General features: G+C 44.8%; 2 protein-coding genes across 5 annotated transcripts; one reads left to right on the top strand and one right to left on the bottom strand.

Moving 5' to 3' along the window:
* The first annotated feature begins 34775 nt into the window (after positions 1 to 34775).
* Positions 34776 to 52003, top strand: LOC121554824 (1-acyl-sn-glycerol-3-phosphate acyltransferase delta-like). Its single transcript, XM_041868549.2, has 9 exons — positions 34776 to 35148; positions 40012 to 40189; positions 40475 to 40644; positions 40882 to 41043; positions 41389 to 41542; positions 41687 to 41789; positions 44726 to 44801; positions 46347 to 46545; positions 51561 to 52003. Exons 2-9 carry the CDS (start codon positions 40012 to 40014, stop codon positions 51638 to 51640), a joined length of 1122 nt encoding a protein of 373 aa, XP_041724483.1. The 5' UTR covers positions 34776 to 35148; the 3' UTR covers positions 51641 to 52003.
* A 4170-nt stretch (positions 52004 to 56173) lies between these two features.
* Positions 56174 to 129483, bottom strand: LOC121554627 (mitogen-activated protein kinase kinase kinase 4-like). Of its 4 annotated transcripts, none has more exons than XM_045216937.1 (28): positions 129274 to 129483; positions 106214 to 106413; positions 105319 to 105893; positions 104601 to 105230; positions 103825 to 104352; positions 101252 to 101515; positions 100906 to 101058; positions 93692 to 93849; positions 93415 to 93531; positions 84507 to 84606; positions 84042 to 84125; positions 83534 to 83818; positions 82984 to 83133; positions 82423 to 82584; positions 75373 to 75585; positions 75186 to 75264; positions 74827 to 74920; positions 74370 to 74507; positions 72883 to 72983; positions 72576 to 72659; positions 71834 to 72025; positions 65578 to 65648; positions 64825 to 64941; positions 64370 to 64529; positions 63911 to 64030; positions 62957 to 63063; positions 57486 to 57665; positions 56174 to 57286 (listed from the first exon to the last, which is right to left on the bottom strand). In XM_045216937.1, exons 1-28 carry the CDS (start codon positions 129303 to 129305, stop codon positions 57266 to 57268), a joined length of 5115 nt encoding a protein of 1704 aa, XP_045072872.1. In that variant the 5' UTR covers positions 129306 to 129483; the 3' UTR covers positions 56174 to 57265. The 4 variants fall into 4 exon arrangements, with proteins under 4 accessions (XP_045072872.1, XP_045072890.1, XP_041724250.1 ...); XM_045216955.1 differs by having other exon boundaries at positions 105319 to 105890; XM_041868316.2 differs by lacking the exon at positions 129274 to 129483 and adding an exon at positions 128976 to 129124.
* Positions 129484 to 144179: the final 14696 nt, after the last annotated feature.

Below are 144179 nucleotides of genomic sequence, written 5' to 3'. Positions count from 1 at the left end.
TATGTCCCTCTAACTGCCCTGAATGCCTCTGCTGATCCTACAGCTATTGTATGCAGTAATCATGTGCCTAAGAACCAGATTTATACTGTTAGCACTGAGCCGGTGTGCCCGAGGACGAAGGCCACTGTGTGCAGCGCACCCTGCACTAACATAAAGAACATGAGCACATCTACTGCTGCTAAGCTTCCCAGTAAAGCAATAAAAACAAGTAAGCATCCCAGAAGAAAAGTTTTCAAAATAGCCCACGTTAACATATGTAGCTTAAGAAACAAGGTTCATGAAATCAATAATTTGCTAGTAACAGATGACATTCATATTCTGACTCTCTGAAACTCACTTAGATAATACCTTTGATGATACAGTTGTAGCAATAAAAGTTTATAACATTTACAGAACATATAGAAATGCCAATGGTGGAGGTGTTGCTGTTTATATTCAGAACCACATTCCTGTGAAGATTAGAGAGGATCTCATGATAAATACTGTTGAAGTAATATGGCTACAGGTTCATCTGCTTCACCTAAAGCACCAAAGTCAGTATCTGGATAATGTGTGAAATGCTTGATAATGTATGTGATATCAATAGAGAGGTATACTTTCTGGGTGATTTAAATATTGACTGGCTTTCATCAGGCTGCCCACTCAAGAGAAAGCTTCAAACTGTAATCAGTGCCTGCAATCTGGTTCAGGTTATCAGTCAACCTACCAGGGTAGTTACAAACAGCACAGGAATTAAATCTTAAACATGTATTGATCATATCTTTACTAATACTGCAGAGATTTGTTTGAAAGCAGTATCCAAATCCATTGGATGTAGTGATCACAATATAGTAGCCATATCTAGGAAAACCAAAGTTCCAAAGGCTGGGCCTGATATTGTGTATAAGAGGTCATACAATACATTTTGTAGTGATTCTTATGTTGTTGATGTAAAGAATATATGTTGGTCCGTGGTGTGTAATGAGGAGCAAACAGACACTGTGTCACGCCCTGACTCAGGGGACTCGTATATGTTGAGTCAGGGTGTGTATATTCTTTGTTGTGTCTATTCTATGTTGTCTATCTAGTATGTGTGGATCTATGTTGGCTGGTGTGGTTCCCAATCAGAGGCAGCTGTCGCTCGTTGTCTCTGATTGGGGATCATACTTAGATAGCCTATTGGCACTGTGTAGTTGTGGGATCTTGTTCTGTGTAAGGTTTGTTGTGTTCTACCTTAGGACTTCATGTTTCATTTTGTTGTTTTGTCGGTTGTTTATTCGTTGTCAATAAACATGTATGCATATCACGCTGCGCCTTGGTCTGACCCGTCATTAAACGATTGTGACAGAAGATCCCACCAAACAAGGACCTGGAAGCGTGCCCAGGCGGAGCGAATAGCCATGTCACAGGTGGGCAATTTGTGGTCATGGGAAGAGATATTTGCGGGGAAAGGACCATGGGCTAAGGTAGATGCCCAGGCAGGAGAGGAGCACGGCAACATAGAGGAGGCCGGTCGAGGAGGAAGGCAGAGAAGCAGCCCCAAGAAAACAAATTGGGGGGGCACACAGGGTGGTTGGCGGAGCCTAGTGTCAGAGCAGAGCCAACTCCCTGTACTCACGCGAGGAAGCGTGTGACTGGGCAGGCTCCGTGTTATGCGGAGCTACGTACTGTGTCGCCAGTGCGCCGGCACAGTCCTGTATGTCCTGTGCTTGCACCACGCACGTGCCGTGCGAAGATGGGCATCCAGCCAGGACGGGGTGTGCCGGCTCAACGCTCCTGGTCTCCAGTACGCCTCCTCGGTCCCGCATATCCTGCGCCGGTTCTACGAACTGTACCGCCAGTGCACGTGCACAGCCCAGTGCGTCCTGTGCTGATGCCTCACACATACTGTGCGGAAGTAGGCATCCAGCCAGGACGGGTTGTGCCAGCTCTCCGCTCCAGACCTCCAGTCCGCCTCCACAGTCCGGTACGGCCCGTTCCTGCTCCCCGCACCAAGCCAGTGCTGCGCGTCGCCAGTCCGGCCCGGCCCGGCCTGTTCCTGTCCCTCGCACCAAGCCAGTGGTGCGCGTCGCCAGTCCGGCCTGGCCTGTTCCTGCTCCCCGCACCAAGCTAGTGGTGCGCGTCGCCAGTCCGGCCCGGCCTGTTCCTGCTCCTCGCACCAAGACAGTGGTGCGCATCGCCAGTCCGGCCCGGCATGTTCCTGCTCCTCGCACCAAGCCAGTGGTGCGCATCGCCAGTCCGGCCCGGCCTGTTCCTGCTCCCCGCTCCAAGCTAGTGGTGCGCGTCGCCAGTTCGGCCCGGCTCGTTCCTGCTCCTCGCACAAGCCAGTGGTGCGTGTTCCTAGTCCGGTCCGGCCCGTGCCTGCTCCTCGCACCAGACCAGTGGTGCGTGTGTCCAGTCCGGCACGGCCCATGCCCATTCCACCGGTGCCTGGTCCAGCACCGGTCAGCGGCTCCACTCCGGAGCCATAGCTGTCCGCTCCACCGGTGCCCAGTCCAGCTCCGGTCAGCTGCTCCACTCCGGAGTCAGAGCAGTCCGCTCCACCGGGGTCTAGTCCAGCTCCGGTCAGCAGCTCTACTCCGGAGCCAGAGCAGTCCGCTCCACCGGTGCATAGTCCAGCTCCGGTCAGCGGCTCCAGTCCGGAGCCTGAGCAGTCCGCTCCACCGGTGCCCGGTCCAGCTCCGGTCAGCGGCTCCAGTTCAGACCATGACGTCAGCCCCTCTCCAGGTTCGGGGTCTCCCACACCAGGGTCCAGACAGGGCCTGGAGTATCGTGGGAGGAAGGAGAGGGGAAGCAGCGCGCCAAGGTCCAGACCAGACCAGGGGCGCAACAGGGAGGCGGAGAGTAAGAGGTCGTCACGCCCGGAGCCGGATCCGCCTCCGAGGCGGAATGCCCACCCGGCCCCTAACCTGGTATGTGAAGGTTGTGCGGTCGGAGTCCGCACCTTTGGGGGGGGGGTACTGTCACGCCCTGACTCAGGGGACTCGTATATGTTGAGTCAGGGTGTGTATATTCTTTGTTGTGTATATTTTATGTTGTCTATCTAGTATGTGTGGATCTATGTTGGCCGGTGTGGTTCCCAATCAGAGGCAGCTGTCGCTCGTTGTCTCTGATTGGGGATCATACTTAGGCAGCCTATTGGCACTGTGTAGTTGTGGGATCTTGTTCCGTGTAAGGTTTGTTGTGTTCTACCTTAGGACATGCTGCGCCTTGGTCTGACCCGTCATTAAACGAACGTGACACACTGCACTTGACACATTTATGAAATTGCTATTTCCAGTTACTAATAAGCATGCACCCATTAAGAAAATGACTGTAAATGACTGTAAATCCCAGTGGATTGATGAGGAATTAAAAAACTGTATGGTTGAGAGGGATGAGGCAAAAGGAATGGAAAATAAATCTGGCTGCACAACCGATTGGCAAACGTATTGCAAATTGAGAAAACAGGTGAATAAACTGAATAAAAAGAAGAAGAAACTACACTATGAAACAAAGATAAATGACATAAAGAATGATAGTAAAAGTGCGGCTTTTGACATTATCGATCATAGTCTGCTGCTGGAAAAACGTATGTGTTATGGCTTTACTCCACCTGCTATATTGTGGATACAGAGTTACCTGTCTAACATAACACAGAGGGTGTTCTTTAATGGAAGCCTCTCCAACATAATTCAGGTAGACTCAGGAATTCCCCAGGGCAGCTGTCTAGGCCTATTTATTTTTTCAATCTTTACTAATGACATGCCACTGGCTTTGAGTAAAGCCAGAGTGTCTATATATGCAGATGACTCAACACTATACATGTCAGCTACTACAGAGACTGAAATGACTGCAACACTTAACAAATAGTTGCAGTTAGTTTCGGAGTGTGTGGCAAGGACTAAGTTAGTCCTAAATATTTCTAAAACTAAAAGCATTGTATTTGGGACAAATCATTCACTAAACCATAAACCTCAACTAAATCTTGTAATAGATAATGTGGAAATTGAGCAAGTTGAGGAGACTAAACTGCTTGGAGTAACCCTGGATTGTAAACTGTCATGGTCAAAACATATTGATACAACAGTAGCTAAGATGGGGAGAAGTATGTCCATAATAAAGCGCTGCTCTACCTTCTTAACAGCACTATCAACAAGGCAGGTCCTACAGGCCCTAGTTTTGTCACACCTGGACTATTGTTCAGTCGTGTGGTCAGGTGCCACAAAAAAAGGACTTGGGAAAATTGCTATTGGCTCAGAACAGAGCACCACGGCTGGCCCTTAAATGTACACAGAGAGCTAACATTAATAATATGCATGTAAATCTCTCATGGCTCAAAGTGGAGGAGAGATTAACTTCATCACTACTTGTTTTTGTAAGAAGTGTTGACATGCTGAACGCACCGAGGTGTCTGTTTAAACTACTAGCACACAGCTCAGACACCCATGCAAACCCCACAAGACATGCCACCAAAGGTCTCTTCACAGTCCCCAAGTCCAGAACAGACTATGGGAGACGCACAGTACTACATAGAGCCATGACTACATGGAACTCTATTCCACATCAAGTAACTGATGCAAGTAGTAAAATTAGATTTAAAAAACAAATAAGAACACCTTATGGAACAGCGGGGACTGTGAAGCAACACAAACATAGGGGCAGACACATGCATACACATACACGATAACATACACACTATACACACACCTACAGATGGATATTTGTACTGTAGATATGTGGTAGTGGTGGAGTAGGGGCCTGAGGGCACACAGTGTGTTGTGAAATCTGTAAATGTATTGTAATGTTTTTAAAGTTGTATGAACTGCCTTAATTTTGCTGGACCCCAGGAAGAGTAGCTGCTGCCTTGGCAACAGCAAATGGGGATCCATAATAAATACAAATACAAAAATCTGTGTGCTCGTCGTCCAGTTCGGTGTCGTAACTGACTTCAGTGGGCAAATGCTCACCTTCGATGGCCACTGGCACGCTGGAGAAGTGTGCTCTTCACAGATGAATCCCGGTTTCAACTGTACCGGGAAGATGGCAGACAGCGTGTATGGCGTTGTGTGGGCAAGCGGTGTGCTGATGTCAACGTTGTGAACAGAGTGCCCCATGGTAGCGGTGGGGTTATGGTAGGGGCAGGCGTAAGCTTTGGACAATGAACACAATTGCATTTTATTGATGGCAATTTGAATGCACTGAATACCATGACGTGATCCTGAGGCCCATTGTCGTACCATTCATCTGTCGCCATCACCTCATGTTTTAGCTTGATAATGCACAGCCCCATGTCGCAAGGATCTATAGACAATTCCTAGAAGCTGAAAATATCCCAGTTCTTCCATGGCCTGCATACTCACCAGACGTGTCACCCATTGAGCATGTTTGGGATGTTCTGGATCGACGTGTACGACAGCGTGTTCCAGTTCCCGCCAATATTCAGCAACTTCGCACAGCCATTGAAGAGGAGTGGGACAACATTCCACAGGCCACAATCAACAGCCTGATCAACTCTATGTGAAGGAGATGTGTCATGCTGCATGAGGCAAATGGTGGTCACACCAGATACTGACTGGTTTTCTGATCCACACCCCTACCTTTTTTTTTAATGGTATCTGTGACCAAAACATGCATATCTGTATTCCCAGTCAAGTGAAATCCATAGAATAGGGCCTAATGAATTCATTTCAATTCACTGATTTTCTTATATGAACTGTAACTCAGTAAAATCTTTGAAATTGTTGCATGTTGCGTTTATACAGTGGGGAGAACAAGTATTTGATACACTGCTGATATTGCAGGTTTTCCTACTTACAAAGCATGTAGAGGTCTGTAATTTTTATCATAGGTACACTTCAACTGTGAGAGACGGAATCTAAAAAAAATCCTGAAAAACACATTGTATGATTTTTAAGTAATTAATTTGCTCTGTATCAGAGAATTCTACAGGTGAATGTCAGACCATCCGTCTGTGAGCTGAAGCTGAAGCGCAGCTGGGTCATGCAGCAAGACAATGATCCAAAACACACAATCAAGTCTACATGAAAATTGCTAAAAAGCAATAGTAATAGTTTGAAGCGTTCTCTTGAGTGGGCAGCCTGATGAAAGCCAGTCAATATTTAAAACACCCAGAAAGTATACCTCTCTATAAATATCACATACATTATCAAGCATTTCACACGTTATCCAGATACTGACTGTTAGCACTTGGTGGTGCTTTAGGTGAGGCAGATGAACCTGTAGCCATATTACTTCAACTGTATTTAACATGAGATCCTCTCTAAGCTTTACATGAATGTGGTTCTGAATATAGACCGCAACACTGCCCCCGTTGGCATTTCTGTATTTTCTGTAAATGTTATAACCTTGTATTGCTACCACTGTATCATCAAAGGTATTATCTAAGTGAGTTTCAGAGATTGTCAGAATATGAATGTCATCTGTTACTAGCAAATTATTGATTTCATGAACCTTGTTTCTTAAGCTACATATGTTAACTTGGGCTATTTTGAACACTTTTCTGGGATGCTTGATTATTTTTCTTGCTTTACTGGGAAGCTTAGCAGAGGTAGACATACTCAGGTTATTACTAGTGCAGGGTGAGCTGCACACAGTGGACTTCCTACTAGGGCACACCACCTCAGTGCTAACAGTGTTACTCTGGTTCATAGGCATATTATTACTGCATACAATAGCTGTAGGATCAGCAGAGGCATTCCGGGCAGTAAGAGGGACATAAATTAGGTTATTTACATTGTGCCTTCCAACGCCCCTAGGATAATGTACATTTGCTGAAGCATTATGACAACTCAGCGACACAATGGTAAGGATTAAATGAGCTGAACTTGAGATAAGTCATTGTCTCAACAAAGCCGTATAATGCTCTGAAAGGATCCAGGAACCCAAATGATTTGGGTGGATACCATCCTCCTTATAATACGAGCTTTGTTTCCAGAAGGTATCGAAATTGTCAATGAATGTTAAACCCACAGAGCTGCAATAGTCTCGTTGCCAGTTATGGAGGGCTACAAGTCTGCTGAACCATTCAATGCCATGATTTAGGGAGGGTAGAGGGCCAGATATTATGGGGCGTTTATTGGTGTCAAGTAGAGACCCAATCAGTTCTTTAAAATCCATCTTCAGCTGTTCTGAGCTGCCCTTCATAATGTAATTTGACTCCACATGAACCATGACAGTATCAGCCCCCGGTGACTGTCTCACAGTCTCGGAAAGCAACCTGGTGATATCCTGAACTTTTGCCCCAGGAAAATACAAAGTCTTTGCCCCAGGTACAGATATATGCCTCACCATCGAACTCCCTATCACAATTGCCGGAATGATTCGGCCTCTGCCGTGTCTCGAAGCAGATTGCGAGGCCAGAGCCACAGCAGAGCTGCCTGCTGGTGTGTCTTGGCCTCGGTACCTGCGGATGTTTGGTGCCAGTGTACTATCTATGTTTGTCGGAGCAGAGGTTGTCCATCAGTACTTACAGACCTGATCTGACTGTTCCAGAAATCCCTCCCAAACCTGGAGACTGAACTGCTGGGATTTCAAATCAAATCAAATCAAATCAAATCAAATTGTATTGGCCACATGCGCCGAATACAACAGGTGCAGACATTACAGTGAAATGCTTACTTACAGCCCTTAACCAACAGTGCATTTATTTTTAACAAAAAAGTAAAAATAAAACAACAACAAAAAAAGTGTTGAGAAAAAAAGAGCAGAAGTAAAATAAAATAACAGTAGTCAGGCTATATATACAGGGGGGTACGAGTGCAGAGTCAATGTGCGGGGGCACCGGCTAGTTGAGGTAGTTGAAGTAATATGTACATGTGGGCAGAGTTAAAGTGACTATGCATAAATAATTAACAGAGTAGCAGCAGCGTAAAAGGATGGGGTGGGGGAGGCAGTGCAAATAGTCCGGGTAGCCATGATTAGCTGTTCAGGAGTCTTATGGCTTGGGGGTAGAAGCTGTTGAGAAGTGTTTTGGACCTAGACTTGGCACTCCGGTACCACTTGCCGTGCGGTAGCAGAGGGAACAGTCTATGACTAGGGTGGCTGGAGTCTTTGACAATTTTGAGGGCTTTCCTCTGACACCGCCTGGTATAGAGGTCCTGGATGGCAGGAAGCTTGGCCCCAGTAATGTACTGGGCCGTACGCACTACCCTCTGTAGTGCCTTGCGGTCAGAGGCCAAGCAGTTGCCATACTAGGCGGTGATGCAACCAGTCAGGATGCTCTCGATGGTGCAGCTGTAGAATTTTTTGAGGATCTGAGGACCCATGCCAAATCTTTTCAGTCTCCTGAGGGGGAATAGGCTTTGTCGTGCCCTCTTCACGACTGTCTTGGTGTGTTTGGACCATGATAGTTCGTTGGTGATGTGGACACCAAGGAACTTGAAGCTCTCAACCTGTTCCACTACAGCCCCGTCGATGAGAATGGGGGCGTGCTCAGTCCTCTTTTTTTTCCTGTAGTCCACAATCATCTCCTTTGTCTTGGTCACGTTGAGGGAGAGGTTGTTGTCCTGGCACCACACGGCCAGGTCTCCGACCTCCTCCCTATAGGCTGTCTCATCGTTGTCGGTGATCAGGCCTACCACTGTTGTGTCGTCGGCAAACTTAATGATGGTGTTGGAGTCGTGCCTGGCCATGCAGTCATGGGTGAACAGGGAGTACAGGAGGGGACTGAGCATGCACCCCTGAGGGGCCCCCGTGTTGAGGATCAGTGTGGCAGATGTGTTGTTACCTACCCTTACCACTTGGGGGCGGCCTGTCAGGAAGTCCAGGATCCAGTTGCAGAGGGAGGTGTTTAGTCCCAGGATCCTTAGCTTAGTGATGAGCTTTGAGGGCACTATGGTGTTGAATGCTGAGCTGTAGTCAATGAATAGCATTCTCATGTAGGTGTTCCTCTTGTCCAGGTGGGAAAGGGCAGTGTGGAGTGCAATAGAGATTGCATCATCTGTGCATCTTTTGGGGCGGTATGCAAATCGGAGTGGGTCTAGGGTTTCTGGGATAATGCTGTTGATTTGAGCCATGACCAGCCTTTCGAAGCACTTCATGGCTACAGACGTCAGTGCTACGGGTCGGTAGTCATTTAGGCAGGTTATCTTAGAGTCCTTGGGCACGGGGACTATGGTGGTCTGCTTGAAACATGTTGGTATTACAGACTCAGTCAGGGACATGTTGAAAATGTCAGTGAAGACACTTGCCAGTTGGTCAGCACATGCTCAGAGTACACGTCCTGGTAATCCGTCATGTGAATGTTGACCTGCTTAAAAGTCTTACTCACATCGGCTACGGAGATAACCTGCCTAAATGACTACCGACCCGTAGCACTGACGTCTGTAGCCATGAAGTGCTTTGAAAGACTGGTCATGGCTCACATCAACAGCATAATCCCAGAAACCCTAGACCCACTCCAATTTGCATACCGCCCCAACAGATCCACAGATGATGCAATCTCTATCGCACTCCACACTGCCCTTTCCCACCTGGACAAGAGGAACACCTACGTGAGAATGCTATTCATTGACTACAGCTCAGCATTCAACACCATAGTGCCCTCTAAGCTCATCACTAAGCTAAGGATCCTGGGACTAAACACCTCCCTCTGCAACTGGATCCTGGACTTCCTGACGGGCCGCCCCAGGTGGTAAGGGTAGGTAACAACACATCTGCCACACTGATCCTCAACACGGGGGCCCCTCAGGGGTGCGTGCTCAGTCCCCTCCTGTACTCTCTGTTCACCCATGACTGCATGGCCAGGCACGACTCCAACACCATCATTAAGTTTGCCGACGACACAACAGTGGTAGGCCTGATCACCGACAACGATGAGACAGCCTATAGGGAGGAGGTCAGAGATCTGGCCGTGTGGTGCCAGGACAACAACCTCTCCCTCAACGTGACCAAGACAAAGGAGATTATTGTGGACTACAGGAAAAAAAAAGAGGACTGAGCACGCCCCATTCTCATCGACGGGGCTGTAGTGGAACAGGTTGAGAACTTCAAGTTCCTTGGTGTCCACATCACCAACAAACTATCATGGTCCAAACACACCAAGACAGTCGTGAAGAGGGCACGACAAAGCCTATTCCCCTCAGGAGACTAAAAAGATTTGGCATGGGTCCTCAGATCCTCAAAAATTCTACAGCTGCACCATCGAGAGCATCCTGACTGGTTGCATCACCGCCTGGTATGGCAACTGCTTGGCCTCTGACCGCAAGGCACTACAGAGGGTAGTGCGTACGGCCCAATACATCACTGGGGCAAAGCTCCCTGCCATTCAGGACCTCTATACCAGGCGGTGTCAGAGGAAGGCCCTCAAAATTGTCAAAGACTCCAGCCACCCCTAGTCATAGACTGTTCTCTCTGCTACCGCACGGCAAGCTGTACCGGAGTGCCAAGTCTAGGTCCAAAAGACTTCTCAACAGCTTCTACCCCCAAGCCATAAGACTCCTGAACAGCTAATCATGGCTACCCGGACTATTTGCACTGCCCCCCACCCCATCCTTTTTACGCTGCTGCTACTCTGTTAAGTATTTATGCATAGTCACTTTAACTCTACCCACATGTACATATTACCTCAACTACCTCAACTAGTCGGTGCCCCCGCATTATTGACTCTGCAACGGTACCCCCTGTATATATAGCCTCCCTACTGTCACTTTATTTTACTGTATATATAGCCTCCCTACTGTCACTTTATTTTACTTCTGCTCTTTTTCTCTCAACACTTTTTTTGTTGTTGTTTTATTCTTACTTTTTTTGTTTAAAATAAATGCACTGTTGGTTAAGGGCTGTAAGTAAGCATTTCACTGTAATGTCTGCACCTGTTGTATTCGGCGCATGTGACCAATAAAATTTGATTTGATTTGATTTGATTTGAGAGTGTGATCACATAGTCATCCTGAACAGCTGGTGCTCTCATGCATGCTTCAGTGTTGCTTGCCTCGAAGCGAGCATAGAAGTGGTTTAGCTCGTCTGGAAGTCTTGTGTCACTGGGCAGCTCGCGGCTGTGCTTCCCTTTGTAGTCTGTAATAGTTTTCAAGCCCTGCCACATCCGACGAGCGTCAGAGCCAGTGTAGTACGATTCGATCTTAGTCCTGTATTGACTCTTTGCCTGTTTGATGGTTCGTCGGAGGGCATAGCGGGATTTCTTATAAGCGTCCGGGTTAGAGTCCCGCTCCTTGAAAGCTGCAGCTCTACCCTTTAGCTCAGTGCGGATGTTTCCTGTAATCCATGGCTTCTGGTTGGGGTATGTACGTACGGTCACTGTGGGGACGACATCATCGATGCACTTATTGATGAAGCCAGTGACTGATGTGGTGTACTCCTCAATGCTATCTGAAGAATCCAGGAACATGTTCCACTCTGTGCTAGCAAAACAGTCCTGTAGCTTAGCATCTGTGTCATCTGACCACTTTTTTATTAACCGAGTCACTGGTGCTTCCTGCTTTAGTTTTTGCTTATAAGCAGGAATCAGGAGGATAGAGTTATGGTCAGATTTGCCAAATGGAGGGCGAGGGAGAGCTTTGTATGCGTCTCTGTGTGTGGAGTAAAGGTGGTCTAGAGTTTTTTTTCCTCTGGTTGCACATTTAACATGCTGGTAGAAATTAGGTAGAACAGATTTAAGTTTCCCTGCATTAAAGTCCCCGGCCACTAGGAGTGCTGCATCTGGATGAGCGTTTTCCTGTTGATTTATGGCCTTATACAGCTCATTCAGTGCAATCTTAATGCCAGCATTGGTTTGTGGTGGTAAATAGACAGCTATGAAAAATATAGATGAAAACTCTCTTGGTAAATAGCCAGAGAAGAGGCTGCTGCCGCTGCTGCCCAAAGACAGTGACCATTTCAGTAGACTGATTAATTATTGTACAGTATCTAACTCTAGAGCAATCCTTGTACATATTGTACATGTTTAAAAACCACAAAGGGACAAATGTGAATACAAAAAAATGTATGTACATGTGCGTATCATACACTGCTCAAAAAAATAAAGGGAACACTTAAACAACACAATGTAACTCCAAGTCAATCACACTTCTGTGAAATCAAACTGTCCACTTAGGAAGCAACAATGATTGACAATACATTTCACATGCTGTTGTGCAAATGGAATAGACAACAGGTGGAAATTATAGGCAATTAGCAAGACACCCCCAATAAAGGAGTGGTTCTGCAGGTGGTGACCACAGACCACTTCTCAGTTCTTATGCTTCCTGGCTGATGTTTTGGTCACTTTTGAATGCTGGCGGTGCTTTCACTCTAGTGGTAGCATGAGGCGGAGTCTACAACCCACACAAGTGGCTCAGGTAGTGCAGCTCATCCAGGATTGCACATTAATGCGAGCTGTGGCAAGAAGGTTTGCTGTGTCTGTCAGCGTAGTGTCCAGAGCATGGAGGCGCTACCAGGAGACAGGCCAGTACATCAGGAGATGTGGAGGAGGCCTGCTGCAACAACCCAGCAGCAGGACCGCTACCTCCGACTTTGTGCAAGGAGTAGCAGGAGGAGCACTGCCAGAGCCCTGCAAAATGACCTCCAGCAGGCCACAAATGTGCATGTGTCTGCTCAAACGGTCAGAAACAGACTCCATGAGGGTGGTATAAGGGCCCAACGTCCACAGGTGGGGGTTGTGCTTACAGCCCAACACCGTGCAGGACGTTTGGTATTTGCCAGAGAACACCAAGATTGGCAAATTCGCCACTGGCGCCCTGTGCTCTTCACAGATGAAAGCAGGTTCACACTGAGCACATGTGACAGACGTGACAGAGTCTGGAGACGCCGTGGAGAACGTTCTGCTGCCTGCAACATCCTCCAGCATGACCGGTTTGGCGGTGGGTCAGTCATGGTGTGGGGTGGCATTTCTTTGGGGGCCGCACAGCCCTCCATGTGCTCGCCAGAGGTAGCCTGACTGCCATTAGGTACCGAGATGAGATCCTCAGACCCCTTGTGAGACCATATGCTGGTGCGGTTGGCCCTGGGTTCCTCCTAATGCAAGACAATGCTAGACCTCATGTGGCTGGAGTATGTCAGCAGTTCCTGCAAGAGGAAGGCATTGATGCTATGGACTGGCCCGCCCGTTCCCCAGACCTGAATCCAATTGAGCACATCTGGGACATCATGTCTCGCTCCATCCACCAACGCCACGTTGCACCACAGAATGTCCAGGAGTTGGCGGATGCTTTAGTCCAGGTCTGGGAGGAGATCCCTCAGGAGACCATCCGTCACCTCATCAGGAGCATGCCCAGGCGTTGTAGGGAGGTCATATAGGCACGTGGAGGCCACACACACTACTGAGCCTCATTTTGACTTGTTTTAAGGACATTACATCAAAGTTGAATCAGCCTGTAGTGTGGTTTTCCACTTTAATTTTGAGTGTGACTCCAAATCCAGACCTCCATGGGTTGATACATTTGATTTCCATTGATAATTTTTGTGCGATTTTGTTGTCAGCACATTCAACTATGTAAAGAAAAAAGTATTTAATAAGATTATTTCATTCATTCAGATCTAGGATGTGTTATTTCACATTTTACATTTTAGTGTTCCCTATATTTTTTTGAGCAGTGTATTTGTTATGAAATGGAATCTAATGTGGTATAAATGTGCCTGTGCCAATTATATTCAAAGTTGCTTCAGGCAATGATGGCTGGTTGGAGCTTCAGGCTCCTCAGCCTATTTAGGTCAGGAGCCTACAATTGCATTTATCGAACCTACTGTCATGGAGAACTCCCCTGTGTGGAGGTTGTGGGTTCGATTCCCACGGGGGGCCAGTATGAAAAAAAAGTGTACGCACTCACTAACTGTAAGTCGCTCTGGATAAGAGCGTCTGCTAAATGACTAAAATGTAAATGTAATGTAAATGTAACTCACCTGAGAAGAGGGCTGCTGAGACGCCGGCTGCATGCAGGCCAGAACCGCCAAAAGGACAGAGCTCTGATCCAGAGAGCACGGCCCAGCGGAGGGGGGTGGCGGTAGTCCAGGCTGTGTCCAGGTAGTTGATTGACTAGGACAGGGAAAGGTAGCTGGAGGGTCATCCACAGCCATTGGGGGAACACCCAAGCCCCCAGCAGAAGACAGCTGGTACAGGGGCTCAAAGTGATTTGAAGGTCTTAAGTCCAGATGCGGGGGAAGAAGGCAGGCACGCCGAGAACGATTATTCTCCTTCTTTCTGGTTCCGACACACATCCATTTACGCTCACCTGGAGTCGAACAGTGAGCAGCCATTTTCTGGTTCAAGCTAGTAGAGGGGTGCAGTGGCAGAAATTGATCATAGTCCAGGGCGTTCCCATTATGATCCTCTTGGATGTTTTGATAGGAAGCATTTAAAGATGCCGATAGTCTCATAGAATCCTTATTCAGTTCAAGGCGCTTGGTAAAATGTTTTATTTCTTCATGAACAGTAATAATCCTTTCTTTAGCTGCATCAAGTTCAATACATTTTTCACAGATGAAGGTATCCATCAGACCTTTCCCCGTGACAACATTGAACATGTCGTATATTATACATTTAAAAGCTTGCGAGTCCCCAGCAGATTCAAATGAGTTTCCACTGCTGCATGCCGACAGTCCAAGGGAACAAATGTTTCCTGGCTCAGCCGGGGACTTAGATGCTCCCTCCATGGCTGCGGACGCCCCCACCAGCCCCCCGCACAACTGTGTTGTTTGTCTCTCATTGAATGTGAGAGCGAGAGAGAAGCGCAGGAGGCCAGTGATGTCTGGGTCGGTTATCAGTGTCAGGTCGCCGGCTGTTCCTTTCTACGCACCGGCCCGGCTGCATGTTTGTGTTCGGTGTAGCCTCTCAGAGCTGTGTCAGGCGTGTCCCCAGTGTCTGTAGTCGTGGGGGATACGGTGTAGCCTCTCAGAGCTGTGTCAGGCGTGTCCCCAGTGTCTGTAGTTGTGGGGGATATGGTGTAGCGCCTCAGAGCTGTGTCAGGCGTGTCCCCAGTGTCTGTAGTCGTGGGGGATACGGTGTAGCCTCTCAGAGCTGTGTCAGGCGTGTCCCCAGTGTCTGTAGTTGTGGGGGATACGGTGTAGCCTCTCAGAGCTGTGTCAGGCGTGTCCCCAGTGTCTGTAGTCGTGGGGGATACGGTGTAGCCTCTCAGAGCTGTGTCAGGCGTGTCCCCAGTGTCTGTAGTCGTGGGGGATACGGTGTAGCCTCTCAGAGCTGTGTCAGGCGTGTCCCCAGTGTCTGTAGTCGTGGGGGATACGGTGTAGCCTCTCAGAGCTGTGTCAGGCATGTCCCCAGTGTCTGTAGTTGTGGGGGATACGGTGTAGCCTCTCAGAGCTGTGTCAGGCGTGTCCCCAGTGTCTGTAGTTGTGGGGGATACGGTGTAGCCTCTCAGAGCTGTGTCAGGCGTGTCCCCAGTGTCTGTAGTTGTGGGGGATACGGTGTAGCCTCTCAGAGCTGTGTCAGGCGTGTCCCCAGTGTCTGTAGTTGTGGGGGATACGGTGTAGCCTGTCAGAGCTGTGTCAGGCGTGTCCCCAGTGTCTGTAGTCGTGGGGGATACGGTGTAGCCTGTCAGAGCTGTGTCAGGCGTGTCCCCAGTGTCTGTAGTCGTGGGGGATACGGTGTAGCCTGTCAGAGCTGTGTCAGGCGTGTCCCCAGTGTCTGTAGTCGTGGGGGATACGGTGTAGCCTCTCAGAGCTGTGTCAGGCGTGTCCCCAGTGTCTGTAGTCGTGGGGGATACGGTGTAGCCTCTCAGAGCTGTGTCAGGCGTGTCCCCAGTGTCTGTAGTCGTGGGGGATACGGTGTAGCCTCTCAGAGCTGTGTCAGGCGTGTCCCCAGTGTCTGTAGTCGTGGGGGATACGGTGTAGCCTCTCAGAGCTGTGTCAGGCGTGTCCCCAGTGTCTGTAGTCGTGGGGGATACGGTGTAGCCTCTCAGAGCTGTGTCAGGCGTGTCCCCAGTGTCTGTAGTCGTGGGGGATACGGTGTAGCCTCTCAGAGCTGTGTCAGGCGTGTCCCCAGTGTCTGTAGTCGTGGGGGATACGGTGTAGCCTCTCAGAGCTGTGTCAGGCGTGTCCCCAGTGTCTGTAGTTGTGGGGGATACGGTGTAGCCTCTCAGAGCTGTGTCAGGCGTGTCCCCAGTGTCTGTAGTCGTGGGGGGATACGGTGTAGCCTCTCAGAGCTGTGTCAGGCGTGTCCCCAGTGTCTGTAGTCGTGGGGGATACGGTGTAGCCTCTCAGAGCTGTGTCAGGCGTGTCCCCAGTGTCTGTAGTCGTGGGGGATACGGTGTAGCCTCTCAGAGCTGTGTCAGGCGTGTCCCCAGTGTCTGTAGTCGTGGGGGATACGGTGTAGCCTCTCAGAGCTGTGTCAGGCGTGTCCCCAGTGTCTGTAGTTGTGGGGGATACAAAACATACAATTACAACATTTACTGGCCAACAATTGGAAATTAGCACCTTCCTTAAGTAGTTTTATAGAGAGCGTTGTATGAGTTGAGCTATTCGTAGCCTGGCTTGGTTGTTGGTATCCATGTACTAAAGCATCCGGGGTGAAAAAGTTGAATGAAAAAAGTTGAGCGAGGGAAAAAAAAATAACTTTGGTAAATGTGTTAAATGCAGAGTTTTGATTAAACGGTTATTAAACGTTTGGCAGGTAGCCAAATCGCAACAAATAGCACATCAGCACAACAACGTGGAAGTGCATTTGCAGAGTAGGTGGATCAGAAAGTTGCTGATTTCCTACTGGGCCGGGACTGCCCGATTCTCCAGAGATTCTGGAAAAGGAGAACGGTTCCCTGACGTAGCGTCATACCAGCCTGTGCCTCCACTTCCCCGCCCACCTCCTCAGACTCTGTGGCGGCCCCAGCCGATCCCCGCTCGGCTCCCCCCGGCACCGACCAAGATTAAGAGAACCCCAGGGAGGAGAACTCCCCTGGCTAAACCTCCCTGGGACAGTTCGGCACCGCCCAACTCACCGATCCCAACCTGGAGCAGGCGAGGATGAGTGTGGGAGCTGTCAGTGGAAAACCAGTAGAGGGGGTGAGTGATCGTTCCTTTCCACATTTTGTGGTCAGAAATTATAAATTTTTTCGGGTTGTGAAAGTGGGAGATGAAATGGTAGAACAACTCTTAGTGCCCAAATGTTACATCTCCAAAGTCCTATACCTAGCACATTCACATTTGCTTGGAGCACACCTAGGCGTGGAGAAAACATATAACCGGATCCTGGCTCGGTTCTACCGGCCCGGAGTGAAGAGGGCTGTATTGGATTACTGCTGGCAGTGCGAGGAATGCCAGAAAACAGCCCCAAAGGTAACCTATCAAAATCCCTTGATCCCTTTACCAATGATCGAGACCCCTTTTCAGAGGATAGCCATGGACATAGTCGAACCTCTGCCCAAGTCCAATCGAGGTATAGTTACATCTTGGTAATCATGGACTACACCATCCGCTACCCTGAGGCCATCCCACTACGTGCCGCCAGCGCCGTGTCATGGCACGGGAACTGTTCCTTCTCTTCAGTCGGGTGGGGATTGCAGAAGTCCTGACCGATTAAGGATCATGCTTCATGTCCAGGGCAATGAAAGAAATGTGCAGGATGTTAAAGGTGAGCCAAATCCGTACTTCTGTGTACCATCCCCAAACCGATGGGCTTGTGCAACGATTTAACAAAACCCTGAAGTAAATGTTAAGGAGAGCCATTGACGCAGAAGGAAAAAATTGTGACCAGCTAATACCCTTTGTTCTGTTCTCCATCAGAGAGGTCCCACAGGCATTAACGGGATTGGCAAAGGAGGCCTGGGAGCAACAACCCTCATCGGTCAGTTATCGAATACGTGGAGGAGATGCGCCACTGCATGGCGAGAGTCTGGCCAGTGATGTGGGAAAACATGCTCCAGGCTAAGCAGGCCCGGGTCTACAACAGGGGGGCCAGTCTCGGTCTTAGTACTCATCCCAAAGTCTGACTGCAAATTCCTGGCCAAGTGGCAGGGCCCATATGAGATAGTAGAATGAGTGAATGCGGTGAACTACAAGGTAAAGCAACTAGGGAGACTCAAACCTACCCAGTTATATCACGTGAACCTGCTAAAGCAGTGGCATGCCCCTCCCCGGGATTGAGTGACTGCCCTATCTGGTGTACCCCCCTCCCCAAGGCTCCCAGAGGTGCCATAGGGTCCCCAGCTTGGCCCCAGCCAACAAAAGGATTTCCAGGAGCTGATCAGCCAACACACAGATGTCTTCTCAGAGATACCGGGAAGAACCACAGTAGCCCAGCACTACATCGTCACGGAACCTGGAAAGAAGGTGAGATTAAGGCCATACCGCTTCCCAGAGGCTAAGAGAGAGATAATCTGAGAGGAGGTGAGGAAGATGTTAGAGCTAGACATTGAAGAATCCCACAGAAAATGCCCCAGTTTGCCACGACTGCTGCCCCTCTCCATGACATGACCAGACAACGCCTGCCCCAACACGTCACTTGGAAGAAAGAGGCGGACCAGGCTTTCTCCACACTGCAGCAGGCTCTGTGTGTGGAACCGGTACTCGTCACAAAGGAAGAGGACCCATTCCCGGGCAGCACGCCACCCGGCGCAAGTTGAGAGCAAGTATCGAAACCCCGGACTCATCGCTCTCTCTCTTTTTTGTTCATTAACACAGACAGTCCGAGGAGCCTCCACGCCGGACAGAGAGTGACCCACCCGTTACCTGAGAGGCCTTTCAGTTCTATTTCTCCCCTCCTTGTTCCCCCCAACCTTTATTAAAGAACCACTTTGGTTTGAGCACTGCAAAACGGTCTCCCGCTGTCTTATGACTCCCCTGGGCTGCCACAGTGCCAACTCAAAAACAGAATACTTTATGGAGTGAACGTTATTTAAGGTATCCCGAATAGAAATGGGATATTGTTGTGCATGTAAAACGTGGTCAGTACATTCTTGATCTCAGACTTGTTTCCTGGTTTACCACATGGGTTCTCTCTCTGACCCAAGACCAACTCAATTTACAGACTGTCAAGATTATACAAGCCATTTATCTCTTATGGAACTCTGCAGCACTCTGTTAGCAGCTTAAGTAAAACCCAGTTACCATATAGAGCTGTAAAATATAGGACAGAGAAGACACATTGACCATTCATTTGGCTACCTCTATCCTGTTTCCTAAATGTTTTCCTTTCCTCTTCAACCAGGTTAGATTGTCAGATGGTCCAGTTCACATGCAAAGAGGACTCTTGTGTGACTGATGGGCCACACAGATACGAAAAGGCTGTGAAACATAACTCTCACTTGAGCAATCCAACACGGATGGATGAGAGACATTGAGAGATTTAGACGTTTGTTCCATTCAGACACACACAAACCGCTGGAGAACAGACAATGGGATAATAATAATAAAAATAATATGCCATTTAGCAGACGCTTTTATCCAAAGCGACTTACGGTCATGTGTGCATACATTTTTACATATGGGTGGTCCCGGGGAACGAACCTGTCACGATCGTTTAAAGATTGGTCGAACCAAGGCGCAGCGTGACAAGCATACATGTTTATTATAACTGTGCAAACACGACAAAACAACAAACAAACGATACGTGAAGTCTTAAGGTTACACACAACAAACCTATACGGAACAGGAACAAGCCGGACCGGACTGGCGACGCGCACTACTGGCGTGGTGCGAGGGACAGGAACAGGCCGGACCGGGCTGGCGACGCGCACCACTGGCTTGATGCGAGGAGCAGGAACGGACCGAACCGTACTGGGAACACACACCACTGGCTTAGTGCGGAAAGCAGGAACTGGTCGGGCCGTACTGGGAACACGCACCACTGGCTTAGTGCGGGGAGCAGGAACGGGCCGGACCGGACTGTTGACACGCACCACTTGCTTGGTGCGAGGAGCGGGACTGGGTTCCTTTAAAAAACCCAGCTCCTTCTGCTGCCTAACCAGCTCCTCTCGCCGTGCCTCTACACTCTCCTTCTCCCTTATAGCCTCTTGTAGCGCCTCCCTCTGACCTAATAACTCCTGCTCCCTCTGAACCAATAGCCCCCGTAACCTGGTGGCCTCCTCTCCTAACCTGCAGATCCACCCTGTCGCTGCCTCCTGCTGCCTCGTCGTCCACACCGTGTGCCCCCCCCCAAAAAAATGTTCTTGGGGTTGCCTCTCGGGTGTCCGTCGTCGGCACGGTTGGCGCCGTTTCTCCTCTCCTACCTGGGCATCCTCCTTCATCGCCTTCCGGTAGCGGACGGCCTCCTCCTCCGTGATTCTCCCCCAACCGAGGAGGACATCTACTAAAGTAACCTCCTGTTTAATTCCCGGCGTTTTCTCCTGAACACGCTGCTTGGTCCTATTTTGGTGGGATCTTCTGTCGTGTTAGGTATGTTTGTTTTGTGTACCTTGGACTTCACGTTTAGTTTCTTGTTTTGTCGGTAGTTTATTCATTTAAATAAACATGTACGCATATCACGCTGCGCCTTGGTCTGACCCGTCGATGAACGAACGTGACAGAACCCACTACCCTGGCGTTACAAGCGCCATGCTCTACCAATTGAGCTACAGAGGACCACCATTGTGAAGTCTCAGATCAAGGAGCAGGATTATCATGTGTTATCTCCATGTATTTGAATTCCTGTAGCTCATAACAGAGCCAATATCATTGTGGCAATGACTTGAAAAAGACTTCAATCAAAATGTTAATCACGGAGGATTTACTTCAAGCAAACTCAATTTATAGTCAATAATTAATTTTAGAACTTCATGACAAATATAGTCAATATAATCTTTTTAAGTTACCGTAACTTGTGTTAGTCATGTCATTTCCAGCTCAGAAACTGGACTGGCTACACTCCATGTTAACATTGTGGGCTACTAATGTTGTGAGGAGGGGTTGTGTCCTCGACTAAATTGTGTTTCTGTTTAGTTTTTGATTAGGGACTGTTGTCAATCATGTCTAATTACTGCAACGTTTGTCTGGTGAGAAAGAATCACACAGTTGCATTCGGTTTTAATTTGTTGTGATTTCAAAATAAATGAGCTGATTAATAATAATCTTATCCTCTGACTCAAGAGTCTGCTGCTATTCACTAAGGAACGTAGACATACTTCCAGTGAGGAGAAGAAGAAGAAGAAGAAGAAGAAGAAGAAGAAGAAGAAGAAGAAGAAGAAGAAGAAGAAGAAGAAGAAGAAGAAGAAGAAGAAGAAGAAGAAGAAGAAGAAGAAGAAGAAGAAGAAGAAGAAGAAGAAGAAGAAGAAGAAGAAGAAGAAGAAGAAGAAGAAGACAGGATCCATGAAAACTGAAGCAATTATATATTTTTCCACACACAAAAAAATACGATATTCACACATTTTCCGACATGACTGTGTGTATCTAGGGACCATGCCATTCTCGTCCAGATGTATTTTTTTTTACAAAATGAAAAAGACCAGAAGTCAGAAATTCTATAAATGAAAAATGACTTAATTTAACCTATTTCAATTTTTCCCATAGCTGCTTATAATATAATGGTTTCCATACTTTTTGAATTGAGATGCTGCAGGTGAGCTCAGAACGGCCCAGAGCCAGAACCATGGGTCTAGGTTACTGCTCACTGACTGACATCATCAACTACCATTCTCTCTCTAAACATTACTGAATACAAATTCATGCCGATTTTAGACTCCTTCTTCTTGTTTCCAGTGTAAACTGAAACATCCTGTAATGTAACCATGGGGATAAATGGACAACAGAAGAAGAAACATACAAGGTCTTGGAGGAGGAAAAGAAGAAGCCGGACAGGGTCAATCAAGCACAGATAAAGTCTTTGAAAGACAAGGGCAAGTTTAGGTGTTAGACCTTTGTGAAACCTCCCCATTTCACTTTGTTTTAAAAAAATGGGGAGGGGTGGGGTGGGGTGGGTATGGGTTTAGGTGTTGGGTTGGGTGGGGTGGGGTGTGGAGGGGAGGGGATGGGGTGGGGTGGGGAGGGGTGTGGAGGGGAGGGGTGTGGAGGGGGTGGGGTGGGGGGGGGGGTGGGGTGGGGTGTATGCACTCACTAACTGTAAGTCGCTCTGGATAAGAGCGTCTGCTAAATTACTAAAAATAGTCCAGGTAGCCATTTGATTGGCTGTTCAGCAATCTTATGTCTTGGGGGTAGAAGCTGTTCAGGGTCCTGTTGGTTCCAGGCTTGGTGCATCGGTACCGCTTGCCATGTAGTAGCCTAGAGAACTGTCTATGACTTGGGTGGCTGGAGTCTTTGACAATTTTTAGGACTTTCCTCTGACACCGCCTGGTATAGAAATCCTGGATGGCAGGGAGCTCGGCCCCAGTGATGTACTGGGCCATCCACACTACCCTTTTGTAGCGCCTTGCGGTTGGATGCCAAGCAGCTGCCATACCAAACCGTGATGCAGCCAGTCAAGATGCTCTCAATGGTGCAGCTGTAGAACTTTTTGAGGATCTGTGGGCCAATGTCAATTTTTTTCAGCCTCCTGAGGGGGAAGAGGCGTTGTTTTGCCCTCTTTATGACTGTGTTGGTGTGTTTGGACCATGATAAGTTCTCGACCCGCTCCACTACAGCCCCGTCAATGTGAATGGGGGTGTGCTCGGCCCTCTGTTTCCTGTAGTCCATTATCATCTCCTTTGTCTTGCTGATGTTGAGGAAGAGGTTGCTGTCTTGGCACCACACTGCCAGGTGTCTGACCTCCTCCCTATAGGCTGTCTCATCGTCGTCGGTGATCAGGAACTTAATGATAGTGTTGGAGTTGTGCGCGGCCGCACAGTAGAGGGTGAACAGGGAGTACAGGAGGGGACTAAGCGCGCACCCCTGAGGGGCCACCGTGTTGCGGGTCAACGTGGCGGATGTGTTGATGCCCACCCTCACCACCTAGGGGCGTCCCGTCAGGAAGTTCAGGATCCAGTTGCAGAGGGAGGTGGTCAGTTCCAGGATCCTTAGCTTAGTGATGAGCTTGGAGGGCACGATGGTTTTGAATGCTGAGCTGTAGTCAATGAACAGCATTCTCACAGCATGTTCCTCTTGTCCAGGTGGGAAAGGGCAGTGTGGCAGTGCAAAAAAGATTGCGTCATCTTTGGAACTGTTGGGGCGGTATGCAAATTGCAGTTGGTCCAGGGTGTCTGGGATGATGGTGTTGATGTGAGCCATGACCAGCCTTTCAAAGCATTTCATGGCTACAGATGTGAGTGCTATGGGGTGACAGTCATTTAGACAGGTTACCTTGGCGTTATTGAGTACAGGGACTATGGTGGTCTGCTTGAAACATGTAGGTATTACAGACTGGGTCAGGGAGAGGTTGAAAATGTGTTATGAAGAATTTATTAACTAACTATTTCAGTGTCTCTGTGCATCTCCCAAAAGTTTATAAGGCTTTTGGATCAAGAAACGGACAGAGCTCCCGTCTGCAATAGTCAGGTCGTCTTTATTCGAGAATTCTGTTATCACAATTTCAGAGTCCATCTTTTATACACACACGTCATACAAAAATCACACCCGCTTTAGGCGGGCTGTATTTTTCCACTGTACACATCCTGTAAGCTCACACCTGGGTTTAGCTCATGTGATTTTCCTCTGCTCTCCTGACCATCAGGTCACACATACACACACACACACACACACACACACACCCACACACACGTTCTTATCATAGTCTACTCCTTGCTCGGGCAGGCTGCATTCTTTAGTTATCGCTGTCCTCACAATATCCTGCAACATGTTTCATACTCTCTTCCAAGCCTAACAGTTCTCCTTCTTCTTTGTTGTCTGGCCCAACTCCTACTCACATTGCTAAATAGTAACACAATGTCATAATCTTAACTTGCCCTACGCTCACACATTACTAGGTAGTAGTCTTATGATTCTAACACATTTCACACAGTTTCGGAGTGTAATAATTAGTCACTACTAAGAAAGTACTAATCATACTTAAAACAAGAACATTTCACAACTCTATTTAAGGGTGGAACATTTAGTCATTACTTTTAACCTGTATATATTTTCATTTCAATATCAACATGTCAGTGAAGACACTTACCAGGTGGTCAGACCATGCTCTGAGTATGCGTCCTGGTAATCCGTCTGGCCCTGCAGCCTTTTGAATGTTAACCTGTTTAAAGGTCCTACTCACATTGGCTACGGAGAGCGTGATCACACAGTCGTCTGGAACAGCTGGTGCGCTCACGCATTGTTTAGTGTTGCTTGCCTCGAAGCGAGTATAGAAGGCATTTAGCTCGTCTGGTAGGCTTGCGTCTCTGGGCAGCTCGTGGCTGGGTTTCCCTTTGTAATCCGTGATAGTTTCCAAGCCCTGCCACATCCGACGAGCGTCAGAGCCGGTATAGTAGGATTCAATCTTAGTCTTGTACTGACGCTTTGCCTGTTTGATGGTTCATCCTGGTTAGTGTCCCGCTCCTTGAAAGCAGCAGCTCTAGCCTTTAGCTCAGTGCCTGTAATCCATGGCGTCTGGTTGGTATATGTACGTACGGTCACTGTGGGGATGAGGTCGTCGATTAAGGCTGCTTTTACACAGCCAGTCCAATTCTGCTCTTTTGCCCAATTATGGGCAAAAGAGCTGATCTGATTGGTCAAAAGACTAATTAGTGGAAAAATATCAAAACTGTGTAAACAGCCTCAGTGATTTGAACACAAAATAAGGGTTTTATTTTTGTAGCAGGAAATACGCATTGGTGTTGAATAAGAGCTAATTGGGGTGACTGAGGAGCGGAAGTCAGTCATGGGCGGCAGGTAGCTTAGTGGCTAAGAGCGTTGTGCCAGTAATTGAAAGGTCGCTGGTTCTAATCCCCGAGCCGACTAGGTGAAAAATCTGCCGATGTGCCCTTGAGCAAGGCACTTAACCCTAATTGCTCATGTAAGTCGCTCTGGATAAGAGCGTCTGCTAAATGACGTAAATGTAAATGTAATGGTCTGTTGAAGCAAACAGGTCTATTATTCACTCTAATACACTTATTAATCCAATGTATGTTATTTATAGTGTTATCATCCACATCATCTATGTGTTACCAGGCCCAAGTTATTTCATGACTGAAGGGTTTTGGGCTCAAGCATGCTTTTGCACTGCATTCTTTACCAACTGAATTTAATCCTGACCCAGAAATGTCAGCCACTGTTCTACCCCCCCTCCCCCCACCCCCCAATAACATACCGGTAATATAACAAATTAACGTTTCTAAACTATTCAGGAATGTAATGGGAACAACCATCAGTGATTAGGCCTACATCATGAATCATTCTCCAATGACAACAGGGTGATCTGAGAGAAGGAAAAGAAGGGAGCAGTAAAGGGCCGTGGCGTTTCAGATGGCCAATGTTCTCACACGTCAGAGTAGCATGTCAGCTGACTTTATTACATTTGGGTCCTCTGGTCTGGTTTGGCAGGGCTGTGTTAATTCATGAACACCTGACATTAACAGGAGCGGGGCAAGTTCCTGCAGTGAGGTGAAACCACAGCTTATCTACTCCCAGGACAGCAACCTCTTCCTCAACATCAGCAAGACAAAGGAGATGATAATGGACTACAGGAAACAGAGGGCCGAGCACACCCCCATTCACATTGACGGGGCTGTAGTGGAGCGGGTCGAGAACTTATCATGGTCCAAACACACCAACACAGTCGTAAAGAGGGCAAGACAACGCCTCTTCCCCCTCAGGAGGCTGAAAAAAATTGACATTAACCCACAGATCCTCAAAAAGTTCTACAGCTGAACCATTGAGAGCATCTTGACTGGCTGCATCACGGTTTGGTATGGCAGCTGCTTGGCATCCAACCGCAAGGCGCTACAAAAGGGTAGTGTGGATGGCCCAGTACATCACTGGGGCCGAGCTCCCTGCCATCCAGGATTTCTATACCAGGCGGTGTCAGAGGAAAGCCCTAAAAATTGTCAAAGACTCCAGCCACCCAAGTCATAGACAGTTCTCTAGGCTACTACATGGCAAGCGGTACCGATGCACCAAGCCTGGAACCAACAAGACCCTGAACAGCTTCTACCCCAAGACATAAGATTGCTGAACAGCCAATCAAATGGCTACCTGGACTATTTTTAGTAATTTAGCAGACGCTCTTATCCAGAGCAACTTACAGTTAGTGAGTGCATACATTTTCATACTGGCCCCCCGTGGGAAACGAACCCACAACCCTGGCGTTGCAGGCACCATGCTCTACCAACTGAGCTACAGGGGACTAACTACTAACATTGACATCCTTTATTCATTTGTATATCTTTATGTTTTTGCACTGACTCTCTAGTACTGGCTCGATGCACAGTCACTAGACTCTACCCACACACTCATACATACTACACTGACACTCCAACACACACACAGACATACACACACACACACTACATACGCTCACAAACACAAAACCAACACACACATGCATATTGTTGTCACTTTTAACTCTACCCATACAGTGAGGGAAAAAAGTATTTGAGCCCCTGCTGATTTTGTATGTTTGCCCACTGACAAAGAAATGATCAGTCTATAATTTTAATGGTAGGTTTATTTGAACAGTGCGAGACAGAATAACAACAAAAAAATCCAGAAAAACACATGTCAAAAATGTTATAAATTGATTTGCATTTTAATGAGGGAAATAAGTATTTGACCCCCTCTCAATCAGAAAGATTTCTGGCTCCCAGGTGTCTTTTATACAGGTAACGAGCTGAGATTAGTAGCACACTCTTAAAGGGAGTGCTCCTAATCTCAGCTTGTTACCTGTATAAAAGACACCTGTCCACAGAAGCAATCAATCAATCAGATTCCAAACTCTCCACCATGGCCAAGACCAAAGAGCTCTCCAAGGATGTCAGGGACAAGATTGTAGACCTACACAAGGCTGGAATGGGCTACAAGACCATCGCCAAGCAGCTTGGTGAGAAGGTGACAACAGTTGGTGCGATTATTCGCAAATGGAAGAAACACAAAATAACTGTCAATCTCCCTCGGCCTGGGGCTCCACGCAAGATCTCACCTCGTGGAGTTGCAATGATCATGAGAACGGTGAGGAATCAGCCCAGAACTACACGGGAGGATCTTGTCAATGATCTCAAGGCAGCTGGGACCATAGTCACCAAGAAAACAATTGGTAACACACTACGCCGTGAAGGACTGAAATCCTGCAGCGCCCGCAAGGTCCCCCTGCTCAAGAAAGCACATATACATGCCCGTCTGAAGTTTGCCAATGAACATCTGAATGATTCAGAGGAGAACTGGGTGAAAGTGTTGTGGTCAGATGAGACCAAAATCGAGCTCTTTGGCATCAACTCAACTCGCCGTGTTTGGAGGAGGAGGAATGCTGCCTATGACCCCAAGAACACCATCCCCACCGTCAAACATGGAGGTGGAAACATTATGCTTTGGGGACAGGACAACTTCACCGCATCAAAGGGACGATGGACGGGGCCATGTACCATCAAATCTTGGGTGAGAACCTCCTTCCCTCAGCCAGGGCATTGAAAATGGATGGGTATTCCAGCATGACAATGACCCAAAACACACGGCCAAGGCAACAAAGGAGTGGCTCAAGAAGAAGCACATTAAGGTCCTGGAGTGGCCTAGCCAGTCTCCAGACCTTAATCCCATAGAAAGTCTGTGGAGGGAGCTGAAGGTTCGAGTTGCCAAACGTCAGCCTCGAAACCTTAATGACTTGGAGAAGATCTGCAAAGAGGAGTGGGACAAAATCCCTCCTGAGATGTGTGCAAACCTGGTGGCCAACTCCAAGAAACGTCTGACCTCTGTGATTGCAAACAAGGGTTTTGCCACCAAGTACTAAGTCTTGTTTTGCAGAGGGGTCAAATACTTATTTCCCTCATTAAAATGCAAATCAATTCATAACATGTTTGACATGCGTTTTTCTGGATTTTTGTGTTGTTATTCTGTCTCTCACTGTTCAAATAAACCTACCATTAAAATTATAGACTGACCACTTCTTTGTCAGTGGGCAAACGTACAAAATCAGCAGGGGATCAAATACTTTTTTCCCTCACTGTATGTACATACTGTATTACCTCAATTACCTCAACTACCTCGTACCCCTGCACATTGACTAGGCACTGGAACTCCTTGTATATATTATTGTTATTTTATTGTTTTACTACTATTTCCTTTATTATTTAGCAAATCTTTTTCTTTCTTTTTAACTTTTTATAGTTGGGAATGAGTTCGTAAGTAAGCATTTCACAGTAAAGTCTACACCTGTTGTATTCTGCACATGGGACCAATACAATTTGATTTGATGATTATGTATTTGATGCCTGTATATGATCACATGGAAGGGCTGGCATGGCGAGACAGCCAATCACCAGTCCAGGCCAGTAATGAGAACCTGATGTGAGGCGTGTGAATCTGCCTCTGTGACTCCATCAGGGGCCTCGTAACCCAACCTGAGCCAGACACATCCATTCTGCAGTAAAACAGTGGGAGCCACTAATCCAGGGGATTGCCCAGAGTGATATACTACGAAGCAAGCTAGAGCCACTCAGGGTTTTCTAAAGCTAACCAGCTTCAGTTAGCTTCCTATTCTAGCTCAGGCTTCATCTGTACAGCCGTACTGGATATTGCTCGTCCGCCTGCCGCTAACGCTAGCAGTCTAGTAACTGTTTGTGCATGTCGCACAAGGCTAGTCGAACGCCGAAGTCTTCATTGAGACAATGTTGAAACATCAATCCATGGGCGAGTCAGTGCCACATTTTCATCTGTGCCGAAATTAGCTTTTAGAAGTGGCGTCTTTATTTGATTACTTATCGTTAATTACATATTTTGACATTATCACAAGCACCTTTTTCTCCATTCCTATCAAATAATAATGTAATCAAGTCATAAAAAAGTTTTACAGAGCGTGAAGTTTCAAATGCATTATGTCATTACTAAACAAGTAATGTGAGAGGTATTTTAACATTACTATTTTTTTACAAACAAAAAAACCTTTGATTAATAAAATATTTACTCTGTTTTCTTCCTCAAATGAAAGAGATGATGACGCAATCTTTGCGAGAGGGAGGGAATCTGATTTCATTGGTCCTCAACCCACAGCTCAGACACTTCATTCAGGATAAATTGAGTTAGCCCTAAGTTAGCCTGCCCCGGAGCAGGTTTGTTCTGAGGGATTCGTGGCCATAGAAATGTACCTGGCTAAAAGGTGAGCCATATTCGTATGACCGGTTATCTCGAGTTGAACTCAGAGTCGACCAAAGTTACCTCGCTAACTCCTCAAACCTCATGGGAAGGATACCCCTCTGGGACTGTAGCCAGTGCTACAACAACATAGTTAACTTATTGAGTCAGGAAGTGCCGAACAACATCACAGTCCAGAGGGAGATCAACGACCAGACACACACCCAAAGGGTGTCTATATACAGTATGTGGCTACAAGCTTTGCCACTGGTCTGTTGTAGAACTCTATTCAACATTCTACCAACAACATGCCTACTTTATTCACTTATTTCTAGAAATCTGATCAATCTCTAAGTGCCACGATCATCTACATAGCTAGCAAGATAGAACATTTCAAAGGCCTTTTCAACATTCAGGAAGTGTTTAGGTGCATGGCAACATTTAGCTGTCAGGATGCTGGTGACATGAAGCTTACAAAGCCTTTTCAACATTCAGGAGGTGTTTAGGTGCATGGCAACATTTAGCTGTCAGGATGCTGGTGACATGAAGGTTACAAAGCCTTTTCAACATTCAGGAAGTGTTTAGGTGCATGGCAACATTTAGCTGTCAGGATGCTGGTGACATGAAGGTTACAAAGCCTTTTCAACATTAAGGAAGTGTTTAGGTGCATGGCACATGTAGCTGTCAGGATGCTGGTGACATGAAGGTTACAAAGACACACGCACATTAGGTGGCACATGTAGCTGTGGGGAGTGCTGGGGACATGGAAGGTCATCTCTACCACATTGTAAAGATCTGCTCATTAAAGAAGGAGTCCAACAATTGAATCAACAGAGACAATTAAGTGTACATCTGGACTGACTGACTGGCTGCAACATATAGCTTTGTTTTGAAATGACAGAATCCACCTTGGAACAAAAAGATGGACTGGACTGACTGCATTAGAAAACTTTGGTTTGCAATTATATGATCACCCATGTAATGGAACAAAATGATACATACGCACGGGGAAACTTAGCTTTTCCGTCTTAACACCGCTAAATGCTGTAAAGTCATATGTTTGCTTTACTGGTAATTCCTTTCACCTCCTTATATGATACCATATGGGCAGATTGGTCACATATGTCTGGTGTTATTGTGTGTCCCCCTCAATCAGATGAGACTGTTGTTGGGCACAGGCCATTCCTCTTCCCATTGGCTTGGCGCCGACAAAAGCCAATGAATATTCAGACTGATCCAAGGTGTCTGTGGACTGTAGATGTTATGTTATTATATTTGACGAAGTCAGACTTCTTGATATCAATCAATAAATCAATCAAATGCCTAAAACCCTAAAGAGCAAGTAATGCAGAGGCAGAAGAAAACCAGTGGCTGGGAAAAACTGCCTAGAAGGCACGAACCTAGGAAGAAACCTAGAGAGGAACCAGGCTCTGAGGGGTGGCCAGTCCTCTAATGGCTGTACCTGGTAAAGAGGAACCAGGCTCTGAGGGGTGGCCAGTCTTCTAATGGCTGTACCTGGTAAAGAGGAACCAGGCTCTGAGGGGTGGCCAGTCTTCTAATGGCTGTACCTGGTAAAGAGGAACCAGGCTCTGAGGGGTGGCCAGTCTTCTAATGGCTGTACCTGGTAAAGAGGAACCAGGCTCTGTGGGGTAGCCAGAACTCTTCTGGCTGTACTGGGTAGAGAGGAACCAGGCTCCGAGGGGTGGCCAGTCCTCTTCTGTCTGTACTGGGTAGAGAGGAACCAGGCTCCGAGGGTTGTCCTCTTCTGGCTGTACTGGGTAGAGAGGAACCAGACGCCGAGGGTTGTCCTCTTCTGGCTGTACTGGGTAGAGAGGAACCAGGCTCCGAGGGTTGTCCTCTTCTGGCTGTACTGGGTAGAGAGGAACCAGACGCCGAGGGTTGTCCTCTTCTGGCTGTACTGGGTGGAGATTTAAGTGTACATGGCCATAACCACCTAGAGTCAGAGCCTCTAAGGGGGCGATATCTACTGTCTGCTAAGCTAACATATGGATTTCTTTAAAGATGGTCATACCATGGATCATTTAGCTATTTGATTTATAATTGTAGGACCCCTGTAGGTATAAAAAAATATATATAAACAAATGATTTGATGAAACATTGAATTTAGCCTTACTGCTAGTAACACATTCACACATGTCAAAACAGATTGTCAAAACAGATATTCAAAAAATATATTCAAAACAGATATTCAAAACAGATATTCAAAACAGATAGTCAAAACAGATAGTCAAAACATTCATCAAGGACCTCCCGAGTGGTGTAGCGGTCTAAGGCACTGCATCGCAGCGGTCTAAGGCACTGCATCGCAGTGGTCTAAGGCACTGCATCGCAGTGCTAGCGGTGTCACTACAGACCCGGGTTCGATCCCAGGCTGCTCCTTTAGCGGGCCGGGTGCATGCACACTGACTTTGGTCGCCAGTTGTATGGTGTTTCCTCCGAGACATTGGTGTGGCTGGCTTCCGTGTCAAGAAGCAGTGCGGCTTGACAGGTTTGTGTTTTGGAGGACGCATGGCTCTCGACCTTTGCCTCTCCAGTTGCAGCGATGGGACAAGACTGTAACTACCATTTGGATATCAGTAAAAAAAACATTCATCAAAAGGAATTATGTTTCCAATACTGTAGGAAAGATAAAGAAGAAGTGAAAACTGTTGACGTGGAATGACCTGTATACCTTTGACATGGAAATGCATCGTGGGTGGGCGTCGTAGAGCAAAACAGCTGACATGTCCGTGTTCGTGAGTCTCAGCTTTTCAAGATAGTTTCTAGCTCATATCATTCGGACTTTACAGACATTTTTGTGAGAAGACCAGGGCCCGAATCCACAAAGCATCTCAGAGTAAGATCTAGGATCTGTCCATATAATCGTATTCATTATGATCTAAAATGCTAAACTGATTCTAGATCAGCACTTCTACTCTGAGAGACTGTGGATACGGACCCTGTTTCCAGGATGTCTCTTGGTCTCACAAACACCATTGTAGCTCTGCTACCTTCCACCATAGAATGCATAGAATGGCAGACAGATTAATATAATAATAAAACAGCGATGAAATGATTATACTAATTAGATTTCCGCATTGACGCGGACATCGACTCCAGATTAAGGCCAGATCGTTTTTCAAGACACATTTTCGTTGATGACCGGCAGGGTCAGAGACTACACTGAACTCAAATATAAACGCAACATGTAAAGTGTTGGTTCCATGTTTCATGAGCTGAAATAAAAATCCCAGAAATGTTCCATAAGCACAAACAGCTTATTTCTCTCAAATGTTGTGCACAAATTTGTTTACGTCCCTGTTAGTGAGTATTTCTCCTTTGCCAAGATAATCCATCCACCTGGCAGGTGTGGCATGTCAAGAAGCTGATTAAACAGCATGATCATTACAATGTGCAGTTTTGTTACACAATGCCACAGACGTCTCATGTTTTGAGGGAGTGTGCAATTGGCATACTGACTGCAGGAATGTCCACCAGAGCTGTTGCCAGAAGAATTGAAAGAGCATTTCTCTACCATAAGCCGCCTCCAATGTCGTTTTAGAGAATTTGGCAGTACGTCTCTCTCCCTCTTCCTTCCTCTCTCCCTCTCCCTTCCTCTCTCCCTATCTCTCTCTCCATCTCTCTCTCCATCTCCATCTCCCTTCCTCTCTTCCTCTCTCCTTCTCCCTTCCTCTCTTCCTCTCCCTTCCTCTCTCCCTCTCCCTCTCTATCTCTCTATCCCTCCCTCTCCCTCCCTCTCTCTTTCTCTCCCTCTCCCTCTTCCTCTCCCTTCCTCTCTCCCTCTTCCTCTCCCTTCCTCTCTCCTCTCTCTCTCTCCTCTCCCTCCCTCTCTCTCCCTCCTTCTCTCTCTCTTTCTCCCTCCTCTCCCTCTCCCTCTCCCTCTCTCTCCCTCCCTCTCTCTCTCTCCTCTATACCTCTCTCTCTCTCTCCCTCCCTCCCTCTCTCTCTCTCCCTCTCTCTCTCTCTCTCTCTCTCTCTCTCTCTCTCTCTCTCTCTCTCTCTCTCTCTCTCTCTCTCTCTCTCTCTCTCTCTCTCTCTCTCTCTCTCTCTCTCTCTCTCTCTCTCTCGCTCTCTCTCTCTCTCTCTCTCTCTCTCTCTCTCTCTCTCTCTCTCTCTCTCTCTCTCTCTCTCTCTCTCTCTCTCTCTCTCTCTCTCTCTCTCTCTCTCTCTCTCTCTCTCTCTCTCTCTCTCCTCCCCGCCCTCCCTCTCCTGCATGCTTACACGTATGCCCACTCACACACACACACGCATGCATGTACACACATGCAGGCATCATGATGAACCATATTTGGGTCCATATCCATACAGTGTTTTAGAATAGGAATACTGATCTAGGATCAGGTTATTCATTTTGATTCAAAAGGCAAAATTGGTCCTAGATCAGCACTCTGTGAATACAGGCCTTAGTCTCCAGGGTGAAGGAGACACAAAAAACAGCCCAATAACTCCTGAAGTTGACAGATCCTCAGGAGAACATATATTTTCTGGAAAGGGGCCCCGTTCTAATATCATGCGCATCCTTGCTTCCTCCCTTCATTGAAGTAATCATGATTGGACAGGTGAAGGAATTGAAGAAGGAGGGATGCACTTTTAAAGAATTAGAACGGGGCCAATATATTGTTGTTGACCTCTATATTGTAGTTGACTTCTATATTGTAGTTGACCTCTATTTACTCATTTCAGACACCCTGTAGTTAACAGCATACTGTCTAGTCTAGCTCAATCTAGTTCTATCACATGGTAGTCTAAAGCACCAGACGTCCTTCCCGAACTGTGGACTATCGTCTGGAGCTGAGGATACCTCTAGGATCCTCTGTGAACTGGGGCTGAGGATACCTCTAGGATCCTCTGTGAACTGGGGCTGAGGATACCTCTAGGATCCTCTGTGAACTGGGGCTGAGGATACCTCTAGGATCCTCTGTGAACTGGGGCTGAGGATACCTCTAGGATCCTCTGTGAACTGGGGCTGAGGATACCTCTAGGATCCTCTGTGAACTGGGGCTGAGGATACCTCTAGGATCCTCTGTGAACTGGGGCTGAGGATACCTCTAGGAACCTCTGTTAAATACATCTCTGGTGCCCTCTACTGGCTCTCGCAAGGAAATTTTTTGATTGCAAGGCCATGGCATCTAGCCCTCTTTCTGCACTCTCTCTCTCAGATGCCACTATTAGATGCCTTGTATGACACAGTGGCTTCTGGCTACATGGATAATCTAAACCGGAAGTAGAAAAATAAGATAAACTGGCAATACTTTTGGAACAATGAGAGAGAAATAACCTAGGTTCACTAATTTAGATATCTTCATTCTAGGAAATAACTATGGAGGGAGAGGCTGTAGGCATACCATCGCTCTGCTGTCAGCCACTGTTCTAGAAGGTTTTCTAAATGAGTTCAACAGTAATATAACATGTGAATGCTACATAGAGAGGCAGTCAACTAACACACTATTGCTAAATATCATACATAGGCAGATCAAATACTGTAGAAGCCCTAATACACACACAGCTCTGTAGGAAACGCTTCATTAGTGCAACACACTTAAGCCACAGCAGAGGGAGCTACAGGCCGAATAATGAAATAGAACGTAGAGACAGAAAGTTGAGCAGGTGGCGCGACATTGTTTGGGTCGTCGTTATCTGGACAAGTGACAAAGTCATAAATCCCGCCTATTGTTTCCACACGAGGAGTTTCTACTTTCTACACTTTTTACACACAGCAGCAGCGAGCACATGCAAGAGGGATTTCCTCACATCAGCTGAAATAAACACGTAGGGTAGGCGACCCCAATGCAACCCCCCCATCCCCGAATGGAGAGAATTATATTGAATTTCCTCGATTACTCGTGTCCTCTCCTCCGTCCTCTCCTTGCCTCCTTTTGAAACCGGAGAGGGCGAACTTTGACCAATTGAGAAAAGGCCAAACAAAAGTGTCGCGTTGTCAGGTGGGGTTTCCGTTGGGCGGCTGGGTATTCCTAAAATTAGATTGAAGGAGTTAGTTTAGGGACATCTCTCAAACACCTAGCCTACAGACAGACAGTTTGGAGACACAATTTCCGTCAGTGTCTGGACAGTTTTATCGCTGCCAGAAAGGAACCAAAGCCAGGGACAACGGAGGTACTGTAACACACTTGTATTATGGTAATCTAAAAGTGTTTTTCCCCACTCTGTTTTATTAGGCTAATCCTGTATTATTACTGTTATTATTATTATTATAATACAACTAGGCTACTTGGAAGAGTCCTTGGTAAGATTATTGATTACAATTAAAGGCATAGTCTGTAAGATTTCAATCAATGAATACTTTGTGACTTTGAAGTATATCATTTATGAGATTAGCGTTATCATCACCAAAATAACCTGTTGAGGAGATAAATAATTTTGGCTATAGTTTGAAATCAAGTTTTTAAAAAGTAATTTTGCTCTAAAGAAATGTCATTGCACTACAGATCGAATCCATGTCTCAATTGTCTCAAGGCTTAAAAATCATTCTTTAACCTGTCTCCTCCCCTTCATCTACACTGATTGAAGTGGATTTAACAAGTGACATCAATAAGGGATCATAGCTTTCACCTGGATGCACCTGGTCAGTCTATGTCTATGTTAATGTTTAGTCCACTCGGTGTATAACTCCATGAGTCTGAATTGTAGACATGTATTGTATTGTTCACAACTATTTCCCTTCCTGATGCTTCCACAATAGGTGAGGTTTGATATGCTAATGTCCACCACCACTCCCCTGAGGTAAATTCCTCCATAGTAGATTGTATTGCATTGTGGTGTGGTGTGGTGTGGTAGGGCCAGCCTGGCCAGTCTGCTATTGGTATGTACTGTAGTAGTTCCCAGAGTGTAACCTAGCAGGGTGTGTCATCAATGCTGTATAATCATCAGATAGCAGTAAGGCCATGTGTAGGTGCAAAAACAGTTGTCTGCTTAGAGACGTGCTCTGTTGAGCAGGTAGCAGGTGGAACAGAGTCAGTTCTGTGGACTATCAACTATTTCCAATGCTACCATATATTGTACAGGGAATTGTATTTTTATTTTTTATTTTTTTAGGGGGTAGATCAGCTTTAATATTGCAGATAGATTGCAACTTCCATCAATGTAATTGTCTGCATCACTTCCAATCCCCCATGTTTTTTTTTCTCGCAAATATATATATATATATTACATACATATACATATCCTTTAAAAATATATATTTCCCTTTATTACTTTCCAACCCCACAACCCATTCCCTAATTGGAGTAAACAACAATGCTTAGGCCTCTACTTCCAGCTTATACATACTATATACATTTTATGGACACAGTCAATTTTACAATAATTCTATTTTGTTTGTTTTTACTCCTGAACTTCCTCTACCCTCAACCTCTCCGATCATTTTCATGATGTCCATCCGGTTTGCTTCTATATGCCATATCTTTCTAACTGTGCTATTTCACAAAAGCTCTCAACTTAAACCTATATACTTATTATGGACACAGTACGCTTACATTATTAGTTATCTTGTTGTTATTAGTTGTTATTAGTTGTTATTAGTCCCATCCATCAGCTCCATTCAACACCACCCATCTATCCATATTGGATTTCTATTTGCCATATATTTTTCAACTGTGATGTTTTACAAAAGTTCTGAACCTTTCTATTCTCATTGTTTCTACAGATTGTAAATTGAAAATAATTTTTTTATCTAAAAGTATTATTATATTATTGATCAATTGACTATGACTTTTCAGATCACCCAGTAGTGCTATCTGCAGGGTTAGCTCCAGGTAAATATTGCAATCCTTTAGCCATTCCTGGACCTGTGTCCAAAAACAAGCTACAAATGGACAGTACCAAAACAAATGATCTAATGATTCTGTCTCTTCGCAGCAAAATCTGCAGAGCTGGGAAGATTGTATCCCCCATATAAATAACATTATATTGGTAGCAAGAATTGTATATAATAATTTAAATTGAAAAAGTCTAAGTTTTGAATCCGGCGTCGTTTTGCGTATCAGTTCATTAACACTATGCCATGGGATCGGTACGTCAAAAATATCTTCCCAACTATTTTGCAATCTATATGGGACGGCTGTCAATCCTTTGGTCCTTAAATGTATACTTTTTTATTTATCACAGTTTTCTTTAACCAATTATGTTCTTTAATGCAAGGCCGACAGACAAGTTCCTTACTTTTTCCCCCTTCCACTTTCCTCTTCCATTTTTGCGGTAATGCTGTTATTTGGTTGTAAGGGAATTGTTACCTTTCTATGGGAATACTCATATTCCTATTCACAGTTCTTATGCACTGAACAGGTTTCACACTTCTGTTGTCTGCAGTGAGTGCTTGTAATCATTCTACATGAACAAGAAGTTCCTATCAAACAAGACTATTGGAACCAAGACAGTTTCTATCCTGATTCTAGTATGAGTATGTAGTTGACCTTTATGGATCGTGGTGGGAGGCCTACACGGCTCCTTTTAGATCAGTAGTCTTTACTTAGTAAACCTCCATGACTAATATACAACCTGGACGGACGGACAGACGGAGGGAGAGAGAGAAGAAAAATAAATAAAGAAGAGCTTTCTTTTTTTGAACAGCCAGCTCTTTGGAGGGCAGTGAGTGCTTCACTTTGTCAGCCTCGGTCGGCAGGAGGTCAGCCTCGGTCAGGAGAGAGAGATGAGTCATGAGGGTAGTTCCCTCTGTTCCTGAGCGAGGGTGGGGGTGAACTTTGCCCGATAAATCATCTGGTTTAGCTTTCGCAATTCACGTCTGTAATATATATTGCAGTTCAACTATTTTGAAATGGCCCTTTCAGGACCTCTCCAGGACATAATGTTGAATAAAATAATATTTGAACTTACTCTACCACAGGGATCATCAACTACATTCAGCCGCGGGATGATTTTTTTTCTTGAGCGGTTGGTCGGGGGGCAAAATTACAAATCATTTGTAGACTGCAAATTGACCGCAAAAGCCCAAGCAGATATGTTTGACTAAAATATAATAATTTCAAACCTTGCTTACATTTAAAATCACTTGGAGCTGATTTCCTGGTGTATTTTTTTTACAGTCTTTTATGTCCAACAATGACAATTCCACACAGAAAATATTATAATTTTTTGGCTCAGAACTTGGGGGGGCAAATAAAACCACCCGTGAGGCAAATTTGGTCCGGCAGTTGGGGAACCAACTGGTTGTCTGGGTGGTTGGTCCTTATACCCTTGGGAAATTTGAGACAAAATATCTATAGGAAAGTATTATTAATCAGACTTTTCAAAACTTTGGTAGTGCGTTCATATTCCTGCCTCCTGAAGCATGCACACACGATGTAAATACATGCAGGCGATGCATAGTAGCCCAGCTCGTGCATGTTTACATGGTTTTGTGCATGCTTCAGGTGATACCGGTTGTTTATCGGGCAAGGGTGACCTGTACTGACAACTGGAAGTTATCTCATTGATGCTTATCCGTCCTTGAGACTTGGCTATTTTATGTTGTTCAGGACAGGATATTCGATGTTTGTACGAGATTGGATCTGTCTGAGGTGGCAGGTAGCCTAGTGGTTAAGAGCGTTGGGCCAGTAACCAAAAGGTCACTGGTTCAAATCCCCGAGCCAACTAGGTGTCTGGTTAGACTGTAAACTCAACTTCCAGACTCACATAAAGAATCTCCAATCCAAAGTTAAATCTAGAATCGGCTTCCTATTTCGCAACAAAGCCTCCTTCACTCATGCTGCCAAACATGCCCTCGTAAAACTGACTATCCTACCGATCCTTGACTTCGGCGATGTCATTTACAAAATAGCCTAAACACTCTACTCAGCAAATTGGATGTAGTCTATCACAGTGCCATCCGTTTTGTCTCCAAAGCCCCATACACTACCCACCACTGTGACCTGTACACTCTTGTTGGCTGGTCCTCACTACATGTTCGTCGTCAAACCCACTGGCTCCAGGCCATCTATAAATCACTGCTAGGCAAATCCCCGCCTTATCTTAGCTCATTGGTCACCATAGCAGCACCCACCCGTAGTCTGCGCTCCAGCAGGTATATCTCACTGGTCATTCCCAAAGCCAACACCTCCTTTGGCCGCCATTCCTTCCAGTTCTCTGCTGCCAATGACTGGAACGAATTGCAAAATCTCTGAAGCTGGAGACTCTTATCTCCCTCAATAACTTTAAGCATCAGTTGTCAGAGCACCTTACCGATCACTGCACCTGTACACAGCCCATCTGAAATTAGCCCACCCAACTACCTCATCCCTATATTGTTATTTATTTTGCTCTTTTGCACCCCAGTATCTCTATTTGCACATAATCTCTTGCACATCTAGCATTCCAGTGTTAATACTATTGTAATTATTCTGCACTATAGCCTATTTACTGCCTTACCTCCATAACTTGCTACATTTGCACACACTGTATATATATTTTCTGTTGTATTTCTGACTTTATGTTTTTTTACCCCATATGTAACTCTGTGTTGTTGTGTTTTTTTTATTGCACTACTATGCTTTATCTTGGCCAGGTCGCAGTTGTAAATGAGAACCTGTTCTCAACTGGCTTACCTGGTTAAATAAAGGTGAAATAAAAATAAAATAAAAAGGTATAAAATCTGTTTGTGCTTAATCCTAATTGCTCTTGTAAGTGGCTCTGGATAAGAGCGTCTGCTAAATGACTCAAATGTCTGGCTGTCTCAAAGATCTGTCCTCTCCTCTGAACTGAAAGAACTGACCAGCTGAATTATGAGTTTATTTTCACCTGTCAAGTCATTTTCCAATCAGTGCAGAAGAAGGGAAGGTGAGTTCAGATTTTTAAGCACTAGACATTTCTGTTCTTTTCATACAGGGTTTGGAGTCTAGCTTCCAATGGAAAGATGGGGCTGGTGCAGTGGTTCCTATGACACCTGCTGAGCATCAACTATATCTTTATTATATCTAATAAACTCCTCTCCGCTCATTTCCTTTCCTCTCATTTCCTCCCCTGTAGATGGGTCTGGTACAGTGGTTGAAGGGCACGTTCTTGTGTCACCTGATCATCTGCTATGGGTTCTTGGTCAGCGGTCTCCTGGTCAACCTATTACAGATCTGCACTCTGCCCCTCTGGCCAATCAACAAGCAGCTGGCCCGGCGGATCAACTGTAAACTGGGATACTCCATCACCAGCCGTGAGTAGGATCTAGTCTACTGTAACTTACTTTACAGCAGGATGACTATTGGCCTTCTTTAAGCCAGGAATACAAACTGAATATCGCTCTCTTTCGCTATTGTTTCACTTAGCTGATGCTGTAGGGCTATACGCTCTCTAATGTCGTGCAATAACTGAAATGTAAAGTTACTGTAGCTGCTGACACAGTGGTCTGTTATTTACACTCTGTTAGGCTAGGTTATGCTATGTTGTGTTAGTGCTATGTTATGTTAATGATATTTTAATGTTATGTTATGTTCCCCAGAGTCTGTGGCTCTCCTAGAGTGGTGGTCTGGCACTGAAGTAACATTCTACACAGACCCAGAGAACTGCCAACTCTACGGCAAAGAGAACGCCATCGTCGTCCTTAACCACAACTTTGAAATAGACTTTCTGTGTGGCTGGACCTTCTGTGACAGATTCGGTGTCCTTGGGGTAAGAGAACAGGGATATCAATTCCTCTCATCCTCTCTCATCGCCTCGTTCTCAAAACGCATTGGAGGAGAAATTCCAAGGGGAGGGACCTTGGAATTTCTCCTCCAATACCGTTGAGAAGGAGACGAGGAAGGTGGGAAGCAAGGAATTGCAGAAAGACTGAGAAGAGACTAAGATTTTCAGTAGTTGTTTGATGCCTTCTGTAGTCAAACACATTAACAATCTTTCCCTTTCCAGGCCTCCAAATGTTTAGCCAAGAAAGAGTTGTCATACCTGCCTGTGATTGGCTGGATGTGGTACTTCCTGGAGATGGTGTTTATTAAGAGGAAGTGGGAGGAGGATGAGAGGAGCTTTGTCCAGAGTCTTCAGAACCTACGGGATTACCCCAAGAAATTCTGGGTGAGCCTCGAACACAATCAATTAAGTTCAATCAATCAGTAATGACACTTAATAGTCAAAAGTTGACTGTGCATGTATAGTTCATGAAAGGACGTGACAGGTCTTTTTAAACTCCTTATTCCAAACTTTCTTTGCAACTATGTAAACATGCGTATGAAGTATGGTTGTTCATCTATAAGATTGTATTGATATTGTCTCGATTGATGTAATCAATATTATGTCACAAGTCTAAGAAGGATAACGTGAGAATATAATGATACTCACCTTGTAAACATGAGTATGCAGGTTGGTTGGTCAATCAAAACACAGCAATGACCCTACAGTGAATCTCTAACTGTGTGCCAGTTCCTGCTCCACTGTGAGGGAACACGCTTCACAGAGGAGAAGCATCGGATCAGTATGGAGGTGGCAGAGAAGAAAGGTCTGCCTAAACTCAAACACCACCTCCTGCCCAGGACCAAGGGCTTCTGGGTAGCCGTCCAGAACCTCAGAGGGACAGGTACGGAACCCTGGGGAGCTCCAGAATGACCAAATGCTACACATGTCATGACTTATGAGTGTATATCTACGTATTATTTAGGATAAAGACTGATGCCATTGAACTTTTGACAACTTCATGTTTTTGTCTCTGTAACCCCTTCAGTTGCTGCAGTGTACTGTTGTACACTAAATTTCAGAAACAACGAAACTCCAACCTTGCTGGGAGTTATCAATGGGAAAAAATATCATCCAGATTTATACATAAGGTATATAATAATAATTAATTTCAGCCTGCATGGGATGGCCATTGGTTAGAGGCTAAACTCACTGATCTCAAGGTCCATATACAGTGGGGGAAAATTTTTATTTAGTCAGCCACCAATTGTGCAAGTTCTCCCACTTAAAAAGATGAGAGAGGCCTGTAATTTTCATCATAGGTACAAGTCAACTATGACAGACAAAATGAGGGAAAAAAATCCAGAAAATCACATTGTAGGGTTTTTAATGAATTTATTTGCAAATTATGGTGGAAAATAAGTATTTGGTCAATAACAAAAGTTTCTCAATACTTTGTTATATACCCTTTGTTGGCAATGACACAGGTCAAACGTTTTCTGTAAGTCTTCACAAGGTTTTCACACACTGTTGCTGGTATTTTGGCCCATTCCTCCATGCAGATCTCCTCTAGAGCAGTGATGTTTTGGGGCTGTCGCTGGGCAACACGGACTTTCAACTCCCTCCAAAGATTTTCTATGGGGTTGAGATCTGGAGACTGGCTAGGCCACTCCAGGACCTTGAAATGCTTCTTACGAAGCCACTCCTTCGTTGCCCGGGCGGTGTGTTTGGGATCATTTTCATGCTGAAAGACCCAGCCACGTTTCATCTTCAATGCCCTTGCTGATGGAAGGAGGTTTTCACTCAAAATCTCACGATACATGGCCCCTTTCATTCTTTCCTTTACACGGATCAGTCGTCCTGGTCCCTTTGCAGAAAAACAGCCCCAAAGCATGATGTTTCCACCCCCATGCTTCACAGTAGGTATGGTGTTCTTTGGATGCAACTCCGCATTCTTTGTCCTCCAAACACGACGAGTTGAGTTTTTACCAAAAAGTTATATTTTGGTTTCATCTGACCATATGACATTCTCCCAATCCTCTTCTGGATCATCCAAATGCACTCTAGCAAACTTCAGATGGGCCTGGACATGTACTGGCTTAAGCAGGGGGACACGTCTTGCACTGCAGGATTTGAGTCCCTGGCGGCGTAGTGTGTTACTGATGGTAGGCTTTGTTACTTTGGTCCCAGCTCTCTGCAGGTCATTCACTAGGTCCCCCCGTGTGGTTCTGGGATTTTTGCTCACCGTTCTTGTGATCATTTTGACCCCACAGGGTGAGATCTTGCGTGGAGCCCCAGATCGAGGGAGATTATCAGTGGTCTTGTATGTCTTCCATTTCCTAATAATTGCTCCCACAGTTGCTTTCTTCAAACCAAGCTGCTTACCTATTGCAGATTCAGTCTTCCCAGCCTGGTGCAGGTCTACAATTTTGTTTCTGGTGTCCTTTGACAGCTCTTTGGTCTTGGCCATAGTGGAGTTTGGAGTGTGACTGTTTGAGGTTGTGGACAGGTGTCTTTTATACTGATAACAAGTTCAAACAGGTGCCATTAATACAGGTAACGAGTGGAGGACAGAGGAGCCTCTTAAAGAAGAAGTTACAGGTCTGTGAGAGCCAGAAATCTTGCTTGTTTGTAGGTGACCAAATACTTATTTTCCACCCATAATTTGCAAATAAATTCATTAAAAATCCTACAATGTGATTTTCTGGATTTTTTTATTCTCAATTTGTCTGTCATAGTTGACGTGTACCTATGATGCAAATTACAGGCCTCTCTCATCTTTTTAAGTGGGAGAACTTGCACAATTGGTGGCTGACTAAATACTTTTTTCCCCCACTGTATTGGCTTATTGGACTTATACTGAACAAAAATATAAACGCAACAATTTCAAAGATTTTACTGAGGTACAGTTCATATAAGGAATTAAGTCAATTGAAATAAATTCATTAGGCCCTAATCTATGGATTTCACATGACTGGGAACACATATGCATCTGTTTTTCACAGATACCTTAAAAAATGGATCAGAAAACCAGTCAGTATCTGTCTGGTGTGACCTCCATTTTCATCATGCAGCCCGACACATCTCCTTCGTGTAGAGTTTATCAGGCTGTTGTTTGTGGAATGTTTTCCCACTCCTCTTCAATGGCTGTGCGAAGTTGCTGGATATTGGCGGGAACTGGAATACGCTGTCATACATGTAGATCCAGAGCATCCCAAACATGCTCAATAGGTGACATGTCTGGTGAGTATGCAGGCCATGGAAGAACTGGGACATTTTCAGCTTCCAAGAATTGTGCACAGATCCTTGCGACATGGGGCCGTGCATTATCATGCTGAAACATGAGGTGATGGCGCCAGATTAATGGCACGACAATGGGCCTCAGGATCTCGTCACGGTATCTCTGTGCATTCAAATTGCCATCGATAAAATGTAATTGTGTTCGTTGTCCATAACTTATGCCTGCCTATACCATAACCCCACCGCCACCATGGGGCACTCTGTTCACAATGTTGACATCAGCAAACCGCTCGCCCACACAACGCCATACATGTGGTCTGCGGTTGTGAGACCGGTTGGACATACTGCCAAATTCTCTAAAACTACGTTGGAGGCTGCTTATGGTAGAGAAATAAACATTACATTCTCTGGCAACAGCTCTGGTGGAAATTCCTGCAGTCAGCATGCCAATTGCACTCTCCCTCAACTTGAGACATCTGTGGAATTGTGTTATGTGACAAAACTGCAAATTTTAGAGTGGCCTTTTATTGTCCCCAGCACAAGGTGCACCTGTGTAATAATCATGCTGTTTAATCAGCTTATTGATATGCCACACATGTCAGGTGGATGGATTATCTCAGCAAAGGAGAAATGTTCACTAACAGGGATGTAAACAAATGTGTGCATAACATTTTAGAGAAACACGTTTTTTGTGCGTATGGAACATTTCTGGGATCTTTTATTTCAGCTCACTTTACATGTTGCGTTTATATTTTTGTTCAGTGTATTTTACTGGACCATAAAGTTCTATGGAATTGAATTGGACAGCTGAAAGAAATGCTTTCCCCTTCTGCCTCCCTGTCTCTAGGAGAATCCCTCTGGAATCCGTACCAGAAGATGAGGCTGAATGTTCTGTCTGGCTGCACAAACTCTACCAGGAGAAGGTAGTGTTATAATTGGGGAGAGGGATCACACTATGGACCAGATTTACTAACTAAGCATTTGCACAAGGTGCAGAGTTTGTATCTATTTGTTCACTATGGACTAAACCGACAAAGCTAAAAGCTATAACTCTCTTCATTTAAACTAGTTTAATGTCAATACCTACTCTTCACCTTACATTATAACTTTGTTCTGTCCCCAATGTTTAATTCACAAACATTGCACCAAACACTTTCAGATAAAATGGCACTTTGGCCCCTGTTAGTTTATTGTTATTTATTTTATTATTATAGTGTCATGCATCTTTAAGGATGCCCAGACTACATGGATTAGATTAGATAGTACTTTAAGGAGAGCTTTCTTTTTTGAACAGCCAGCTCTTTGGAGTGCAGTAAGTGCCAAGGACAAAGCTAAAAGCTCAAACTCGCTTCATTTACACTTTATATTATGTAAAAACTGTGTCGTTCCATGAAAAGAGTGCCTTTTTGGACTATGCTCCCTTTGATATTTTAAGTGGAAATTGTGCACCAATATTGAATTTTAAAAAGCATGTTCAATTAAATGAAGTGCCCTTTAATATAGACCACATGGCAAATTCAGTAAATATGATTTTTAATATTAAAAAAGGCTTGCTAAAGTGCCAAAATTCAGCATTTACATCTGTCCTTCATTTTAAGGTCAACCCTGTTAAGTGAACTGAATTCTCGCTTTAATATGGTGAAACCATTCCTTAATTTTTTTTTAAACAAAAATTCTAAAGAAAAATTGAACATCTAATAGTCAAATCATAGTGTAAAAGCAGATAAGCTGGTTCTACTCTTTTTGGCCATTGTCTGGTGTTTTGTGGTGGAAAACTGAGCGGGTTGAGCATAACACGTCAACCCTGTTACCCATAGATAGACGGGCTAGAAATGTTTTAACAATTCATTTCATTCAATTGCCACTCCCTGTTGCACACAACAAGCTTCCATTCCCCCTGTCACAAGGGGATTTATGGCTGATTTAAGAAGAAATCGTCAACCATGTTACGGTCAACCCTGTTACTTTATTTGGCACTTAATAGACACAATATTAATTTTTGTATATAAACCTCTTGAGATGGGAAACGTGTTTTTTATGAATTTGAACATGTGCTCTTAAAATTGTTAAATAATATGTTTTACAAATGGACCAAATTACGACCCACCTACTCTTCACATTATACATTTGTTCACTTGCACAATCTGTAAAATCTACCCTTGGCCCATTAGATTAGATGGACCAAATTACGGCCCACCTACTCTTCACATTATAACTTTGTTCACTTGCACAATCTGTGAAATCTACCCTTGGCCCATTAGATTAGATAGTACTAAATTGCACTGCGTTAAAAAGAGATCCTCAAAAAAAATGATATGATATAGACATACTATATCAGACATACAAAAAAACAGCTTTAAGGACTTTGACCCCTCCCTTCCGACTTTCTTGTGGTCATGGCTGTGAAGCTATTGGACTATGCTCCTGTTTTTACAGGTAACTGATGTGCGCATGTATTGTGGTTCTAGGACCAGTTCCAGGAGGACTACAGCCAGACAGGGTGTTTCCCAGGCCCTGTAATCACCCCACCACGTGGGCCCTGGGCCCTGATCAACTGGCTAGGCTGGACCTGCCTTCTCCTATACCCCCTCTGCCTCCTCCTGGTCCAGCTGGTCAACTATGGGTCTATTCTCACCATATTGGCCACTGTGGCCTTCTGCTCTGCAGGTGGGTCTTATTGGTATATATTTCAGGGGTCATCAACTAGTGGCCCCCGAGCCAAATCCGGCCCTCGAGACGACCTAATGTGGCCTGCCAAGGTTATTCAAGTACACTATAGAGGGCTTGCAGTTGTCACAAATCACCTAGCAACCTCACCAAGCGCCGTGTTGGAAGACCTCCAATCATCCACATGGCTGGCTGCGTTTTGCTACCACCAGAAACTTCGGGAAGATTGCCCGTTATTTCGTTTTTCTAAGGACCCAAAAAATGGAGGCAGTGGGAGAACCTATTCAAGTAAGTAAATATATTTTGAAAGTGATAAAAAACTATGTATTATTATTAGCTAGCTAGCTTGCTACAGAAACTTAGTGTGCAGGCTAACTCAAATGAGCTGCTAACAAATTGTTCACTAGTTAGCGAACTTTACATACTGTGTAGCAAGCTATGTGAATTAAATATCACCAGCTTGCTAACTTCATATTAACTAGTTAGCTATCTTGATGTATTTATCGTTGTAACTCCAAATGCATTTGTAGCTAGGTAGCTAGCTAGCTGAAAGGATTAGCTAGCACTTCCAGCTGTCAGAGAAGGGAGAGTAGGCTACTCTGGATAGGGCAGGTACCTTTGTGGGAGGATATTATGAAACTATTCCCTAGTCCCTAGTGAGAAAAACTGAGGAAAGATATATATATATAGCAACATAATATTCAGGGGTGTCTAACTTGAGTATAATGCAGCCTGTTTCTTTGATGTTTTCTGTCCTCAGCTACAGAGAGCTGTGAAACCCTGTCTGCAGATGAAGAGGTCCCAATGAATGTCCCAAGAGAGCAAGGGTACATCCTTGTATGCCATGGAGTGTACTTACCGTATGTTAGCACATTGTGTGAACAAAAGTACAGTTTAAAAGTCACACAATGTATAAACCTATTACAAATGGAGCAGGCCAACCCTGGTGGCTGTGCAGGCTTCTGTTCCAGCCCAGCACTAACACACCTGATTTAAATTAATCAAACATAATTAGTTAATAATCAAGTGTGCTATTACTGGGCTGGAACAGAAGTCTGCTCCACCCATAGATCAGGGATCAGTGGAGGCTGCTGAGGGGAGGACGGCTCATAATAATGGCTGGAACTGAGCGAATGGAATGGCATCAAACACATGGAAACCATGTGTTTGGTGTATTTGATACCATTCCACTAATGACGCTCCAGCCATTACCACAAGACTGTTCTCCCCAATGAAAGTGCCACCAACATCCTGTGCAGTTGAGCGAGGTTGGCCACCTCTGGTATTTACTTTTTTTTGTTCACCTGACATTGTTTTAGTAATAATAGCCTACTTGTTACTAAAATGTCTAACCTTTACATATGAGTTAACTTCAAAGAATCAACACTTTCATATAATTTCAAAGTGTACAAGTAAGCTAAGTGATTAAACTTGTTTTAATTAACTTAACACTAGTTCATCTTGAATAATAGTTAATGTTGATTCATCACAGATCACAATCCTGCAATAAAGAGGGGAAGGGAATCGGTCTTTAATTTATGTGTTCCTGTGTTGTATTTTCAAATGAACATTACCTTTTTGTTCAGTCATAAGCTCTCCAATTAGTTGTATTTGATTGTCACTATTTTTTCAGGATATCAGCCATGTGTTCCCATTTTGCAGCTGATAATGGTATGCAACGCCAATGTAGCCGTAGACCTACAGCAGTGGTTCCCAACTCCAGTCCTCCAGTACCCACAACAGCACATTGTTGTAGCCCAGGACAAACATGCCTGATTCAACTCAGAGGGCCTGATGATTAGTTGACAAGTTGAATCAGGTGTGTTTGTCCGTGGCTACAATAAACTGTACTGTTGGGGGTACTGGAGGACCGGAGTTGGGAACCACTGGCCTACAGTATGATGGCATTAGCCTTATGTGGGGCGGCAGGTAGCTTAGTGGTTAAGAGCGTTGTGCCAGTAACCGAAAGGTCGCTGGTTCTAATCCCCGAGCCGACTAGGGCTGTTTACATATTGTTCAGCTATATGTTCTCAATTTAAAAACTATACCAGTAAACAATGTATATGAGGCTAATCATTATACTAGATTTTGTACATGCCTTGTGCTGACATGAAATGTTTTGGTTCATATCCAACCCATGTAATCTAGGTGGTGAAATGTCTGGAAGCAGGAGAGGGTATCCTTAGCTTAAAACATACTCACAACTACTACTACCATGTCCAATGCCAGATACTTTTCTCCCAGGTCTGACTGGCACTTGGAGGTGGCTCTGTGATAATGAAGATGGTTTACCTAAGACTACCACAACAATTACATTGTCTATGCTAAATGTGTTTAAATTGTAAAGAAATAAAATAGTAGGGCTATAAAGAAAAGCTTTTTATTCAATGGGGCTAGTCAAAGCAGAGATTACACAATACTTTTCATTTCACTCATACAACAATATAGCCTATTAAAGTACAGTATGTTTACAATATCATAAACAATAGTATTTTACACATTATAATTACATTTTATATATTAATATGGTTTAAGGGGGCACTTTTGTCATGACGACAAGGTGAAGGTACTCTACTCAAATGGCACAACATAATCATTCAGATTGACCAAAGCACAGCATATAACAACCATCTTGTATAACTGAGGGATGTTTCCTTTCATATCTGGAAAAGGACAAAGTAGTAGAAGCTGATGCTGCTGCAGCATTGCTCATCTTCAGTGGGAATCCAGTCCACATGGGTGTCTTGATAGAGGTCAGCTGGTGAACCATAGACAAATGAAAAGCACCTGATAGAATATCACTCCTTCAGGTCACCTATACCATCAGGGCTCTTGATTGTTTGGTTGTGTTTAATTCATTCAGGTGTTTTAGTGTCTCAAAGACTAAATCCCCTGTAGCTCAGTTGGTAAAGCATGGCGCTTGCAACGCCAGGGTTGTGGGTTCGTTTCCCACGGGGGGCCAGTATGAAAATGTATGCACTCACTAACTGTAAGATGCTCTGGATAAGAGCGTCTGCTAAATTACTAAAATGTAAATCAATTGGAGGGCTGGAATAACCAATAGTCAGGTTGTCCTATCACATTGAGGCCTTTGTCCTATGCTGTAATGTCCGTACATTTACCCTCTTGTGAATAAAGTTATCAATATGTTATCATTGGGTTATCATATGATAATCACTGGCTATATGGACATCATATTGTACAATTTGTGTCTCCCCTTTTCATGGTCATGGCTAGAAGGGACCCAGCTATTGTCAAATTAATGTAATATTTGACATTTCGTAGCAGATTAGAATTTAGGCAGCAGGTTATGAGAATTCGGTTATGGTTAGGGTTAGTTAAAATTCAAAAACAATACTTTGGACAATTTGACAAAAGCTGGATCCCTTTTAGCCAGGACCCCTTTTTCATTGGCCTAGATTACATGGTTGCATTCAAGACAAGGTCGTTTTTATTGATCTGTTGTCAGTGTTGGTAGAGTAGGCCTAGGCTACCATCGTAGCAAAAAAATATTCTGCTAATTTCTCCAGTCGACTGTGGTATTTTGGACGCAGTAATTGCAGAATAACTGCAGTTATACTGCACTGCAAAATTACTGCAGTGTTATTTTGGACGCAGTATTTGCAGCATATTTCACTCTTTTTTCGTAAGGGCAATCATATAAAGTGTAGTAGAATTGCATGAAATGTTTATCAAATGCCACATTTTTACCGTGCAAAGGAAACATCTCTGATATAGCCTATAAACGTATGCGCTTATTAAGCCTAAATGATCTCGATCCATCACATCAGGAATAGTAGGCTTTCATTAGTCTGCTATGAGATGATAGAGGCAATCCTTTGTTATAAAGGTGCATTTTTATGGTGAAAAATAGCTTCCCCAAAATGTTAAACTCACGTGACACATGCTAATTGCTAGACTACAAGCTATCTAGCTAGCTAATTGTCTAACTTAGTGTTGTTGTTAACACCTGGTTAGCATAACAGCTAAACTAAACAAGAAAATCAGTCTTGATTTACCAGTGATGAAATTATCGGAGCAGACCCTGTACTGACAGCTGTCTGGGTTCAGGTCTTGATAGAGCAGACCCTGTACTGACAGCTGTCTGGGTTCAGGTCTTGATAGAGCAGACCCTGTACTGACAGCTGTCTGGGTTCAGGTCTTGATAGAGCAGACCCTGTACTGACAGCTGTCTGGGTTCAGGTCTTGATAGAGCAGACCCTGTACTGACAGCTGGTTCAGGTCTTGATAGAGCAGACCCTGTACTGACTGCTGTCTGGGTTCAGGTCTTGATGGGCAAAAAGGTTTTGTCGCTTTTCTGACAGTTCTTGAGTCTTATCTCATTGGTGTCACCAATGGTGTTTCATGATTGCGGCAAATCTGTAAACATATTTTTTTTCCCCGTTGTCTTTCCTGCCTTGTTAGAGCAGCCAAATACTCTACAGAAACTGACTGTGGTGATTAATCAACTAGTTTTAGGCACTGTTATGCCGTTTTGGGTAGCCACTCTGCTGTTGTCAGAATAATTAATGCAGTGGTCTTCCAACATGGCCGCCAGGAGGCGTCGTACGTCAGCTGCAAGCCCTCTGTTGTTTTTTTGAATTTTGTTCCAAAACTCACCTTCAACCAGGACAGCTTTGTGACTAATAACTCTAAAAGGTCTATTTGTTGGTACATTCTCCTTAATCATAGCCATTGTTTACCATCTATTCTTCCAAGTCGCATCCAAGTATGAAACTGATCAACAGCAAGAAATTATTGTTCCTTCCTCTTGGAAAGTACTGAATAATATTGCATGCCTTGTCATGCCATCGCATGACTGGAATGCCATTGGATGGTATCTCTTACATGATAGTATTGGCCCTTATCCCTTATAAATTACATAATCCTGTTGGCACAAATCATACGGTTGAGAAACTTGGTCAAACATTTCCACTGGATGCTGTAACCAGACTTCATAATAAGAGCCTCAGCATACAGTATGTTCATCTCTTTCCTCTCCATTCCATTCTCAGTGTCAGTTGGTGTGCGCTGGATGATTGGACAGACTGAGATTAAGAGAAGCTCCAGCTATGGGGTCCCACTTAACAACTGAGGAGATTACCTTACAACTTCAAGATCCTTGCCAGCTCCCAGGGATCACTCAGATTACCATCCTGATCACTACAGCAGTTAACCTCCAGCAGATAACTCATTCCAAAGAAAGAATTGGTTGCTGGTCAGAGATAGCATTGCAGTCAACTCAAGTACGACAAGACAGTTGGGCAGGTGCTTCAGACTTTTCGAAGGCACACCTTTTCTGCTAATGGCAGTCTAATGTGGCAGTCTTCCTCTTGTCGATACATGGGAATGTACTGCACCTACATAAAGCACAGATAGTGTCTTTGGAAAGTATTCAGACCCCTTGACTTTTTCCACATTGTTGAATTAAAGCCTTATTCTAAAATTGATTAAATTGTTTTTTCCCCCCTCAATCTACACACAATTCCCCATAATGACAAAGTAAAAACAGGGTTATATATATATATATATATATATATTTTTTTTTAAGAAAGAAAAAAACGGAAATATAACATTTACATAAGTATTCAGACTTTACTCAGTACTTTGTTGAAGAACCTTTGGCAGCGATTACAGCCTAGAGTATGATGCTACAAGCTTGGCACACCTGTATTTGGGGAGTTTCTCCCATTCTTCTCTGCAGATCCTCTCAAGCTCTGTCAGGTTGGATGGGGAGCGTCGCTGCACAGCTATTTTGAGGTCTCGCCTGAGATGTTCGATCCGGTTCAAGTCCAGACTCTTGCTGGACCACTCAAGGACATTCAGAGACTTGTCCCAAAGCCACTCCTGCATTGTCTTGGCTGTGTGCTTAGTGTCATTGTCCTGTTGGAAGGTGAACCTTAGCCCCAGTCTGAGGTCCTGAGCGCTCTGGAGCAGGTTTTCATCAAGGATCTCTTTACTTTGCTCCGTTCATCTTTCCCTCGATCCTGACTAGTCTCCCAGTCCCTACCGCTGAAAAACATCCCCACAGCATGATGCTGCCAGGTTTCCTCCAGACATGACACTTGGCATTCAGGCCAAAGAGTTAAATCTTGGCTTCATCAGACCAGAGAATCTTGTTTCTCATGGTCTGAGAGTCCTTTAGGTGCCTTTTGGCAAACTCAAAGCGGGCTGTCATGTGCCTTTTACTGAGGAGTGGCTTCTGTCTGGCCACTCTAGCATAAAGGCCTGATTGGTGGAATGCTGCAGAGATGGTTGTCTTTCTGAAAGGTTCTCCCATCTCCACAGAGGAACTCTGGAGCTCTGTCAAAGTGACCATCGGGTTCTTGGTCACCTCCCTGACCAAGGCCCTTCTCCCCCGATTTCTCAGTTTGGCCGGGCGGCCAGCTCTGGGAAGAGGCTTGGTGGTTCCAAACTTCTTCCATTTAAGAATGATGGAGGCCACTTTGTTCTTGGGGACCTTCAATGCTGCAGAAATGTTTTGATACCCTTCCCCAGATCTGTGCCTCGACACAATCCTGTCTCGAAGCTCTACGGACAATTCCTTCGACCTCATGGCTTGGTTTTTGCTCCGACATGCACTGTCAACTGTGGGACCTTATATAGACAGGCGTGTACCTTTCCAAATCATGTCCAATCAATTAAATTGACCACAGGTGGACTCAATTGTAGAAACATCAAGGATGATCAATGGAAACAGGATGCACCTGAGCTCAATTTCGAGTCTCATAGCAAGGGGTCTGAATCCTTATGTAAATAAGGTATGTTTTTAATTTTTTATACATTTGCAAACATTTCTAAACTTGTTTTTGCTTTGTCATTATGGGGTATTGTGTTTAGATTGAGGATTATTTTTTAAATCAATTTTAGAATAAGGCTGTAACGTAACAAAATGTGGAAGGAGTCAAGGGGTCTGAATACTTTCCGAATGCATCCATGCCTTTGTCCTTGTCATACACAAATGTAGGACTAAAGTGTGTTGTGACATGTTAAATGCACTGTTGGGAATTTGTTAAATGCACTAATAAATTGTGATTTGATGAGAATGGACTCAATTCAAAATGTATAACTTATTTGCACGCATGAGATTCTGTAATAAAATAAAGACCAAATAAACTAAAGTACCAGATAGGCCCACTTCACAGGTTGATGCTGGCTCTAGTTTCTGCAGTGTGTAAGTACAAATGCAGGCAATCCCTTACAGTGGGGAAAAAAAAGTATTTAGTCAGCCACCAATTGTGCAAGTTCTCCCACTTAAAAAGATGAGGCCTGTAATTTTCATCATAGGTACACGTCAACTATGACAGACAAATTGAGAAAAAAAAATCCAGAAAATCACATTGTAGGATTTTTAATGATTTTATTTGCAAATTATGGTGGAAAATAAGTATTTGGTCACCTACAAACAAGCAAGATTTCTGGCTCTCACAGACCTGTAACTTCTTCTATAAGAGGCTCCTCTGTCCTCCACTCGTTACCTGTATTAATGGCACCTGTTTGAACTTGTTATCAGTATAAAAGACACCTGTCCACAACCTCAAACAGTCACACTCCAAACTCCACTATGGCCAAGACCAAAGAGCTGTCAAAGGACACCAGAAACAAAATTGTAGACATGCACCAGGCTGGGAAGACTGAATCTGCAATAGGTAAGCAGCTTGGTTTGAAGAAATCAACTGTGGGAGCAATTATTAGGAAATGGAAGACATACAAGACCACTGATAATCTCCCTCGATCTGGGGCTCCACACAAGATCTCACCCCCGTGGGGTCAAAATGATCACAAGAACGGTGAGCAAAAATCCCAGAACCACACGGGGGGACCTAGTGAATGACCTGCAGAGAGCTGGGACCAAAGTAACAAAGCCTACCATCAGTAACACACTACGCCGCCAGGGACTCAAATCCTGCAGTGCCAGACGTGTCCCCCTGCTTAAGCCAGTACATGTCCAGGCCCGTCTGAAGTTTGCTAGAGTGCATTTGGATGATCCAGAAGAGGATTGGGAGAATGTCATATGGTCAGATGAAACCAAAATAGAACTTTTTGGTAAAAACTCAACTCGTCGTGTTTGGAGGACAAAGAATGCTGAGTTGCATCCAAAGAACACCATACCTACTGTGAAGCATGGGGGTGGAAACATCATGCTTTGGGGCTGTTTTTCTGCAAAGGGACCAGGGCGACTGATCCGTGTAAAGGAAAGAATGAATGGGGCCATGGATCGTGAGATTTTGAGTGAAAACCTTCTTCCATCAGCAAGGGCATTGAAGATGAAACGTGGCTGGGTCTTTCAGCATGACAATGATCCCAAACACACCGCCCGGGCAACGAAGGAGTGGCTTCGTAAGAAGCATTTCAAGGTCCTGGAGTGGCCTAGCCAGTCTCCAGATCTCAACCCCATAGAAAATCTTTGGAGGGAGTTGAAAGTCCGTGTTGCCCAGCGACAGCCCCAAAACATCACTGCTCTAGAGGAGATCTGCATGGAGGAATGGGCCAAAATACCAGCAACAGTGTGTGAAAACCTTGTGAAGACTTACAGAAAACATTTGACCTGTGTCATTGCCAACAAAGGGTATATAACAAAGTATTGAGAAACTTTTGTTGTTGACCAAATACTTATTTTCCACCATAATTTGCAAATAAATTCATTAAAAACCCTACAATGTGATTTTCTGGAGAAAAAAATCTCATTTTGTCTGTCATAGTTGACGTGTACCTATGATGAAAATTACAGGCCTCATCTTTTTAAGTGGGAGAACTTGCACAATTGGTGGCTGACTAAATACTTTTTTCCCCCACTGTATATTTTAAGATCCTGTGTAAACATTACCATGTTACGTTTGATTAATCTAGCCTTGGGACATGACAAACTAATCTCAAACAGCATTTCTTAAAAAAAGATTTATTAATATTGTTTGTACATAGCAAACACTAAGAGCAGCAGAGGACCAGAAAGTGTGTGTGTGCGTTCAGCAGCAGGGAGTGAGATCGGACTGTCTCTCTCCTCGGTTGGATATGCTTCAGTTCCGTGGCTCTCCAATCGGAGCACACCTGTCTGACTCTGTCGACCAATCAGTGCCGCTCATATCCTCTACATCCCAACTGGCACCATATTCCTAATATAGTGCACTACTTTTGACTATGGCCCATATAAAAGTAGTGCACTATATTAGGAATATGGTGCCAGTTGGGACGCAAGCTTAATCCCCAACTGTTAAAAATGGGATCCTCTCCTCAGCAAGGCGAAAGGAAAAACAATACTTTAAAACAAATCCAACAAAAATAAAATAACATTTTTCTTTCCTTCCTAGACTCTTCCCCACAGCCCTTGATTGTTCATCTAATTTGAATGTTTGGGTGGAAATAGTTATTATACAGTCCCCACTGTAATTATTGGGACAGTGAAGCATTTGTAATTATTTTGGCTCTACATATTATATTCAAATTTACAATTAAAGTGACTACAAAATGACACTATTTACCATTAATTTCTATTGGGCACAAAATAATCTGAAATGCAAACAAAAACAAACAGCAAATGCGTCTCAAATTTTTTTTGTTACAAGCTTGATGTAGTCATTGCGTGCTATGAATATGGAACCAAATACTTCACTTTTTACTATACATAAGTGAATTTGTCCCAATACTTTTTGTCCCCTAAAATTGGGGGACTATGTACAAAAAGTGCTGTAATTTCTAAACGGTTAACCCGGAATGGATGAGAAACCCTTCAAATTAAAGCTGAAGGTCTGCACTTTAACCTCATAGTCATTGTTTGATTTCAAATACAAACGTTTTGAGAATAGCGCCAAAATAAGAAGAAAATGCTTAATTGTCCCAATAATTACGGAGGGCACTGTAGGTACAGCATCCCCTGCTTCTGTACAATGAGACTCACCGCATCAAACGACTGAAGGCAAGACCGATGCCTCGACCAAACCTGGGGCGCGTTCAGAAGGGCACAACATTGTGGAACGTTCAGATAGAAATATGTTATGTAGAACAAACATGCCTCTTGACATTTCTAGCTGCAATGTTCCACAACGTTTGCCTACTGAACGAGGCCCAAATGTCTGAAGTGAACTTAGATCTCCCCTGCGCTCAACTGTCCCTAGAACACTCACTGAAAGGAGGAACAGTTGTTTTTTTAAAGTGCCATAGCTTTTGTTATTTTTTCAATTTCTTTAAAATGTCTTCCTCATTTGCCTTGTTATTCCGAGGTGTTCCATCTCATCTTCACCAGTGAGAGAACAACAAGATGATACTTATTACCAAAGCTTTACAATATTGTTTATACAAGGAAGGATCCAATGAACCAATCCTATTATTACAGTATGTACAATACAATACATTCCCCTCTACCCCCTCCCAGCCCTCCCCAGGACATATAAGACTTCTACTACAGGGTCATGTTCATTAGGGCACACTGTAGCAAAACATTTTTCAACCGAAAACAAAAACAAGCGGTTCTTATTTGACAGATACAGGTAGTATCTTTCCCTGTTGCAGTCAGTTTTCTTCCGCTTGGTGCGTAAGGAACACGACCCAAGTGATCCAGTTCAGTCGTCCATCGGAAATAATGTCTTAATAAAGTTCCTCAGTTTAGCTTCATAATTTCCTGTTTCTTGTGTTCACAAGCCCCTCATCTTTCAGTCTCTGGCCAACATGAACAGTAGTGCTATAGTTTGTAAACGTGAGAGCAGCGGTGTCAGTTCCCCCTCACTCACTCTTCATCCGTGCAAACCTGGGATTGAAATACAGGAGAGATGAGCTCTCGGTTAGACTTGGGATCTTCACATTGAATCTAGTTAGACCACAATGTGACTGTCGGCATGCATGCACTCTTCCCTTGCAGTGAACAGTATGCGTGTGTGTGTCTGCATGTTTTGCCAATCTAATAGTGCCTCTATGCGTAATGTTGTGTAAAATAGAAAGCATTTGACCTTGACGAAGGGGTGGTCTAGCAGGGTACTGGCAGTCCAGCGTTGTTTGGGCTCGCTCTCTAGACAGTGACCCAGGAAATCCTTCCCCTCAGTGGACAGCTTCTCTGGGATGGGGGGCTTGTGGCCCATACCCACCTTGTACATGATCTGGAAGTTGTGCTCATACTCGTGCCACGGCCTCTGCATGATGGGAGAGAGAGAGAGACAGAGAGACAACCATCAGTCTGGAGACTTCTCTAAACACTTTCTCTTCAACCTGCTTAACTTTAGACATGTGAACAGGGTTTAGATTAGAACGTTTGATTACAGGGTTTAGATTAGAACGTTTGATTACAGGGTTTAGATTACACCGTTTGATTACAGGGTTTAGATTACAACGTTTGATTACAGGGTTTAGATTACAACGTTTGATTACAGGGTTTAGAGTACAACGTTTGATTACAGGGTTTAGAGTACAACGTTTGATTACAGGGTTTAGATTACAACGTTTGATTAAAGGGTTTAGATTACAACGTTTGATTACAGGGTTTAGAGTACAACGTTTGATTACAGGGTTTAGAGTACAACGTTTGATTACAGGGTTTAGATTACAACGTTTGATTACAGGGTTTAGAGTACAACGTTTGATTACAGGGTTTAGATTACAACGTTTGATTACAGGGTTTAGATTACAACGTTTGATTACAGGGTTTAGAGTACAACGTTTGATTACAGGGTTTAGATTACACCGTTTGATTACAGGGTTTAGATTACACCGTTTGATTAAAGGGTTTAGATTACAACGTTTGATTACAGGGTTTAGATTACAACGTTTGATTACAGGGTTTAGAGTACAACGTTTGATTACAGGGTTTAGAGTACAATGTTTGATTACAGGGTTTAGATTACAACGTTTGATTACAGGGTTTAGAGTACAACGTTTGATAACAGGGTTTAGATTACAACGTTTGATTACAGGGTTTAGAGTACAACGTTTGATTACAGGGTTTAGAGTACAACGTTTGATTAGAGAACTTCCTCCTCATAATCATTATAGCCTACAAACAAAACACAAACATTGAGTTGGAGAGGGACACAGAGAGAGGGTTGGAGAGGGACACAGAGAGAGGGTTGGAGCGGGACACGGAGAGCGAGAGGGTTGGAGCGGGACACGGAGAGAGAGAGGGTTGGAGAGGGACCCGGAGAGCGAGAGGGTAGTAGTGATGATAGCAGTAGCAGTATTGGTAGTAGTAGTAGCTAGTGTTAGGTAGTAGTAGTAGCTAGTGTTAGGTAGTAGTAGTAGCTAGTGTTAGGTAGTAGTAGTAGTAGTAGCGTGTTAGGTAGTAGTAGTAGTAGTAGTAGTAGTAGTAGCTAGTGTTAGGTAGTAGCAGTAGTAGTAGCGTGTTAGGTAGTAGTAGTAGTAGTAGTAGCGTGTTAGGTAGTAGTAGTAGCTAGTGTTAGGTAGTAGTAGCTAGTGTTAGGTAGTAGTAGTAGCGTGTTAGGTAGTAGTAGCAGAGTGTTAGGTAGTAGTAGTAGTAGCGTGTTAGGTAGTAGTAGTAGCGTGTTAGGTAGTAGTAGTAGTAGTAGCATGTTAGGTAGTAGTAGTAGTAGCGTGTTAGGTAGTAGCAGTAGTAGTAGTAGTAGCGTGTTAGGTAGTAGTAGTAGTAGTAGTAGCGTGTTAGGTAGTAGTAGTAGTAGCGTGTTAGGTAGTAGTAGTAGTAGTAGCGTGTTAGGTAGTAGTAGTAGTAGTAGCGTGTTAGGTAGTAGTAGTAGTAGTAGTAGTAGTAGTAGTAGTAGTAGCGTGTTAGGTAGTAGTAGTAGCAGCGTGTTAGGTAGTAGTAGTAGTAGTAGTAGCGTGTTAGGTAGTAGTAGTAGTAGTACTACATTTTCCGTCTAGATAGAACTGCCAAAGGGGGTGGAGTTGCAATCTACTGTAGAGATAGCCTGCAGAGCTCTATCATACTATCCAGGTCTGTGCCCAAACAGTTTGAGCTTCTACTTCTAAAAATCCACCTTTCCAGAAATAAGTCTCTCACTGTTGCCGCTTGCTACAGACCCCCTCAGCCCCCAGCTGTGCCCTGGACACCATATGTGAATTGATTGCCCCCATTTATCCTCAGAGTTTGTACTGCTTGGTGACCTAAATTGGGATATGCTTAATACCCCAGCCATCCTACAATCCAAGCTAGATGCCCTCAACCTCACGCAAATTATCAACGAACCTACCAGGTACAACCCTAAATCCTTAAACATGGGTACCCTCATAGATATCATCCTGACTAACATACCCTCTAAATACACCTCAGCTGTCTTCAACCAGGATCTCAGCGATCACTGCCTTATTGCCTGCGTCCCGTAACGGGTCCGCGGTCAAACAACCACCCTCATCACTGTCAAACGCTCCCTAAAACACTTTAGCGAGGAGGCCTTCCTAATTGACCTGGCCCAGGTATCCTGGATGGATATAGATCTCATTCCGTCAGTAGAGGATGCCTGGTTGTTCCTTAAAAGTAATTTCCTCTCAATCTTAAATAAACATGCCCCATTCAAAAAATACAGAACTAAGAACCGATATAGCCCCTGGTTCTCCTCAGACTTGACTGCCCTTGACCAGCACAAAAACATCCTGTGGCGTACAGCATTAGCATCAAAAAGCCCCGCGTATGCAACTTTTCAGGGAAGTTAGGAACCAATATACACAAGCAGTCAGGAAAGCAAAGGCTAACTTTTTCAAACAGAAATTTGCATCCTGTAGCACTAACTCCAAAAAGTTTTGGGACACTGTAAAGTCCATGGAGAATAAGAGCACTTCCTCCCAGCTGCCCACTGCACTGAGGCTAGGAAACACTATCTCCACCGATAAATCTACAATAATCGAGAATTTCAACAAGCATTTTGCTACAGCTGGCCATGCTTTCCATCTGGCTACCACTAACCCGGCCACCAACTCTGCACCCTCTGCTGCAACTTGCCCATGCCCCCCCGCTTCTCCTTCACACAAATTCAGACAGCTGATGTTTTGAAAGCGCTGCAAAATCTGGACCCCTACAAATCAGCTGGGCTAGACAATCTGGACCCTTTCTTCCTAAAACTAGCCGCCAAATTGTCGCAACCCCTATTACTAGTCTGTTCAACCTCTCTTTCATAACGTCTGAGATCCCCAGAGATTGGAAAGCTGCCGCGGTCATCCCCCTCTTCAAAGGGGGTGACACTCTAGATCCAAACTGCTACAGACCTATATCCATCCTGCCCTGCCTTTCAAAGTATTCGAAAGCCAAGTTAATAAACAGATCATCGACCATTTCGAATACCACCGTACCTTCTCCGCTATGCAATCCGGTTTCCGAGCTGGTCACGGGTGCACTTCAGCCACGCTCAAGGTCCTAAACGATATTATAACCGCGATTGATAATAGACAGTACTGTGCAGCCGTCTTCATCGACCTGGCCAAGGCTTTCGACTCTGTCAACCACCGCATTCTTATTGGCAGACTAAATAGCCTTGGTTTCTCAAATGACTGCCTCGCCTGGTTCACCAACTACTTCTCAGATAGAGTTCAGTGTGTCAAATCGGAGGGCCTGTTGTCTGGACCTATGGCAGTCTCTATGGGGGTGCCACAGGGTTCAATTCTTGGGCCGACACTTTTCTCGGTGTATATCAATGATGTCGCTCTTGCTGCTGGTGACTCTCAGATCCACCTCTACGCAGACGACACCATTTTGTATACATCTGGCCCTTCATTGGACACTGTGTTAACAAACCTCAAAACGAGCTTCAATGCCATACAACAATCCTTCAGTAGCCTTCAACTGCTCTTAAACACTAGTAAAACTAAATGCATGCTTTTCAATCGAACGCTGCTAGCACCCGCCCACCCGACTAGAATCACCACTCTCGACGGGTCTGACCTAGAGTATGTGGACAACTACAAATATCTAGGTGTCTGGTTAGACTGTAAACTCAACTTCCAGACTCACATAAAGAATCTCCAATCCAAAGTTAAATCTAGAATCGGCTTCCTATTTCGCAACAAAGCCTCCTTCACTCATGCTGCCAAACATGCCCTCGTAAAACTGACTATCCTACCGATCCTTGACTTCGGCGATGTCATTTATAAAATAGCCTCCAACACTCTTCTCAGCAAATTGGATGTAGTCTATCACAGTGCCATCCGTTTTGTCTCCAAAGCCCCATACACTACCCACCACTGTGACCTGTACGCTCTTGTTGGCTGGTCCTCACTACATGTTCGGTCGTCAAACCCACTGGCTCCAGGCCATCTATAAATCACTGCTAGGCAAATCCCCGCCTTATCTTAGCTCATTGGTCACCATAGCAGCACCCACCCGTAGTCTGCGCTCCAGCAGGTATATCTCACTGGTCATTCCCAAAGCCAACACCTCCTTTGGCCGCCATTCCTTCCAGTTCTCTGCTGCCAATGACTGGAACGAATTGCAAAAATCTCTGAAGCTGGAGACTCTTATCTCCCTCAATAACTTTAAGCATCAGTTGTCAGAGCACCTTACCGATCACTGCACCTGTACACAGCCCATCTGAAATTAGCCCACCCAACTACCTCATCCCTATATTGTTATTTAATTTGCTCTTTTGCACCCCAGTATCTCTATTTGCACATAATCTCTTGCACATCTAGCATTCCAGTGTTAATACTATTGTAATTATTCTGCACTATAGCCTATTTATTGCCTTACCTCCATAACTTGCTACATTTGCACACACTGTATATATATTTTCTGTTGTATTTCTGACTTTATGTTTATTTTTTCCCCATATGTAACTCTGTGTTGTTTTTGTTGCACTACTTTGCTTTGTCTTGGCCAGGTCGCAGTTGTAAATGAGAACCTGTTCTCAACTGGCTTACCTGGTTAAATAAAGGTGAAATAAAATAAATAAATAAAATAAAAAAATAAAAAATAGTAGTAGCTAGTGTTAGGTAGTAGTAGTAGTAGTAGTAGCTAGTGTTAGGTAGTAGCAGTAGTAGTAGTAGTAGCGTGTTAGGTAGTAGTAGTAATAGTAGCGTGTTAGGTAGTAGTAGTAGTAGCGTGTTAGGTAGTAGTAGTAGTAGTAGCGTGTTAGGTAGTAGTAGTAGTAGTAGTAGTAGCGTGTTAGGTAGTAGTAGTAGTAGTAGCGTGTTAGGTAGTAGTAGTAGTAGTAGTAGCAGTAGTAGCGTGTTAGGTAGTAGTAGTAGTAGTAGTAGTAGCGTGTTAGGTAGTAGTAGTAGCGTGTTAGGTAGTAGTAGTAGCGTGTTAGGTAGTAGTAGTAGCTAGTGTTAGGTAGTAGTAGCAGCTAGTGTTAGGTAGTAGTAGTAGCTAGTGTTAGGTAGTAGTAGTAGCTAGTGTTAGGTAGTAGTAGTAGCTAGTGTTAGGTAGTAGTAGTAGCAGCGGCAGCAGTAGAAATGCTAGAACCAGGGGGAACAAGATGGATTGTATGAGAACCATTGTAGTTAAATGTCTGAGTGAGTGAGGTCTTACCTTCCCAGTCACCATCTCGATGAGGACACATCCCAAACTCCAGATGTCAGCTGCTCGCCCGTGACCTTCGCCCTTTGCCCTCGTAATGACCTCGGGTGCCATATATGCTGATGAAGAGAGTAGGGAAAGAGCAGGTTAACTCAACTGAATGAGCAATGACCTGAAACATGAGATATCTCTATTCTTAGATCTTGATAAGTGTATGAATTGTGACAGCAGGGAGATTTTCATTAGATTTGTTGGATTCATTAGGGTCCCCATCAGCCGACACCAAAGGGTCCAACACATAACATTTTAGTCATTTAGCAGACGCTCTTATCCAGAGCGACTTAAAGTAGTGAGTGCATACATTTTCATACTAGTCCCCCGTGGGAATCGAACCCACAACCCTGGCGTTGCAACCGCCATGCTCTACCAACTGAGCTACACATTACAGACAAAATACATTACAATATACATACATTTAAACAGAGATTAAACAGAGATACAACATAACAATGCCAACGGAGCACACCGATGGCCACAGTTTCACTATGATAACTAATTACCCAGGCTTTTGTAAACTCACATTTAGCATCCTGAGTCCTTTTAGCAGAAGAGAAATGGTGACCCCTGGTGGGCGCTTTTTACAAAATAATTTAACTAGGCAAATCAGTTTTTTACAATGACGGTCTACTTGTAAAGCCCCCCCGGCCAAACCCTCCCCTAACCTGGACAACGCTGGGCCAATTGTGCGCCGCCCTATGGGACTCCCGATCACGGCCGGTTGTGATACAGCCCGGGATCGAACCCGGATCTGTAGTAATACCTCTAGCACTGCGATGCAGTTCCTTAGACCGCTGCGCAACTCGGGAGCTTAATTCAGGCCCTAACAACAAAATGTGGAATAAGTCAAGGTGTATGAATACTTTCTGAAGGCATTGTATAACATAAGGATTAATGTGTCTCACTCACCTGCCGTTCCCATGGTGCTGTTAACCTCTCCGGGCATGGTCTGGGCGTTGTTCAACTTCACAGAACAGCCAAAGTCCCCCAGCTTGATCAGGCCTGACGACGTCAGGAAGATGTTGGCTCCTATGGTAGAGAGAGGAGGAACAGTGAGAGTGAAAGGATGAAGAGGCAGGAGCAGTGAGAGGGAGACAGTGGGCTCATAGAGACATAAGAACAATGACTCCTGCTGTGTCAATGATACTGGAGCCACAGGAAGGTTTGATAACTAAATCTCAGAATTATGATAGCTTTTCTTTATGGCATAAACCCCCAGCCAATGTCACTATAGCTAAAATGCAATAACCGATTAACTGATTCATATAAGGTGCCGGCATAACCCTGACATTGACTTGACAGACATCAAAGAGACCAACAGTGAAGAAAGAGAAGTCTCTCCAAGAGAGGTGCTGACTGCTAACTGACCCTTGATGTCCCGGTGCACGATGCCATGTTCGTGGAGCACGTTGATGGCCGTGGTGATCTGTTTGCTGTACAGCCTGATGACGTGCTCCTGTAGGCCCAGCCTGGACACCTCCTCCAGGGTCCCCTCATCACAGTACTCCATGAAGATGTACATCTCCTCCTGGTGGGAGGAGAGAGAGGGAGGGACACAGACAAATACTATGTATTTGGTATGTAAACAGTTAATGCATACATCCTATCCGATGTTATAGTCCATTCATTCATAGTATCATCTCATTCATACACAGACTTTAATTGAGTTTGACATTAACTTTGAAACTTTCCCAAAGTTACCTGGCTTTTCAGAAATTCCAGTTGGAGGATTCCCTCTTGATTACGGGAACCTCCCAACTAGAATTTCTGAAACGCCAGGGAAAGTTTCTAGAACATTGGAACCAATGCATGCATGCTCTTACCCGATGCAGCTCAACACCAAAGTAGCGGACCAGGTTGGGGTGTTTGATGCCCTCAAAGATCTTCAGCTCATCTGCCGTCTCCTTTATTGTTTTATGGTCGTTCGGCTGGAACCGGATCTGATTTGGAAAATCAATATTTATTTTGGGAAAATAGTAGGGGAACTGTTGATAGGAATGGACGTTAACTGGCAGTGAAGTAAACTGAACATAAACACCTTTTTCAATTCAGGGCCTTTTCCTTCCATAATAAATAAAGGAAAGCCAACATTCTGCTCCCGTGCTATATTGTTGTAGCAACATTTACAACACTTTGGCTACAAAAGCCTGTCAAGCCATGGCTACCTACCTCCTTCATAAAGCCTGGTCAAGCCATGGCTACCTACCTCCTTCATAAAGCCTGGTCAAGCCATGGCTACCTACCTCCTTCATAAAGCCTGGTCAAGCCATGGCTACCTACCTCCTTCATAAAGCCTGGTCAAGCCATGGCTACCTACCTCCTTCATAAAGCCTGGTCAAGCCATGGCTACCTACCTCCTTCATAAAGCCTGGTCAAGCCATGGCTACCTACCTCCTTCATAAAGCCTGGTCAAGCCATGGCTACCTACCTCCTTCATAAAGCCTGGTCAAGCCATGGCTACCTACCTCCTTCATAAAGCCTGGTCAAGCCATGGCTACCTACCTCCTTCATAAAGCCTGGTCAAGCCATGGCTACCTACCTCCTTCATAAAGCCTGATCAAGCCATGGCTACCTACCTCTTTCATAGCCATGAGTTCTCCCGTGTCCACGTTGATGCAGGTGTACACCTTGCCATATTGTCCCTCGCCTGTAGAGGGAGACAACATATCAAACACCATGGACAAATGAGACAACAATACTAGGGGAAAATCTAAAATGATAACCTATTCAAATAAAAATAAAATTGTCACATGCGCTGAATGCAACAGGTGAAATGCTTACCGTGAAATGCTTACTTACAAGCCCTTAACCAACAATACAGTTCAAGAAACAGAGTTAAGAAAATATTTACTAAATAAAATAAAGTTAAATAAATAAATAACGAGGCTATATACAGGGGGTACCGAGTCAATGTGCGGAGGTACAGGTTAGTCGAGGTAATTTGTACATGTAGGTAGGGGTAAAGTGACTATGCATAGATAATAAACAGAGAGTAGAGCAGCAGTGTAAAAACAAAGGTGTCAATGTAAATAGTCTGTGTGGCCATTTCATTAATTGTTCAGCAATCTTATAGCTTGGGGATAGAAGCTGTCAAGGAGCCTTGTGGACCCAGACTTGGCGCTCCGGTACTGCTTGCCGTGAGGTAGCAGAGAGAACAGTCTATGACTTGGGTGACTGGAGTCTGACCATTTTTTGGGTCTTCCTCTGACACCGCCTAGTATATAAGTCCTGGATGGCAGGAAGCATGGCCCCAGTGATGTACTGGGCCCTACGCACTACCCTCTGTAGCGCCTTATGGTTGGATGCCGAGCAGTTGCCATACCAGGCAGTGATGCAACCGGTCAGGATGCTCTCGATGGTGCAGCTGTAGAACTTTTTGAGGATCTGGAGACCCATGCCAAATGTCTCCTGAGGGGGAAAAGCTGTTGTCGTGCCCTCTTCATGACTGTCTTGGTGTGTTTGGACCATGATAGTTTATTGGTGATGTGGACAACAAGGAACTTTAAACTCTCGACTCGCTCCACTACAGCCCTGTCAATGTGAATGGGGGCCTGTTCGGCCCTCCTTTTCCTGTAGTCCACGATCATCTCCTTTGTCTTGCTCACATTGAGGGAGAGGTTGTTGTGATGGCACCACACTGAGAGGTCTCTGACCTCCTCCCTATTGGCTGTCGCATTGTTGTCGGTGATCAGGCCTACCACTGTTGTGTCGTCAGCAAACGTAATGATGGTGTTGGAGTTGTGCTTGGCCACGCAGTCGTGGGTGAACAGGGAGTACAGGAGGGGACTAAGCGCACACCCTTGAGGGGCCCCGGTGTTGTGGATCAGTGTGGCAGATGTGTTGTTACCTACCCTTACCACCTGGGGGAGGCCCGTCAGGAAGTCCAGGATCCAGTTGCAGAGGGAGGTGTTAAGTCCCAGGGTCCTTAGCTTAGTGATGAGCTTTTTGGGCACTATGGTGTTGAACGCTGAGCTGTAGTCAATGAACAGCATTCTCACATACAGCGCCTTGCAAAAGTATTCATCCCCCTTGGCGTTTTTCCTATTTTGTAGCATTATAACCTGTAATTTAAATAGATTTTTATTTGGATTTCATGTAATGGACATACACAAAATAGTCCACATTTGTGAAGTGAAAAACGTTTTAAAAATAAATAAAAATAACCGAAAGGTGGTGTGTGCATATGTATTCACCCCCTTCGCTATGAAGCCCCTAAATAAGATCTGGAGCAAACAATTACCTTCAGAAGTCACATAATTAGTTAAATAAAGTCCACCTGTGTGCAATCTAAGTGTCACATGATCTGTCACATGATCTCAGTATATATACACCTGTTCTGAAAGGCCCCAGAGTCTGCAACACCACTAAGCAAGGGGCAGCATCAAGCAAGCGGCACCATGAAGACCAAGGAGCTTTCCAAACAGGACAGGGACAAAGTTGTGGAGAAGTACAGATCAGGGTTGGGTTATAAAAAAATCTGAAACTTTGAACATCCCACGGAGCACCATTAAATCCATTATTAAAAAATTGAAAGAATATGGCACCACAACAAACCTGCCAAGAGAGGGCCGCCCACCAAAACTCACGGACCAAGCAAGGAGGGCATTAATCAGAGAAGCAACAAAGAGACCAAACATAACCCTGAAGGAGCTGCAAAGCTCCACAGCAGAGATTGGAGTATCTGTCCATAGGACCACTTTAAGCATCACACTCCACAGAGCTGGGCTTTACGGAAGAGTGGCCAGAAAAAAGCCATTGCTTAAAGAAAAAAAGAAGCAAACATGTTTGGTGTTCGCCAAAAGGCATCTGGGAGACTCAGATGAGACTAAAATTGAGCTTTTTGGCCATCAAGGAAAATGCTACATCTGGCGCAAACCCAACACCTCTCATCACCCTGAGAACACCATCCCCACAGTGAAGCATGGTGGTGGCAGCATCATGCTGTGGGGATGTTTTTCCATCGGCAGGGACTGGGAAACTGGTCAGAATTGAAGGAATGATGGATGGCGCAAAATATAGGGAAATTCTTGAGGGAAACCTGTTTCAGTCTTCCATAGATTTAAGACTGGGACGGAGGTTCACCTTCCAACAGGACAATGACCCTAAGCATACTGCTAAAGCAACACTCGAGTGGTTTAAGGGGAAACATTTAAATGTCTTGGAATGGCCTAGTCAAAGCCAAGACCTCAATCCAATTGAGAATCTGTGGTATGACTTAAAGATTGCTGTACACCAGCAGAACCCATCCAACTTGAAGGAGCTGGAGCAGTTTTGCCTTGAAGAATGGGCAAAAATCCTAGTGGCTAGATGTGCCAAGCTTATAGAGACATACCCCAAGAGACTTGCATCTGTAATTGCTGCAAAAGGTGGCTCTACAAAATATTGATTTTGGGGGGGGTGAATAGTTATGCACGCTCAAGTTCTGTTTTGTCTTATTTCTTGTTTGTTTCACACAAAAAAAATATTTTGCATCTTTAAAGTGGTAGGCATGTTGTGTAAATCAAATAATACAAACCCCCCAAAAATCTATTTTAATTCCAGGTTGTAAGGCAACAAAATAGGAAAAATGCCAAGGGGGGTGAATACTTTTGCAAGCCACTGTAGGTGTTCCTTTTGTCAAGGTGGGAAAGGGCAGTGTGGAGTGCGATTGAGATTGCGTCATCTGTGGATCTGTTGGGGCGGTACGCGAATTGGAGTGGGTGTAGTGTTTCCGGGATGATGGTGTTGATGTGAGTTATGACCAGCCTGTCAAAGCACTTTGACCAGCCTGTCAAAGTGTTGACCCTTCTTTTTCAAGACCTCTGCAATCCGCCCTGGCATGCTGTCAATTAACTTCTGGGCCACATCCTGACTGATGGCAGCCCATTCTTGCAAAATCAATGCTTGGAGTGTGTCAGAATTTGTGGGTTTTTGTTTGTCCACCCGCCTCTTGAAGATCAACCACAAGTTCTCAATGGGATTAAGGTCTGGGGAGTTTCCTGGCCATGGACCCAAAATTTCGATGTTTTGTTCCCCGAGCCACTTAGTTTTTGCCTTATGGCAAGGTGCTCCATCATGCTGGAAAAGGCATTGGTCGTCACCAAACTGTTCTTGGATGGTTGGGAGAAGTTGCTCTCGGAGGATGTGTTGGTACCATTCTTTATTCATGGCTGTGTTCTTAGGCAAAAGTGTGAGTGAGCCCACTGCCTTGGCTGAGAAGCAACCCCAGACATGAATGGTCTCAGGATGCTTTACTGTTGGCATGACACAGGACTGATGGTAGCGCTCACCTTGTCTTCTCCGGACAAGGTGTTTTCCGGATGCCCCAAACAATCGGAAAGGGGATTCATCAGACTTTACCCCAGTCCTCAGCAGTCCAATCCCTGTACCTTTTGCAGAATATCAGTCTGTCCCTGATGTTTTTCCTGGAGAGAAATGGCTTCTTTGCTGCCCTTCTTGACAACAGGCCATCCTCCAAAAGTCTTCACCTCACTGTGCGTGCAGATGCACTCTGGTGGTGCCCCGATCCCGCAACTGAATAAACTTTAGGATACGGTCCTGGCGCTTACTGGACTTTCTTGGGCGCCCTGACGCCTTCTTCACAACAATTTAACCTCTCTCCTTGAAGTTCTTGATGATCCGATAAATGGTTGATTTAGGTGCAATCTTATTAGCAGCAATATCCTTGTCTGTGAAGCCCTTTTTGTGCAAAGCAATGATGACGGCACGTGTTTCCTTGCAGGTAACCATGGTTAACAGAGGAAGAACAATGATTTCAAGCACCACCCTCCTTTTAAAGCTTCCAGTCTGTTATTCTAACTCAATCAGCATGACAGAGTGATCTCCAGTCTTGTCCTCGTCAACACTCTCACCTGTGTTAACGAGAGAATCACTGACATGATGGCAGCTGGTCCTTTTGTGGCAGGGCTGAAATGCAGTGGAAATGTTTTTTGGGGATTAAGTTCATTTTCATGGTAAAGAGGGACTTTGCAATTAATTTCAATTCATCTGATCACTCATGACATTCTGGAGTATATGCAAATTGCCATCATCAAAACTGAGGCAGCAGACTGTGAAAATTAGTGTTTGTGTAATTCTCAAAACTTTTGACCATGACTGTAGGTATTACAGACTCGGTCAGGGAGAGGTTGAAAAATGTCAGTGAAGACACTTGCCAGTTGGTCCTGCGCATGCTCTGAGTACACGCCCTGGTAATCCGTCTGGCCCCGTGGCCTTGTGAATGTTGACCTGTTTAAAAAGGTCTTGCTCACATCGGCTACGGAGAGCGTGATCACACAGTCGTCCGGGATCACACAGTCGTCCGGAACAGCTGGTGCTCTCATGCATACTTCAGTGTTGCTAGCCTCGAAGCGAACATAAAAAGGCATTTAGCTCGTCTGGTAGGCTCACGTCACTGGACAGCTCGCGGCTAGATTTCCCTTTGTAGGCATAGCGGCATTTCTTGTAAGCGTCCGGATTAGTGTCCCGCTCCTTGAAAGTGGCAGCGCTAGCCTTTAGCTCAGTGCGGATGTTGCCTGTAATCCATGGCTTCTGGTTGGGATATGTACGTACGGTCACTGTGGGGTTGACGTCATCGATGCACTTATTGATGAAGCCGGTGACTGAGGTGGTATACTCCTCAATGCCATTGGATGAATCACGGAACATTTCCAGTCTGTGCTAGAAAAACAGTCCTGTAGCTTAGCATCCGCGTCATCTGACCACTTCCGTATTGAGCGAGTCACTGGTACTTTCTGCTTTAGTTTTTCTTGTAAGCAGGAATCAGGAGAATAGAATTATGGTCAGATTACGTCTCTGTGTGTGGAGTAAATGTGGTCTAGAGTTTTTTTCTCCTCTGGTTGCACATGTGACATGCTGGTAGAAATGAGGTCAAACGGATTTAAGTTTGCCTGCATTAAAGTCCCCAGCCACTAGGAGCGCTGCTTCTGGATGAGCATTTTCCTGTTTGCTTATGGCCTTGTACAGCTCGTTGAGTGCGGTCTTAGTGCCAACATCAGTTTGTGGTGATAAATAGACAGCTACGAATAATATAGATGAAAACTCTCTTGGTAGATAGTGTGGTCTACAGCTTATGAGATACTCTACCTCAGGCGAGCAATACCTCGAGACTACCTTAATATTAGACATCGCGCACCAGCTGTTATTGACAAATACACACACCCCCGCCCATCGTCTTACCAGACGTAGCTGCTCTGTCCTGCCGATGCACGGAAAACCCAGCCAGCTCTATATTATCCGTGTCGTCGTTCAGCCACGACTCGGTGGAACATAAGATATTACAGTTTTTAATGTCCCTTTGGTAGGATAGTCTCGACTGTAGAGCATAGAGTTTGTTTTCCAGTGATTGCACGTTGGCCAATAGAACCGATGGTAGTGGCGATTTACTCAATCACCTCCGAATCCTCACAAGGCACCCTGACCATCTCCCTCTGTAACTCCGCCTTTTCTTCACTGGAATGATGGGGATTTGTGCCTGGTCTCTGGAAAGCAGTATATCCTTTGCGTCGGACTAATTAAAGAAAAATTCTTAGTCCAGTTCAAGGTGAGTAATTGCTGTCCAGAAGCTATTTTTGGTCATAAGAGACGGTAGCAGCAACTTTATGTACAAAATAAGTTACAAACAAAATAGCACAGGTGGTTAGGAGCCTGTAAAACGGCAGCCATCCCCTCCGGCGCCATTATATAATATTCCCTTTACTGTGCACAACTGTTGGCCATGGCCTCAAAGCGTATCCTCATAGAGGATGGGTACCATTTGGGGGAACACAAGTTCAGTTGAGGCTCTGACCAACAGTAGTGCACTATAAAGGGAATAGGGTGTACAGTGCATACCTATCTTGTTGCCCCTCTGCCACTTGAAGGTGACCTTGCGGAGGCCGACGTGCATGACGTTGTCGTAGGATTTGGGGGTGTGGCACGCCTGGCCAATTATGTTCCTTTGCTTCATGACTGCGTAGCGTTTGTCCTCGAAGGACTTTATGGAGCGACGTACAGCTTCCATGGGGCTCTGTCTGGCTGCCGTGTCTGAGGACAAAGAGGTATAGAAGACAGACTGTCAGGAATGGAGAGGAATGGAAAACAGACCCGGATACTTTCTCAGTTGTCTAACTGTAAAGGTGAGGAATGGAAAACAGACCCGGATACTTTCTCAGTTGTCTAACGGTAAAGGTGAGGAATGGAAAACAGACCCGGATACTTTCTCAGTTGTCTAACGGTAAAGGTGAGGAATGGAAAACAGACCGGATACTTTCTCAGTTGTCTAACGGTAAAGGTGAGGAATGGAAAACAGACCCGGATACTTTCTCAGTTGTCTAACGGTAAAGGTGAGGAATGGAAAACAGACCCGGATACTTTCTCAGTTGTCTAACGGTAAAGGTGAGGAATGGAAAACAGACCCGGATACTTTCTCAGTTGTCTGACGGTAAAGGTGAGGAATGGAAAGGCATACAACAGACTGACTCTACACACTACTCTGGAGCAGTTTAGAGGTTAAGTGCCTTGCTCATGGGCACAACAAGAGATTGCACCTAAGACCTAGGATTTCAACCCCCATCTACCCCCTCATTTTTCTCACCTTTTGATTGGCTGATGAAGGTGCGGAGCTCCCAGCTTCTCCTGGCTGTGCTGCTGGGGTCTCCTCCCTTAGGATAGGAGGGTTCTGATGAGAGAGAGAACACAGACAGGCAGTAAGATGGGAGCTATGTCAAGGTAGAAAAACACACACAGGTCAAGTGACTACTCCTACTTTCTGATAGAGATCCATTTTATTTCATTCTTGTTCACAGTCGAAAAGACTGAATTATGCAGAATGCACAGTTACATTAAGACAATATCTTAAACAACTCAACAGGATAATGCAAACAATTAGAAGTGTCTAATACCTTCCCTGTTCTCAGTGGGACTGGAGTGTCGGCTCAGAGACCTGAACTGCAGCTCGGCCGCTACAGACCACAGCTTGTCGTTCTCCTGGAGGTTGGTCCCTCTGCACAGGGAGAGGCAGGTACCGTACAATCAACTACAATCTACCCAAGTTGTCAGACACCAGATGGGTATACTAAAAAGCAGGATCAATTAGTTAGCCAGCTAACTGATAAATAACCAGAAATAACAGTTGATTTTCTGGTTCATTAAAAAAAGCTAAACTTAGATATGCGTTTTCGTTTGTAAATCAACAAAAAACAACAAATGATATCAGAATGCCAACTCCTATGGCTATTGTGATGCCATGACAATGACCGTAGGAGACAGCACAAACAGATCTGGGCCCTGTGGTCAACCAATATCAGTCAAGAAAATCTTAGTCTTCTTAATAAAGAGAGACTCCTCTCTAGCTTTCAGAGGTTTGTGATTATTGAGATGGCGGAACCTGACAAATACGTGACATAATAACTCTATACCTCTCAATCCCTACACCACACCCTTAGAAATAGAATGAAAAGAAAGAATCTAGAATCCATTTCTATACCCATCCCACCAAAGTTCAGAAGTTAAACAGCTCAGCTAGAGCGCATGCTTTCATTTCCAAAGGCCAGAAACCAAACAAGCCAACGATCAAGAAGAAAGCTCCATCAGATGATTAGAATAAAAGCAAGGCCACACTACTAATATGGATTAATAGCAGAGTAACTCTGGCATTCTGGCATTTCACTCTTCCTGATGAGGTAGTTGTGTTTCCATCTCTCACGCCATTGACAACCACGTGTTGGAGAAAATGTGTGTTGTGGGACATTGGCTAGGTGGACAAAATGAAAGCGTGGATTAAGGTCTCTCCATATCCGTTGACAGCATTCAGGGTAACACCTGAACTATTCCTTTAAAAGACAGCCCTTATAAAACTGTAATTTTCATATTGTTATAAAGTGGTGTTTTCAAATGCACATTTCTGTTAGCGGCAACACATACAAAACTGTCAAGGAAAATACATAGCGGTTAGAGCGCTGGGCCAGTAACCGAAAGATCGCTGCTTCGAATTCCCGAGCTGACAAGCTGAAAAATCTGTCTATGCCCTTGAGCAAGGCACTTAACCCTAATTTGCTCCGTACTACCATGGCTGACCTGTAAAACAACAGATTTCACTGCACCTATCTGGAGTATGTGACAACCATTTTTTTATATATTTTTTTCATCTGGATAAGCATGCAGAACATGCTACTCTCTGGTTCCACTCCAAACTGAGAGACAGTATGGTAGGGGGGTAGGGTAAACCACCTGGTAAAATAAGGGGAAATAAATACAGAAATAAAACCTGAACCTCTAGTTGACAAGTTCAGATGGGAGGGGTGGGATATGGGATATCAGCCTGTGGCTGGGGTGCTCTGGGTTGACAGTACAACCCTGGTAGGAACTGGAACTTGGGGGGTGGGGCTACCTGACGTCATTTGGGGTGGATCCGGGTGCTTTGGTTGGACCGTGTTCCCCGGAGGTGGGGCCCTGAGGGGCGGGGACTGTGCGGGGGCCCGTAGGTAGACACAGCTGGGTCCGTAGGTCGCAAGGGAGACTCCTAGAGCTGGTGACAAAAACACACTGAGGAACTCTGGAGAGTGCCTTGGAGATGAGGTGGTGTGTGTGTGTGTCACAAGCAGTAACATCCTTTCAAAGAGGTCAACAGTTACACATGAGGTCACCAGTTACACATGAGAACGTGTTAACTCATACAGCGACAGAAAAGCGTTAATACAAGCTCAACCACCCAATTTAAAACCCATTAGTTACTGCACAAGAGCAGAGAACATGAGGAATATGAGAACATGCAGGAAAACATACATTTTTATAATAGGCTGTAAAAGGTTCTTAGTGCCTCATTGTAAGCATGACCTTTGACCTACCTGAAGCCCTCTGCATTGGGGATGAACAGCTGGGGGTTGGGGGGGTCACTATGGCAACGAGGGACCTTGACCGGTCGAGGACTGTTCCTGGAGGCTGAGTGTAGGAGAGAGAAAGGGCCATCCTCAACAAGGCCAAGATATTTGACTCCAGCCCCTACTTCAGTTCTGTTTCTACACACTAGTGTTTTGCCACTTTGGGCTAACAGAAGTTTATTTAATTTTATCCAAAGTGACATGTTCATTATGCACATGTGATCCCTGAGGGAATTGAACTCACAACCTTGGCATTGCTAGCACCATGCTCTTACCAACTGAGCCACACAGGTCCACATATTTGTACAGGGGAGGCGGGGTCTTACCTATGTACAGGCCACTGACTGGGCTGTGAGGCTTCCCGATCACATGACCAATGCACTCGTTCATCAGAGCTTGCAAATTCTGCAGAGGGAAGGATTTACATAATCACAATACCATTCTGCAAAATACCCAATCAATTCATCAATAGCGTAGTCAATTAATCAATCAGTCAATGAAGTAGTATTTTACCAGGAAGTCGTCCTCTGGTAAAGCAGAGATGAAGGCAGGTTCGATGGCTTGGAGGAAATCAAAGCCTTGAGTGGCCCAGCGGGGCCTGGTACCCCGGCCACTTTCACATTTAGTGAGGACGTAGTTCATCCACTTCCTGGCGAAAGAGATGTAGCGCTCCCCGATCCGCTGACGGAACTCCCCCGACATCAGACGCACCACCTCCTTGTGGTACTATGGAGAACAAAAAGTACTTCACTGGAACAGTTTAACCCCTACATCAAACAGACTCACAGCACTCTTCTTTGTGGTGATACTGTGAGGAACTTAAGGCTGCATTTAAACAGGCACACTCAGATCAGCTCTTTGGCCAATAATTGGGCAAAATATCCGAATTGGTATAGGGGTTAGACTGGGATCCTATCCATTGTACAATCCAGGTGTGCAAAGCTCTCTACTGCTGTACACCTCTGGATCAATAACGTTGACATTGTGCTGTCAGGCCGTTGTGTTCCGCCCTCATTGCTCCGCCCTCAACTTCCGGACTTGTCTCCGTGCTGTTTGTTGCTACTCGGCTATCTGCCAAACTTTTCAGTTTTTACTTTTAATACATTTACCAACGTCTTAGTTTTTTCCTCCCTCGACTTTTTTCACTAATCTGAAGATGGTGCTGGCTAAGGCAAAAACTGGCGAGTGTAGCGAGTATAAGGATATTGTTATCCACGTCGGCACCAACAATGTTAGGATGAAACAGTCAGAGGTCACCAAGCGCAACATAGCTTCAGCGTGTAAATCAGCTAGAAAGATGTGCCGGCATCGAGTAATTGTCTCAGGCCCCCTCCCAGTTAGGGGGAGTGATGAGCTCTACAGCAGAGTCTCACAACTCATTCGCTGGTTGAAAACTGTTTTCTGCCCCTCCCAAAAGATAGAATTTGAAGATAATTGGCCCTCTTTCTGTCCTGGCCTGCTGAGGAGTGACGGACTCCATCCTAGCTGGAGGGGTGCTCTCATCTTATCTATCAACATAGACAGGGCTCTAACTCCTCTAGCTCCACAATGAGATAGCCTGCTGCCTGGCCTGCACCCTGTTAGCCAGCCTGCCAGCATAGCAGTGTGCAGGCCAGGCAGCAGGCTGTTAGCCAGCCGGCCAGCTTAGTGGAGTCTGCCACTAGCACAGTCAGTGTAGTCAGCTCAGCTATCCCCATTGAGACTGTGTCTGTGCCTCGATCTAGATTGAGCAAAACAAAACATGGCGGTGTTCGCCTTAGCAATCTCACTGGAATAAAGACCTCCTCCATTCCTGTCATTATTGAAAGAGATTGTGATATCTCACATCTCAAAATAGGGTTACTTAATGTTAGATCCCTCACTTCCAAGGCAGTCATAGTTAATGAACGAATCATTTATCATCATCTTGCTGTGATTGGCCTGACTGAAACATGGCTCAAGCCTGATGAATTGACTGTGTTAAATTATGCCTCTCCTCCTGTTACACTAGTGACCATATCCCCCGTGCATCCCGCAAAGGCGGAGATGTTGCTAACATTTATGACAGCAAATTTCAATTCACACAAAAACAATTTTTTTTTTAATGACTGCGTTGTCTTTTGAGCTTCTAGTCATGAAATCTATGCAGTCTACTGAATCACTTTGTATAGCTACTGTTTACAGGCCTCCTGGGCCGTATACAGAGTTCCTCACTGAGTTCCCGGAATTCCTATCGGACCTTGTAGTCATGGCAGATATTATAATTTTTGATGACTTTAATATTCACATGGAAAATTCCACAGACCCACTCCAAAAGGTTTTCGGAGCCACCATCGACTCAGTGGGTTTTGTCCAACATGTCTCCGAACCTACTCATTGCCACAGTCATATCCTGGATCTAGTTTTGTCCCGTGGAATAAATATTGTGGAACTAAATGTTTTTTCTCATAATCCTGGACTATCGGACCACCATTTTATTACGTTTACAATCGCAACATATAATCTGCTCAGACCCCAACCAAGGACCATCAAAAGCTGTGCTATAAATTCTCGGACAACCCAAAGATTCCTAGAGGCCCTTCCAGACTCCCTCCACCTACCCAAGAACGTCGGAGTAGAAAAATATGTTAACCACCTAACTGAGGATCTAAATTTAACCTGGCGTAATACCCTAGATGCAGTCGCACCCCTAAAAACAAAAAACATTTGTCAAAATGAATTTGCTCCCTGGTATACAGAAAATTCCCGAGCCCTGAAGCAAGCTTCCAGAAAATTGTAACGGAAATGGCACTCCACCAAACTGGAAGTCTTCCGACTAGCTTGGAAAGAAAGTACAGAGCAATATAGAAGAGCCCTCACTGCTGCTCGATCTTCCTATTTTTCCAACCTAATTGAGGAGAATAAGAACAATCCAAAATGAATATTTGATACTGCAGTGATAAATTCATGAACTTCTTCGATGAAAAGCAAATTACGGACTCCTCTTTGAATCTGCGTATTTCTCCAAAGCTCAGTTGTCCTGAGTCTGCCAGAACCTAGGATCAATGGAGACACTCAAGTTTTTTAATCCTGTATCTCTTGACACATTCATGAAAATAGTCATTGCCTCTAAACCTTCAAGCTGCATACTGGACCCTATTCCAACTAAACTACTGAAAGAGCTACTTCCTGTGCTTGGCCCTCCTATGCTGAACATAATAAATGGCTCTCTATTCACCGGATGAGTACCAAACTCACTAAAAGTGGCAGTAATAAAGCCTCTCTTGAAAAACCCAAACCTTTACCTGGAAAATCAAAAAAACGAAGAAAAAAAAATCACCCATTCCTCTCAAACATTTTTGAAAAAACTGTTGCGCAGCAACCCACTGCCTTCCTGAAGAAAAAATATTGTATACGAAACGCTTCAGTCTGGTTTTAGACCCCATCATAGCACTGAGACTGCACTCGTGAAGGTGGTAAATGACCTTTTAATGGCGTCAGACCAAGGCTCTGCATCTGTCCTCGTGCTCCTAGACCTTAGTGCTACTTTTGACACCATCGATCACCACATTATTTTGGAGAGATTGGAAACCTTAATATAAACCTTTAATCTAAGCCTGGTTTAGATATTATCTTTTGGAAAGATAACTGTTCATCAATTGTACGTTTCGGTGATCCTCAAGGTTCCGTTTTAGGACCACTATTGTTTTCACTATATATTCTACCTCTTGGTGATGTCATTCGGAAACACAATGTCAACTTTCACAGCTATGCGGACGACACAGCTGTACATTTCGATGAAACATGGTGAAGCCCCAAAATTGCCTACCCTGGAAGCCTGTGTTTCAGACATAAGGAAGTGGATGGCGGCAAATGTTTTACTTTTAAACTCGGACAAAACAGAGATGCTAGTTCTAGCTCCCAAGAAACAAAGATCTGCTGTTGGATCTGACAATTAATATTGATGGTTGTACAGTCGTCTCAAATAAAACTGTGAAGGACCTCTGCGTTACTCTGGACCCTGATCTCTTTTGACGAACATATCAAGAATATTTCAAGGACAGCTTTTTTCCATCTTCGTAACAATGCAAAAATCTGAAACTTGTTGTCCAAAAATGATGCAGAAAAGCTAACCCATGCTTTTGTCACTTCTAGATTAGACTACTGCAATGCTCTACTCTCTGGCTACCCGGATAAAGCACAAAATAAACTTCAGTTAGTGCTAAACACGGCTGCTAGAATCCTGACTAGAACCAAATAATTGGACCATATTACTCAAGTGCTAGCCTCTCTACTTCCTGTTAAGGCTAGGGCTGATTTAAGGTTTTACTGCTAACCTACAAAGCATTACATGGGCTTGCTCCTACCAATCTCTCCGATTTGGTCCTGCTGTACATACCTACACGTATGCTACGGTCACAAGACGCAGGCCTCATTGTCCCTAGAATTTCTAAGCAAACAGCTGGAGGCAGGACTTTCTCCTATAGAGCTTAATTTGGGGGGAATGGTCTGCCTATCCATTTGAGAGACGCAGACTCAACCTTTAAGTCTTTACTGAACACTCATCTCTTCAGTAGGTCCTATGATTGTGTGTAGTCTGGCCCAGGGGTACGAAGGTGAACCGCAAGGCACTGGAGCGACGAACCACCCTTGCTGTCTCTGCCTGGCCGGCTCCCGTCACTCCACTGGGATTCTCTGCCTCTGACCCTATTACGGGGGCTGAGTCACTGGCTTACTAGTGCTCTTCCATTCTGTCCCGAGGAGGGGTGCGTCACTTGAGTGGGTTGAGTCACAGACGTGATCTTCCTGTCCGGTTTTGCGCCCTCTCGGGCTCATGTGGTGGAGGAGATCTTCGTGGGCTATACTCAGCCTTGTCTCAGGGTAGTAGGTTGGTGGTCTGTTGATATCCCTCTAGTGGTGTGGGGGCTGTGCTTTGGCAAAGTGGGTGGGGTTATATCCTGCCTGGTTGGCCCCGGACGGGGCCACAGTGTCCCCTGACCCACCCCTGTCTCAGTCTCCAGTATCTATGCTGCAATAGTCTATGTGCTGGGGGGCTAGGTTCAGTCTGTTATATCTGGTGTAATTCTCCTGTCTTATCTGGTGTCCTGTGTGAATTTAAGTATGCTCCCTCTAAAACTCTCTCTCTCCCTCCCCTCCTGGAGGACCTGAGCCCTAGGATCATGCCTCTGGACTACCTGGCCTGATGACTCCTGGCTGTCCCCAGTCCACCTGGTCGTGCTGCTGATCCAGTTTCAACTGTTCTGCCTGCGGCTAGGGAACCCTGACCTGTTCACCAGACGTGCTACCTTGTCTCGGACCTGCTGTTTTTGACTATCTCTCTCTACCGCACCTGCTGTCTCGACCTCTGAATGCTCGGCTATGAAAAGCCAACTGACATTTACTCCTGAGGTACTGACCTGTACAACCACTGATTATTATTTGACCGTTCTGGTCATCTATGAACGTTTGAACATCTTGGAAGAACAATCTGGCCTTAAATGGCCATGTACTCTTATAATCTCCACCCGGCACAGCCAGAAGAGGACTGGCCACCCCTCAGAGCCTGGTTCCTCTCTGGGTTTCTTCCTAGGTTCCTGCCTTTCTAGGGAGTTTTCCTAGCCACTGTGCTTCTTCATCTGCATTGCTTGCTGTTTGGGGTTTTAGGCTGGGTTTCTGTACAGCACCTTGTGACATCTGCTGATGTAAAAAGGGCTTTATAAATACATTTGATTGATTTGATTGATTTAGGGGTTAGACTGGTTTAGGTGTTAGACTGGTCAGACAAAAACACGAGGACCAAGCCAATCTTGCTATTATCCAAATGTCTTTATTTCTGTGGCATGTTCAATAGAACATATTGTTAAAAACTATGCAGTGTTTCCGTGTCAGCCTTCCTCAGAAAGATAACAATTGTCCAACCAGACCCAAATAGATCTGTTGACAATTACCTTCATCTAACAGCTCATCACTCTACAGCTCCACATCTCTCCAGCTCCACATCTCTCCAGCTCCACATCTCTCCAGCTCCACATCTCTCCAGCTCCACATCTCTCCAGCTCCACATCTCTCCAGCTCCACATCTCTACATCTCTACAGCTCATCACTGTACTAACACAACCCTCCAAGGCATTGAGCAGAACATTTTAATTAGTTGCAACACTGTGTGGAAAGACAGACAGCTTTACAATCATTCCCATACACAGTTTACATTCCACACTAGGGGTATTGAGGAAATACTCAGGAAGATTCTAAAGACTCTGACCTAAAGTAACCCACCCTCATGTTGCCGCCAGCAGCCCCTGGTTGCCGACTCTAATATAAGTAATATCGCCAGTTAGCCCACTGCTACCCTCCACCACCAAAGCCAAAGTTGTATCCCTGTAAAATGGCTTCTCTGTAGTACTGAGGTAGTATTCCAACTATAACACTCATTATTAGCCCACCCCTGAGTACTGAGGTAGTGTTTCCAACTATAACACTCATTATTAGCCCACCCCTGAGTACTGAGGTAGTGTTTCCAACTATAACACTCATTATTAGCCCACCCCTGAGTACTGAGGTAGTGTTTCCAACTATAACACTCATATAACACTCATATTCGAGATAAGGGATTCGAGACCAGAAAAATGTGAGTCCATTTCAAGACCATGATTGTAATTTTCAAATCACCACCATAATAAGAGTTCAAAATGTCCAGTATTTCTGTGTTCATATTTCAGATTCTTTAGACATTCAAAATAGTGAAAGAATGCATGCTGAGAGAAATAGAGCCACTCTAAAAATGATTACTAACCCAAACACAGTGGGGAACAATGGGCCTTGTCCGCCTTCAGAGGAGGGGTAAGGGTTTATAAAATAATAATTATTTTAATATCATAATAATTATCATTCTGATAAAAAAAAATTAAAAAAATGAATATATTTCACGTGCTTTGCGATTGTGTAGGCAACTTTGTGCATGATTTCTCTATTGTACTACATAATTGATAAGTCGTATACCTCCACTACTTTGATACACATCAGTAGGGATTAAGAATTGAGTATAAGCAATGCCCACTGAAAGAAATGTAGGTACAGGGCAGATACCTGCATATAGCCATCACTACACCACTGGCCCTTTGTGTTTTACAAAAAGTGCACTCTCCTACATGAGTGTGCTGGTATTACGATTTCTGTCTATTTAGAATCACAAACCTGTCACACACCGAAGGCCTATAGGTTCGCCACTGCACAAACATGTCTATAATAGATATAAAGGCTGTTAAGATACTGTATTAATGTTTCAAGAATATTTGGCCTGGCAAAGCGGTTATGCGCTGACTGAATGGAAGCTGACAATGAGTTTTTTTTTACTCCGCTGGTCTTGGGAAGAAATTACGAGTCCTCACTGTCTGAGACCGAATCAAGACCGAGTACAAATGTATCCGACACCGAGACAAGACTGAGACACTCAATATGTGGGCGAGTCCGGTCTCGAGTACTACAACACTGGTAGTGCAGCAGCTAAAAGTGGTGCGATATTAGCTAGACTGTACTACAACACTGCTTATCATACACCCACCCTCATCAACCCAACCTTCATATTATTATATATTATTATATAACCTCGAAGGCGAAGTTGTATCCCTGTATCATGGCTTCTCTGTAGTACTGCTGTAGCGTGGCCGACTCCGACTCCTCCACCTCCACCTCAAACTCTGACGTGAACATGTACTCCACCCGGTCAATGGCTGTGTTGATCTTTATACACAGTTGTAAGGCTTCGTTCTGTGGGGGGAGAAGAGGGAAGAGGTGGGTGGAAAGAGAGAAAGACAGAGAAATAATGAGAGTGTCTGTGTGTCTCTGACTCCCTCTCTAACTAAAAGGAAAAATAAATCACTTTATGAGGTCTGCTTCAAACACACAGGAAAAGTCTAATCGAGGACAGAGGAAGCTAACAGCTTTTGAAAACAGGGCCTCCAATGTGAGGAAGAATAAGAGACAACAGTTATGGGCATGACTTTTGGTTTCACAGCTCTCACTGCAGTATGAACATGACATTTGGCAAAGTAATTTGTGAACTTTCCCAATTGCAGCTCAAACTTGGGCTTAATAGTGGATCTTTTTTTACAACAGGGAAACTAAAAGCAGTATATGATCAAGGTAAATAAATCCAGCGGATGGTACCTTGAGATGCTCCAGGGCGCGGGCGATGAGGGGCTGGCTGGAAGTTTGTTCCCTGTGGAGGGTAAGCAGCTCGTCCATGCTCTGCTGGAAGGTCTTACGCTGGGACACCAGGTGGGCCGACTGCATCACTATCAGGAGCAGGTTCTCCACCTGATCAATATATTAAGAAAACAATCAATTATGTATTAATTCCTTTGGGCCACCAGGTGGGCCGGCTGCATCACTTTAGGCAAGTCAGAGTCAAGTCTCAAGTCCTTGAGGATGAGTGTGTAGAGTCAAGTCTAAAGGAGTCAGAGTCAAGTCCTTGAGGATGAGTCATAGTCCAGTCTAACAGCCAAGTCAGCAGTCTCTCTTCTCTTACATCTGTCGGTACAATGTTTGTTTGTGGAAAGCAGCTGCATACTATGTTATACATAGGTTCCCATTGCAACCAGGCTTAATAATCTACTTCAGAATGGGAGATGGGACTCTTCTCAAGATCACACACCTTGTCATGGCTACACTGCACATTGATTAATAAATCCTGTTCCCAGAATTCCCACCAACCGACCTTCATGGCCCGTAGCGTGTCCACAGTCTCCATCTGAGGTACCAGTTTGACCAGCTCCCCGTCCCACTGCCACTGCACCGCAGCCTGGCCTGCCTCGCCAGGCGAGTCCCCTGCTCCGTGCTTGCTCATCAGCAGGTAGGCCTCGTCCTCTGCCATCATCTCGTCGGGCTCTTTACTGCAGTCCTTACCAGCTGCAGCGTTAAGAAGCTGCAGGATGAGGGCCCGCTGGTCCATCAGGGAACAGGGGACAAACACCTCCAGCTCCTCCAGCCCTGGGATCTGGACCTGCAGACAAACAGGTTAGCATTGTCATCCTTCAAAGTGGAAGGGACATTCAGGAAGTAAACTGAAATGGCCATTTCATTGAAAAAGCAATGATGAATATTGGAATGTCAGTTTAAGTTCCTGAATAGAAACTTCCTGAAATGGAATTGACCCAGACCCTCTGTAGAACACAGAGTGAATAGCACAGAGGGTGGAAAGGAACGAAAGGTGTCATTTGAGGTACCTTGACATAGTTTCTCTCCTTGAGGGCCTCCAGGAGGCATGGTACCCCGCTGGTAATGCTGAAGTCTGCCGCAATCTCCAGGTCCTGTAGTGGGCGGGGGAGGGGAGAGAGGGAGAGGGAGAGGGAGAGGGAGAGGGAGAGGGAGAGGGAGAGGGAGAGGGAGAGGGAGAGGGAGAGGGAGAGGGAGAGGGAGAGGGAGAGGGAGAGGGAGAGGGAGAGGGAGAGAGAGAGAGAGAGGCATAGAGAGAGACAGTCAGAGCACTCAAAACACCCAATTATCTTATTTTTATACTTCCTATCCTTAACCTGGGAAGTCACATTGAGATTGACATCTCTTTTTCAAGTGAGCCCTAACCAAAAAAGCAGCATACATTTAGTTACATACACAGTACAAACATACATATATGCATTTGCCAAGTAAAACTTAGCAGGAGGAAGATGGGGAAAAACAAAAACTGCAGTCACCTTACGGAGCATTTTGGCAAAGCCCAGAGCTTTGGACGCCCTCTCTCTAGCCTCATGGAACAGTTCCTTGAGTGACCGGCTCGTCTCGATTACCGACCGCCTAGGACAACAAATCAGCTCAACATCAGTCTCTTAGCAAATCAAGTTCACTTTATTATCCCAACAGTGAGGAATTCAGTTGGTCATATTTAAAACCACATATCTAATAGTGATGTGTGTGGGGGGGGGCATTGTTACATAATCGTGATATTACAGCGATACTTTGACTCCAATTATCGATTTGTTTAAAAAAAAAAACATATAATATATACACTCAGCAAAAATATCATCAGCTGAAATGAAAAATCACAGAAATGTTCCATACGCACAAAAAGTATATTTCTCAAAAATGTTGTGAACAAATTTGTTTACATCCCTGTTAGTGAGCATTCTCCTTTGCCAAGATAATCCATACACCTGACGTGTGGCATATCAAGAAGCTGAATAAACAGCATGATCATTACAAAGGTGCACCTTGTGCTGGGGACAATAAAAAGCCACTCTAAAATGTGCAGTTTTGTCACACAACACAATGCCACAGATGTCTCAAGTTGAGGGAGCGTGCAATTGGCATGCTGACTGAAGGAATATCCACCAGAGCTGTTGCCAGAGAATTGAATGTTCACACCTACTCATGCAAGGGTTTTTCTTTATTTTTACTATTTTCTACATTGTAGAATAATAGTGAAGACATCAAACCTATGAAATAACACATATGAAATCATGTAGTAACCAAAAAAGTGTTAAACAAATACAAATATATTTTGTATTTGAGATTCTTCAAATAACCACTCTTTGCCTTGATGACAGCTTTGCACACTCTTGGCATTCTCTCAACCAGCTGCATGAGGTAGTCACCTAAAATGCATTTCAATTAACAGGTGTGCCTTCTTAAAAGTTAATTTGTGGATTTTCTTTCCTTCTTAATGCGTTTGAGCCAATCAGTTATTTTGTGACAAGGTAGAAGATATACCTATTTGGCTAGAACAGCTCAAATAAGCAAAGAGAAATGATAGTCCATCATTACTTTAAGACATGAAGGTCAGTCAATACGGGACATTTCAAGAACATTGAACGTTTCTTCAAGTGCAGTTGCAAAACCATCAAGCGCTATGATGAAACTGGCTCTCATGAGGACCACGACAGGAATGGAAGTCCCAGAGTTACCTCTGCTGCAGAGGATAAGTTCATTAGAGTTACCAGCCTCAGAAATTGCAGCCCAAATAAATGCTTCACAGAGTTCAAGTAACAGACACATCTCAACATCAACTCTTCAGAGGGACTGTGTGAATCAGGCCTTCAAATTGCTGCAAAGAAACCACTACTAAAGGACACCAACAAGAAGAAGAGGCCTGCTTGGGCCAAAAAACACGAGCAATGGACATCAGACCGGTGGAAATTTGTAGTTTGGTCTGGAGTCCAAATTTGCGATTTTTGGTTCCAACCGCCGTGTCTTTGTGAGACGCGGTGTGGGTGAACGGATGATATCCGCATGTGTATTTCCCACCGTAAAGCATGGAGGAGGTGGTGTTATGGTGTGGGGATGCTTTGCTGGTGACACTGTCTGTGATTTATTTAGAATTCAAGGCACACTTAACCAGCATGGCTACCACAGCATTCTGCAGCGATACGCCATCCCATCTGGTTTGCGCTTAGTGGACTATCATTTGTTTTTCAACAGGACAATGACCCAACACACCTACAGGCTGTGTAAGGGCTATTTTACCAAGAAAGAGAGTGGTGGAGTGCTGCATCAGATGACCTGGCCTCCACAATCCCCTGACCTCAACCCTATTGAGATGGTTTGGGATGAGTCAGACCGCAGAGTGAAGGAAAAGCAGCCAACAAGTGCTCAGCACATGTGGGAACTCCTTCAAGACTGTTGGAAAAGCATTCCAGGTGAAGCAGGTTGAGAGAATGCCAAGAGTGTGCAAAGCTGTCATCAAGGCAAAGGGTGGCAATTTGAAGAATCTCAAATACAAAATATATTTGTATTTGTTTAACACTTTTTTGGTTACTACATGATTCCATATGTGTTATTTCATAGTTTTGATGTCTTCAATATTATTCTACAATGTGAAAAACCCTTGAATGAGTAGGTGTGTCCAAACTTTTGACTGGTACTGTACGTATGGTCACTGTGGGGACGACGTCATCGATGCACTTATTGATGAAGCCAGGGACTGAGGTGGTATACTCCTCAATGCCATCGGAAGAATCCAGGAACATATTCCAGTCTGTGCTAGCAAAACAGTCCTGTAGCTTAGCATCTGCTTCATCTGACCACTTCCTTATTAACCGAGTCACTGGTGCTTCCTGCTTTAGTTTTTGCTTATAAGCAGGAATCAGGAGGATAAAATTATGGTCAGATTTGCCAAATGGAGGGCGAGGGAGAGCTTTGTACGCGTCTCTGTGTGTGGAGTAAAGGTGGTCTAGAGTTTTTTTTCCTCTGGTTGCACATTTAACATGCTGGTAGAAATTAGGTAGAACAGATTTAAGTTTCCCTGCATTAAAGTCCCCGGCCACTAGGAGCGCTGCCTCTGGATCAGCGTTTTCCTGTTTGCTTATGACCTTATACAGCTCATTGAATGCAGTCTTAGTGCCAGCATCGGTTTGTGGTGGTAAATAGACAGCAACGAAAAATATAGATGAAAACTCTTGGTAAATAGTGTGGTCTACAGCTTTCCATGAGATACTCTACCTCAGGAGAGCAAAACCTAGAGACTTCCTTAATATTAGATTTCGTGCACCAGCTGTTGTTTACAAATATACACAGACCGCCACCCCTTTGTCTTACCGGAGTCAGGCTGGGCCTATGCCCACCCATGGCTCCATCCCTGCCCAGGCATGTGAAATCCATAGATTAGGGCCTAATTACATTTATTTCAATTGACTGATTTCCTTATATGAACTGTAACCCAGTAAAATCTTTGAAATTATTGCATATTGCATTTATATTTTTGTTCAGTATATATATATATATATATATATATATTGAACAAAATATAAATGCAATAATTTCATATAATATATATATATATATATATATATATATATATATATATATATATATATATATATATATATATATATATATATATATATATATATATATATATATATATATTGTGATGTCACGAGAGGCTGTGTCCTGGAGGGACGTTACATCCCCTGAGGTGGCTGCAAACCCAGACAGCTATGGCTCCATCTGCTGGTATGGTCGGGAACTCCACCCCTCTATGGCCAATCTTCCCACGCAGCTGGAACAAATGAGGAGCTGATGAGCTGAAGGTTTGGGAAGGGAAGAGACACAGTCTCCAACCTGGGCTCTCTGGAGGACAAGAGTGCTGCACGTCCACTCCCATGAGGAATATAAGGATTTGGAGATACTTACCTTTGGGAAATACTCACCTTTGGATATATGCACCTGTGGAAATACGTGAGAGACATTTGGAAGGACTTTTGGCTGGGTTGGCCACTAGCTGCAACGTGGACTACAGTAAGGCTGGGGAAAAGTTATCTGAGCGAGTGAGAATTATGATTTTGGATGTGGAAGAGACATCCCTGAACTGTTAACCCTTAAAGAGCCACAAGAGAACAGAATTTTGTTATATTTTCGTTAATTTCCCAAGACCTATAATAAAATCCTTGTTTTGTTTGAACCTTGTCTCCTTGCACTACTTGAGCAATCCCGCTGAAAGCTGTGTAGCCTCTCGTGACGTCACAGATGGTGGAGAATACAGGCACGCTCAAGCGTTAATAGTGCATGTCAGAGGAGGATACCGAAGGTTTGATCACCCAGTTTTCCAAGTTGGCCGTAGGCTCCCCGCCCGACTGAAATGGAGGACATATTGAAAGCCCTTGTTGCTGGCCAGCAAGCCCAGATGCAAGCAAACGTGGCTCTCTTGGAGGAGCAAAAGAAAGCCAACCTTCTGAAGGCAGAGGAATTGCAGTTGCAGAGACAGAGGGTGGTCCAAAATACCCGCCCAATAAAGGCAAGTGACTTTATATCTAAGATGGGAGCTACCGATGACATTGAGGCATACCTGCATGCATTTGAGGCCACGGCCACTAGGGAAGCCTGGCCCAAGCAACAGTGGGTTGGTCTGTTAGCCCCCTTTCTAACCGGGGAATCGCTGAATGCTGTCCGGGACCTGGGCCCTGACCAGGTTACTGACTATGATGCCCTGAAGTCTGAGATCCTCAGCAGATATGGACTCACAAAGTTTGGTATGGCCCAGCGCTTTCACAGCTGGACCTTCCAACCAGACCAACCTCCTCGGGCGCAGATGCATGAACTTGTCCGAATCGCAAGGAAATGGCTGGATCCGCAGAGGAATACAGCAGCGGCGGTGGTGGAGGCCGTTGTGGTGGATCGTTACCTACGCGCCCTGCCTTATGAGGCAAAACGGTTCATCAGTCAACAGGCCTTGACCACGGCTGATCTGACCGTGGAAGCTGTGGAAAAGTACCAGGCCACAGCGGAGATGCTGAATGCTTCCCGAAAAGACCCCAGGAGTGCGGCCCCACCACAAATGGGAAGAACCCGTCCAAAGGACCCCAAGGTCTCGAACCCAGCCACGTCAGGACTTATCCCGGCTCCAGGGGGAGCCAGAAACCAGGCAGGTCCAAGAAGAGTACACCAGGAGGGGGAAACTCGACAGTGTTACCGGTGTGGGGAGATGGGACATATCTCCTGGCAGTGTGGGAAACCAGCCGATGAACCTATGCCCACTGCGGAGTCCTCCAGCTCAGCACCCACACACCGTTTGCCTCGCTCTTGGGAGTCGTAGATGGCGGCCCAGATCGACCCCCCACCTGCCCGGTAACTGTGAATCACCATGATGTGGAGGCCTTACTGGATTCTGGTAGCCGGGCCACCCTGGTGCGTAAGGATTTGGTGGGCCCAACGTGTCTGACCCCGGGGAAAGTCCTCCCAGTTTCCTGTGTCCATGGGGACACCAGAGAATACCCCATTACTGAACTTACAATGACCAGCACACGGGGAACCATACACACGACGGCGGGGGTGGTTGATTCCCTCCCCGTCCCTGTCCTAATTGGACGAGACTGCCCAGCCTTTTACCCACTCTGGAGAGAGTCTCAGGAGAGGATAACCCGAGTACCTCGGAAACGGAGAGGCAAGACTCATCCTGGGAAGGCTCCGGTGCAATCCTCCGAGTTACTCACTCCCGCCCGGGCTCTGATAGGGATGGCAGGTGCCCAGACCGACACAGAGACGGAGCTACAGAATCTGGACAAAGAACTGTCTGGTCTGAAGGGGACCGCTGAGAGGTATCGTTTGTTAAAGCAACAGTTAGACATGAAGACAGAAGAGTTAGATATCCTCCAGGCTAAACTCCAACAGAGCTCCTTCCATAAGCAACAGGAGGAGCTGGAGAGGCTGCGCAGGACCATCGAGGAGTGTGAGGAGACCCTGCGCAGTAGTAAGGAGGTCCAGAAGAAGGCAGAGGAGAAGTACAAGGTGTTGGAGAACAAGATGAAGAATGCGGAGGCAGAGAGAGAGAAGGAACTGAAAGCTGCTCAACAGAAGCTAAACTCTGCTAAAACCAAGGCTGATGCGTTCAGTAAGAAACTCAAGGAGAGACAACAGGAGGCTGAGTCCCTGGTCCTAGAGGTGGAGGAGTTGAAAGAGAGCAGGCTGGCAAGCACCACGGCAATGCGGACGCCCTCTCCCGGCGTGATGCCTTCTTCGCTGCCTTTACCCCGACGAGGACGTCGGTCCCGAGGAGGGGGATGTGTGATGTCACGAGAGGCTGTGTCCTGGAGGGACGTTACATCCCCCTGAGGTGGCTGCAAACCCAGACAGCTATGGCTCCATCTGCTGGTATGGTCGGGAACTCCACCCCTCTATGGCCAATCTTCCCACGCAGCTGGAACAAATGAGGAGCTGATGAGCTGAAGGTTTGGGAAGGGAAGAGACACAGTCTCCAACCTGGGCTCTCTGGAGGACAAGAGTGCTGCACGTCCACTCCCATGAGGAATATAAGGATTTGGAGATACTTACCTTTGGGAAATACTCACCTTTGGATATATGCACCTGTGGAAATACGTGAGAGACATTTGGAAGGACTTTTGGCTGGGTTGGCCACTAGCTGCAACGTGGACTACAGTAAGGCTGGGGAAAAGTTATCTGAGCGAGTGAGAATTATGATTTTGGATGTGGAAGAGACATCCCTGAACTGTTAACCCTTAAAGAGCCACAAGAGAACAGAATTTTGTTATATTTTCGTTAATTTCCCAAGACCTATAATAAAATCCTTGTTTTGTTTGAACCTTGTCTCCTTGCACTACTTGAGCAATCCCGCTGAAAGCTGTGTAGCCTCTCGTGACGTCACAATATATATATATACACACATACACATACACACACACACTACCATTCAAAAGTTTGGGGTCACTTAGAAATGTATTTGTTTTCAAAAGAAAAGCAATTTATTTGTCAATTAAAACAACATCAAATTGATCAGAAATACAGTGTAGACATTTGTTAATGTTGTAAATGGCTATTGTAGCTGGAAATTGCAGTTTTTTTATGGAATATCTACATAGGCGTACAGAGGCCCATTATCAGCAACCATCAGTCCTATGTTCCAATGGCACGTTGTGTTTGCTAATCCAAGTTTATAATTTTAAAAGGCTAATTGATCATTAGAAAACCCTTTTGCAATTATGTTAGCACAGCTGAAAACTGGGGGAGTGGGAGGCCCCGGTGCATAACTGAGCAAGACAAATATATTAGTGTCTAGTTTGAGAAACAGGCGCCTCACAGCTTTTATATTGATCTTTACACGGTCTGAGCAATTGCATGTGAAACTGTTACACACTGTTTTAGAAGTCAATTATGTATTGTATATGACTCTAAATGCTGTGAAGAATGCTAGGCTATAGTTAAGTGATAATGCCCGAGAAGCTGGTGTTTGAAGGATATGTTGGCACAGGTGTTGTTAGGCCCGAGACGATGTCGAGGCAAACTGTGCCAATATATCCACCAAACACTGGCTTCGAGGACGTTATCACTTTTATACAACGGGTTACCAACATATTCAAATAATGGTTGACATATTTTCATTAAAAACGTTATTTTGATGACTTTATTCATACTATTTCATCCTTCCACAAGATATAGTCCCAACACAAATCTAGGGTTGCTACCCAAGCCGGCTGGTTGTTCGTTCTATCGGTTTGGCTGCCAGAGACGCGACCCAGTCATTCAGTCTTTTTGTTCTGTATCTATGGACGCGACCCAGTCTTTCGTTCTAAATGTTCCATTGGCATACTGGCTGGCAACGTTCTTATCCCTTGCTTGCTAGCTAGCCAACTACGGCTAATTTACAGTTACGTCAAACAGTGCAGCCAGAATAACAGCAAAGTAACTGCAATTGTGTTTGTTTAAGCTGTTTTCTAGTGACATTTATTTAGATACATCCATAACAATGAGCTAATGATGCACGATTTCGCCTGGCATAGAAAATGTGCTCTCTCGTCTGAACACTGTTGTTCAGAGGAGCTAGCCAACAACACAAATCACTTCAAACTGAAGCTGGAAAGACTGCAGACTAGCTGCACTTCGTTTCGTTTTACCTGTTTTCTATTGATAGTTCTTTGTATATATCATCCCCACTCCCGACACGTTCATGGGACAGCTGGAGATCAAATTTGAATATTTAAACAATGTTGCAAATGTTGGAGAGACAGACAAAGTTTATACAAATCTCCGTTGTTGAAAGCTAAATGTTAGTCTAAAAGAAATGAGATAATGTCTAGACGCTTTTTTATAGTGGAGATCAAGTTTATAAATTGCCTGGCTGGGTTGATGAGACAGTGGATTGCGCAGTCAGCTGGAACAGAGTAAATAGGCATTTTAACGTCATAGATTTAGCCGTTGGTAACTTGTGGAATAGACTCCGGCTGGAATGTGGTTTTAACCAAATCAGCATTCAGGATTAGACCCACCTGTTGTATAAATCTATATATATACACGGAGTATACCAAACATTAGGAACACCTTCCTAATATTGAGTTGCACCCCAACCCCTTTTCCCCTCAGAACAGCCTCAATTCGTTGGGGCATGGATTCTACAAGGTGTCGAAAGCATTCCACATGGATGCTGGCCCATGTTGACTCCGATGCTTCCCACAGTTGTGTCAAGTTGGCTGGATGTTCTTTGGGTGGTGGACCATTCTTGATACACACGGGAAACTGTTGAGCGTGAAAAACCCAGCAGGGTTGCAGTTCTTGACACAAACTTGTCACCTACTTCCATACCCCATTCAAAGGCACTTCAATATTACGTCTTGCCCATTCACCCTCTGAATGGCACACACACACAATCCATGTCTCAATTGTCTCAAGGCTTAAAAATCCTTCTTTAACCTGTCTCCTCCCCTTCATCTACACTGATTGAAGTGGATTTAACAAGTGACATCAATAAGGGGTCTTAGCTTTCACCTGGATTCACCTGGTCAGTCTATGTCATGGAAAGAGCAGGTGTCCTTAACATTTTGTATACTCTGTGTATATACTTTTTGCTAGGTTGCGCTAGTCGGCTGAACCAAAACGCCTGTATTTTTCATCCTTTACCTTGTTCTCCATATTCTTTTAAAATAGTGAGCCAACAAGGTTTTCAGCACTTTTATTTCCATCACTGATCAAAATCCATTTTCTCATACGCTCTCGTCTCTCTGCAGCAGACCTATATAATGAGCAATATGTTTGGAACATAAAATCACAATAAAATTAGAGAGAATTGCAATACATATTGTATCGGCACCTAAGTATGGTGATAATATCGTATCGTGAGGTCCCTGGCAGTTCCTACTATCTAAAACATAAAATAAGACATACCTGATCTCGTCTGAGGCTGTACTATCGTCGGCACTTTCCCAGAATTCATCACCACTCCTCTGCAGGCCCGCGTCCAGGAAGTCCCCAGTGGACTTGAGCAGCATCCCAGCAATATCACTGAGAGAGAAGAGGCAGGGTGGGATCTTTAGCCAAGCTGAGCTAACTAAAACACAGTGTTGAAGAGGGAGCAAGTTGGATGCTTCCAAGGAGTATAGATGCTCAAAATGAGATAAGAGATACAATAGAACAAAGAAACAAAAATCAGTCAAACACTAACCAGAAGAGTTTCCCTGACTGAGCCTCCCCTCCTCTGATGTAGGGGGTGATGACCTTGGTAAAGTTCCACTCCTCCTCTAGAAGGTTCTTCAGGCTGTGGGAGGCCTGGGGAAGCTGCTGCAGCATCCGGATCCAGCTGTGCATGTAGTCAAAGTACACCTGCAGACAGAGGGATGAATGTGTTGTGATCATCAGCTAAGTGGATCTTTTTGCCTACCTACAGGTAGGTGTATTTCCAATGTTATTAATTTAAATAAAAGGTGCATGCAGCAGTTAGTTTCGTCTCAAGTTTGAGACGTGATAATCAAATCCAGTTCCTAAATGTGTGTTTTGACAATAGCTTTGCATGGTTTCTCCACCATATGATTGTCACGTGCCAGTAACCACGTTTCTATCCACAGTTTCTATTCCAGTAAGTCATGCTGTATAAAAAAATCATGACAGCTGTGATGGAAACAGGAAGTGTCGGTACGATTTCATAAATGTCGACAGACAATTTCTTTGTTCGACATGGTGGGATCTTTTTGTGTTGGTAAAATTAAACTATGCGACGAATTGCGGTGGAAACAATTTATTGCGCAATTGTTGATAGAATAACCATCATGTCGAGGTAAATTTGTAGTCACTCGATGCTATGTTGTGTTGTCCTCCCACTGCGACTTGGAAAAGCATGCAGTTTAGGCTACAGGATGGTGAAAGTGCACGGTGATGAACTTGATGCTCCTTTCCAATAAAATTCAGGGTCTTCATTTGTATGTGACATGAAGATCGGTGCTTAGCTGCCAATTAACAAATAACTATTTTGCTTTTATCAATCTCAACATATAACCTAACCTGTCCAACTGTTGTCTAGAGAGCATGCATGCGCAGGTTTGCCATTTATCGCAACAGCTTGTGTAACAAATCTAAATCGCTAGAGTGGAAAATACAATAGAAACACATTAAAGTCATGTGTTTTTATTCAGTACAGGAGAAACTTCAGCGCCAAAGTGTTTTTTATGTGCACTACGTCATCACGTACAGCCTTAAATCCACAACAAAGTCAGTCTGATGGAAACACACATATATTTCATCCAGATTTTATAATATAAAATTCGCATTAAAATCTGTCGCAAATTGGACAGAAACCGAGCTTGTGATATCGCCACCATTATCCTAACACAAATTCCCCCTATATTGTATACCATCCTCCCTAAGGCATCTGGTGGTATTGCTCTGTATTGGCAGAGATACTGGGGAATATATTAATCCTCTGCGGTCATTCTTATTGTATTGGCCTCTCTGCTCTGCAAGCCCCTCTGCTCTGCTCTGCAGGCCCCCCTGCTCTGCCCTGCAGGCCCCCCTGCTCTGCCCTGCAGGCCCCCCTGCTCTGCCCTGCAGGCCCCCCTGCTCTGCCCTGCAGGCCCCCTGCTCTGCCCTGCAGGCCCCTCTGCTCTGCCCTGCAGGCCCCCCTGCTCTGCCCTGCAGGCCCCCCTGCTCTGCCCTGCAGGCCCCCGGCTCTCCTCTGCCCTGCAGGCCCCCCGGCTCTCCTCTGCCCTGCAGGCCCCCCGGCTCTCCTCTGCCCTGCAGGCCCCCCGGCTCTCCTCTGCCCTGCAGGCCCCCCGGCTCTCCTCTGCCCTGCAGGCCCCCCGGCTCTCCTCTGCCCTGCAGGCCCCTCGGCTCTCCTCTGCCCTGCAAGCCCCTCGGCTCTCCTCTGCCCTGCAAGCCCCTCGGCTCTCCTCTGCCCTGCAAGCCCCTCGGCTCTCCTCTGCCCTGCAAGCCCCTCGGCTCTCCTCTGCTCTGCAAGCCCCTCAGCTCTCCTCTGCTCTGCAAGCCCCTCTGCAAGCCCCTCTGCTCTCCTCTGCTCTCCAAGCCCCTCTGCTCTCCTCTGCAGGCCCCTCTGCTCTGCAGGCCCCTCTGCTCTGCAGGCCCCTCTGCAAGCCCCTCTGCTCTGCAGGCCCCTCTGCTCTGCAGGCCCCTCTGCAAGCCCCTCTGCTCTGCAGGCCCCTCTGCAAGCCCCTCTGCTCTGCAGGCCCCTCTGCAAGCCCCTCTGCTCTGCAGGCCCCTCTGCAAGCCCCTCTGCTCTGCAGGCCCCTCTGCAAGCCCCTCTGCTCTGCAGGCCCCTCTGCAAGCGCCTCTGCTCTGCAGGCCCCTCTGCAAGCGCCTCTGCTCTGCAGGCCCCTCTGCAAGCGCCTCTGCTCTGCAGGCGCCTCTGCTCTGCACTCCAAGCCCCTCTGCTCTGCACTCCAAGCCCCTCTGCTCTGCACTCCAAGCCCCTCTGCTCTGCACTCCAAGCCCCTCTGCTCTGCACTCCAAGCCCCTCTGCTCTGCACTCCAAGCCCCTCTGCTCTGCACTCCAAGCCCCTCTGCTCTGCACTCCAAGCCCCTCTGCTCTGCACTCCAAGCCCCTCTGCTCTGCACTCCAAGCCCCTCTGCTCTGCACTCCAAGCCCCTCTGCTCTGCACTCCAAGCCCCTCTGCTCTGCACTCCAAGCCCCTCTGCTCTGCACTCCAAGCCCCTGTGCTCTGCAGGGCAGGGTTGTGATATTCCTAAAGTAAAGCTTTGAGTGCTGGCAGCAGGCGGTAGACTAGACTTTGACCCTGATAGTGCTGTGGTTCTGAGCCTTCTTGGAATTCAGGAACTTCGTGTTTTATCAGGTTTCTATCAGACTACCGGCCGGCAGTCTGTTCAGACTCAAATTCCTGAGAAGTAATCAGTGACTGACTGAAGCCAATTCCTACCACACCCCTACCATGTGCTGCTTCAGCTTTGTAGTGATTGGTTAAAACACACTCACTCCACAAATCAGCACACAGTGTTCTCAAGTAGATTTACCAGGAGCTATACCTTTGAGCCTCAGTCATGGGTACTGGCCAGCTATCCAGAGAGACACACAAGCCTCTCATACAGTACACCTCCCTAATCTGGTAGAGTCCCAAACGGCACCCTATTAATTCCCTAGGGGCGATAAAGTCCTAGACCACTGTTATTCTACCAACAAGCAAGCATACAAGGCCCTCCCTCATCCGCCATTCGGAAAATCAGATCATGTACTCCTGCTTCCTGTTTACAAGCAGAAACTCAAACAGGAAGTTCGCTGCTTCCCCAATCAAAAGCCCTGGATTAACACCAAGTTTGGCGCTAAACTCAGGGCTACCGCACACCGAGCTATCGCAGACAACCCTGAGGCTACGGCTGAGGACAGGAACAAGTAGAAGAAGTCCCACTACGACCTCCGCAGAGTCATCAAACAAGCAAAAGGACAATATAGGAATAAGGTGGAATCATATTACACAGGCTCCAACACCCGCTGCATGTGGCAGGGGCTACAGTCAATTACGGATTACAAAGGAAGACCCAGCAGTGATCTGCCCAACGATGCCTCTCTACCAGACAAACTCAATGAATTTTATGCACGCATTGACAACATCGTGCCTGGTGTGAGGGCGAGTCACCGACCCACAGGATTGGGTGATCTCGCTCTCGGAGGCCGACGTGAGAAAGGTCTTTAAATCAGGTCAACACCCGCAAGGCCCGACGGTATTCCAGGGCGCATTCTCAGAGCATGCGCAGAACAGCTGTCAGACATATTCGACTCTCCTTGTCCCAGTCTGTAATCCCCACATTTTAAAATGACCGCCATCATTCCTGTCCCCAAGAACTCTAAGGCTTCATGCCACAATGACTACCGCCCTGTAGCACTCACATCTGTAATCATGAAGTGCATTGAGAGGCTGGTTATGGCACACATTAACTCCATCATCCCAGATACCCTAGACCCACTCCAATTTACATACCGCCCCAACAGATCCATAGATGACGCAATCTCAATTGCTCTCCACATTGCCCTCACCCACCTAGATAAGAGGAATACCTATGTGAGTATGCTGTTCATTGACTACATGGGTTTGAACGCCTCTCTGTGCAACTGGATCCTAGACTTCCTGATGGTCCGCCCCCAGGTGGTGAAGGTAGGAAACAACACTTCCACCACGCTGAACCTCAACACGGGGGCCCCTCAGGGGTGCGTGCTTAGACCCTCCTGTACTCCCTGTTCACCCACCACTGCGTGGCCACGTACAACTCCAAAACCATCAAGTTTGCTGACGACACAACGGTGGTAGGCCTGATCACCGGCGACGATGAGACAGCCTATAGTGAGGAGGTCAGAGACCTGGCAGTGTGGTGCCGGAACAACAACCTGTCCCTCAACGTCAGTAAGACCAAGGAGCTGGTTGTGGACTACAGGAAACGGGGGGGACAGCCCAGTACATCAATGGGGCCGAGCTCCCTGCCATCCAGGACATCTTAATCAGGCGGTGTGGAGGGAAAGACCGGAAAATTGTTAAAGACTCCAACCACCCAAGCCATAGACTATTCTCTCTGCTTCCGCACGGCAAGCGGTACCGGAGCATCAAGTCTGGCACCAACAGGATCTTGAACAGCTTCTATCCCCCAAGCAATAAGACTGGTAAATAAACAGCTACACAGACTATCTACTGTATATCTAGATCTACTTCTATACTATAACGACTATCAGCCTTTACCTTGCATCTTTATTGACCTTTTCTTTTTGCACCGTCTCTATGCACACTCACAGGGCCATATTTATACCAACTCTACACACACACCCACTCACATACAAGCTGCTGATACCTAGTCACCTTACCCCTATACATACAGTGGGGGGGGAAAAGTATTTAGTCAGCCACCAAATGTGCAAGTTCTCCCACTTAAAAAGATGAGGCCTGTAATTTTCATCATAGGTACATGTCAACTATGACAGACAAATTGAGAAAAAAAATCCAGAAAATCACATTGTAGGATTTTTAATGAATTTATTTGCAATTTATGGTGGAAAATAAGTATTTGGTCACCTACACACAAGCAAGATTTCTGGCTCTCACAGACCTGTAACTTCTTCTTTAAGAGGCTCCTCTGTCCTCCACTCGTTACCTGTATTAATGGCACCTGTTTGAACTTGTTATCAGTATAAAAGACACCTGTCCACAACCTCAAACAGTCACACTCCAAACTCCACTATGGCCAAGACCAAAGAGCTGTCAAAGGACACCAGAAACAAAATTGTAGACCTGCACCAGGCTGGGAAGACTGAATCTGCAATAGGTAAGCAGCTTGGTTTGAAGAAATCAACTGTGGGAGCAATTATTAGGAAATGGAAGACATACAAGACCACTGATAATCTCCCTCGATCTGGGGCTCCACGCAAGATCTCACCCCGTGGGGTCAAAATGATCACAAGAATGGTGAGCAAAAATCCCAGAACCACACAGGGGGACCTAGTGAATGACCTGCGGAGAGCTGGGACCAAAGTAACAAAGCCTACCATCAGTAACACACTACGCCGCCAGGGACTCAAATCCTGCAGTGCCAGACGTTTCCACCTGCTTAAGCCAGTACATGTCCAGGCCCGTCTGAAGTTTGCTAGAGTGCATTTGGATGATCCAGAAGAGGATTGGGAGAATGTCATATGGTCAGATGAAACCAAAATAGAACTTTTTGGTAAAAACTCAACTCGTCGTGTTTGGAGGACAAAGAATGCTGAGTTGCATCCAAAGAACACCATACCTACTGTGAAGCATGGGGGTGGAAACATCATGCTTTGGGGCTGTTTTTCTGCAAAGGGACCAGAACGACTGATCCGTGTAAAGGAAAGAATGAATGGGGCCATGTATCGTGAGATTTTGAGTGAAAACCTCCTTCCATCAGCAAGGGCATTGAAGATGAAACGTGGCTGGGTCTTTCAGCATGACAATGATCCCAAACACACCGCCCGGGCAACGAAGGAGTGGCTTCGTAAGAAGCATTTCAAGGTCCTGGAGTGGCCTAGCCAGTCTCCAGATCTCAACCCCATAGAAAATCTTTGGAGGGAGTTGAAAGTCCGTGTTGCCCAGCGACAGCCCCAAAACATCACTGCTCTAGAGGAGATCTGCATAGCGGAATGGGCCAAAATACCAGCAACAGTGTGTGAAAACCTTGTGAAGACTTAGAGAAAACGTTTGACCTGTGTCATTGCCAACAAAGGGTATATAACAAAGTATTGAGAAACTTTTGTTATTGACCAAATACTTATTTTCCACCATAATTTGCAAATAAATTCATTAGAAATCCTACGTGATTTTGTGGATTTTTTTTTTCTCAATTTGTCTGTCATAGTTGACGTGTACCTATGATGAAAATTACAGGCCTCTCTCATCTTTTTAAGTGGGAGAACTTGCACAATTGGTGGCTGACTAAATACTTTTTTCCCCTACTGTATCTACCTCCATCACTCCAGTATCCCTGCACATTGTAAATATGGTATTGGAACTGACCCTGTATATAATATGCTTACTTACTTATTGTGTTCTTCATATTTCTTCTAGTATTACATTGACTACTGCATCGTTGGGATTTGAGTTTGCAAGAAAGGCATTTCACTGTACTTGTGCATGTGACATTAAAACTATTTAGTGCACTTATTTTGACCAGGGCCCATAGGGTGTAACTTCCCCTGGTTAAAGGATCATGATGCAGAAGCTGTACTCTCTGAGCTCAGTCAACTCTGGGGTACTTCTACACCATACAGAGAAGCTAAGGTACAGGAAGTAAACTCTAGGGTAATTCTACACCATACAGAGAAGCTAAGGTACAGGAAGTAAACTCTGGGGTAATTCTACACCATACAGAGAAGCTAAGGTACAGGAAGTAAACTCTGGGGTAATTCTACACCATACAGAGAAGCTAAGGTACAGGAAGATGGGATTGAAGAGAGTCTCTGCACGATGCACACACTTTGATCAATGCACATTTCAATGGTTTAGGGCCCCATTTCCCAGACACAGGTTGAACTTATTCCAGGACTAAACAGTACGTTCAGTGGAGATCCAATGATCCACTGCATCTTCTACAGTTTAGTACTCAGTAGCTCGTCTGTGTTACAGCCAGCATCTTGTGGAGGTCCTTCTCCATCTCCTCTATGTTATGGTGCAGTTATAATGCATTATAAGACTTGACATAAGCATGTATGACCCCCTTATTATGCCTTATTATCATTTCATGATGATTCTGTCTAGGTTGTAACTTTCCAAAAATGATCTGGTTTCCCAGAAATCCTGGTTGGAGGATTCCTGGATTTCCTGCTTATTTCCTCATACCCCTGGAATCTTCCAACCAGGATTTCTGGAAACCGGGGAATTTTGCAACACTAATCCTGACTCAGTAGGTCTGTCTTACCATCAGCATCTTGTGGAGGTCGTCCTCGAACTCGTCTATGTTGGCGTTGGTCTGGAGTCCCTGGGGGTCTGTGACCAGCCCCGTCAGCATATACTGGTAATACTGCTTCATCAGGAGACCACCTTTCAACACCTCCTTACATTCACGCACCAACTACAGGACAGATGGAGACTCCGGTTAGCATGGGCATCAAGCCAAGCTGTAATAGGCTGGCCTGGTTACACATCCACCATAGACGATAGAACTGTGCTTTAAAGGAAAATATCTGAGCCAGCACAGTACTGTTCTGGTTGGCCCAATAGAGTGAATCCGACAATAGAGATAGCAAAACAGTGTGCCTGCTGACCTGTTTGATGCTGAGCAGTGAAGGCTCCCCTGCAGGCCTCTGCTCCAGTCTCAGTTTAAGGCACTCGTGTATCACGTTCAGCAGGACCCGGCACAGGACCAGGAAGGCAGGTCGGAACGAGGGGAGGTCCATGTCCAGCAGCTCCTCCCAAGAGACCTGGTCCGCCCCCAGCTCCGGGCCACAGGGGGCGCTACAGGAGGACAGGTGGCGGGACAGCTCTGGTAGGTAGTCACTGTACAGCATGGGGTCTGGGAAGTCCGTGAACTAGGGGTAGTCACGCATACAAAACACACAATACACAGAGAGGTTAGCATGTCGGCAAACTACAGAGCAGGAGAGGGTGAGGACGGCGTGATGAGGTAAGCATAGTGGAATGCAGTTTCCCAAACCTCTTGACTATTCAACTGGTCAATTCGACTGGTCAACTGTGAAGAAAATGTTTCCAAATATCCCTAACAAGAGCAGTGTACATTTCTAGCTTAAATCTCTTGCTGTTTACAAGTTGAGTATGTGGTGAACTGTTTTTCAACCAGCACACCGTATTTGCCAATGGACCTTGCAGTGCAGTGGCAGCTTTGTTGGAAATCAATTTAACTGTAATTATGTATGAATGAGGGTCATTTGTGATTGTGCAAAAAAAGATTGCATGATTGGCATTCATATTTGCTTTCCCAGATGTGATGGAGAAGACTAGAAGAACGACCTCCATTAAGCCTTATTAAAAATTAAATCAGGGACTAATTCATCACGCTATCGGTGTGATCGAGGTGTAACCTAACCTTAACCCTTACCTAACCTTAACCATTTTAAAATGTCAACTTCAATGGGGGATAGGGTCGTCCCAAGGATCCCGGATAGCAAGGACCATCCGCTATAGTTGCTGGAACTGTGATGGAAAGGACAATGTGAATATCTGATCCTGCACAGTATGGATGGGTATGATAGTGTGAAATCCATAGATAGGGACTCCACACTGCAATCCATGTAGTTAATTGACGACAACCTTTCAACCACTCAATGTTTCGAGACCCGGTGAAGACCTATGAGAGAAGTTGTCAGGAGAATCGATTGCAGTGTGCAGAGTTCTCTCATTCAATATCCAACACCTGCGGGATGGTTTTTCAATACCGTCAAAACTATGATTTTGTTTTATACATTTGAATATTTGTAGCTACTTTCTAAGTAAATACCTGCAGTCAACTTGTTCAATATGTTAGAAGATAAAGACGATTGCGTTCTTCATTTCACCGGTCACATAATTTTTCATTATGAAACTTCCCGGTAGTCCCCAGTCACATGGTGTTTGTTTACAAGCACACAACGACAAGAGACCGGAGCCTTGTGAGTCACCCACTGTTGTACAGCACGCGTCAGGTGATGTAGTTAAAGCATGGAATTTACAACTATACTGAACAAAAATATAAATGCAACATGTAAAGTGTTGGTCACGTGTATCATGAGCTGAAATGAAAGATTCCAGAAATTTTACATAAGCACAAAAAGCTTCTCTCTCTCAAATTTTGTGCACAAATGTGTTTACATCCCTGTTAGTGAGCGTTCCTCCTTTGCCTGACAGGTGTGGCATATCAAGAAGCTAATTAAACAGCATGATCATTACACATGTGCACCTTGTGCTGGGGACAATAGAAGGCCACTAAAATGTGCAGTTTTGTCACAACACAATGCCACAGATGTCTCAAGTTGAGGGAGCGTGCAATTGGCATGCTCACTGCAGGAATGTCCACCAGAGCTGCTGCCAGAGAATTGAATGTTCATTTCTCTACCATTAGCTGCCTCCAACATCGTTTTAGAGAATTTGGCAGTACGTCCAAACGGCCACACAACCGCAGACCACGTGTAACCACATCAGCCCAGGACCTCCACATCAGGCTTCTTCACCTGCGGGATTGTCTGAGACCAGCCACCCGGACAGCTGATGAAACTGAGGAGTATTTCTGTCTGTAATAAAGCTCTTTTGAGGGGGAAAAACTCTTACTGATTGGCTGGGCCTGGCTCCCCAGTGGGTGGGTCTATGCCCTCCCAGGCTCACCCATGACTGCGCCCCTTCCCAGTCATTTGAAATCCATAGATTAGGGCCTAATGCATATATTTCAATTGACTGTTTTCCTTATCTGAACTGTAACTCAGTAAAATCTTTGAAATTGTTGCATGTTGCGATTATATTTTTGTTCAGTATAAATGTTTGCCAGCTATATATCTTATAACTATTAAGTTGGCTAATATTTGTTTTGTGCAGCAAACTGTGAGCAGCATTTTTCTGTTACTTAACTTATAACGTATAACTTTATGAGCTGGGATGTCTGTCCTGGAAATACTTTAGGTCAGACAGTAGAAAATGTTTGCAATGTGCTTGTTAGCATTCTCTATGTGATTTTACATGTACTTGTTAGCATTGCTTACCTTCGGATAACAAAAGATCAGTGGGGTTTGAAAATAGCACCTCGTGTTCAGTGCTGGTATTACCGAATATCCCGGTATGGCACAAGGTCGGTATGAAGGTATGACAATCTGGATACCGCATTAAAACAGTATGGCAACTCTCGCTCTCTTACCTCCTGTGCAGGCATGTGGCTGAGCAGGGCTGCCCGGGACCTCTGGAGGGAGGGGTCCATCAGCTTGTGTAGCCTCAGGATCAGTTTCCTCAGCCCCATCTGTTTCAAGGCCTTATCTACAAAGGGTCTGTAGATGGCTGTGGGACAGTATATCCCTCCTGTCCCTGTTCCCCCTGACACCATCTCTATAGTCCCAGTCCCGGCCGCTGGGAGGAATTTGTGTTCGGATAGTAAGTGGGGGAATTTAGGAGTCAAACAGGGGGAGAGCTCTCCCTCTCCTGGCTCACCCATCTTCTCGCCCCCTCGGGGCTCGTCCGTTCCCCCCTCCTCCACTAGGTCCCGGTCCTCTCCGTCGCTGTCGCCAGCGGTGAAGGTTGCCGTGGAGTCGTTCTCCTCCTCATCTTCACCCTCGTCTTCGTCGCCGCGGGAACAGCGTGGCGAGGGGATCTCGAAGACAGGCCAGCCGATACGGGAGAGGTCCCGGAGGCCGAGGACAGTGGCCATGACACGCAGCTTCTGGTTCAGATCCTAAGTGATAATAACAGATATATGCCACTTAGCAGACGCTTTTATTGAAACATTTTCGCAGTCCTATTGGTTACATGTTTTTGTATTGGTCAAACCCATGATCCTGGTGTTGCAAGCACCCTGCATTACCAACTGAGCCACCACAGAAGAGATCAAAAAAGGGATTGTTTGGCTATTGAGAGGACAATCCTGTTCCCATTGCCCAGCTACTGGTATTACTTTCAATGTGCATGCAGTAAAAACTGTACCTGTGTGATGTTGAGCCAGAGACAGAGTGCCTGCACCCTGCCCTGGAAGTCCCTGGCCGCGTACTTCTCATAGTCCTTCTGGAGGGTCTGCAGGGACGGGTACAGAGCCTCTACTGACTCCAGCAGCTCCATCACCCGTTTCACCTGCTCGAAGGCCAGCCGCTGGCGCTGGAGATGCTCCCTGTACCCCGCCCCTGAGCCCAGGGGGGCCGCCGCGTCTACCGCCGAGGAGGGGCAGGCGCTGAAGCCCCACGGGTTGACTGAAACAGCGTGGTTAGTTTCTGGAGCTCCACCAGCAGCAATCTGGTTAGAGTCCCTTTCCTCCCCAGAAACAGTCTCTGAGCCCTGTGTTGGAGTCCTCTGCTTGGGCTCCAGGCCTGGACCTCCACAGCCTGGCTCTGTGAACACTAGAGTCCTCTGGGCCCCCTGGTCTGGAGATGCCCCTGGTACTCCCACTCCTACCCCCATCCCCAGGCCAACGGTGCTGGGGCTCAGGATGTAGTAGTTGACCTTGAAGTGGAGCACCTCGTTGATGATGTCTGGGATGGCCTGACGAGCTGTGAACAGGAACAGGTCCTGGTCATTGACGGAGCGTCTCGCGTGCCACGCCTGGAGCTCCAGCCACACCACCTGCGTGTTCGGAGAGAGAGCGAGATAAAAAAATATACCAGTAATAAATAAATGAATAAACAAATATAGAAATAAATCAGTCAAATACCTCATTGTTCTGGGCCGTGTTCTCCAGACCTCGCTGCTCCTTCTCCTTCTTCTTGGACGACATGGACGTGAGCTTCAATAACAACCTTAGCGTTTCAAAGAACTTGAGTCTATCAGCGGGGCAGTCTGTACGGGAAGTCTGGCGATGGGTGCGATGGGCCATGGGGTGAGGCATAGTGACCAGGAGCTTGCCGCTGCCGCAGCCCAGTGACAGGTAGGGTTTCCTGGGGTCCATGTTGAGGGCTGAGCCTCCACCAAAGGGGATGGAGGTCTTGGAGAGCGGGTCCAGCATGAAGGAACCGTCGAAGGTCTTTTTGTGGTCTCTCTCACTGGAACGCTGGGTGGCGCGTTGTTTTTTACCCTGTTTGTAGCTGTGTTGTTGATCCTCAGTTTGTTTGTTTACGTTTATTTGGATCCCCTCAGAAGGGTCGGTCTGTTTCTTGTCCAACTTGTAGTTATGTTGCTCGGCCTCCGGGGGCTGGAGGTGGGCGTCTTGGTCTCGGTCTTGCTCGGCCCCTTCTCTGGGTCTGTTGTGGTTGGGCTGGGATGGGCTGGAGGGGGCCGTCTGCTCGTCTGCTGAGATACAGAGAGGAAAACCAATAACAGAACCTTTACCCCTCAAGAAAATCCACTCGCTGTGGTTACTTTACTCACTGCTACTGACTCATTCCAAATGCCGGCCACTATGTTGGTTGCAGTTACCCTAACAGGTAGATTGGGTTTATCTAATATATATTTCTCTCTTACCCTTGTAAGGAGAGTGTCCGGTGGGAGAGCGTCCAGATGACCTGCCCTGGCTGTTCCTCTGGCGTTTGCCTGACATGTTTACCACACTACACCCGTCCTCTCTACCTCTGACTAGGTGACCACTGCCTCCATCTTACCCCCTAACTTACCTTTGTTAGGAAAGCGTCCAGCCGACCTGCCCTGGCCTTGGCTGTTCTTCTGGTGTTTCCCCGACATGCGTTTCATCTGCCGGGGGGTGCAGGGGGGAGGCATGCCGTACAGAGTTTCCTCTTCCTCGCTGGGCTTGTCCCACAACTCTTCCACCTCGCAACTCTGATGCCCCAAACCATATTTTGAGGGATTGGCCTGCCTGCGGGACACAAGTAGAGTTGTTTAGTAGGGATTCTATGGAAACAAATCTAGAGTCATCAATGGAAAACGTCCTGTGGAGGAGATAAGGGGTGTGGTCAGAGAGAAAACATTTTTCAGAAAGTATGTACATGAGTAGAGTTGGCATGATTCCCTATTTATCCAACCCAGGTGTCAGCCTATCCATGGCAGGCAGCCAGCCAATCTACTCTCATGCAGTGGGTTTGCTCTCCACTTAAAGGGATAGTGCGAGATTTTTGCAATTGGTAGCATGCTAGCTGCTCCCATAGACTTCCAGCCATTGCGCTAATGCTAGCTAGCAATGGCTCGCGAAACTACCTTCAAACTGCACACAGAGACATACAAATGGTATCCATGAGTTCATCTGACTCTGTGAAGTAGAAAAAAGGCTTAATTGACAAAATGTCAAACTATCCCTTTAATGCAGTGGCGATGCTGCAGCTGCTGCCAGACCGATTGTCTGCTCTAGGTACATCTGACTGATGACTGCTCTAGGTACATCTGACTGATGACTGCTCTAGGTACATCTGACTGATGACTGCTCTAGGTACATCTGACTGATGACTGTCTGCTCTAGGTACATCTGACTGATGACTGCTCTAGGTACATCTGACTGATGACTGCTCTAGGTACATCTGACTGATGACTGTCTGCTCTAGGTACATCTGACTGATGACTGCTCTAGGTACATCTGACTGATGACTGTCTGCTCTAGGTACATCTGACTGATGATCTGCTCTAGGTACATCTGACTGATGACTGCTCTAGGTACATCTGACTGATGACTGCTCTAGGTACATCTGACTGATGACTGCTCTAGGTACATCAGACTGATGACTGCTCTAGGTACATCTGACTGATGACTGCTCTAGGTACATCTGACTGATGACTGCTCTAGGTACATCTGACTGATGACTGCTCTAGGTACATCTGACTGATGACTGTCTGCTCTAGGTACATCAGACTGATGACTGTCTGCTCTAGGTACATCAGACTGATGACTGTCTGCTCTAGGTACATCTGACTGATGACTGCTCTAGGTACATCTGACTGATGTCTGCTCTAGGTACATCTGACTGATGACTGCTCTAGGTACATCTGACTGATGACTGTCTGCTCTAGGTACATCAGACTGATGACTGTCTGCTCTAGGTACATCAGACTGATGACTGTCTGCTCTAGGTACATCAGACTGATGACTGTCTGCTCTAGGTACATCAGACTGATGACTGTCTGCTCTAGGTACATCTGACTGATGACTGTCTGCTCTAGGTACATCTGACTGATGACTGTCTGCTCTAGGTACATCAGACTGATGACTGTCTGCTCTAGGTACATCAGACTGATGACTGTCTGCTCTAGGTACATCAGACTGATGACTGTCTGCTCTAGGTACATCTGACTGATGACTGTCTGCTCTAGGTACATCAGACTGATGACTGTCTGCTCTAGGTACATCAGACTGATGACTGTCTGCTCTAGGTACATCAGACTGATGACTGTCTGCTCTAGGTACATCTGACTGATGTCTGCTCTAGGTACATCAGACTGATGACTGTCTGCTCTAGGTACATCTGACTGATGACTGTCTGCTCTAGGTACATCAGACTGATGACTGTCTGCTCTAGGTACATCTGACTGATGACTGCTCTAGGTACATCAGACTGATGACTGTCTGCTCTAGGTACATCTGACTGATGACTGTCTGCTCTAGGTACATCAGACTGATGACTGTCTGCTCTAGGTACATCAGACTGATGACTGTCTGCTCTAGGTACATCAGACTGATGACTGTCTGCTCTAGGTACATCTGACTGATGTCTGCTCTAGGTACATCAGACTGATGACTGTCTGCTCTAGGTACATCAGACTGATGACTGTCTGCTCTAGGTACATCAGACTGATGACTGCTCTAGGTACATCAGACTGATGACTGTCTGCTCTAGGTACATCAGACTGATGACTGCTCTAGGTACATCAGACTGATGACTGCTCTAGGTACATCTGACTGATGACTGCTCTAGGTACATCTGACTGATGACTGCTCTAGGTACATCTGACTGATGTCTGCTCTAGGTACATCTGACTGATGACTGTCTGCTCTAGGTACATCTGACTGATGACTGTCTGCTCTAGGTACATCAGACTGATGACTGCTCTAGGTACATCTGACTGATGACTGCTCTAGGTACATCTGACTGATGACTGCTCTAGGTACATCTGACTGATGACGGGTTTGACTAGGACGTCTGTCTGGTCTGCAGCCTCCACTGCCTCCAACAGTACCAATGCTGTGTATGACCACAGAAGGCCAGACAGACAGGATAATGGACTGTGGTGGGTGTTCATTGTTCACATCTCTAAGGTAAACACGACTGTCTGATATTTCACCATACTCCTTATTATAGCACTACATAGGGAACGGCACCATATTTGCTATATAGGGAATATGGTGAAATATCAGACATTTGTCTGGAGTCTTACTGTCTAGCTGTTTCCTTCAGCTCCCCAACAGGCTTAATTGACAAAATGTCGAACTATCCCTTTAACGCAGGGGCGATGCTCCCCCAACAGTAGCAATAATGTGTAGGCTATGTACCACAGAGGGCCAGACAGACAGACACCGGAAAATGCAACCTTTTGACTTGGCTGTGCAAGTACATTTTTTATTGGTCGCGCTGGTGCGAGCTGCACATTCTACCTGGTCACCTCAATCGTCTTATTTTTTTAGCGGATAAAACCATGAATTTGTGAAACAGTAGTGCATTATCCTCATGATTCCTGTAATAAAAAAGTGTCTGCCCTGCCGCTGTGCCTGCCCGTTTCGCTGTGGCTGGCTGCTGTAATGAGTAAGCCTCTCACACACACACACACACTCTCTCCCCCCTCGTGTGCCCGTTGTGATTGCATAACAATTCAAAATGCAATTGTGGGGAAAAAACGACTTTGGATGCAACTAGTTGTCCATATTAAGAGGATGGTCTCAGCTTTCTGTAGGTATAATTTTCTCAACGATCATTAATGAGCTCAAAGCATACTTTTTTACAGTCAAGATAGACCTAATTCAATTGGTGCTAATTCACCACCTGAGGAAGTGGAAACAAAACACATTAGCTAGATCGCTAACTCTAATTATAAACTGGGTGGTTCAAGCCCTGAAAGCTGATTGGCTGAAAGCCGTGGTATATAAAGACAATATGCCACGGGTATGATGCAAAACTACTTGTTTACTGTTCTAATTACTTTGGTAACCAATTTATAATAGCAATAAGGCACCTCCGGGTTTATGGTATATAGCCCAGGCATTCCACGTTGCACCTTAGAACAGCCCTTTGCCGTAGTATATTGGCCATATAGCACAACTCTCGGGCCTTATTGATTAAATGTAATGTCCTAAAAAATTATAACTGTACAATGAGACCTAGTGCACTTGCGATGGCCGATGCGCAATTTTGCTTGCTCCGTATTTCAAAGCCATATTAGTGCACCTAGAGATTAAGGCAAATTCATCTCTATTGAACAAAAAAAAGCCCTACTTTGACAGTAAAATAACAGAAATGGCCTAATTGTCCAAAATCTATGATAGTCACTAGATTAGGTCGCATATCAAAATGTTTTGAATCATGCATTCCTGCTTGGACATGGTATTCAATAAATATGTTGTTACATCTAACATCTCAGTAATCAATTACACCTCTTAATAAAGCATTGTGAATTACATAAGATGACGACTCAAATGTATTATATTGTGTGACCCTGCGCAAATGTTATTCTGGAGTCCTGAATGGGTTATGGGGATTCACATTTCATTACTAGGTAAACCTCACTGCTTGTTCTCAGCCAGAAGAGAGCAAATAGTACCCCTCTGTAGGGTTGTATCCGGACCCTTCTGCTTCCACACATTTACATTTTAGTCATTTAGCAGACGCTCTTATCCAGAGCGACTTACAGTTAGTGAGTGCATACATTTTTATTTATTTTTCATACTGGAATCGAACCCACAACCCTGGCTTTTCAAACGCCATGCTCTACCAACTGAGCTACATCCCTGCCGGCCATTCCCTCCGCTACCCTGGACGACGCTGGGCCAATTGTGCGCCGCCCCATGGGTCTCCCGGTCGCGGCCGGCTACAACAGAGCCTGGATTCGAACCAGGATCTCTAGTGGCACAGCTAGCACTGCGATGCAGTGCCTTAGACCACTTTCTTGAATGGATTTAACAACTGTGAAATGTAACAATGCTGGAGAAAAATAACTCCCTCCAGCTGATACTTAGAATCCTATGCTGTTAAATCCATGATGGGGAGTGAAGTGAACAAGTGCACATTTCAGAAGAAAGGACTAGGGCTAGTAAAGTGGTTGTCACTAGTTACCACAGCCACAAAGTTAACATTAGCCATTTCATAAATATTCAGGAAAACAAAAAGTAGCTTTTTTGGTCTTAATTTAAGGTTAGGCATAAGGTTAGCAGTGTGGTTAGGTGTAAAAACAGATTTTAAGAATATAAATTGTAGAAGTAGAATGGGTTTCTGAATTTGTGGCTGTGGTAACTAGTGACGACCCAGTGAAGTCCATCTGCTAGGTGGTGGACAGCCATATGGCACCAGGTCAAAGTTCAAATGGTTAACATAAAGGTCACGTAAAGAGACCCCGGCTCACTTGCCCCCTGGTGTGTAAAAAGCAGTGACCTGAAAATGTTATGAATACAAACCAAAAAGTAGATTACAACGGCGATGGACAGAGAGTGTTGCCACTGCTCAACAAGAATAGCCTACGCAGCTGCAAACACCTCAAACAGGTTGACACATTTACACCGACATCACCCCAGTATTCCTACCACCGGAGGTACCACACACACAAGCCCCCTTTATGAGTCACACAAGTGCACATATTTTTCTCTTTGTAAGGAAGTATTCAGACCCCTTCACTTTTTCCACATTTTTACGTTAAAGCCTTATTCTAAAATTGATTACATTGTTTTCCCCCCCCCCTCAATCTACACACAATACCCCACAATGACAAAGCAAAAACAGGTTAAAAATAATAGAAAATGTATTACAAATAAAAAAACGGAAACATTACATTTGCATCAGTATTCAGACCCTTTACTCAGTACTTTGTTGAAGCACCTTTGGTAGCGATTACAGCCTCGAGTCTTCTTGGGTATGACGCTACAAGCTTGGCACACCTGTATTTGGGGAGTTTCTCCCATTCTTCTCTGCAGATCCTCTCAAGCTCTGTCAGGTTGGATGGAGAGTGTCGCTGCACAGCTATTTTCAGGTCTCTCCAGAGATGTTCGATCGGGTTCAAGTCCGGGCTCTGGTTGGGCGACTCAAGGACATTCAGAGACTTGTCCCGAAGCCACTCCTGTGTTGTCTTGACTGTGTACTGAGGGTCGTTGACCTGTTGGAAGGTGAACCTTCGCCCCAGTCGGAGGTCCTGAGCGCTCTGGAGCCGGTTTTCATCAAGGATCTCTCTGTACTTTGCTCCGTTCATCTTTCCCTCGATCCTGACTCATCCCCACAGCATGATGCACCGTAGGGATGGTGCAAGGTTTCCTCCAGACATGACGCTTGGTATTCAGGCCAAAGAGTTCAATCTTGGTTTCATCAGACCAGAGAATCTTGTTTCTCATGGTCTGAGAGTCCTTTAGGTGCCTTTTGGCAAACTCAAAGCGGGCTGTCATGTGCCTTTTACTGAGGAGTGGCTTCCGTCTGGCCACTCTACCATTAAGGCCTGATTGGTGGAGTGCTGCAGAGATGGTTGTCCTTCTGGAAGGTTCTCCCATCTCCACAGAGGAACTCTGGCGCTCTGTCAGAGTGACCATTGGGTTCTTGGTCACCTCCCTGACCAAGGCCCTTCTCCCCCGATTGCCCAGTTTGGCCGGGCGGCCAGCTCTAGGAAGAGTCTTGGTGCTTCCAAACTTCTTCCATTTAAGAATGATGGAGGCCACTGTGTTATTGGGGACCTTCAATGCTGCAGACATTGTTGGTGCCCTTCCCCAGATCTGTACCTCAACACAATCCTGTCTCTGAGCTCTACGGACAATTACTTTGACCTCATGGCTTGGTTTTTGCTCTGATATGCACTGTCAACTGTGAGACCTTATATAGACAGGTGTGTGCCTTTCCAAATCATGTCCAATCAATTTAATTTACCACAGGTGGACTCCAATCAAGTTGTAGAAACATCAAAGATGATCAATGGAAACAGGATGCACCTAAGCTCAATTTGGAGTCTCATAGCAAAGGTTCTGAATACTTGTGTAAATAAGGTATCTGTTTTTTACTTTTAATACATTTGAAAATAATTCTAAAAACCTGTTTTCGCTTTGTCATTATGGGTATTGTGTGTGGATTTATGAAGAAATGTTATTATTTTTTTTTATCCATTTTAGAATAAGGCTGTAACGTAACGAAATGTGGAAAAAGTCAAGGGGTCTGAATACATTCCGAATGCAACAGATCAGACCTTTTAGTTTAAAATGTTGATATTTTTATTTCTTCACATTCTTCACAGCTCGTCAATGCGCATATGGTTGTAGGCCAAGCAGGGATGTTCCAAAATGCAAATTAGAAGGAAAACACAGTTCTCAAAAGCGCGCACCGCTCGGTGAGCGGTTTCATGTGACAGAGATGAAAATACCCGTTAGAAATTAAGAGGGGAGATCTAAAGATGCATCAACTAGCTCTGGTCACTAATGGGACTAGGATTATGCCTTTGGTTGCTTTACAATAAAACAACATTGATTTGAAAACCAAAAGAACATGAGAAAAATGCTGGTTTCAATGACAATAAGTGTTCATAAAATAATTCCCTTGACATTTATTTCTATGGTCGTATTTTGGCTAGGCTACTTTGAAACAAGGTAAAATGACAAAATGTCCAGGTTTTAAACAATTAAAGATGCACTATGTAGAAATCGCTCCGCCATTTCCTGGTTGCTAAAATTCGAATAGTTTGCCTAATTTCAGTTTGTGACAAAACAAGCAAGTAATGTAGAGAATCATTGTATCGTCTAAACCGCTGTGAAATCTCTTTGCCATAACCAAAAATATTGTATTTTCAACCAAAAGTAAAACACAAAAACTAAACTTAAGCACGGGAAGCATAGAAAGTGCACATAGAACAGATCTACCATTTCTTAGACTCGCTTTCACCGAGAATGACAGCTCTATAAATCACATTTCTATGTGAATTTGGTCGGGTCTCCCAAAAAGTTAAATATCGCAGCTTTAAGTTTATGGTTAAATAGTTTTAAAATGCTGACCCCCTCCGCTCAGATTCAAGGTGGGTGATGTGCAGTGGGCAACAGGCACTGTCCTTCACTCTCCGGTCTTGTGACCATTTGATCTGAACAAACCTTGCCTTGAGTATGTCGACAGAATCAAGCCTTTTGACGTTAATGTTAATTATCCTTCATTATATTTGTCAAACCTGACTGGCCTTTAGCCTCTATTTATTTTAAGTTTGAATACATTTTCTGGCGCCTCCATGTCAGCATCGGTGTGGACATGAGGCTGTTGCCAATATGCATATCACCTACACTTTGACATGTAGGCTTTTTAATTTATGTAGGCCTACATGAAAACTAGATTTGAAAATTATTCCAATGTTGGCCTCTCTGATCCAATTCTGATCGGAGTAATTGTTGGATATTGTGATTTGTGTGACAACTTAAATCTATATTCTTCTTGTCCAACTATTTGTTATACTTTTCCCGGACAAAAGGAAAAGCATTAATGTCGAGCCCTGTAGAGAGAGAGAGTGAGTGTGATATTACTGAATCCATTAGCACAGAGAATAAAAACTAACCAAGCTCTGGAAACACTTCCACACTTCCTTTTAGGTTAAAGAAACAAAGACAAAAATGGAAAACAAAGGAAGAATGCAGGGAGGGGGCACGCCTTCACAGATTACCCTGGCAGGATGCAGGGAGGGGGCACACTTTCACAGATTACCCTGGCAGGATGCAGGGAGGGGGCACGCTTTCACAGATTACCATGGCTGGATGCAGCGAGGGGGCACGCCTTCACAGATTACCCTGGCTGGATGCAGGGAGGGGGCACGTCTTCACAGATTACCCTGGCTGGATGCAGGGAGGGGGCACGCCTTCACAGATTACCCTGGCTGGCGCAGTTTTGTCCCTCTAAAGCTTTTCCGAGGGGATTTTAATAGGATTAGAGGGGAGGGCGGAGGAAGTTGACCCCAAGAAATAAAACCAATAGAGAACGGGGAAAATGGGTCCCCTAAACATCAGCAGTCTCTCCATCGATCAACTGATTCAAAGACATTCCCCCACACGTGTGTGTGTGTGAGTCAGTGTGTCGGTTGATTGGGTGCGGAGGGGCATTGGTGGATCGCTTTCACTAATACGAGATATAGAGGCCAAAGCCTTTCAGTGAGAGAGAAAGAGCCACATGGAGAGAGGGGGAGAGCACACACACAAAGAGCCACATGGAGAGCACAGGCCCCTACTGCCCATCTGTCTATCTCGCTCAACTCAGAGACCATAGAAAGTCCCCCACCTTCTGTACCCACTGACTCCTCTCTAACGCAGACACTTCGCTCTGTCCCCAGGGAGCAGCCAAAGGACTTCCAGACAAGAGAAGACACCTGCTGCAAGACGTTGGGCTTCCTACATGCCAGAGCAGTGTGTGTGTGCGCGCGTGCACACGGCTGTGTCAGACAGGAATCCAGATGCCCCCAGTGTTTGCATGCTCTTAGCATATGGGTTAAATAATAGGAGGGCTGGGAGAGTAGATCAGTCTGGGCCATACCATTGATGCACATTCCTGGAATTAGAGTAATTTAAAACTTTAACAGGACAAGGACAGTCATAGAATTACATATCAGAACTCAGTAACTCAGAACTTAGTAATAGGATCTCTGTGGACATTGTGTTATTTTCATTAGTCCTACTCCAGTCTCCTTTTCACCTCATTTATGTAACTCTGTGTTGTTGTTTTTTTTTAAAATCGCACTGCTTTGCTTTATCTTGGCCAGGTCGCAGTTGTAAATGAGAACTTGTTCTCAACTGGCCTACCTGGTTAAATAAAGGTGAAATAAAAAATAAATAAATAAAATGATTTACTTAACAAAAGGCACACCTCAAAAAGGTGGTCCAGGTATGACATGGCACAAGTGGGGGGGTTTCCTCTTTTGTCCTGCATTGTCCCCCCAAGCAAGGGGGAGGCTGATGACAGCTTGCAGTTGGCAATAAAACACTATTTTGCACCTTTAAAAGGAAGATTCCACCACTTTTCAACCTCATACCCTTGTATTCATCATCTCCAGCACGATACCAGTCTACATATGTGAAAACGGCTTGTTTCAAAAAATCCGTGGTTAAAAATATAAGTTACAAAAAAAATGCTTCTGTGACATCACAGGGTAGGTTTAAAAGTAAGAAAAACTGATTTTCTAAAATTTTAACGAGTTTCTAGCCAGAGGGAGGGTATATTCTTGCTCCCCACATCACCGCAAATATCATAGTGTTTGAAAATCACTTTTGATGATGTTATCAGGTAGAACTTTATTATTTTTTTCTACAAAACATAGAAATGTACAGTTTTTACATATGTAGACACTGGTATTGTGCTGGAGATAATGAAAATGAGGTTGAAAAGTGGTGGAGTTGCCCTTTAAGTGTGTGTACATTACTGTATTTATACTTGGGATATTGGTTTTCAACAGGAAAAGTTCAGAAGTAGAATAGGTCCGCAGTGGAGAAGTTCATCGGTGTCCAAATCACTAAACACTTAAAATGTTGAGGAGGTTGAAAAAGTTGGGCATGGGCCCTCAAATCCTCATAAAGTTCTACAGTTGTACCATTGAGATCATTTTGACTGGCTGCGTCACTGCCTGGTATAGCAATAGCACTGCCCTCGATCGCATGGCGCTACAGAGGGTGGTGCGGACAGCCCAGTAGTACATCACTGGGGCCGAGCTGCCATCCAGGACATCTATATCAGGCGGTGTGGAAGGAAGGCCCGGAAAATCATTAGACTCCAACCACCCAAGCCATAGACTATTCTCTCTGCTTACGCACGGCAAGCGGTACATCAAGTCTGGCACCAACAGGCTCTTGAACAGCTTCTATCCCCAAGCAATAAGACTGATAAATAGCTAACAAAATAGCTACAATGACTGAGTGAACCTTGTATCCTCACTGACCTTATTTGTTTATCTCTATGCACACTCACAGGGCCCTACATATTCACTCCATCATCTGCTCACTCACATACATTTATATTGACTCTACACACACGCACACCCACTCAAATACAAACTGCTGCTACTCTGTTCATCTTATATCCTGATGCCTAGTCACCTTACCCCTATACATATCTACCTCCATCACTCCAGTATCCCTGCACATTGTAAATATGGTATTGGAACGGAGCCTGTATATAATATGCTTACTTATTTACATTTTAGTCATTTAGCAGACGCTCTTATCCAGAGCGACTTACAGTTAGTGAGTGCATACATTTTCATACTTTTCATATATTTATTGTGTTATTCATATTTCTTCTTATTTCTCATGTTTTTTTCTAGTATTACATTGTTATTGACTACTGCATCGTTGGGTTTTGAGTTGCAAGAAAGGCATTTCACTGTACTTGTGCATGTGACATTAAAACTTGAAACTTGGGCCTGGCTCTCCAGTGGGTGGGCCTACAGTGAGGGAAAAAGGTATTTGATCCCCTGCTGATTTTGTACGTTTGCCCACTGACAAAGACATCATCAGTCTATAATTTTAATGGTAGGTTTATTTGAACAGTGAGAGACAGAATAACAACAAAAAAATCCAGAAAAACGCATGTCAAAAATGTTATAAATTGATTTGCATTTTAATGAGGGAAATAAGTGTTTGACCCCTCTGCAAAACATGACTTAGTGGTGGCAAAACCCAATCACAGAGGTCAGACGTTTCTTGTAGTTGGCCACCAGGTTTGCACACATCTCAGGAGGGATTTTGTTCCACTCCTCTTTGCAGATCTTCTCCAAGTCGTTGCGGTTTCGAGGCTGACGTTTGGCAACTCGAACCTTCAGCTCCCTCCACAGATATTCTATGGGATTAAGGTCTGGAGACTGGCTAGGCCACTCCAGGACCTTAATGTGCTTCTTCTTGAGCCACTCCTTTGTTGCCTTGGCCGTGTGTTTTGGGTCATTGTCATGCTGGAATACACATCCACAACCTATTTTCAATGCCCTGGCTGAGGGAAGGAGGTTCTCACCCAAGATTTGACGGTACATGGCCCCGTCCATCGTCCCTTTGATGCGGTGAAATTGTCCTGTCCCCTTAGCAGAAAAACACCCCCAAAGCATAATGTTTCCATCTCCATGTTTGATGGTGGGGGTGGTGTTCTTGGGGTCATAGGCAGCATTCCTCCTCCTCCAAACACGGCGAGTTGAGTTGATGCCAAAGAGCTCCATTTTGGTCTCATCTGACCACAACACTTTCACCCTGTTCTCCTCTGAATCATTCAGATGTTCATTGGCAAACTTCAGACGGCCCTGTATATGTGCTTTCTTGAGCAGGGGGACCTTGCGGGCGCTGCAGGATTTCAGTCCAATTGTTTTCTTGGTGACTATGGTCCCAGCTGCCTTGAGATCATTGAAAAGATCCTCCCATGTAGTTCTGGGCTGATTCCTCACCGTTCATGATCATTGCAACTCCACGAGGTGAGATCTTGCATGGAGCCCCAGGCCGAGGGAGATTGACAGTTATTTTGTGTTTCTTCCATTTGCGAATAATCGCACCAACTGTTGTCACCTTCTCACCAAGCTGCTTGGCGATGGTCTTGTAGCCCATTCCAGCCTTGTGTAGGTCTACAATCTTGTCCCTGACATCCTTGGAGAGCTCTTTGGTCTTGGACATGGTGGAGAGTTTGGAATCTGATTGATTGAATGCTTCTGTGGACAGGTGTCTTTTATACAGGTAACAAACTGAGATTAGGAGCACTCCCTTTAAGAGTGTGCTCCTAATCTCAGCTCGTTACCTGTATAAAAGACACCTGGGAGCCAGAAATCTTTCTGATTGAGAGGGGGTCAAATACTTATTTCCCTCATTAAAATGCAAATCAATTTATAACATTTTTGACATGCGTTTTTCTGGATTTTTTTGTTGTTATTCTGTCTCTCACTGTTCAAATAAACCTACCATTAAAATTATAGACTGATCATTTCTTTGTCAGTGGACAAACGTACAAAATCAGCAGGGGATCAAATACTTTTTTCCCCTCACTGTATGTCCTCCCAGGCCCACCCATGGCTGCTCCCCTGGCCTTTCATGTGAAATCCATAGATTAGGGCCTAATGAATTTATTTCAATTGACTGATTTCCTTGTATGAAATTGTTGCATGTTGCATTTATATTTTAGGTGTTTTTTCTATTAGATAACACCATCCGAATAAACCATTATCTGCAACAGAAATCTATCCCCATGAGAAATTGTGCAATAAACCAATGCTGCGTCCTTATTGTGAATCATGACATTACTGCCACTAGGGATGGGCATTTGAAATATTTTCACTATTCAAATAATGAATATTTTTCTGATATCCGGATAGTTGAAATAGATGTGTTAAAATAAACTTGGGAACTGGCTTGCTGCGCGCCTTGGGAGAGAGGTGACACGCCGCTTGCTGCAGCAGCAGTTCACACTGGCCATACAGACTCGCACTAGTTAGACAAACTTTTAGATGCCATAGGATGGTTGTACAAAAATATTTTGCTGCAAAAGTGGTTAAACTCATAGATATTGTGACACACCCCCTTAACTCAAACAGTGCAGAATAATACTTGGTTGGAGGAGGGGTGGTGGCATAAGCTCATGTAACCCCATATTGCAAGCTCTGATATTGCAAATATTTGGAATACATGTAGTCAATTGTCTGCTCTACATACAAACAAACAGCATTAGGATATCTTAAAGCATTTTGGAAATATAGACCTGTAAACGCAGATATAATAGTCAGAACTATCAACTTGCCCCCACTGTGGTATAACTTGCTCCTCCAGGATTGGGCTCTTAAGTCACCTCCTTATCATTTAGAAGTGAGCTTTGATTCATTGCTAGTCCAATACGTCTGCCTGAATCCAACATGACCTTCTGCTGGCTCACTGCATTTGGAGTTGCCAAATGACTTTCTTCCCTGGAGTTGCCGTATATGTTGACATTATGGTGTATGGGGAAAATGCAACCACACATGACAAGCGCATGTCATAGGAATAGCACCTAACCAATGTCAATACCATCCTGAATCTCCCAGAACTGTCCTTGATAGGCCCACTCCACCATCAGTCCTCCCCTCAGGCAGTTACTAGAAACTGGACTGCCACATGTCAGGAGGCCATTCAACAGGAGGCCATTCAACAGCCAAAATACTGTATGGAAATTGCTGTCGCGTATTGTCATATGTACCCATGTTGCTACCAACCATGGCTGTCTAGACCATGTGACACCTGAACTGGGCACCCATGTGAAGAATGAGCTCTCATGCTGTGGTGAATCATGCATTGATCTGGGAAACTGCAGTAATCCCAACATCCCTATAAGGACATTTGCGCTTGCAACGCCAGGGTTGTGGGTTCGTTTCCTACGGGGGGCCAGTATGAAAACTGTAAGACGCTCTGGATAAGAGCGTCTGCTAAATGACTAAAATTTAAATGTAAATATGCCATTTATGGCAAACAAGAGGCACCTTAGAATAATAAAACTTGCTGTATGTGATCGTTTATGGTACCTTCTTTTTTCTGTAGTCCACAATCTCCTTTGTCTTGATCACGTTACTAGAGTAGCGGACTGTTATATTACGGTTGCTTTCCTGTAACTTGGTTATGCTACTGTGTGCTTGTGATGTGAAAGGCTGGTTGTTATACATTCGGTAAGTATTCAGACCCCTTGACTTTTTCCACTTTCTGTTATGTTACAGCCTTATTCAAAAATGTATTAAATTTGTTTTTTTCCTCAGCAATCTACACACAATACCTCATAATGACAAAGCAAAAACAGGTTATTTTTAAAAGATGAAAAGTCCCCAAATACAGGTGTGCCAAGCTTGTAGCGTCATACCCAAGAAGACTCGAGGCTATAATCGCTGCCAAAAGTGCTTTAACAAAGTACTGAGTAAAGGGTCTGAATACTTATGTAAATGTTATATTTCAGTTTTTGATTTTTAATACAAAAACAAGCTACATATGGACAGTACCAAAACAAATGATCTAATGATTAAGTGTCTTCACAGCTAAATCTGCAGAGCTGGGATGGTTGTATCCCCATATATATATATATATATATATATATATATATATATATATATATATATATATATATATATATAAAAATAACACTATTGGTTGCAAGAATTTTGTATAATAATTTTAATAGAAAAATTATACGTTTTGAATCAAGTGTTGTTTTGTGTATCAGTTCATAAACCATGTGCCATGGAACCAGTACATTGAAAATCTCTTCCCAACTACTTTGCAATCTATATGGCACAAGTGTCAATTTTTTGGTCCTTAAATGAAACTGGTATACTTTTATATTTATCACAATTTTCTTTAGCCAATTTTGGTCTAATGCAGGGCCGACAGACAAGTTCCTTACTTTCTCCCCCGTCCACTTGCATCTTCCATTTTTGCGGTAATGCTGCAATTAGTTGGTTGTAATTTGGAGTAGAGCAGACATTTCCATATATTTTTGTTAGCTGCATGTGTAACATAATGCCAACAGTCCTATTTATGATATAATTTACAAAGGAAAAATATTGTTTTTATATATAAATGTATAATTTAACCTTAATATTTGTTGTAATATTTCTTCTGTATTTTCTGGTGGATTAAACTGAAATTGCAACCAATTTATGGCTTTTTTTTTTAAGGCAATATTTTTTAGATTATTTCCTTTTCAAGTAACTGAAAGTGAGAGATTGTTATCTGAATAAAGGGAAAAGGTCATTCTTGAACATTGGGTGAGACAATCTTACTAATTTGCTAGAGAACCAGTTCGGATTTAAGTATAACTTCTGAATAAATGATGCCTTTAGTGAGAGGTCTAATGCTTTAATATTTAATCATTTCTTCCCTCCAAATTCATATTCATTATATAAATAGGCCCGTTTCATTTTGTCTGGCTTGCCATTCCAAATAAAATGGAATATTTTTTGCTCATATAATTTTTTTAAACAAGTCGCTAGGTGTAGGCAAGGCCATAAACAATATGCATTGCATATTTGCTTATTTTATATTGAGAGCATCCTGTCGGGCTGTATCACCGCCTGGTACGGCAACTGCACCGCCCGCAACCGCAGGGCTCTCTAGAGGGTGGTGCGGTCTGCCCAACGCATTACCGGGGGCAAACTACTCGCCCTGCAGGACACCTACAGCACCCGATGTCACAGGAAGGTCAAAAAGATCATCAAGGACATCAACCACTCGAGCCACTGCCTGCTCACCCCGCTATCATCCAGAAGGCGAGGTCAGTACAGGGTATCAATGCTGGGACAGAGAGACTGAAAAACAGCTTCTATCTCAAGGCCATTAGACTGTTAAATAGCCATCACTAGCACATTAGAGGCTGCTGCCTATAGACAGACTAGAAATCACTGGCCACTTAAAGAAATAGAACACTAGTCACTTTACTCATCTCAATATATATATATATATATATATATATATATATATATATATATATATATACACTGTATTCTATACTATTCTACTGTATCTTAGTCCATGCCGCTCTGTCATTGCGCATCCTTATATGTATATATTTTTTATTCCATTCCTTACTTAGATTTGGGTGTATTGGGTATATGTTGTAAAATTGTTAGATATTACTGAACTGTCGGAGCTAGAAGCACAAGCATTTCGCTACACCCGCTATAACATCTGCGAAACACGTGTATGTGACCAATATGATTTGATTTATATGGAAAAATATCGATCGGTCGAAAGAACAGACAATTTTCGGTCGACCAAGATTTTATTTAGCCGGGGACAGCCCTACACCCTTCTCCCTGCAGCTCTTACTGCTCCAAGCTACTTCGAGAAGAAAAACAGCCTTCTGTTGCCAAATGGGCAGCTACTCCTGGTAGCTGACCACGGCCTCAGAGCCCATCTGACACTAGTGAATTACTGCTGCAGTGTTTGTGTGTACGTGCATGCGTGTGTATGTGCGAGTGTATGTGTGTGTGCGTGCGTATACATGCGTGTGCGTGCCCTCATAGAAGCGCCCATCTGACAGCAGTTGTGTTCCTGCTGCAGTGCAGATGGTGTCAGTGTCTGGGTGCCTCAGTCTGAGTGGCTCATCTGTAATAAAGGCTGGTGAAATGTTACAGCCTCTGGGCAGGGACACAGCGTGCATGACAAAACACTGTTAGTAAGGGCCAAAGTGTCTGTGGTGGGGGGGGGTGGGTGTCTTGACTCTCTACCCACCCAGGCACTGCAGCAGGAGCCAGATTAGGGGAGGTGATTTAGTGACCTTTGACCCCCCCCCCCCCCACCCCCACCTCCACTCCCCCAATAGCACCAGGACTATTGTACCAGGCAGGAGGACTCCATTGTGTGGGCCGACACGTGGCCTGGAAGGTCCACACAGCTAAATAGCCTGGACACAGCTGGCTGGGGAGGCAGAGCAGCACACTTGGGGTACGTCCCAAATGGCACCCCATTCCCTAAATAGTGGACTACTTTTGGCCAGAGCCTTATGGGTACTGGTCAAAAGTAGTGCACTACATTGGGAATGGGGTGCCATTTGGAACGCAGCTTTGCTCACAATGCCTATTGCCCTCACCAACCAAATAGGATTGAATGATTGTTCAGCTAGGAGAGGGGGCCAGAGGGAGTGGGGGCCAGAGGGAGTGGGGGGGGGAATTGGCTGGACTTTTTTTGCAGGAGCAACAGGCTCTCAGCAAAATTAGTAATTCTTGTACAATTGACAAGAAGGGGGTATTTTTTAGGGGGGAGTATTTCTGAGTCACTTTTACAAGAAAACATGTGCCGGTTGCCCACTTTTCACTGTAGTAAGTTATGATGACAGAAAAACTCCATCGGATGCAGCAGCTCACTATGGTTCACACAACCACACATGAAAGTGATATGATGCCACACTCCACTGGAAAGATTTTAGGTCGCAAAAACTCAGTGGTTTCAGATAAGATCCATTACTATGCCAGAGCATCGGCTACATCTTTGTAAAGACTGAAAGCTGCAGTTGAGTTCCTTTTCTTTTAATCTATGCAAATGTTTTTGCAATTATCATTCTTGTGTTGAATGTATTGGTGTCTCTAGCTCCTCAACAACATTCTCTGTAACACCAGTAGGATGACAGCAGAATCTCTAAACCAGAAGAAAAATAATAGAGGGAGAACAGAACAGGACCCCACCCTGCTCAGAAAACCCCACCCGGATAGAAACATTGGACCCCACCACACGTGCACATCCATGCCCACACCCGCCTGCCCGTACACCCACCCACCCCCACAGCTTTGATTGCATGAAGAATGCACTTGAACCGGAACAGCCATCATTTGTGTGCTGCTTGCGCACAGTACTTACGACAACAATGAAACATGACACTGCATCCCAAGAGACCAGCTGGTGGCATTTAAAACTGAAATCTAGAACTGTAATGCCTTGATTGGAATGCCCTGCCAATGTTTCAGATCCATGGGAGAACAGAGGGTCTAACCTGAGAATCATGTCTAACCTGAGAATCCTCTGACTGCCACTTACAGCTAATGAAAACCCTGCAACCACAGCCTTGGCTGACGATATGATTTAGTATTTTATTAGGATCCCTGTTACCTGTTGCAAAAGCAGCAGCTACTCTTCCTAGGGTCCACACAAAACATGGCATAATACAGAACAGACAACAGCAAAAACATTTTAAAAAACATTTAAAAGCTTGCCCTGCCTGCTAAATCCAACTTGTGCTAGCTAGTGCGCAGTGTTTCCACTGCAGTCATTTAGCTTTGGCGCTGTGCCACGACAAAATCATGGCCGCAACGCCAATTTGAAGGTGCTAGAACAGTCCACATTTACTTTCTCTACAAACGAAACAAGTAATGAATAGAACAACCAGACAACCCCACAGTATAATAGTTTATCTAGTTACCTAGTCGGCTTGGATAAATATTCCTTTCAAGGTGCATTCAATTTACGAGTGCCATAGTGAGGGAAACATGCAATCAGACAAGCATTCAATGCACAACAATTCTTGCAAATCACAATTCGCCTAGTGCATAGGGGAGAGTGGGGCTAAAAGTAACACAATTGTAGGGTAACTTGGGGTGAAATGCCATCCACCTCAACATATTTTTGGGGAAGTGACTTAAATTGAGATGAGACAGATCTTTTAATTTTTTTTGCAAGAGTAGTGGCAAACAGGAAAACTGTTGTGGGGGGGATTGTGACATGAAGTGGTTTCAGTGAGAAATACAGGCAGGGAGCACGTTACACCAAGTTACCCTAACAGGTAGGCCTACATTATATTCACTGTGTTTATGACATTTTTTTGGGACATAAAATTCATCAATAGGATGCTAACTAGTTAAAAGATCACATTTGAGATCCAGCTAATGATTAGCCCAATAGGGTAAATGCAGATAGGCAATCCCATGCTTCAGCCTATTTATTTATAGCCACTATGCTGCATCAGTTGGGCTACAGGTGATAATGCTTATTGTATTTGCATGGTCCAAACTGTTAAATAATTGTACCATTATGTTATTGGGCTCATTTCTGGAGATGGAAATAATCTTTTAAATGGCGTCAGCATAATTCTATTTTCAATCATTTTGGAGTAGAATGTCCTTTTAAAAAGTCACCAGAACGGAGCTTCTCAGTCCTTCAACATAAAAATTCTACAACCTTTCCAGAGAAAACACTGTTAGGGCGTAATGTAAACAGACAATCATGTAATGATTATGGCCTGAATAACCTTAGGACACTTCCTTCCTGAATCACATGGTGTGGCATGATGCGCACCAGTATTTTCCAAGCGTGCTAAGGCAAGTGCAGCAGCTGTTTATTAGAGAGAGACAGAGAAAGAAAAAGAAAAATAGTAAGTGTCAGACAACTTTAGGAGTGCTAGCCTGAGAGCTTTGTAGTCCTCTATCCCTGAAGCAGTGATGGAGCCTGGATGGCAGTGCTAGTCAGAGCTTTGTAGTCCTCTATCCCTGAAGCAGTGATGGAGCCTGGATGGCAGTGCTAGTCAGAGCTTTGTAGTCCTCTATCCCTGAAGCAGTGATGGAGCCTGGATGGCAGTGCTAGTCAGAGCTTTGTAGTCCTCTATCCCTGAAGCAGTGATGGAGCCTGGATGGCAGTGCTAGTCTGAGAGCTTTGTAGTCCTCTATCCCTGAAGCAGTGATGGGCTGTAGGCTGGGAATGCTGGGGGGTTGGGGTTCCGGAGTCGTCAGAAGTGTTCTATCTACAGACTGTGTGTTGCATTAATGAGTTCTAGCCAAGGGCTCCTCCTTCTCTGGGCCATGAGATGACTATCCTCTTCTCTACGCAGCACTATCCTGAAATCCGTGGAATGCTTGTGGGAGAATGTCTGAATGCTACTGACCCAGCCAGATTCCCAAACAGCATTGACAAAAGATCTCTGTCCTGTCCTTCCCTGCAATGGTTGGCAGCAGCAATGAATAGTTAGTGAGTGCCGTGTATGCATTTTTAACCATGCTTGCAAATGATCTGGTCTTGCACAGTCAGGAACAGGGTAGCTAGCAGATTGGAAGGGGCTAATGTGATGTTCCATTAGCCGTTACAGGTTAGGTACTGTTTGGCGTAGGACAGAGAATTTGACATACCTTAACTTGGTGATACTTCCTCAATTCCCGACTTCGAAGACAACCAATTTCTTCTAAATGTCCAAGTCTAGTTGCAGGAGGTTCGTTTGAATTTAGAAAATGCTCAGTTATTAAATTAAATCAATTTTATGCTCATGAAATAATCCAGCAATGTGTACGCCGCCATCTTGTCTATTTCAAGTCTTCTCTCACTGAGACAGGTGGGTGTCCAGTCCACTCCAATGTGCCGCATGTCATGATGACACCCACCTGTCTCAACGAGAGAAGATTTGAAATGGACAAGATGTCAGTGTACACATTGTGGGGAAAATTCTGTGATACGCCAAACAGCAGTTATCTAATAACATCCATCAGCCAGCTGGAACAGAATAATGGTCTGACTAGGCAATCTTTCTAATAGCTAGGGACAGGGGTGACCTTAACTCCAGCAGACAGACAGTTGCACAACCATGTGCCTTGTTTGTCTCCCTGTTCTGCATATGCTGAACAGAGAGGGGTTGTGTCCCAAACAGCACCCTATTCCCTATTAGTGCACTACTTTCTGCCAGGGCCCATAGGAAATAGGGTGCCATTTCCTCATTTGGGACGCAGACAGCGACTCTAGATGGGAGGGGGGGGTAGAGGAGAGGAGAGGGCAGCTTTGTTGGAACTAAGATTGACAACATGACATCATCGCTCAAATATTCAACCCCAATGCAATCCCAGTTCCTGCCCTATGGGCCCTGGTCAAAAGTAGTGCACTAAGGGGAATAGGGTGCTATGTGGGACACAACCCTATGAGTTAGGACACACAAAATGAGCAGTGCACAAACTGATTCCTGGGAGAGAGGAACGTCCCCACCCATATGCTGTAGCTGCAGAACTATGTGGAAGTCCCAAATAACACCCTATTCCCTACATAGAGCACTATTTTTGACTTGACCAGGTCAAAAGTATTGCACTACATAGGGAGCCATTTGGGACGCACCCTATATGCAATGATTTCAACAGTCTGTTTGTGCCATCTTGCCAGCTACTTAAACTAATTGTCATGACATGTTCGGCTTGACAACGAGAGCAATGGAGTTGGAAAGAGCGCAAACAAATGTGGGACCAGGCTAGTCTGACACAGCAGCAGTGCAGTGACTCGATATAAAGACAAGTCTGTGTGCTTGCAAAGAAGACTTGGATTGAAAACACACAGCCGGAATGATCAAAGTGATGACACTGAGACCATAATCAAGAACCACACTTGAAAGCATTGAACACGATTTTGCACTCAACATCATGTGCTATCCATTTCAAGTCAGTATGCCATGCAGTGTAGGCCTGGCACTGTTGCATGCTTGGAGGGAGGGAGGGAGACATAATATTGGATTCCAGAGAATCCATCACCAGGAGCCAGGGGCAAACAAGCGTGATGACATCGTGTGGGGTCAGAAGAGACCTACATAGAAGGAAAAACATTCAACAGCATGCATTCCACTGGCACTAAAAACAGCTGGAAGCAATCTGCAATGAAACTACATATCACTAGTAGTGCATGCCCCTGTAATCTAAACGACTACACAATCATTGACAATAAAATAAAATGAAAAAAACTACTGTTCTGTGAGCATTCATTCCTTGTCAGCAAAATTGCTTTATAGAAACTAGAAACCTTTGATTTTGCAGATTCTAGAACCATTATAATTTAACTGAAAGGGCGTTTTCCATTGGAGTCCGGAGCATACACACCGATTGTACATACAGTCCCTGACTAATAACAAATGGCATGTGAAAAGCTTCAAAGATGCTCTTGTAGAAAACACGTGAACATTCTCTCCCCGAACAAAGAGCAGGCATCATCGGATATACTGCAATACCAGTCCCCTGCCAATTAGCTCAAGCTTGGAACCAATATTTTCCCTGATGCTTTGCACTGTTTACATGATGAATGATCATCACACAGACAACAAAATGCACGAAATTCCTGGCTGGGTAATTTAGCATGTAATATACATTTGCAATCAATCTAAGCAATCAGTGGGCTATTATAGCTAGCAATCTATGTTCCACAAAAAGGTGTTGCAACTTGCAACAAACATTTGCATTTTTGTAATTTAGCAGAAGCTATTAGCAGTACTTTCTCGTACTGGTCCCCAGTGGGAATCGAACCCACAACCCTGGCGTTGCAAGCGCCATACTCTACCAACTGAGCCACACGGCATAGCTACGTGCTTTTCTTGCTGAGCAGTTTCCATTTCTAGGAAAACTAAATCAGACATTTCAAAACATGAGTTGTTTCCCCATCAACTTCCTCCGTCCAAGAAGTCATAAGACAACATATCAGCCCAGCCACTGAATTCCTCCTTGAGCCGGTCACCAGCAAAGTTACCTAGCTAACTAGTTGTGATGTACAGCCTAGATAACTGCCTAGCTAACATGCTAAAGTTAGCTAGCTAACGTTTGTTAACAATTCAAGAAAATTAATGCAACATTTCAATTCATGTTTCAAATACAGTTATATTGAAAGAGGTTGTGCATATACCTAGAAAGTGCTACAACAATCCTGATGAAAACCGATACCAAACTTTGCAAGGATTAAGTAATTTGCTACTTTGACAAAACTGTGAACAATAAACTCAACGAAGCGCTAAAGTAACGTTAGCCACATAGCTAGCTAGCTGACTAGCCTAGCAAGCTAGCTAACTGCCTTTTGATGTTGCAAATCCAATGTGAAGCGAAAATAGTTACCTCTTTCAAAACGCAAGCATTTCCTCTATCCTCCAGGAATTCCACAACAAATAGAAACACTATGCAAAGTGGTATTTCAGAGAACAGATTTATCTCCAAAACTTTGCAACTTCAACGCTGCAAAAATGTTGCAACTGTACGTGGATCACTTTGTGACAGTAGGTGGTTGTCTACAGATGCGCAAGCGCGCCAATTGACCCGCTTGGGTTGTAACATTCAGCTCACAATGTGGCAGCTAACTAAGCCCCGGCTGTGTAGTTTCTTTCTTTTCACGAAATCGCACTGATTATTCGCCTACCTGCTAGGTTCGCTATTATCCGGAGGCTCCATAGCAGGTCGAGAAATCTTCGGTTCTAGTGGTGCATGGCACCATCCATGACCATACAAGTTTAAACGCTGTTTGCACGTTTTCTTTTTGCAAGAGCTGGGCGAAAAGGCGTCTTTCTGTTAAGTTTTTTTTATCCCCCTGCAGAGTTGGAGCTCCTCCGGTTGTGCGCTGTCGCCATCTTTCCAGCAGTCATTGAGGAGCGCTACGGCCAATGAGTATATATGGCTACGGCAACTCGTACAGTTCATCCGTTCAGCAGCCAAGTAGCCAAATGGTGTGACAAGTATGATGTGGTTATAATGCATTATAACACTTGCCATAAGCATGTATCGAATTATGTCCCCTTACAATGTCATTATAAAGGATCATGCATGCTTATAACGAGCATTAAAGCGTTATTTGTTGGCTTTCTAGACTAAAGTGTTACCAGGGCCAGACACTTCTAAGACTACCTCATTTTTTATCTTGTTATAAAGTCAATTTTATATCACACACAAGACAATAGTTTCAACTGTCAGAATGACAGAGTTTATAGAGATTACTGGAAAATACTTACTTTGCCTAGATATAATTGTAGCTTACAAAAAGGGGCTAATAGGAATTGTTCTTGCTCTCAGTGCTCTTTAAATGCTCATAAGATTATTTATTTATAAGGAATTGTCTTATTTATTGAAACTACTTTACATCTATTTCATTGCATTCTAGAGATTGTTGGCCTCTCCATCGCCTAAAGCACTAGAGTAATTATGGTTATATTTGATAAAATAGCAACCTTTCTTCTTCATACAGTGAACAACAAATGGCCCCTTCAAAAGGATGTGGTCTGTTGGGGGGTGCCTAGTAATTTTTGTTGAGCACAGAAAGGACTCTGTATAGTTTATATATGGAGCTCATTCATATGGGCATTTTTGCGCTCTGTTTTTCACGCTCAACAGTTTCCCGTGTGTATCAAGAATGGTCCACCACCCAAAGGACATCCAGCCAACTTGACAACTGTGGGAAGCATTGGAGTCAACATGGGCCAGCATACCTGTGGAACACTTTCAACACTAAGAGTCCATGGACATGGCCATCATACTTTCAATAGTGTTTTCTCTATTTGATCCATACCTGGATATAATGGTGCAAATACACCAGAAAAAAAGAATGCATATTTTTCATCAAATGTTTATCCAATTAAGGCAAATGGCCACTAACTAAATAAAATAAAAAATTAAATGGGGGGGGGGTGCAACTCAATATTAGGAAGGTGTTCCTAATATTTGGTATACTCAGTGTATATAGCTATAACAGGTCAGGTGGTTGTCCATTGGTCTGACAGACAGACTCCATATCTCCCATTGCTTTTGTCTCCACCGGGTGTGGCCCAGTGAATGAAAAGAGGGTGATGTTGACAGACCAACAGCCACCTGTTTTCAAAGTTACAGAGGAGGACATTTGTGGGTTATTACTGGAATGGGGCACTGAGAGTACTGGAGCACTCAGATAAGGGATAGACATATTAGATAGTCACTTGGGGATTGAAGTGCCTCTAGCGCCCAGCGGGCGAGATGGTAAAGTACGGTACAGTACTGTAGACTTCCTGCTATGGTGAGGTGGATGACTGTGGTCCGTCCCAGTAGAGCACTGGCCTGGATCAACAGCCCACAGCAGAATTAGCAACAGGTCCAGAAAGTCGAACAGGTGCAGACATTACAGTGAAATGCTTACTTACAGCCCTTAACCAACAGTGCATTTATTTTTTATAAAAAAGTAAAATAAAACAACAACAAAAAAGTGTTGAGAAAAAAAGAGCAGAAGTAAAATAAAATAACAGTAGGGAGGCTATATATACAGGGGGGTACCGTTGCAGAGTCAATGTGCGGGGGCACCAGCTAGTTGAGGTAGTTGAAGTAATATGTACATGTGGGTAGAGTTAAAGTGACTATGCATAAATAATTAACAGAGTAGCAGCAGCGTAAAAAGATGGGGTGGGGGGCAGTGCAAATAGTCCGGGTAGCCATGATTAGCTGTTCAGGAGTCTTATGGCTTGGGGGTAGAAGCTGTTGAGAAGTCTTTTGGACCTAGACTTGGCACTCCGGTACCGCTTGCCGTGTGGTAGCAGAGAGAACAGTCTATGACTAGGGTGGCTGGAGTCTTTGACAATTTTGAGGGCCTTCCTCTGACACCGCCTGGTATAGAGGTCCTGGATGGCAGGAAGCTTGGCCCCAGTGATGTACTGGGCCGTACGCACTACCCTCTGTAGTGCCTTGCGGTCGGAGGCCAAGCAGTTGCCATACCAGGCGGTGATGCAACCAGTCAGGATGCTCTCGATGGTGCAGCTGTAGATTTTTTTGAGGATCTGAGGACCCATGCCGAATCTTTTCAGTCTCCTGAGGGGGAATAGGCTTTGTCGTGCCCTCTTCACGACTGTCTTGGTGTGTTTGGACCATGATAGTTCGTTGGTGATGTGGACACCAAGGAACTTGAAGCTCTCAACCTGTTCCACTACAGCCCCGTCGATGAGAATGGGGGCGTGCTCAGTCCTCTTTTTTTTCCTGTAGTCCACAATCATCTCCTTTGTCTTGGTCACGTTGAGGGAGATTTTGTTATCCTGGCACCACACGACCAGGTCTCTGACCTCCTCCCTATAGGCTGTCTCATCGTTGTCGGTGATCAGGCCTACCACTGTTGTGTCGTCGGCAAACTTAATGATGGTGTTGGAGTCGTGCCTGGCCATGCAGTCATGGGTGAACAGGGAGTACAGGAGGGGACTGAGCACGCACCCCTGAGGATCAGTGTGGCAGATGTGTTGTTACCTACCCTTACCACCTGGGGGCGGCCCGTCAGGAAGTCCAGGATCCAGTTGCAGAGGGAGGTGTTTAGTCCCAGGATCCTTAGCTTAGTGATGAGCTTTGAGGGCACTATGCCACTTTGCATAGTTACATAGAATAGCTAGTGTACCCTTACACGGTGTGTGTGTGTGTGTGTGTGTGTAAAAGCCTACCATCTAGTTCAATAACAGGGGTAGGCTACATTTCCTTCAACCACAGGTAAGTGTCTCAATGGAAAACATGTCATCATAAACATCATCTCTATACATTCTAGTAAGTATTTAGGTATTTTAACATTTATATAAATCAATACACACACACAAAAATAAACGTAAGCAAAGTGAACTTCCCCAATGACATCAAACCAATCAATAACAGTGTGCACCTCTGGCCAAGGACGCCCTTTGACCAAACGGGGGAAAACAGCTGATTGAAGCAGGAAGTTTGCAATGAGTCTGAAATATTTGTTTGTCACAGAGACAGATGCACTAAACCTTAGTTTAAAGAATCTTTGGCTTAACAATTAAGTACTTTTAATTAACTTACAATCAATTCCCAATAATTGTTTGTATGTAGGCCTCCCTAACAAGATTTAATGGCGTGCCAGACTTTTAAAAAACTGGGGAAAATATGGGTACTGTCTTAATAAAACACCACCATGCTTCCTGCATGGCCAGGCACGACTCCAACACCATCATTAAGTTTGCCGACGACACAACAGTGGTAGGCCTGATCACCGACAACGATGAGACAGCCTATAGGGAGGAGGTCAGAGATCTGGCCGTGTGGTGACAGGACAACAACCCTCTCCTCAACGTGACCAAGACAAAGGAGATGATTGTGGACTACAGGAAAAAAAAGAGGACTGAGCACGCCCCCATTCTCATCCGACGCGGGCTGTAGTGGAACAGGTTGAGAGCTTCAAGTTCCTTGGTGTCCACATCACCAACGAACTATCATGGTCCAAACACACCAAGACAGTCGGTGAAGAGGGCACGACAAAGCCTATTCCCCCTCAGGAGACTAAAAAGATTTGGCATGGGTCCTCAGATCCTCAAAAAATTCTACAGCTGCACCATCGAGAGCATCCTGACTGGTTGCATCACCGGCTGGTATGGCAACTGCTTGGCCTCTGACCGCAAGGCACTACAGAGGTGTAGTGCGTGCACGGCCCAGTACATCACTGGGGCAAAGCTCCCTGCCATTCAGGACCTCTATACCAGGCGGTGTCAGAGGAAGGCCCTCAAAATTGTCAAAGACTCCAGCCACCCTAGTCATCGACTGTTCTCGCTCTGCTACCGCACGGCGGTACCGGAGTGCCAAGTCTAGGTCCAAAAGACTTCTCAACAGCTTCTACACCCCAAGCCATAAGACTCCTGAACAGCTAATCATGGCTACCCGGACTATTTGCACTGCCCCCCACCCCATCCTTTTACGCTGCTGCTACTCTGTTAAGTATTTATGCATAGTCACTTTAACTCTACCCACATATTACCTCAACTACCTCAACTAGCCGTGGTGCCTCGCACATTGACTCTGCAACGGACACCCTGTATATATAGCCTCCCTACTGTCACTTTATTTTACTGTATATATAGCCTCCCCTACTGTCACTTTATTTTACTTGTGCTTTTTTTCTCAACACTTTTTTTGTTGTTGTTTTATTCTTACTTTTTTTGTTTAAAATAAATGCACTGTTGGTTAAGGGCTGTAAGTAAGCATTTCACTGTAATGTCTGCACCTGTTGTATTCGGCGCATGTGACCAATAAAATTTGATTTGATTTGATTTGACCTTATGTACAGCGTTCAGACCAATGAAGCATATAAACCCTGGATTGTTGATGCTATGTATTGGCCATTGAGAGGTTTTGAAGCCACCAGTCGGCCATATTGTGTGTGTCTGTGTCTGTGTGTGTCTGTGTGTGTGTCTGTGTCAGTGTGTGTGTGTCTGTGTCTGTTTGTGCCTGTGTGTGTGTGTGTGTGTGTGTGTGTGTGTGTGTGTGTGTGTGTGTGTGTGTGTCTGTGTTTGTGTGTGTCTGTGTGTGTTTCTGTGTGCGTGTGTGTGTCTGTGTGTGTGCCTGTGTGTGTGTGTCTGTGTTTGTGTGTGTCTGTGTGCATGTGTTTATGTGTATGTGTGCACTTGGCTACTGTATGTTTGACTGTGTATATTCTATGGTAATATATGATAATCATCATTGGTCACCGCCTTTCAAAGTGTGTTGCAATATGTGAATACAAATTGTCGACTGCATGAACTTTATAACAACCATGTGATCAAAGTTCATGAAGTTTCGACTGCAGTCAACTTACATTTTCTGCAGTTGCTCCTCACAGGCAGCTGCAACTTGCAGTCATCACCTGCATTGTGGGAGGCAATATTTCTACTATAATAGGCCTATAAGGCTATGTTTAGACAGGCAGCCCAATTCTGTTCATTTTTCCCACTAATAGGTCTATTGACCAATCACAGCAGATCTTTTCACATCAGATCTTTTTCAGAAATTATCTGATTGGTCAAAAGAGCAATTAGTGAAAAAAATTCAGAATTGGGCTGCCTGTGTTGTGGGCTCACTCTCATTTCCTGCAGTTTCCTGACCTGCAGTTCTACCTACAACCACAAGGTGTCAGGACAATATTACTATCAAAAGATAGTTTGCAGTTCGAGAGAGAGAGAGAGCGAGACCATCAATGCTTAATTTATGCCATTAAATATTCATCAATTATTATTTTTTTACACCAGCTGGTGAATAACACCACAAACTACTGAAAATGTCCATAGGTGCTTCCCAATAATATCTCCTTTCTTCTGAAGCGTGCCCTTCTTCCCACAAATCTAAAAGCAATGGATTACTGGAGCCCTTAGCGGTCCACCGTGTTACGTCACTTCCTGTTGAACGCGGAACGAGGAAGAGTTCGGATTTGTTGTTTTGAAAAGGTTGTTGTTTTGAAAGTGTATTGGGAAGTTATTTGTAGCTAGCTAACTTTTTAGTTTGGAATCCCGCGACACAGTTGGCATCAGTTACTGGGATTGCTAGTCTCTGTCCAGTGATCCTGCCGACCAAGGACGGGTCTGAGTAGCTATTTGGCGTTACAGCTAGCCTAGCTGCTAGCTATCAGCATATCAAGCTAGTGGGGTTTTCTTGAGGGCTTGAACGCAGCCCGCGACGCGGTTAGCCATTGTGGCTGGGACCGCGGATTGTCCCGGGTTTGTGGCTGTCTAGATCCCTGCTGTTTGTTGTTTTAAATCTTCCCTGTGACCTGCCCTGTCTGGAACTGCGAGGAGTAACAGCGTAACCTACGTTGCTAGCTACCATGATAAAGACCAAAGCCGGCGGGAATACCGTTGTCGAGGACAGTGGTGTCTCTATCACACGTGAAGGATCTTTTAAACGAACAAAAATAGTTCTACAAGCAGTTGTTACAACAACAAGGAAATAGCTTAAAGTGCTTTGTCCAAATACTGGTGGATTCGACTAATAAAAGAATGGACGACCTGACCAGAGAGGTCCAGGACCTAAATAACTGTTTGCAGTTCTCCCAGGGTCAGCTCGATGAGTTGAAACAGGAGAACGGCAAGATTACAGCAATCTGTAAGTCATTGAGAGAGGACATCAGTTCTGTCTGTGAATCCATGATAACAATGACGGATAAATCAGACTGTCTCGAGGGACAATCAAGACGCAACAACATGGAATCTCCACATGAGACCTGGACGGAGTCTGAGGACAAAGTGAGGGAAATTATCTCTGAGAAATTGAAGATGGACCACAGGAAGATTGAGGTGGAGCACGCCCACAGGACTGGAAAACCCACCACCGGCCCAGGTGACAGGCCCAGGCCGATAGTGGTCAAGTTCCTGAGGTTCAAGGACAAGGTAGCTGTTCTGGAAAGAGCCAAGAACTTGAGAGGAATATATATCTTTCTCAACAAGGACTATCCTGAAGCTGTGCGCCAGAAGTGGAAATAACTTATCCCAGCCATGAAAGCTGCCAGAGCGTGTGGGGACATTGCTTACACCCGCTATGACAGGCTCATTGTCCACACTCCCTCCCAGAAACCTGGAAGGGATGAGAGAGCCAAGCCTATGGGTTCGTAGCTTCAACCCCGCAACACACACACACACACACACCAATTGATTAATGGACTTCTGACTGTATATATTTTCTCTTGCTTTGTTTGCTCTTTTCCATATTATGTCTCTCTCTGATAAGCTACCCAGGAAAGGGCTGAAAATAGCCCATATTAATATATGTAGCCTTAGAAATAAGGTTCATGAAATCAATAAGTTGCTAATATCAGATAACATTCATATATTAGCCATTTCTAAGACTCACTTAGATGATTCATTTGATAATACAGCAGTAGCAATACAAGAATATAACATCTATAGAAGAGACAGAAATGCTTATGGGGGAGGTGTTGATGTAAATATTCAGAGCCATATCCCTGTAATGCTTAGAGAAGATCTTATGTCAAGTGTTATTGAAGTGTTGTGGTTGCAGGTTCACATGCCACATCTGTGGATGATGTAAAAAAATATTTGTTGGTCTGATGTGATTAATAAGGAGCATCCAGATGCTGCACTCGTTGAATTGATGAGAAATTGCTTCTTCCAGTTATTGATAAACATGCACCTGTTAAGAAACTGACTGTTAGAACTGTTAAGGCTCCATGGATTGATGAGGAATTGAAAAACTGTATGGTTGAAAGAGATGGGGCGAAAGGAGTGGCTAATAAGTCTGGCTGCACATCTGACTGGCTGACTTAATGCAAATTGAGAAATGATGTGACTAAACTCAACAAAAAGAAGAATAAACTGTATTATGAAGCCAAGATCAATGATATAAAGAATGATGGAAGAAAACTTTGGAGTACTTTTAAATGAAATTATGGGCAGAAAGACTAATTCAACTCCATCTTTCATCGAATCAGATGGCTTATTCATCACAAAAACCATTTGATGTTGCCAATTATTTGAATGATTACTTCATTGACAAAGTGGGTAAACTTAGGCAGGAAATGCCAACAATGAACAGTATTAATGCATAATAAAACAAATAATGAAAGAAAGCATTGCAAGTTTGAATTTTGTCAAGTTAGTGTGGGAGAGGTGGAAAAATTATTGTTATCGATCAATAATGACAAACCTGGCATTGACAACTTAGATGGAAAGCTACTGAGGATGGTAGCTGACTCTATAGCCACTCCTCTCTGTTATATCTTTAATCTGAACCTAGAGGAAAGTCTTTGTCCTCAGGCCTGGAGGGAAGCCAAAGTCATTCCGCTAACCAAGAATGGTAAAGCGGCCTTTACTGGTTCTAACAGCAGACCTACAGTGAGGGAAAAAAGTATTTGATCCCCTGCTGATTTTGTACATTTGCCCACTGACAAAGAAATGATCAGTCTATAATTTTAATAGTAGGTTTATTTGAAGAGTGAGAGACAGAATAACATCAACAAAATCCAGAAAAACGCATGTCAAAACTGTTATAAATTGATTTGCATTTTAATGAGGGAAATAAGTATTTGACCCCCTATCAATCAGAAAGCTTTCTGGCTCCAAGGTGTCTTTTATACAGGTAACGAGCTGAGATTAGGAGCACACTCTTAAAGGGAGTGCTCCTAATCTCAGTTTGTTACCTGTATAAAAGACACCTGTCCACAGAAGCAATCAATCAATCAGATTCCAAACTCTCCACCATGGCCAAGACCAAAGAGCTCTCCAAGGATGTCAGGGACAAGATTGTAGACCTACACAAGCCTGGAATGGGCTACAAGACCATCACCAAGCAGCTTGGTGAGAAGGTGACAACAGTTGGTGCGATTATTCGCAAATGGAAGAAACACAAAATAACTGTCAATCTCCCTCGGCCTGGGGCTCCATGCAAGATCTCACCTCGTGGAGTTGCAATGATCATGAGAACGGTGAGGAATCAGCCCAGAACTACACGGGAGGATCTTGTCAATGATCTCAAGGCAGCTGGGACCATAGTCACCAAGAAAACAATTGGTAACACACTACGCCGTGAAGGACTGAAATCCTGCAGCGCTCGCAAGGTCCCCCTGCTCAAGAAAGCACATACACAGGGCCGTCTGAAGTTTTCCAATGAACATGACCATCTGAATGATTCAGAGGAGAACAGGGTGAAAGTGTTGTGGTCAGATGAGACCAAAATCGAGCTCTTTGGCATCAACTCAACTCGCCGTGTTTGGAGGAGGAATGCTGCCTATGACCCCAAGAACACCATCCCCACCGTCAAACATGGAGGTGGAAACATTATGCTTTGGGGGTGTTTTTCTGCTAAGGGGACAGGACAACTTCACTGCATCGAAGGGACGATGGACAGGGCCATGTACCGTCAAATCTTGGGTGAGAACCTCCTTCCCTCAGCCAGGGCATTGAAAATGGGATGGGTATTCCAGCATGACAATGACCCAAAACACACCCCCAAGGCAACAAAGGAGTGGCTCAAGAAGAAGCACATTAAGGTCCTGGAGTGGCCTAGCCAGTCTCCAGACCTTAATCCCATATAACATCTGTGGAGGGAGCTGAAGGTTCGAGTTGCCAAACGTCAGCCTCGAAACCTTAATGACTTGGAGAAGATCTGCAAAGAGGAGTGGAACAAAATCCCTCCTGAGATATGTGCAAACCTGGTGGCCAACTACAAGAAACATCTGACCTCTGTGATTGCCAACAAGGGTTTTGCCACCAAGTACTAAGTCATGTTTTGCAGAGGGGTCAAATACTTATTTCCCTCATTAAAATGCAAATCAATTTATAACATTTTTGACATGCGTTTTTTCTGGATTTTGTTGTTGTTATTCTGTCTCTCACTGTTCAAATAAACCTACCATTAAAATTACAGACTGATCATGTCTTTGTCAGTGGGCAAACGTACAAAATCAGCAGGGGATCAAATACTTTTTTCCCTCACTGTATAAGCTTTCTGCCAGCTCTTAGCAAACTGTTGGGGAAAAAATAGTTTTGTCTAATCTTGATTATTGTCCAGTCGTGTGGTCCAGTGCTGCAAGGAAAGACCTAGTTAAGCTGCAGCTGGCCCAGAACAGAGCGGCACGTCTTGCTCTTCATTGTAATCAGAGGGCTAATATTAATACTATGCATGCCAGTCTCTCTTGGCTAAGAGTTGTGGAGAGACTGACTGCATCACGTTTTCTTTTTATAAGAAACATGAATGTGTTGAAAATCCCAAATTGTTTGCATAGTCAACTTACACACAGCTCTGACACACACACTTACCCCACCAGACATGCCACCAGGGGACTTTTCACAGTCCCCAAATCCAGAACAAATTCAAGAAAGTGTACAGTATTATATAGAGCCATTATTGCATGGAACTCCGTTCAAATAAACAGCAAACCTGGTTTCAAAAAACAGATAAAGCATCACCTCACGGCACAACGCCTCTCCCCTATTTCACCTAGGCCTAAATAGTTTGTGTGAATGTATTGATATGTAGGCTATGTGTGCCTTTAAATAAAAATATATGTAGTTCTGTCCTTGAGCTGTTCTTGTCTATTAATGTTCTGTATTATGTAATGTTTCATGTTTTGTGTGGACCCTAGAAAGAGTAGCTGCTGCTTTTGCAACAGCTAATGGGGATCCTAATAAAATACCCAATACCAAATACCCAATACCCAATACCAAATACCCAATACCAAATACCATGGGCTAGAGGGAGTTTCCATCATTTTCCTTAAACCAGTGAAGTGAAGAAGTGCACACAAAGGCAATGAAAAGCTTATTTAAGTTTTCTGGACTGTGAGCAGTATAATTGCATAACTGGCAATATAGATGTATCTTGTATAAAGGGTTAATAAAGTATGTAGTTAGTAGATTAGCATTTGTTGCTATCTCCTTTAAAACACACGCCACACCTCAGTTCTCTCACACAATTACAATCTTTCACACTCCCTTCAATCTATCCTCTCTCATCTGAACCTTTCATCACTTTCTTTTCCCAATCTCTATGCAGAAATGTGTGCGTGAATACACACACACACACACACACACACAGCCTTCAGAGCTGTAGAAAAAGAGAAATCGAGTTCATGAAAATACATGGCCTCTCATTTACAAGGTTATCTATGGCCCTTGGGCATGAGAGTTCCTGGTGTGCAGTGTCACTCCTAGTCTAGTTCTGGTCCAGGGCGTTAGTGTGTCTCCCGTGATTCACCAGGAAGTCAATCAATGATTGTACCGTTTTTGGAAGGGAAGGCCTATCAGATGAAGGTACGGGGGAGGAAGTGAAAATAACAGACATTTACAGTTTCCTTATGGGAACAACACAGTCATTCAACACTCTTGTTCCTTTAATCTGCTTTACCGTTTATTGAACACACAGATTTAGTGGGAATATTACGGTGCTATACAAATGGTACAATAAGTCATCCTAAAAAGCCTTCCTAACTCAACACATATTTCAGCCTTGAGATGTAGCCTGGTCCCAGATCTGTTTGTGCTGTATGGTCGTTGGCATGCAATGACATGCAGGCTCTTTGGGTCAGTGAACATAATGGTGCTCAAAGAATAATGGAATGACCTCATTATTGTGGAGTGCTATTGTCAGTTGAATAAAACACTGTACCAGTAGATGTTATGCTATGCATGATGCTAGAGGAATGAATACTGTACAAACTTAGGGTCTGTGTCTTCAAACAAGGGACGGACTGGGTCCTGGACCAGAAATCAGTCCTGTCATTTCCAACACACTGGCCCATTTTTTATTTCCTTTAGGCCCCCATTATTAGCCAAATAATGATAATTCTGCACAAGAAACTCAATTAAGCCATGCCCACTGGGCTAAATATTGATAAGCCATTCTGGCATCTGGCTGAACTGCCCTGTGGCCACTCTGTCCCCGAGTACAACACAGGGGATGGTACCAAAATTGCAGTATATGACTGATTATTCAAATTCTAGCTTCCAGCTTCTTTGTCTGTTTGTCCTTCCAACATATTTCACATAAAAGGTAATTCCATTAGTTTCCATGTGAAACATGGTTAGCCCAGGGTTTATGAGATCTCACTGTCTGTTGGCTTTTTAAATTGGATCAAAATTGCACAACCCCAGTGTGTTGTAATGTGGTTACGTCTGTTGAAAAATACAATTTGTGGCCCAGTAACAACATTTACCTCACAAGTACCACACACCCTTCAACTTGAATGGGCTTGAAGGGATCTGGGCTAATTATCAACAGGAAACAATATGTGTGTTATGAAGAAGACAGTCAGCCCTCACAATTAAACTTTAACTTTGATTTGTTTTCAATCAGCAGTCACATTGACACATTTCAGCCATCAAGTCTTCATCAGCCATATACAGCATGGTTATTTTGTTTTCTGTGTATTCAACCATCTACAATTTAGCCTCTATATCGGTCATAGTCATGTCCCCTTTTCAGCATGTATTCTATTCTACTGTTCTTTTAGAACCCTGTTCTATTCATATAGAACTTGTGGTTCTATTGTATTCATGCGATATGTATTCTTCTTCTCTAAACGTTTGGGCATCAGTGGGTCCGGTCACTATGATAACAGAGATATCCTTTGACCATCTTGCTAAGAAGAATAAGAAGGACTTTATTGTCCAATGTCCAGGAATGTCCAACGCACATGTCTTCTTCATCTCAACCCCGCTGAAAAGACATGCCCACACAGAGGTTGAAGCAGAGGGTCAACCATAGCATGATGCCCCTGGATCAGGATAGTTGTAAAGAGCCTTGCTCAAGGGCACAACAGCAGTAGGTAGCACATGAGATTCTGATGCTAGCCAGCAACAGGGAGTCAAACGTATGTTAAGAAACCAATAACTGGCCTACTGATGTCTTAGGTTACAGACCATGTAACTAGAACTGACTCATTATGTCTAGGGGTCTTAGTCCTAGTTACATGGTCTGTAACCTGACTCATTATGTCTAGGGGTCTTAGTCCTAGTTACATGGTCTGTAACCTGACTCATTATGTCTAGGGGTCTTAGTCCTAGTTACATGGTCTGTAACCTGACTCATTATGTCTAGGGGTCTTAGTCCTAGTTACATGGTCTGGAACCTGACTCATTATGTCTAGGGGTCTTAGTCCTAGTTACATGGTCTGTAACCTGACTCATTATGTCTAGGGGTCTTAGTCCTAGTTACATGGTCTGGAACCTGACTCATTATGTCTAGGGGTCTTAGTCCTAGTTACATGGTCTGTAACCTGACTCATTATGTCTAGAGGTCTTAGTCCTAGTTACATGGTCTGGAACCTGACTCATTATGTCTAGGGGTCTTAGTCCTAGTTACATGGTCTGGAACCTGACTCATTATGTCTAGGGGTCTTAGTCCTAGTTACATGGTCTGTAACCTGACTCATTATGTCTAGGGGTCTTAGTCCTAGTTACATGGTCTGGAACCTGACTCATTATGTCTAGGGGTCTTAGTCCTAGTTACATGGTCTGGAACCTGACTCATTATGTCTAGGGGTCTTAGTCCTAGTTACATGGTCTGTAACCTGACTCATTATGTCTAGGGGTCTTAGTCCTGGTTACATGGTCTGGAACCTGACTCATTATGTCTAGGGGTCTTAGTCCTAGTTACATGGTCTGTAACCTGACTCATTATGTCTAGGGGTCTTAGTCCTAGTTACATGGTCTGTAACCTGACTCATTATGTCTAGGGGTCTTAGTCCTAGTTACATGGTCTGTAACCTGACTCATTATGTCTAGGGGTCTTAGTCCTAGTTACATGGTCTGTAACCTGACTCATTATGTCTAGGGGTCTTAGTCCTAGTTACATGGTCTGTAACCTGACTCATTATGTCTAGGGGTCTTAGTCCTAGTTACATGGTCTGTAACCTGACTCATTATGTCTAGGGGTCTTAGTCCTAGTTACATGGTCTGTAACCTGACTCATTATGTCTAGGGGTCTTAGTCCTAGTTACATGGTCTGTAACCTGACTCATTATGTCTAGGGGTCTTAGTCCTAGTTACATGGTCTGTAACCTGACTCATTATGTCTAGGGGTCTTAGTCCTAGTTACATGGTCTGTAACCTGACTCATTATGTCTAGGGGTCTTAGTCCTAGTTACATGGTCTGTAACCTGACTCATTATGTCTAGGGGTCTTAGTCCTAGTTACATGGTCTGTAACCTGACTCATTATGTCTAGGGGTCTTAGTCCTAGTTACATGGTCTGTAACCTGACTCATTATGTCTAGGGGTCTTAGTCCTAGTTACATGGTCTGTAACCTGACTCATTATGTCTAGGGGTCTTAGTCCTAGTTACATGGTCTGTAACCTGACTCATTATGTCTAGGGGGTCTTAGTCCTAGTTACATGGTCTGTAACCTGACTCATTATGTCTAGGGGTCTTAGTCCTAGTTACATGGTCTGTAACCTGACTCATTATGTCTAGGGGTCTTAGTCCTAGTTACATGGTCTGTAACCTGACTCATTATGTCTAGGGGTCTTAGTCCTAGTTACATGGTCTGTAACCTGACTCATTATGTCTAGGGGTCTTAGTCCTAGTTACATGGTCTGGAACCTGACTCATTATGTCTAGGGGTCTTAGTCCTAGTTACATGGTCTGTAACCTGACTCATTATGTCTAGGGGTCTTAGTCCTAGTTACATGGTCTGTAACCTGACTCATTATGTCTAGGGGTCTTAGTCCTAGTTACATGGTCTGTAACCTGACTCATTATGTCTAGGGGTCTTAGTCCTAGTTACATGGTCTGTAACCTGACTCATTATGTCTAGGGGTCTTAGTCCTGGTTACATGGTCTGTAACCTGACTCATTATGTCTAGGGGTCTTAGTCCTGGTTACATGGTCTGGAACCTGACGCATTATGTCTAGGGGTCTTAGTCCTAGTTACATGGTCTGGAACCTGACTCATTATGTCTAGGGGTCTTAGTCCTAGTTACATGGTCTGGAACCTGACTCATTATGTCTAGGGGTCTTAGGCCTAGCTACATTGTCTGTACCCTGATTTGATGTGTGCATAAATGTGCGAAATCAGCGTATGTTGTATATACATGTGTGCCCAGGAGACAGCTCTGTCTTGACC

Source organism: Coregonus clupeaformis, chromosome 1 (genome assembly GCF_020615455.1).
Source record: "Coregonus clupeaformis isolate EN_2021a chromosome 1, ASM2061545v1, whole genome shotgun sequence".
Lineage (NCBI taxonomy): Eukaryota > Metazoa > Chordata > Actinopteri > Salmoniformes > Salmonidae > Coregonus > Coregonus clupeaformis.
This window is presented reverse-complemented; position numbering and strand designations above follow the sequence as displayed.

Coding starts and splice junctions, on each gene's coding strand:
- LOC121554627 (XM_045216937.1), bottom strand. CDS start 129,305: ATGGAGCCTCCGGATAATAGCGAACCTAGCAG. Junction 105,894..106,213: donor TGGACGCTTTCCTAACAAAG/GTAAGTTAGGGG, acceptor TCTGTATCTCAG/CAGACGAGCAGACGGCCCCC. Junction 84,126..84,506: donor TTGCCAAAATGCTCCGTAAG/GTGACTGCAGTT, acceptor CGCCCACTACAG/GACCTGGAGATTGCGGCAGA.
- LOC121554824 (XM_041868549.2), top strand. CDS start 40,012: ATGGGTCTGGTACAGTGGTTGAAGGGCACGTTCTTGTGTCACCTGATC. Junction 40,190..40,474: donor GGGATACTCCATCACCAGCC/GTGAGTAGGATC, acceptor TATGTTCCCCAG/AGTCTGTGGCTCTCCTAGAG. Junction 44,802..46,346: donor ACAAACTCTACCAGGAGAAG/GTAGTGTTATAA, acceptor TTGTGGTTCTAG/GACCAGTTCCAGGAGGACTA.